Source organism: Perissodus microlepis, chromosome 3, assembly GCF_051167445.1.
Source record: "Perissodus microlepis isolate ML-2025 ecotype Zambia chromosome 3, ASM5116744v1, whole genome shotgun sequence".
Lineage (NCBI taxonomy): Eukaryota > Metazoa > Chordata > Actinopteri > Cichliformes > Cichlidae > Perissodus > Perissodus microlepis.
The window spans coordinates 39,259,179-39,403,357 of record NC_140463.1 but is presented as its reverse complement, the minus strand read 5'-3'; the positions used below and the strand labels follow the sequence as shown (position 1 = coordinate 39,403,357).

The window sequence follows — 144,179 nt, the reverse complement described above, 5'->3', positions numbered from 1 at the left end:
AGCGGTTTTGCCAGACCTTTGCAAAAATTTCTAAACACATATGAACCTTTCGAAGAGAAGTCTGAAAAGGACACATTTGCTACACACATTAAGTCTCGTTAATAGAGTACATTCATGAATTCTTGATAAATTGGGATCATATTTATATACAACACTGTGACATTTCATCTATCACCTGAGAAAGTTCTGGACCAAGATGCACAACAACATCAAACATCCAACTGCAAATCTATACATATGACACAGTGAAGAATCTAACTGGATACGGTGTTATGTAACGTGAAACAATATGGAGCGCAAATCAATAGCGAAATGCTTTTACGTTCCAGAAACTCCAACTGACTTCAGTGTTTTCTGTACTCATTCACAGCTTGCCTCAGAGATAATATGCCTCAACAGGCGTGATCGCACCTCCCAAGGAGGGCTTGTTGGCAGCCGCAATGTTGGCATTTCTAGAATGCAATTACTAGACACATACAGAGGGGTTGAGGCCAGTCTATATTTGCAACCACACTTGGTAAACGGAGCATACCAGACCTGAGGCTGACCCAAATAAAACAGAGCCTGAGCTGTAGATAATATTCCTCATCATTAATTAATCCCCACCCCCCCACTCTTCTCAGCTGGGGACGCTACCTGTTTGATTTAAAAATGAATACCGCACTGCCAACTATTACAATGATGTGTGGACTGGGGAAAACCCTCCCCGCCACACAAGAATAGCTACATCTCATATGTGAAAAGCATTCCTCCATGCCGTGTCAAAATAACTAGGATGGGTCAGAAATGGCAAACAAAATGATTCAACTTAAGTACTGAAAGTATTTATAGCAAAGAAATAATACTGAAAGTATAAAGAACTTATATTATAGCAAGGATTTTTGTGGGATCAAGCATTTGCATCCAAGAGGTCCATGGCAGAGTTTTTATTTCTGGCAAACTGACTGTGGTTTTTCAGGGGACAGGTGGTGAGGCAATGGGATGGCGCAGCCAGCCACCTCCTCCCACCTCTTGCCAAGTCAACAAGGCCCCTAAGAGTTCCCTTCCTTTGCCATTGCTTCCTTCTCCCCCTTACCCACGCCCACCTCTCAAGCCTATCGCTGTTTCTAGGCCAAAATTGTGTGGGTGTGGTGGGTTCTCCTGCCAGCAGGGGTACCTGACTGCCAAGAAAGAAAAGCAAAAGCAGCACGTGGCTGGACTTGGAGAGAGGATGGGCAACAAAGGAATTACATCTCTAAAGACCAAAGGAATTCTGAGTCAGCAAGAGCAATAACTCCACACTAACCACGCACACGCATCTTGTCTCGCCATTGTTAGCACCCCAGAGGAGCTCTATATATCAGGAGAATCTGTGACGAAGCTCCTGAAGTAGCTGCTGTTATGCAACTCTTCTGGGCTAAAAGTGACTGTAAAGTAAATCATCCTTCCCTGCTGCCAGCCTGACCCCCATATAGCAGAGGAAGCACTTTCAAAACTCACTAAAGGAGTATTATCCTGAAGCACCATCTGTGCAGGCTTTGCTAGCAGCCATGAGATTAAAGGCAGTTAAAGCATCGCATTGAAAAGACATCCGCCAGCCAGCATCCAATCAAAGATGAGAGCATAAGCAATGGACAGCGCCTTTATAAGACTCTGAGCACTGCTGGGTTGTGTGGATCAAACAGCAGTGTGCGGCCTGGGTCATGCCCCTGATCCCTCTGGGACAAACAGGGCTGCTCCAAGGTTCATGTGTTCTTGAGGATCAGGTCACAGAGTATGTTCAGCTCACTTGACAGCTTGAGTGCCTGAAGGGAGTCTTGACTTCCTTCTATTGCACTTACATTTTCAGATCAGACACAGGAGGGTGGAGGGTCAGTTTTCTCCCCTCTAATTATTAAAAACAGTTTCTGGGTTTCCCCAGAACGGATCACGCTGCACTGTAAATGCTGAATAATGTCCATGTCCATAAAGAAAGAGGAAAAGACACTGGAGTTAAATTTCAGGTAACCATTTCCTCCTCGAAAGACAAACAAGGACAAAACGCACTGTCACATACCCTGGGCAGGGTGTTTACGTTATCTGCTGCTCTAACACACTATATTTACTTTCATCAAAAGCAAACAGGCTTTATAGAGACATCCCATGCAGGGCTCCAGCCCAGTATTGTGGGACTGCATAAAACTGTACTGTGTTTGCACCATCTGTTGGGCTAAAATGAAGCCTCTGGCCCTCTTAACTGCTGGCTGCAAAACAGAAAGTACTCGACTTGTGTTTAATTCAGCTTAAAACTATTGTCTTACATCCCTGCTGTCATGGAGTGTTTGAAATAAAATAATAACCATGAATTATGAGCAGTGGAGGCTAAATGCTAAATTGAGTCCACACTTCTAATTACTGCTCAAGTGTCGCTTAAAATTACTTGGAGATACACAATCTGCTGGATGACCAGCTGATTTGTACCTCGATTTGGCCGTCCCCTAGGCTTACCACATTCCTCCCGAGGGATCGGATTACGTTCTATACAGGGAGACGGGCCTGGAGCATGGGTCTGCCACAGTTGAGCAGCAGCCTGAGCAAGCAAGTGCGCAAAAGGGAATGAAAGGAAATGCTGAATGAAATACAGACGGTGGCCTAGAAAAAAAACACTGCAGTCATGGCTGAAAGCAGGAATGGATGAAGTGCAGCTAAATAGAGGAAAAAGACAGTAATATAAAATATACTGCTGGAATACAAGACAGAGACAAAAATAAGTGAGCAGGTAAAACAAGAAAATAATCGGTCTTGTACAATATGTCTGACATTTCTACAAGAAACGGGGAAAAAAAGGCAAACTGTGAAACTGTCGAGCCTCGGCAGCAAAGCTGTCAAAGACATCGTACTCCTTAGTATTCTTGAGACTGTGTGACATGAATTTGGACATACCCAAACCTGCAGCGCAGCAGTAACTGTGCACCACTTAGCTGCTGTGTCACTCTGCAACCTTACCAGTTTATGTGGGGGCAGGCTAGTATGAAAGGCTTGCATGATATACAAAAGCAATAAATAGGCTGCCAAGAGCATGACAGCAAGGGAGCATATGTGTGTAGGACTGGGGTGCGACAACAGTATTAATTACCAACAAAAGATCACATCTTTGGCTCGGGAGTTCACATGGAGTGAAGATTAGCTGAAACAACACGTCTCCCACAGTTTCATGATTCAGTTTTCACTAAATTTAATACACACACACGCACATATGCAGGCACGAGACACACAAAAATGAGTGGAATGAGAGGTTCCTCCTCCATCCTCGCATCCGACGCTTTTCAGAGTCGTCACTACACGATCCTGAGAACACACAGGCACACGTATGAACACGAACAACGGTGACAGCTGACTAGTGCATCAGCAGCAGTTTGCTGAAAATCTCCCTGCATGCAAATCAATAAAGCAAAAATGGAACTGCTCCTGAGTGGCAAGCCCAAAAAAAAATATATATATTTATACCCTGAGTGCAACAGGGAATAGGATGCACAAATGATTGGTCACTGTAATGTATGGCACTCTGGTGGTGTTTGGACAGGCACATAATCAGTCGGAGCCATGGGACACACTAACCTCGCCGCAATCTGGCTAGTCGAGGCATATTGTGAGTTCAGACTAATGGGATATCAGTTTGCCCTATGATTGGACTCGATTTGACGTGGCAACAGCAGAGGCCAAATTCTGCCTTGAGTTACTGCCAAAGCTAAGGTCTATCATGGAACTTAGAACAAGATACTTGCAATTATGTGGAGAGTAATCCCAGAGGAAATTTACTGGAGCTTTTCGAATTGTTTCTGGGGCCTAATTCAAAAGACGAAACAGCAAAGGCAGGGGAACATTATGTGTGTATATATATGCCACCTCTAGAGCTGGCCTAACCCCAAGCCCCCCCACCCCCCGCCTTACCAACAGAGACACATCACAGTCACGACTCTGGCTTCGGTCAGCCTCTGCAATGTTTTGAGTGAGTGGGCCAGCCAGTGGTCCTCCTGCTCCACTCTCCACGTGGGAGGAAGTGACTGAGTGGCCTGAAATCATCAGCTCTTGGGCAAACTTAATGCCTCTTTGTCCTTTTTTGAGCACAAAAAACAGAGCTTGGCAGTAAAACTGGAAAAACAAACAAAAAATGTTTCACAGGTTTGAAACATTTGCAGGTGAAAACTTGAAGTAATATCCTGAAGGCTGTATTGATAAAGCATTTCAGCCAAAATCATCATATCCCATTAGACAAATGCCAGTCTCACCAGACAACTTCCTCTCAGGTCAACTATAGAACACGGCAACAAGCAACGACAGATTTTTTTTTTTTCCAGAGGTAATCCAAGATAAGCACACGCCAAATTCACCAGCACATGGAATAAGAGGGTTAATTTTCAGCCAGGTGGTCTATAATTAACGCGTGTGAATGAGGGTAAATAAACCTTGGGGCCTCGACTCACCTCCAGCTGTATTTGTATAGCTGGAGTTTCTCTCTCGTCCACAAGCTGGGTACTTTAACTAGTAAGCTGATAACACCTGGAAGAACAAGGGGGGGAAAAAGGTGCACCAGGATTGTAATCTAATGCACCAAGATCCACCATGAACCTACACAGTACAGCCACGTAGCATGCAATGTGCTTAAACACCCATCCATAATTACTGGTCTTCTCAATGAATATAATTTTTGCAAAGCAAAAATGTGCAGAAAACGTGCAGAACCCAGGAATAGCTTTGACTTTTCTCAGCAAAGAGTGAAAATGAATTGTTTTCTTTGTTTAAATTCCTTAAAACTAAATCGCATTATCCAACACTGAGGCAGAAACATAAATAAATATTTCAGTGTGTGTGTGTGTGTGTGTTCTTCTTACAGCCTTACTGAAGTATATACATAAAATCTGATGATGATTAATTAAAGACGGAGTTTCTCGTCGTGTAAAAGAAATCTCGAGCGCTTGCTGAAATAAAAGGATTAATAAGAAGGTGAGGGAGGATGGTGAGTCCACTTGGATTCTTTCATTAATTTAGCCAGACAACTGGAAGCTGCTACACACGGTATTTAATACGAGAGCCACAGATACTTTACTCTCCTGGTTCATAGCTATGGGTCCTGGCCTGGAAAATGTCAAAATGCATTTTTAAGGCCTGAAACTCATCACTGGCCACAAACCACCAGGGCAACATGTCTAAATTCTGATGCCATGTTGGCTGATACTGCTCCCGGTGCTTCAGTGACGTGCCAAACCAGACCGCTGCCAAAACAAACACTACAGTGGAATGCTACACCCAGAAGGCAACGAGGAATTCTGCGTAAAATCCTGCTCTGCTACGACAGCATGATCAAAACACAATGAGAAAACAGGGAAATTAACAGGAAGCAACGGTTCTTCTCAGTCTTCCTGTGAAATTTGTCCCTTTTCACGGTGTCGACCTGACAAAAAAAAGGCAAACTAAAGCCATCGTATCAGACTTCCTCATAGCTGAGGTTTACCTTTCCCTGATAAGTCATAATGATGGATAAAATATACGAGTTTTACATCTGCTGAGTTTATTGTATGCTCCCTGGTGCAAACTCCAATGTGCTGGAAATGAAAAGAAAACAGCATATCCATCTCTTCTTCAACAGGTCACATTTGCATCAGCCTCAGTATGTATACGTGTGTGGGTGTCAACCAGTGCAGATGCTACTATGATAACAGCGAGATGCAATTGCAAACAGGCATTAGCCATGACACACTGTGTACCCTTCCCGTGTCATTCCCCTCCTGTGCATGCGCTGAGCTGATGAGCGGGCATAAAAGTTACAACATCCCTTTCCCCTGTGGATGGCTTTCTCCGCTTACTAATCTACCATTTACAGGCGACCAGCAGATGGCTTTACTCATTCTGCTCGTATTTAAATACAAACAACTGCCTGGCCCAGCACAGGAGAATGTGCGACTGTGTTTGCATCTGTCACACAGCACCATGCAGGGGCTTGACCTAATCCAGGAAGTCGAGTCTCCCATTTAGCATGCAGGTATGTTTTCACCACAAGGAAACTCCTCTGCTAAATAGCATGGCATGAAAACTGAGGCCAAAATAGTGTGTGCGTCTACACACGGGATATTTGTCCTAGATAAACACATTACTGCAGAGAAATTGTATCTGGACTCACAAAATATTACTCAGGGTAGTGAAAACTGTCTCATGCACAGAGCAGTTAAAGGTGGCCATGTGTGCACGTACAAGCAGGTTTAAATATATTAAGAGACTGTGATTCTTTGTGCAGAGGATAAAGCTGGAGGTGTTAACATTTATCTGTAACTGATACATTCATTCACTTATGCAGATTCAATTGCATTCACGCTGCAAAAGAAAATAGACTGTTCTGACTTTAGCAAACTCACATATGAAATAGATCAAACTGTTAGCAATTCTCAAACTGCTTTTGTATTGTCCCATTCCTTAAATTAATAAAAATAATGAACTTGATCAGCTGCTTCTCCCATGAGTCTCTCAATACTGAACTCCAACCTACAACGTCCTGGCCTGCAGTCCTTGTTCTGCAGCCTCTGTGAGTTTGGCATGAAATGGCAGGTCAGGCATTTGTCATCATAAAACTGTGAAGAAATATATGGACGTAGCTACTGTGATGTCACCCACTGGTTTCTGAAGTCCCATTTTGAAGCTGTCACCACCTTGCTGTTTTGAAACAAGATGTGAGACGAGAGCGGGCGAACCTGATAGCAAAAATGCACTCTTGTGATGGACAATGCTCCTTTTTCAAACGTAGAATGACCAAAATTCACAAAATGAACTTTAGGTTTTATTCAGTTTGACCCGTAATGTGTGACTGAGCCCTTAAATTTATCAGGAAAGTGTCTACTGAGGTCAAGCACGAGGGCTGTTTTCCCATAAACCTCCACAGGACCTGAAGTTTTGCTGCAGCCGCAGCCATCGCCTCCTGCTGGTTATTAAAAAGAGACAGGTCGTCTTCACTTTTCACACCCACAACTTCAACCAGAATTTATATTATCTATCGTTTTCCTTTAGCAGGATCTGGTTTGAGTGGTCATCCGGTGGGCTGCAGCTTGTTTCCACAGCAGAACAAAAACTAACGTTGCCACGACGATTTGAATTATTATAGGATGTGACCACAAGATAAGCCTCTCACTGAAGAAGCAGCTGAATGATATCTAAGACCACCAAAAGAGTAAAGTGGCTGGTGAGGCAGGCTGCAGGAATAATACAAGGCAGCTGGTTAGCAGATTTTCAAAATAGAGAATGCGGCGACTATCCATAAAGTAATCCAAATTCATCGTTCTCACACACATCGTGCTCAAATAACTTGCTGAATACAGATGGGTGGCCATTAATTTATCTAAGAGGCACATCCAAGGTGAAGTTTATGAGTGGGAAACAGCTCAACATAGTTACATGGAATTAATTATACTTCAGTCTTTAGTGTTTCACAAACCCCCAAGCAATTACTTCATAGCCGAAATACAGACTCACTTATTTCCCCAGCATAAGTTTGTCAAATTGAGTCATAATTTTAACTTACCAAACTGTTACTGACAAAATGCAACAAAAAAAAAAAAGCACAAAATTACTCCAACTCAAGTCAAATAATGATTTAGCAGCTTGCTGATTGAACTGAGTGTTGTTCAGCCAATGACGCACGCTCCTTGACAAAACTTTTTCCCCAATTTTTGCTAAACATAAGCTACCAAACAACTGCACACAGATGTTTTTTTTAATGTAAATTCTACCAAAATCTGCTTTCTCAATCAACTTTATGTGTCCAGTGTTGCAGCTAACGTGCATGCCTGTATACACGAGTGTGCAGACGCGGATGCACAACTCCTATAAAAATTTAGTGTCTTCGTAGCCTGTCCATGCTCAGCCCTCCAAGTAGGAGTCAAAGTGAGAAAGCAGATTTACTGCTCTACTAGCCTCTAATATAACCAAGCCACCCCACTGCTCCCAGTTCACTGGGTTAGCTTCTCCTCCCCCACACTCATTGTACTGGGAGCGCAGCCTGTAGTTACATGTGTTGCAGACACTATATTGATTGATTTGTGACTGTTCTGCAACCAAGTCTAGAGAGGGATCCAATGACACATAACTCCTGCCTCTGCTGCAAATGGCTTTTGTTAGCCACTGTAGCTCACAGCAGCAGTAGCAGCAGCAACATGTGTCGGTGTGTACATGCTATGAAATGGGAAAAAACTGAGGATTTGTTTATGTAGAGGTTGATTTTTTTTAACCCCAAAAAACAATAAAACAGTGTTATAGTCACTGGCTCACAGATGCTACTCTGGGTACTTTACATTTTTTACATTTGGTGATTAAAAGGCACCTTATGAAGAAAGCAGCTACATTAAAAAGCCAAAGTAAAACAGCTTCCATCAACGTATAAGCTACAGAACTGCTGCTTATGAATGTGTACTGGTTAGACAAGTGTATCAACAGCACAAGTTCAAAGGATTGAAACTCCCCAAAATCTACTCACAGGCTTAGCAACAACCTGAAAATGCAAAGGTAGGTAAACACTTTTTCTCCCCTCGAAAACCAACATCCATTTGTTCACACGAATTAGCAAGAGCAGCAGCTAATGCATGGAGTCAGATTACAACCTCTGAGCAGAGCTGCCTTTATCCCCCTATATGGAGCTTAATCTGTCCAAATCCGCTGCTTTGCTGTGCCCCAAATCCACAACAGAGCCTAATTCCTCTTTAATCTAATGAGCAGTAAAGGTGCACTTACTCTGGTTTGGAATACCGCAGACCGTATATCTTACTGTTGTACCACAACAGAGATAGCTCAGGTCTTCCCTTTCAGGCCATGATGCAATGCATTGTTATCAGAACCATCAAATCTCAAAAAAAAAAAAAAAAAAAAAAAGGAAACCTCACAGGAGATCAGACAAGCACATACATGACAGGCACCAATAGCTAGTTCGGTTACCTTGCTGCAGCTATGGGAGACATTTCAGAGTTGAGCTGAGTGAGTGGACTGCTGTCAGAAGATTCAAAAGGTGGAGGAGGTGGCCCACCCTCCCTCAGGCTCCTAACCCCAGACTTCTTCGCATGCGAAGGAGATATGTCAAGGAATTGGAAAGTGGCGGCCCTGATGACTTATGAAACCTAGGAAAGTGACCTACTAACTTTTTTTCTCAAGAGTTTAAAAGCAGAAAGCAAAAACTAAATCTTGCAAACTCATTGCCTGGAATAACTCGGGAAAGCTGGCACTGAAACGCAATGCAAGACAGCAGCTGGAGCCTCACAAACTCCTTTTTGATCATGCACAGTTAATATATTTTTTATTTTTTTAGATCAAGATGATATTTCCTTCCCAAGATAATTAAACTAGACTTGGTATGAAATTGACAATTTGACATTTAAGTGCCTGCTCTGGAGCATCGGCTCAAGCAACCCACGGGTCAGCTGTCTGACCAATCGCAGCCTTAGATTAACTGCTGCTCTCACACACTCACACGCGCACACAGGAGCAGCTACAATCTGTTTGCTGTCTCATGAGATGAAGAAATACAGCCACTCACTACATCTCTCCTTAAAAAAATAACTTGATCACAGAAATGTTGATTAATTACTCACAAACCTACTAACCTAACATTATGTTTAAGCTCCCAGTGAATGTTTTTTGTATCCCACTACACTTAAGTGAAATAAAAATAATGGCCAAAAGTGCCTCTCTTCTTCTATTAACGTTTTCAAACGGGTTCTTTCTATTCATTAGTAGCAGCACAACTTAACAGAGTGTAATGTATTTGTCTCATCACAACACATCTCTGCAACTCCAATTTAATTAAGACAATTTGATGCCATCTTTATTGCTTTGTCTCCGTCTCACAAAGCAACAAATGTACATCCTTACTCCCTCTGAATAAAAGTGACTGCTCGCAAGATGAAGAAATTATGTGCCAAACCAAAGTACGAGTGGAAGGTAACACAAACGTCACCGAAATTTTTTTTTAAAAATCCCAGTTGAAATTTTAACATTACAAATTACAGACAGAGCAGACTGGCACAGGTTTAAAATTATAAACAACCTCGATGGTTATAAATCACCTGACTTTCTCACAGCAATCCTATTCCCATGCAAACAAACCTGATGACAAGGTTTATGAATTGTAATGAGGAAATATTACTCAGAATGACAACACCTCAAGGAAAATTACTCACGACTGGTAATTTTATAGCTCTGCAATACACAGCGCTTGTACTCAATTAGAAAGAAACACTGTGATGGCACACAGGTCGCTTTATGAGCACGATGCGGCGGGTCTGTGTGCAGGTGATCGCACGTAAGGCGAGGATCAAGTCTGTGGCATTACTTAATGTTCTGTTCTATAAATGACTCGGCTTTCCAGCTGGGATCAGTGGCTGGCATCGCGCCGCTGTCACCACCGCCGTCTCTCCAGCCCACGCATGTCTGAGCATGGGGGCCTCTTCTCAAAAGTCAAATGTCAGATGTTATCCATCCCCAACTCGCAGAGAAGCCCCCAGCGGTGCGCTGGGGGCTCGGAGGCCCAGTTTCTCGGTCGCTGATGGAAAAACACTATTAGTGCGCTTGCTTTACTTTGGCGTGCTGAGGTTGTCACGACTGCACCATGACAACCATGTTACCAACTTTTTATGTGACATTGCTACATCTTTGCTTTATACAGTGCTGGACAAAACTCAGCAATATCAGTATGTAAACAGGATTTTCAAAATAAAAGACTAAATGACTCATTAGTTGATAATGAAAAAGCTTTGCTGTTAATTGTAGCAAAATAAAACAAAAAAAATCATGACCACGAATTCTGACAAAATAATCAGGATTACCATAAGACCCAGGATAATCCTTATTTAAACTCCACTTAATTAACCGAGCATTAAAAAAATGGTCATCCAGTGATGATCCACCAAGCATTATATACAATATTAAAAAAACAGCTACAAACACAGTCAAGTCTGTTGAAATATATACTGGAAATTGCTCACGTGTTTATTCCTGCAAGTGATGAAAGCACAAGAAAAATTAAGCAACTTCTCTCGCCTTAGCTGATTAAACTCAATTACTATGCAGCGCTGGCTTTCAGGAGCATTATGATAATGCATTTTGAAAACAGGTGGATGCAAAGCACTTATGATAAGTTGGACTGACACCTTGTAGCACGGCAAACTAGGCAGCTGAAAACAAATTACTTCACACCTATAGCCTGCAGTTATTTTGGAGAGGTGCTTTGTACACAGCTAGCACCTGTGTTGTCATAATACTGATGCATTACCAAAACACTGAGTCCTCGAAACTTGATGAATGAAAAATGAGCAAAATTACTTTGTTGAGCTGAGTTTAAAAGTGAGCTGGCCTCCGAGATTAACTGACAGGGCCCTCTAACGTCTAATCAATACATTTCAACCCGATTAATATCCACAGAGCCGAGCATGAAGATCTGGCATTTCCTCTGCATAACAGAGGAAGATGTAGCTTCAGATCCATGCAACAAGACCGGTCACCCAGTGATATTGTTGTCTCTTTAAAACTTATGCTTGTCACATATATTTTTCATTAGCCTTCAAGTTGGTGGAGACTGTAGGGGTATGATCTCTTGAAATATTCATTACAAAAAGCACCCAAGACATGCAGTGACTCTTAACACTCAACCCCTTATTTTTTTTTTGGAGCAAAATGTAGCTGCAAAAAAATGGCTGCAGATATCTTTGTGAAACGTTTTCTTGTTTCAAGTGTCAAGTCCTAAGTCCGAGATAGCAACACGGGAGAGCTGTATTCCTTACTGAGTTGAGCAACCAGGTGCACAACCTCGTCTTTTAACACAGAGTCAACAATCCCAGACCGACTCATTCCAACTTTCTTGCATAAATCTTGACGTTTAATGCTCAGAGATGATCCAATCATTTCAATCGACTGAACTCAACCAGCTAAACTTGAATAAAAATCACTCAACAGTTCCCTTGTGTGTGTGTGTGTGTGTGCACACTGTGATCCCTGCACATCCCTGTTGGGCTGGAGCTGCAGAGGATTTTTGGGGGGTTGTAACTAGTGCCAGCAAGCAGGAGTAAACACATTCTGTCATCTCACTTGTGTGGAAAAGCTTTTGTCTTCCAACAAGAGAAAGGAGGAGGGGGGTATTTTTCACTTTGAAGTGCCCACATGCTAACACAGAAATAGGCTTGAATGCTGCAACTTAAGTGTGCTGCCTTTAAGTACACATGAGACGTCAAGTGACACGAAACTGGGCAGGCTGCATTGCTCCTATTTCGAGGGAAGGCTGCCTCGATTATGATCTTTATTGCATTCTTATGGTAGACTGCAAAGGTGGAATGTCAGACGTGTAAACACAGAGTGCAGGAAGAACCACCGTGTGTGACACGAACAAAGCACACGATGAACACCCCCAAATGTGAGATTACAAAATAGACGACATCAAGCAGTATTATGCAATGGAGAGAGGGGAGAGAGAGAGAAGAGGAGCCTTGGTATAACTGTTTGACGATGCATGCAAAATGAGGGAAAATCGCCCTTGGGGTTGAATGCAACGGTTGTGCAACATCTGCATGCATACTGTAAACCTGTGCACTATATATGAATCGAAACGCTCATGCATCTGTCACACCGCTGGTAGCATGCTATTCACTAATAATAGGGGGAAAAAAACAGCAAAAAAAAAAAAAAAACGAGTATTTACAGACGAGCGGCTGTACCACGTCTAACGCCTCGCGCACAGACAGTGACACATTTCATGCTAAATTCTTGCTCTGGTCTACAAACTGGAGTTACCCTCACTTCCTAGTTTACTGCTGCTGTCATAGCTCGGCTAACACCCTTCTTCCTCCCTTGCCAGCAAACAAATTTTTTTCGACTACATTTGCCGCCCGCTGTTGCTGCGACCGTGAATTCTTCAAGTCTGCTTGTGCTGGTCAGACCCAGAGCTGTGGTAGCGTCTCGTTTCAATATGACACGAAAAGCAACACTTACATTTCACCACCCTGTCCGTCGTAGATAACTTCGGTTCATCATTCGGCTTATTTTCGGACATTTCCAGTGTGATATAAAATTAAGATAGGGCAGAAATGAGACTTAAAACGGTCCCTGCGTTGCTCTTGCCGAACAACTCTTGAGTCTATCCGAGGAAAGAGACCGCAGTGATCTCACTCGGTCCTATCAGCGGCCAAAAATACTTGCAACAGGGTTACAATTTCACTGCTGGTGCTGTAGGAGCAGCTCTGTCTGATTTACTGTTACTCTGTATCAAGTTGTCTCAACGCAGTGTGCACTCAAACCTGCTGACTCGCAAGACCCGCCTCCTGGTGACAGCGGCTTCGCCCATTGGTCGAGAGTGACAGTTTGCCTATGCCCGTACATCCACTTTCATCAAAGGGCTGTTTCTGTGTCAGTCTGGTATTAATAACTGGTATGGATAAATATGAATGTATACACTGGTTAAAGTGCACAAATAAACAGTCCCTAACGATTTAAATTTAAGATAAAAACTGAAACATTCTGTCAACATATTGAAAAGATTGGTGAAACAGCTGGAAATTAGCTCTCAAAAGATTTACACCTGTTTAGCTAGCTTTAAAAATATATTAACAAGTCATTTACACACAAAACAAAACAAAGCAGCAAAATATTCTCACAGTAACTGAGAAGTAAAGGATTCCTTAATGCTTATATATAAGAGGTCCCCCTGACCTTTCTACATCAGATTCTCCATGTGCATCCTCTTGCAGCAACCCTGGGACAATAAATCAATATTTGCAAAGATAGCATGTGACAAAGTGAAGACAAAGAATTCACCTTTGACCCTTAAAGTGAAAGGTTCTCATGACTTTGTTATGCTCCAGGGTAATGTGGTTGCCAGGTTTGGGTATACATGTTCCCCAGAGGGAACGATCAAAGGAAATCAATATAAAACTGCTCCTATTGATCACTTTAATCATATGAAGAATCTGTTTTATTCTGATGTCAGTAACCCCTCATCTACAGATTATGAGGGGCAGTCTTCACAGCGACTGGATCTCAGGCCAGCTGAACACATACGGGAAAGACCTTTTTATACAGATTTTTCTTTATATTTTTCACCTGTCTGTACCTTGCCCTATCTAACAGACACATTTTCTGAAAATAAATTAATTAATTAATTAAAAGAAAATGATAGGAACATTCATTGTTCCATGAAGGTAAACCTTTTTTCTAATTTCAACTACTCTATGTCTTTCCCACTGGCACCACCCTCAGGACAGGATCTGCAGCTTCACGTGTTTGTACATAGTGAGTCATTGATCTGAGGTCAAGTTTAAGGCCATTTTTATTTGGCTACATGTTTTTAGGTACTTGTCGCTTCATTGTCTACTATGTTCAGCTGGGCTTCCTCCAAATGCAGAATAGTTCATACAGAATACAATAGTTTTCTGTTTTAGTGGTTTCATCAGCGTAGTTTGGCAACAAAAAAATAATGATAATAAAAACAAATTAATAAATCTGAGTGAACCAGTCTGGATCTGCGTGTACAGGAACAGGAAGATCTGTGGCCGGTGAGTCACCAGATAGACGGAGCCAGTGATTTGCATGAAGGAGACCTCAACTTTCACCTGCTCATTTTCTCGACTTGTACATTTCAGTCGCCCCTCTAACACTCAAAGGACATAAACGGCTGCAAACTGCTATTAATGAGACACCTGTGTGGTATGAGTCAGTTGTTTGGCAGGTGGAGGAAGTTAATGAAGCCCTAACTTTTACATTTCTCTCAATGAGAAGCTTTGCGCCTGGTAGGTCAGACAATCCTTTTCTTTTTTTTAACTTCTGGCTGTACGGGAGGCATTCACGTCAGATCATTAATTTTAACACGCCTCGGGTTCTAACACTTTGTTTTGTACCCAGGCTTAATTAAACTCCGGTCAAGTCTGTGACTCAAGCTCTGCTTGACGATGACCTTTTGTTGGTTTCTGTTTTCTTCTTTTGCTTACCTGAATGCCTACTTTGTCTTTATAAGGGATACCATAAAATCTGAGCATGGCTGTATGTAACTTTTTTCATTATTTTGGGGTATTTGGCATGTCTACGATATAACGTGATAAGGTGATACTCAAAAATGCTCCACACAAATTAGATTTTTCAGCATGAAAGATGTCATCAAACACTGACAACAATCTTTTTCATCTTAATGTGCCACCCTCTTTAGATAATGTTTACTCCATTACCTCAGCATCGTATTTTATTTATTATTTTATGACTATAAATTTATAACTCCCTTTTACGCACAACACGCCAGCTTTTATGGTGTCAGCATCACTTTAAGAGCAAAACTAAACCTCTGATGTCCTTATCTCTTATGGTCTGTTGGGAAATTTCAAATCACGTTAAAGGACAAAAAGTAAAAAGTTGTGTAACTTCTCAATTAGACTAACTTCATAGCGTATATCAAGCAACTATTTATGTATATTTTAAGCAAAACATCAAAGCCTAACTTTTTCCTGGTCATCATAGCTGAGTCTTTGTCTGCTTTGGCACGGAAACAGCCTCTTATCTGCACGCCTCCTGACAATAGCCATCCAGTTACTGTGAAGTCAGCCTTGCACACAAGCAGCACCACAGACATGAGCCACACAGGTAGGCTACTTTTTCATATTATTTATTATTACGTCTATTTTATCTTGGATAGTGAAAAATGATTGTGTAGTATGTGATTTTTGTAGTTAATGCTTTTTGATTGATTTTGTTGTCATCACCAGATCAATAATTTCTGTATTTCACTTGTTTTTATATATTTAAATAAACAGGGATTACTTTGGCAGTTTACCTCTATGTGGCTCAGCTCCAGAAAAGTCTACATAATGTTTCTATGTTGTTTCATAAAATACTGAAACCATAAAGTTTTTTCTTCATATAGCTGGGGATTTGCTGATCGTCTACGACACTGAGGCAAAACAATGGGCTACCTACCTACAGTCAGTTTTCACTGGTCCCATCTCAGAGGCTGGGATCTGCTGCTATGACATTGCTGCAGCGACCAGTCCGAAGGGTGATTTCCTGAGGCTCGTCCAGTATACCTGCAAGCTCCTAATCCTTTCCAAGGGCTTGCTGGAGGGTCTTTGCCCGACGAAACGCTTCTTCCTGGGACGCGTGTTGAGTCCTGCGGCTCATGTGGTGGTTCTGCTATGTGGGGTGGAGAGCCTGAACCCCCTGCTAGAGCTGGTGCCTCTGAATGGTGATGAGTGCACGCAGATCTCTAGTGAACAAGACGCCTCTGAGTACCTGTCCACTGTGATGGACACTGTGAGAAAAGGTATGGAATCTTTTTAAAATCACGGACCATATATTGTGTTAGTACCATTGTCTTTAGCCTGGTAGAAGATTATAGGACTTTAGGAATGCTAATATTGGCTAAAGTGCAAAAGAATGGGTGAAAGTAAATCAACCACCTCCTGCAGAGTGGATAATGAGTAAAACTGAACTATTGGTATCTTTTATCATTGCCCCCCCCACCCCATGAGGTCTCTGATCGTATTTCATGAACCAGTCAGGTGTGAAATACCCCGCAACTCTGTCACATCTCATATTTTGAGCTCAACATCATTCCAACTGTTATTCCAGTCCTAACGCTACCTAGTGTTTCTCTAAAAATTATGTTTGAAGTTTAAGGTTTGAATTTGAATTCAAATAGCATGCAAAATATCTCAATGCATGACGGTTAAAAACAGACAGTTAAAAACTGATCTCAGCCTTGAAAACCCGGAACAGCTTTTTCAACCTGCCCTTCCTTTAGGACAAATGTCCTTGCTGTTCCCTTGTAATAAATGCGAGGAGAGACGAGCGCTCGTCATTTGCTAGAATGCCTGAGCAGCAGCTTGGAAACCTGTTTACTCAGTTTTTTTCATGAGAATTGTGCATTTTGAAGATCCAATATTTGTTAGGAGCAGCTGCAGAGACATCTTTGGTGAAACTGCGTGTATCACTACCATGTCCTCATCTGCCCGCCAATTATCCTCTGCCTCCTTTCCAGTTTTTTTCCTAATTACACTATTTGTATAAAACCATAAAGTGGAGGAGTGGGCTTCTATTTAAACAGGTGTGGGAGCAGGAGGAACATTTGATGCAAATTCAGACACCACTGATTACTCATTGTGAGCCATGCAAATTCAATAGCACTTACAGCATTGCTTCATTGCAGCGGTACAGAGAAGTGGTTCAGAGCGGGAGTCTATAAACAGTTACACTTTAACCCAGAAGCACCTTCACTATTAATGCAGGATGAAGCTGTTTGTTTGTTGACACATGCAACAGACATGTGGGTGTTTGATAAGTGCGTACCCCACGTAAAGTAAGTGTACTTCTTTACTGGTTTCTGTACCTACATGCATCAGCGTCAGGCTGTTTCCAATAAAAAAGAAGAGTTTCGATTTTCTATTTCAAACACATGTGAAATCATCAAATTAAAAACTCTATTTACCACGTTAGGTTAGGTAAGTAAACGACAAGAGAACATCATGTAACCATGGCAGCAGGTCTATCAGTTTCTTCTCTGCACACCGATGTTTTGAGCAAAAGGCTAGCATTAGCATGCTAACATGCTCATACAGTATTTTTATCCCAGTATTATACCTGACAAAGTATACATGCAGCTGACCTGATAATTGAAGAACAGTCAACTTCTTTGTCATGAGAAAACCTTTGCAGTATGCTTTAGGTCATAAGCCATTCGGCTGAATCTGAGCAGAGAGCATAACCCTGTACACTTCACAAATCCTGCTACTTTTGTCAGCAGTCACATCATCAGTAAACATTATTGCCTTCATTCCCCTGGCAGCCATACAGCCAATGTACAGCCTCTGCCAGTTTTTCCAGGTTTTACATGTTAGGACATGACAGCAAATCAACATCAAGTTCTCACCAGGTCTTAAAATTACACCCCACGATTCAACAGCTTTTAGCACCACCTTTAGCAGCTATATTAACTGCTTGCTGTATGTATTTTTCAGTCTCTCACGTCATTATAGAGGAATTTTGCCGCCCTCTTCTTTATAACGTTGCTTCAATTCATTGTGGTTTGTGGGTATTTGTTATGCACAGCTCTCTTAAGGACGCAGCATTTCAATCAGGTTGAAGTCTGAAGTGTGACTTGGCCCAGCAGATAGATCCTTTTCTTTATCAACTATTCTACTGCTCTGCTGGGGATCATTATCCTGTTGTATAGCTCAGTTTCAGCCAGTTTAGCTGCATGACAGCCTCATATTTAAGTAATATTTTGGTATACAGAGGAGTTCATGGTCTGACTTCATGTTGCCCAGATCCCATGGCTACAAAATAAGCCCAAACCATTACCCCTCCACTACTGTGCTTGACAGTTAGCATGAGGTGTTGATACACTTGGTTTTCTCCAAACATGACGCATTATGCATGACGCATTACATGCACATTATGACCAAACACCTCCACGTCAGTCTCATCTGTTCAAAGGACCTTATTCAAGAAATATTTTGTTTTTTTCAGATGCAACTTTGTAAACCTAAGCGTTGCTGCCATGTTCCTTTAGAGACACGAGCCTTTCTCCTAACCACCCCACCAAACAAATCACACTTGTTCAGGTTTTTTTTATAATTGCACTGTCATGACCTTTAACATTTAGCATGCTAACTGAGGCACATAGAATCTGAAATATAGCTCTTGGGTTTATTTACAGTTTCTCTCAGCATTCTCAGCAATTTGCTGCGATGTCCACTTGTCTTCTAGGAAAACTAGAAACTGCCTAAGATGTTTACTGACAAGGAATGAATTGTGAAAAATTACTGGGTTGGACATGGGGAGGTTCTGCTGCACAGCAGTGTCACACATTGGGGGCTCTGCCAGAGAGGAGATTGTCAGAATGAAGTTACGAAGATGGTCTGTGGGAAGCTGGTGGCAAAGCCAATGTAAGCAAGAGCAATAGGCAGATTGTAGGTTGGCTGGTGAGCAGGTTAGTTAGTGGGTTAGTGAGAACCGATGAGTAGGCAAGCTTGGCAGGAGGTTTCTAAAGGCAGCAGATGAGTGTTTCCAAAGTGGCAAGGTTTTTAAGAGTCGGGAGCATAATGGTGACAATGTGAACTGCTGCAACCTTCTGCCTTGCTATCTCCAGCACCTGATTATCAAATGTGAAGCAGATGTAGGAACGATGGTTGAAGAAACAAAGAAACAAAGAAAAACAGTATGACCAGCAGACCTCATATTGAGAGTTCACATATTGAGAGATCCACTGTGGTGCTGTACAGAGTCAGTATAGGTACGTGCTTAGACATTTCCACAAAATCGACTGCAAGAAACTTATCCTGATGCTACAGGAACTCATTCTCTGCTGACCACCAGTGGCTCTATAACGCTGTCGACAACCTTGACAATGCCTTTGACTGTCGGCAAGATATTATAGCTTGGGCCAAAGTGGCAGAACAACCATCTGGGATCTTCCAGTAACTAAAACAGATGTTTCAGATAGCTACTGCTATTTGAAAAATGTGTTTTGTAGAAATTCTCAGTGCATAGTTCAGCATGTTATTGAGTGTCTATCTTTTTCAGCCTCAGCAGCAAATATGAACCCCATGACACACAAACCATCAGCATCAGAGCTGAAGGGGGTGCAGATGCAGTTGTCTGGAGCTGACAGCGCCAGATCCAGCATTATGGTGGTTCCTTCCAGAGTTCCCTGTGGGGTGAGAAACTCATCTAGTCATTAGTAAGTTTTTTCTCACAAAGCACATGTAACATGTGTACTGTCTGTTTGGTAGAGCTCTATGGAAGTGTTCATTCTCCTGAAAAATGAGGTGGCTGGCTCCGACACTGAAGTTGAGTTTACGGGTAAGAGTCGGACGCTAAGAGTGAAGCCTCTCTGCTGGAATGAACGGATCCTATGTGTCAGCGCCCCAGGTGAACAAAACAATAAAATACTGTGATGACTATATGATTAATGAAGCTTTATTCTGTCTTGTGTGAAGTCTCTAAAGTCCTACGAAGTGATGTTCTTTGAATGAGTCATTTATCTTTGTATACAAGGGACTAAACACTTGAACCAAGATAATAGGCTGTTTGCTAAAGTAACTTCTTGGCACGTGATAACAACTTGGTCACACACAAAAATCTCAGTATCTTCTCTGACCATGCCTGTGTGTTATCTGTGTGTTTTTACTGAAGATTTTCCAGCAGGAAATGTAGGAGTGACTGTCTACAGCGGTGGAGTGCCGCTGAATGATGCACAGCTGCAGTACTACAACAACATCGAGGAAATCGCCTGTCTGCTGTCGAGGGTAACAGACCCTGTAGATTTCATGTGTCAGGTAAAGCCATAAATGATATGTGGGTAAAGAATAAAGAATAAATGCCTCATCTGAGTTTTAAAATGGGAAATTCCACTACTTCCCCCAGAAAGGATCGGTGCTGAACTGGGAAATTTTCCTCATTATACATACATCAATGATCTCTGTTGTTTCTATTTCCGCATCCTTTCTTTAGAGTCTGTTTCCAACTATTTTTACAGAGGTGGACAATTAAATTGAGGAGCCATTATAACAAGAAAACATTTGGTTTTTGTACTAAATAATTGTACTAAAGACTGGCTCTTAGCTCACAGTATATGTGTGCACAGAAACAGCAGTGGGACTTCAAACATATAACACTTGCAAATATATTTAAATACCTGCAGTCAATCATTAACTTACTCATGTTTAGAGCACTTTTAACTGCTGTTCCAGACTCCCCCTTAACAATAGAAGTAACTCTTCTGAGGTACTGCGCAATGCTACTTAGTGACTCACGATTATGCAACTCACTCATCAAAATTAGTCAATCACTACCTCAGAACACAGCCTAAAAGCACAAAGATGTGGGAAAACATCCATTAGATTGAATCAGCATATTTCTTCTGGTGTTTTATGAACAACCATTCACCATCTCCTTTCTGAAATTAAAGGACAGCAGGTTTCAGCTGTCTTGGAGCCATGAACACTTGATTTGATTAGATCCCTTTTGCTGAAGAGGCACCCTCGAGGCATGCCAGCAGAAGAATTTGCCAAGACAATCTCAAACTAAAGGCCCGGACACGCCTCTGATGTGTGTGTGGTTAAAAATCAACCTGGCACTTTTATGGTCTCTCTACTGTAAATTCAGTATAACATCAACAACAGTTCCATTGTACTTTTTTTTTTAATCTATATGTTTAATTTGTTCATCAAATAAAAACAAAAAAAGGCCTCCAGCCTGGTCATTAAGAGAAAAGGCTGCAAGCTTTTCTTTACAGCCATTACTCACTAGACTGTGTTTGCATTTCAGGCTTTTCAGGTGTCCTCTGTGAACACGCTGGATCAGAAACTGGCCTCCATGCTGTTGGAGAACATGCCCACGGGAGGCTTTCAAGGACTGCAGTGTGAAAACGCACCTGAAAGAGGTACAGCTCTCCATGGTGGATTGCTTAGTCTGAACTTTACATTAAAAAGCATCTGCTGAGTAATCACAATGACAGAAAAACCCAACCTGGTATATAAAATATATAAAAACAAAACTCTTGTTTGATTATCAGAAGATCCACAGTCCAAACCACAGTAGTTACACGATCCCTAATTGTGTGGAAAACATTTTCCCTTCAGACAGAAGCTACAAATCAACACGTCTAACGTGTAACTGATACAAGCTGCGGCAGGTTATGACAACAGAAAGTGTCAGATCGGGCCATTTATATTAGGTGCCGCATTGCTGCACTATAATGCCTGCCTAATTCTCTCTTTCCTGACCATGTCTTGAAGCAATGACGTGAATTCAACATAATGCACACAGCTGAAATAGGTCCCACTTGCATCAAGCGCAGTATCCACTTTGAAAGGGAAAAAAAGCCTTCCATTATTACTTGGCTCATTATGTGGCAGATTGATGGCTTCATCAGCCACTGAGATTGATTCTTAACTGTGTTGAAAAGGGCACAGGGAAATGTTGCCATGACAAACAGGTCAATAAGTACCTCCAAGCTGTCTTTCTTTGACGCTCCTGGATGTGTTAGATTACCCACATTGCACTAGATCGCCGTCAAGTAATCACAAGGCAGAGGTATCTGCTGCTATTATGTGATACAGCAGCTCATTTTCAATTTCAGCCTTAATGTAATGGATGGAAATTCCTTTCCAAGACCTAAACTCTCAAACATCCCCCGCAGAGCTCCACCGTGCAGAGGTGCCCTCGCTCCTCCACTTTGCCGCTCGGTACGGCTTCAGAAATGTCTCCAGCCTCCTCCTGCAGTGTCCAGGTGCTGTAAGAACACTCCGCACGGCCAATCGTCACGGACAGACTCCCGTTCAGATTGCCAAGAGTCACGGCCACACAGAGGTTCACGTCATACTGAAAGAGATGCTGGTAACTACATCCTTATAAGACTTCTTTCACTCTCACTGTGTGTGTTTCATCTTCTGGGCTCATATTGACTCTTATTCCATGTGGAATTGATCCTTGCAACAAGTTAGATCATGTTTCTGGCTTATTAACCTTCCATAGATGCAAGACATTCATAAGACATTATTAGAAAAATCACAATATCTGATTGCAGCTTTCCGGCTCAGTGATTTCTAAGTTTAATAAAAAGCTGTGAATCCATTAATCATTGTTACAGAGCTGCTTGGATGTCATTTTAGGTAAGCTGAATTCCAGTTACTTGCTGACAGTTGAGGAAAATAGCAAGATAGACGTTTGTTCTTGAGATCTAAAAGCCGGGGTAAGCAGTGCAGCACTTAGGAATGCTCTTACTGAAATGAGTACGGCAGCAGGACAATAAGTGACTGGTCCCTTATCAATAATGAAAGGAATGGAGAGAATAGGAAGGATTGAAAGCGAGGAGGGGCGAACACACTCCCTCCTAACTTGCGTCTTTATATCCAGATCATGACTCAGTTAGCACATGGATGGTGGGCTCCCTCCTCCCATCTTCAATATATCTGGCCTGTGAGGTTTCTAATGGAACACCCCCACAGAGATTAGAAAGACGGTGTTTGTTCGTGCGTGCACAATGGCTCCCAGCACAGGTCGTCTGCATACATTCAGACAATTAATGCGACCGCTGATGTTAAAAATGTCCTTGCGTAACAGCTGCCATTTTGCCATGTTAATGCGGAGATCATCTTCCCGCTCAACCTTCCACTTCGCTGTGCAGACGCACTCGCGCCTGAGCCGCAGGTTAGCCTCTCACGCGCTAATTAGAGGTAATCCAGATTTAATAGATTCCTTGCGTGCACCTACCTCACTTTATTTGATAAACCTGTAGGATCGTAATTTTCTTTCCGATACTAATTTCATTAGGCCGTGAGGACATTATTTATATATATATTTAAAAACAAAACAAGACCAAAAAACAAAGCAAAAACACACATCACGCACCCAGTGTTACAGAAAGGTCAGCAGGTCCTTTTTTTCAGTGTGTAATGCAAATATTACAGAACATTGCACATCTGCTGTCAGTGAACCTCAAAAGCATTTCAGTGTATTCATTTTAGCCGGAGCGGTATATCTTTGGTACACTGTTGTGAGGTAGTCGAACATCAATTTTGAGCAAGGTTTAATTGCTCATGATACCCACAAGCTTCTTAAGTGAGGTTACCAAATCTTCCTACCTAAAGCTCTAAAGCTGAAAGATTAACATTTGGCTTTTTTCATCTTTTTTTCCCCCACAAAATATGAAATGAAAAACCCGCACATGTTCTAGCTAGCTGTTAACCTCACTGAAGAAAAGCAAATAATCACAACAAAAGGTTTTGCTACAATGCAAACAAAAGTTATTATACATAAAAGTGATATTTTGTATCAGTAAGGATAAGTATGTTCTCCACAAATGTCCACAGATGTACACTCATTCTTATGAAAACAAATAGTGTTTCAGAGAGAGACACCTCAAAACCTGAATAGAAACATCAACACTTATGGATATATATAGCGCCAAATCACTACAAGCCCTTTGTATAGTAAAGGTAAAGACCCCACAATAATACAGAGAAAATCCCAGCAATCAAAAAACAACAACCTTTGAGCAAGCACTTGGTAACAACGGAAAGGAAAAACTCAATTTTAACAGGAAGAAAAGTTGAACAGAACCAGGATTAGTTAAGGGCAGCACTGCGGGTGAGGGGAAGGAGACAGGACGTTCAACAGCATGTATTTTATCCTGTCTTCCTTCTCTCATCCCACGCGGTCACAGCAGATGGCCCCGCCCCTCCCTGAGCCTGGCTCTGCCGGAGGTTTCTTCCTGTTAAAAGGGAGTTTTTCCTTTCCGCTGTTGCCAAAGTGCTTGCTCATATGATTGTTGGGTTTTTCTCCACATGTATTATTATATATAGGTCTACCTTACAATATAAAGTGCCTTGAGGCAACTGTTGTTGTGACTTGGCGCTGTATAAATAAAATTGAATTGAAAAACACAAAAATCCCCACAAAAGGAATAAAAATAAAATCAGCTTAAGAGAAGATGATGAGCAGAGGTTTGGGCTTATTCAGGTAACTTCAGGGCTAACTGTGTGTTTTCATATTGTTAACCTCTTAAGAGATTGCAGACATCACCTGCTCCAGAACAGGTTATGTTCCAGAGATCCTTATCCGTTTGTGACTGGTCAGATGTCACCCCCCTTTTTATGTGAACACACTCATAGCTAGATCGATAAATTCTGGGTTAGCTTATCAAGCAGATAACCAGCTTCATGTGACAGCACAAACTAAATACACTCTGTGGGGAAGAGGAATGAAGCACAGATATACCAAACAAAAGAACAACAACATGGAAAATATACTTCAAAATAAAAGAGGAGGTAAGAGACACAGACAGGGAGGCACAGACGACAAAGAAAAAAAGAAACAGAGGAAAAAATAAAAGCTACGGCAGCCAATCAGACAAATTACAATCAGGTTGTTTCAGACATACTGCGACTTAATGCTCAGTCAGAAAATGTCAATTTCCCCTCATCTTTCCTTATGATGTCGAAAACATTTTTGCTTTATTAATGCCTCGGGCTAACCTATAGAAAGCCCTGGCACTCCAACAGCTGTTGCAAATGTATTTATCCCCCTGGCAACGCTGCTAATTGAGAGTGAGTGCAGAGTGAGCGAGGTTCGATCAGAGCGGTCTAGCGGGTGCTCGCTGTGAGCGTACAATAAGTCGTTGGAGCGGAACTGACAGAGGAGCGGTCGAGTCATACGGAGGTCAATCAAAAAGGAGTCTATAGCTACAACCTAACAGACATCAGATACAGCACACAGACGAAAGTGTTATTTCTTGGCAGTTTTTATTGGAGGGTATTCATCTCGACAGCTAAAAACAACACATACTGTTCTTGCATGTGGCCTGGAGGAGAAATTATGAGAGCCATGATTGTGTTGTGGGTTTTGTTCCTTTTTTTTGTCCTCGGTTCATTAAATCATCTGCAGCGTTTCCCCCCACCACCTCCAATTAATCAACCCATGATGCATCAGTGATTTGGGCGTCAGCGTAGCAGCACTCTGTCAATAAATCCTAGATGGATTGGCCCCCTGCTTCATAGACGGGCCGAATCACTCACAGGGCCTGCGTCAGATCCACTAGTCTGCCCCGGCACAACACTTCTTTGTTAATTAGCTGTGAACTGCTCCAGAGGGGAAAGCTGAATTATTCAGGGAGAGCATAACTAGAATACAAATATAGAAAATGCTCCGCTGGTATCAACAATGTTTATGTCCTCAGACTGCAATGTGCTCACTCAATTACTTACACAAGCCAGCATATTCCTTATTTAATATTTCAGAACTGGGTCACAAATCTGGCTGAGTGTCACTTGGCATTTCGATGGACTCTGTGCTCATGCTGCAAGATTTCACTGTGTGCGCTTTGAGTGCAGAGCACAACTCGATAAATACAAATCAGCTAGCAACTTCACCACCCGATGGCTACAAAGAACGTTTTATGTGTTGTTCGTGTATCCACCTATTCAAATTCACAAAATCCAAATTAGGTGACGTCCTAGACTCTGGTCGTGAGATTTGTTATATCAGCTGACCATATTTTGCATAAGGTGTTTGGTTTATTAGTAACTGCACAGTAATAGGCATCAGCTCCAGAGATTTGCTTAACATTTGTATATTCCTCAAGTAAAACGCTGTTTTAGCACTCATTACCAGACTATATGTTGCATATCCATTGCATTTCACCAAGCACTTAATCATCCAGACTAGTATAGCTGGTTTAGAAACACTTGAAATATATCAGCTACTGGATGGAGCTCCATCAAAAGCTTTTGCAGATATTAACAGGTTGAAGAAGCTGAAGCCTGAATTTAGAGATCCCCTGAATTTGTACATCGTTCAATCAGCTTGACAAAGTTTCTTGTGAAATAGATTAGGTTGTTGTTGTTTTATCTCACAGTCCTACATGATGAATCTCTCGACTTTGTTTCTAATTAGCAAATGTTGGCATGACGATGTTATTCAGCATAGTATGGTAAATATTAATAGAGACATATATGCGTAGATATGGCAGTGGCTATCCATTGAAGCACCTCTACACTCTAATTTCTAATGCACGTCTGTGGAAACACAGATCTCTACACAGTGAAATCACAACTAGATTCAAACTTACTCAAACTGTATTTATGATATGGGGTATATTTGGTTAAATTAATGTGGTTTGGTGGTTATCACTCTTGCCTCACAGCAAGAACGTCCTGAGTTTGAATCCACCATGTGGCCTAGGTCTTTCTGTGTGGAGTTTGCACGTTCTCCGTGGGTTCTCTCCGGGTACTTTGGCTTCCTCCCGCAGTCCAAAAACATGAAGTTAGTGGGGTTAGGTTAATTGGGCTTCCACCTGTTGGGCTGGTGATTCTAAATTGCCCATAGCTGTGAATGTGAGCGTGAATCGCCACAACCCTGAATTGGGTAAGTGGAAGAAAATAGATGAATGGATGGGTTGTTGTACAATAATGCTTATGTTACAGTCAACTTATGTTGATAGTAACATAAAAGTTCTAAAGTGTTAATGTTGTATAATGTTTTCAGTGAATATTACAACTCTAGTCAAGCTTTTATTTTGCATAGTCTCTTCTTCTCACGGCTCCTTAGTCCACATGTCTTCTAACTAACAGAAAACGAGTTCATCTGAACACCCACGTGCAGCTTTACACATTTTTTTAGCGGCGTTTCAGGTATACACTGAGATGCTAACTGTATGCTGTGCGAGTGCCATGGAAATGAATGAACAAATAATTAATAGTCTCATTTAGGACAAAGTAACACATACGATGAGCCATTAGAAAATGTCACTATCAGTATCTGTCTGATACACACTTTCGCTAACATAGGCTAGTGCTAGCTTAATTTAGTTTTGGGGCAGTCACTTAGCATCAAGTCACCTTTAAAGAAGGATAAATTATTGATATATCAAAGTAGGCATTTTCTTTACAGTAAAATGCTGGTTTAAAACATTATTCCCAGTTGTTTGTTATTTAATATAAGAATAGGTCAACTATGGTAAACATGTAACCGACATCTTAGCATTGCCACTGACAGCAGATTGATGTAAGCACAACTGATTTATGCTTGCTGTGTTAGCCTTCAATAATACATGGTTGGCTTTGTGTGAAAAGAAAAGTGCGAAGGTAACACATTCCTGAGCAAAATTAGCTTTACAGAAGTGTGAAGTATTTATTCGCCAGCTCAACTAGCTGTTCTATGCCAAGGCAAAAAACAACAAGTTGGACAGATTTTTAACTGCACAGCACTTGTGTGATGTTCAGTTTTACACTTTGCAATCTGCCACACATCAAACACTCCCATGCTGACACCAGTATGCAAAAAGATAGCGAGCACGCTAAAGCTGAGAGCCGAGCGAAGAGCAAGCTTGTGAATTGGCCATTTCAGCCGTTAAAGGCAGATTTACGGCCCTTATCCCATGTTAGATGTATACTGTCTGGACTGCGGCGGTTCATATTGAATTTGTCTGGAATGAGTGGGGCTTCTGCAGTTTCAAGCGTCTTTAAAATGATTTAGCATTTGTGGTTAGTAAACAAATACCCCTCCTCGGTCCAGAACTACCCCTGAAAATACCACACTGTGCTTCGGCACAGCATCTGACTATTAAAATTCAATGATCGAGTGGTGGTAATTAACCCGTCCCTTCCACCTGTTGGGCTTGTTATGAACCTCTACTGTTAAGTAATGCATTCATGGCAGCCGATGTGTAATTTGCAGTACTCGGAACAGTGCAATATTCTAATTGAGTCATGATTTGCTGTGTTGCTTGGGAACGGCACACGCAGCAGGGCGGGTTATATGGTGGATGTTTTGATCCAAATGAGCTGTATCTCATGCATTCTGCAGATTTACATTGCTGCATTCAAAATGTATCCTCGTAAAGCAGCAGCGGGGTCAGCTGTAATCAAAAGATATTCACTCTTTCGATGCAAAAGCTACAATACAGTAAAAAGCTTTTTTTATTTAAAAATGTAGTGGTACTGTCTGTTTTTTTCTGTTAGTCATATCAGAATGTGCATCTCTATCAGAAGTTGAAGTATGGCAGCAAATCATTATCTGTTTCTCATCCTAATTATAGATGCGGTCTGATATGGAGCAAAGGGGTCTTGAATTGCTCACTAAATGATATGTTTAGACTGAAAAGGGAAGATAGTCTGATTTCATAATTACCCTGATCATACCCCTGTCTGTCCCTCAGCGTGCTATTAGCGAAGAGGCCTAGTCTGCTGCAGCTTTTGTTGTCAGAGAGAAAACGGATTTCTGTTAGCCAGCAGGCGGGGTAACAAGCACACCTCTGTAATTCACATTATAGCCCCCTGAAATTGCTTTTCCACAAGTCCTAACGGATGCAGTGAGAAAGCTCGATTAATAATCTGGACATTTGTCACAGCTGACATGAAATGCTGAATATCAAATCAGTGCACGGAAGAAGATATCAGCCTGTGGTGGTGTGTGGAGAGTCATCTGTGCTCTGAGCTTTCAATTTCTAAGCCTAAGAGCGCAGGTGAGAAAAAGAGCCGGCGGGCAAAGTAGGGAGAGCGAGCTAAGGAGTAATCCACATTTTGCTGCACTGTATCACAATGCAAGACAAATATCCTTTAAAGTGGCCTCCTGGACGGGCGCAAGAAATGCATTTCGGTGTTCTGTTGTTGTTGCAGAATATGTCTGGCTCAGGCGGGGACAATGACGATACCAGCGTGTACGAAATGATGTGCAGTGCAGGTGAGTGAGCAACTGATGGGAAGTGGAGGGAGGGCAGAAGGAAAGCCAGTAATGGAATTGTTTTATGCTCCCCGGCATATGATTACGTTGTGTTTCCTTTCATTTCGTGTCCCCTCAATGATGGGGACATCGTGTAGCATTGCTTCTGATCAGCTGTGAAATGACAAGTGGCCAAAAACAAACAAACAAAACAAAAAACGGCATGTGCAGCATCCATTATGATTCTGAGGCTTTAGTGCAGTAAACACTCTGTGTGTCAGGGAATCTTTCCATCACAGACACACAGAAACCTCAACAGGTGGAGGAAAAAGAGGGGGAGGATGAAGATCTCTACGCACCGCTGGGGGTGAATGGTGAATATGACACCATCCTGAATTCAGCTAAAGCAAAAGCAGTGGTCATTGCCAACCGCCCACCAGCACCCACACCCCGGCCTGAAGGCACCCAGTTGATGGACAGCAAAACCCCTTACATCACTCAAGGTAACTTGAGACTCTTTTCTTGCATCACTCATTCAGACAGATACAATAGTGATGATTATGATTCTGAGTTATGCAGGATGGGGGGAGGAAGGGCCTGGAATGTGCATCGCCACCATCAGCAGAGCACTGCAGAGCGCTGAATAGAGAAAAGAGGGCTTGCTTTGTGATGCAGTTTGTTTTGATTTCAGAAACCACAAGAACATAGTCGCTCCCCGTCACAAAACAAACACGAGCGAGTCTGGAGAAAGACCCATTTGCCTGCGTTGAGAGCCCGCAGTCCCTAACTGTTCAATTACAGCTGTGTGAATATTTCATGAAGATGAAACATCCAAAAGTGACTGGTATTATCAAGGCTTATAAATCATTAAAACAGCTGTGGCTTCTCTTTTTTTCCGTCTCGCAAATGCAAAAATGAACACGCGGGGCCGCAATTAATTATTACCGCAGACAATATTACGCCCGCCTCTCACATTCACGTGCATTTAAATGGATGAAACTAATTAAAGCGGCTCAGTAAATAGCGCCCCTTTTTTTTCTTTAGTGAGCTTGCTTGTATCTACTGAGCCGACCCCGTTCCCGGTGGGATTTACGAAGCAAAACAAGGAATTGAGTGCACCACTGAGTTCGCTGCACCCCAACCATCCTCTCAGTAATAGAAAGGGAACTACCGGGCTGCCATCTGCAACCAATCTTGGCCAGATCAAGGCCAAGTCAGCCAGAATAAGTCATTACACATGTTTTCCATCGTCCTTGTCCCCAGAGCGCACAAGAGAAAGGAGAGGGATTTTGAGGTTTCCATCTATTGAGACAGAGGAGCTTCAAACCACACAAGGATCACATTTTGCCCCTAACTCCCACCACCGCAGTCAAAGATGTGAGGGCAGAGATGAGGCTCGGTGGAGGATTAGGCGACGAGCCAGTTATTGGAGAACACGGCACAAGTGGAAACACTGAGGAGTCTTCTTTTTGTTAGCAGCGACGTCTCGGGCTCAGTGAGACTGAAAACGTGAATGAAATTCAATCCCATGGGCAGGCAGTTCTGCACATGCAACATACATGGACACTCCGAGGCTGAATGAAGCCACAAAGCCGGGCTTGTATTAGCGAGGCAGGAAAGAGAGGTCGTGTTTGAGCGTGAAGTGGAAAAGAGGAGATGCTGTCACAGAGGAGTCAGAGGCTGGGATTATCTTCCAGGGTGTGGATGCTGAATTTGAAATCCAGCGTCAGTCACACGGCCGCAGCTCCCCCGCCTCTGACAGCTAAAACAGTGTAGTCTTTCATTCAGAGCGCTGACAGGAAACCAAAAGCATCATTCAGAGTGTCTAACTCAATTCAGAGCTCAACTGTGTCTCTTTGCAAAGAGCCAAGATCCTGCATTTTTTATTTTGAGATTTTTAAACATATATTCAGATGTCACTACGTTTGTCATTTCTGAAACAGTGCTGGGTGTGTTTTTTTAACTAAGCTACAAACAAGCCTCAAGCAGGGTGCTTTGAAATTTAGATCATGGCTCCATCGTGTGGCAGGACAGTTAAAATGCAGGCACAAATTAGAAAAAATTTAAGATTCAGATCTGGTTTTCATCATTCTAGTAGTATTATCTAATAAGATAATTAGTGGAAAATTACAGAGATATTTACCACATTATTAGCACAATGTTACATAAAACTGTTGTGCATCAACAGTGTTCCAGAGGAAGAAAACACCAGGCGATGGAGATCTGTACTCACTTCCCTCTAAACAAGGTAGGTGTTGAGTAATATATAGTAATAAGAGCAATAACTAACATGTGATCAATGTGTACAACAGTCATTTAGTACAATATTTAAGGTACGTGGACTTTACTTGAATATTTGTAACTTATGTAACATCATTAGGAAACCAATGCTAACCAGTCGTATGTGATCATTTACAAAAACCAGTGCTAATCCTGTTTCATCCTATACAATTTGCCCTTCAGTTGGTATCATTTAAATGCATACACACTTTATTAGGTATGCTCTGTCAGTACTGGGCTGGACTCTTAAATTGGTTGCTCTAATGAACAGTTGAACAAGCGGACCAACAAAGTGGCTTCTGGGATATGTGTGTATAAACTGGACCAGAGGTCGGCAACCTTCAACATCAAAAGAGCCACTTTAGCCGCTACACAGCCAGATGGATAACAGATGTAATCTTTTTTCCTATTGTTTCGTATAGTTTGCAATATTTTTTTGTTCAAAGCTCACATGAGCCAGGTTGCGGACCCCTGAACTAGAGCTAGAACTCCATGAACTACTGCTGCATGAAGACATTCTTCCGATAGCGTTCCCTTATTTCTGCCTGTGTGCTGCTTTAAATCCAAGCTATCCAAACATCTGCATCTTTCAAACTTCATGCCCTCAGTGATGCAGACTTTCTGTTAAAAATCTGCAGTCTCCAGACCCATGCTGAGATAATCCTGAAGATATATCAGGGTTTTATTCTCAGGCTTGACTAAGCAGTCGCCTGCATACTAATGCAAGTAGCTTTGATATGTTTTGCCGCTTTACTCTTTGCTTTGTTTGGGACAGACAGTCGCAGTTCATTAACTTTGAAACAAACAAGCCCTGCAGCTAGAATAAGCAGCTAATGCTTTTTTTCATGCTTGCGATGTCTTTAAACAGTTGCTTGTATTTCCCTCTTTGGCTACGACTGACATCGTCACTTTAGATTAGACTGTACCAATCATTTTTTTAATAAATACTTTCCTCTGATTTTTTGTTGTAATTTCTTGTCTATTAAAATTACCTGCTGGATGATATAAGTTAATGGAGACGCTATGAAATAATTTGTAGTGTTCTGTTAAACTGATTAATATTCCAGTAATCAGCATGGGGAAGGCAGTAATTAAAGCAGCAGTGTAATGGGTACACACGCAGTAAAAGAGGCAATAAAATGATTTAAGCAAAGCCACATGCCAAGAAGTTTAAAAAAAAAGGATGAACTGCAATAGTGAGCACCTACAGAGAGATGAAGCCATTTGTCTGCCTCGCTGTTCCATTAGTGACACTGAATGACACGTCCACAGATCATCACACTCGCCACGAAAATTACTTACAATCTCGGTGACTCACAGACATCACAGATGTGCTGAGCGAACTCACATTACCCGACTATGGATACCAGCTGCTTTGGTATTACACTCGGGCTTTTCTTCCTTCTATCTTCTCCCAACTAGAAATCAGCTATTGAATTTATGGATGGATATTTTAGGATTACATTATGATTATTTTATAATCTACAGGAGTAAACATGTTGAAACTTTCCTGCTTATTGTTTTTATGGGCTTGTCGTTTACAGCAGCACGCGGGCGAGAAGGCAGCGTCTCTACCACCTACGACACCTTTGTGCCAAACCAGATAGACGGGCTTCAGCAGCTCATTGAGTTCCAGCAGCAGGTGAAGGCAGGCTCACTTACTGTGGACGAAGCTCTCGAGCTCTTCAGCGACTGGCAGCACGTTCAGAAAGACTTGGATGCCAAGCAGCAGGTAGGATCGCTGCACGCTCTGACCGAACTCACATGAAGGGATCTGAAGGAAGCGAGCAGGTCCACACACGATACAATACAAATACTGAATAATCAGGCAAGTGTGGTATGCATCTGGGGAACCATGTGTCACAATAAAGAAAACAGTCCCTCGGGTTTTAAAGATCTCTGTAGGCCAGAAAAAAGAAAGAAGTGAAGAATTAAAATAGGGTTTCTGTTATGAATTGTACAGGAAGCCAGAGGGGCCAAAAATATGACAAACTCACATTTGAAGGGAAGGATTTATTTTCAGCAGCATGTAAATTTTGACATGGTACTGTTTTCTAGTATTGTTATGCACCACAAAGTAACAGAAATGATGTTTACAATATTTGGCTGTCGTTTTTTTCCAGAAGCTACTCTATTTCGTCAACACCTGCAACTCAAGGAGCCTCTACGCACACATTCTTCAAACACCAAACAGCACATATCACATGACCTGGGTGGTTTTAGCTGCTGTGCCTTAAAAAATAAGTCTGTCAAATCTGGAGCTTTCGGCAAGCTACCCTGCATCGGCGCCTTATGTTGTTAACCAAGAAGGCAATGATAGAGAGAGGGAGAGCAGTTTTTAATAGCTCCACAGTCCAGTTTTGAGGGGTATTTTTACCTAGTATTTTTTTGGCATTCTTTATAAATTCATAAATAATAATGTGAAACTTGTGCACTCAAAATACTGTAACGGCTGTAGTGAAGGATTTGAAGCACAACACAAGTTACTTGCTGCTAAGTTCCAGATAGGGGAATGATGGGAAGGTGTACCCATTCATTATCAGGTAACTGTGCAACACTAGGACACCAGGGTAGGAAAGGAATGTAGTTTTCCACCTACAAGGTGATTCCCAAAGAGGTTTTAGCCGTAAACTTGGCATGCCTTGGCTTGATGTGCCATCCGTCCATAAAAAACTTCAAAAAACTGGAGAAGTGGGGGGAAAAGAAGAAGTGACAGGCCTACAAAAAAAAAACTATCTACAGAAAGTCAAGTCCTTAAGAAATAGAAAAAAAATAATCCACCAAAGACCTAACACAGGACATGAGATGCATCTGGACCTTCCATCTAATGGTTTCAGTGGAAGGGTAGCTGTCAAAAAGTTTTATTTAAGGAAGGGAAACAGGAAGAGACGGTATGCCAATTTGGACTTAAAATCAGTGGCAAGACGTCTTATAGAGTAATGAATCCAAACTGTGAGAGTCTACAGCCATCTGTAAAACCGGGTGGAGGCTCTGTCATGGTTTTGGTCTGCATTTCAGCCAGTGGTGTTGTAGATCTTGTCAAAATTGGTGGAATTATGAACAAAGAAAAGTACCATCAGATTTCGATCCACCATACAATTCAACCTGAAAAGTGTCTGATTGAAAAGGGCTTAATTTTTTAGCATGAAAGTGATCCCAAACGCCCTGATAATAAAGTAAAAGCATAACTGGATAAAGGAAAACACAAATAATGGAACATAATCAGTCATGTATTGGCCTCCCCAGAATCCAGACCTCAACATTACTGAAGCAGTGTGGGATCATCTTTACAGAACAAAAGGCAGAAAACATCCAAAGAAGAGCTTTGAATGTCCTTCAAGAAGCCTGGAGAACTATTCCTGATGACTACTTAACCCTTATGCGTTCCTTAAAGAAATTACAAGTGTGTTTGTGTTTTGACTTTTTGCTGCCATGATGCCAGGTCTGTCTTGGAAATTAGATTTGAATCTCAATGAGATTTTTACCTGGATAAATAAAGGATTATTGTCAAGACAGCTTGCCTCAGAGAGTTGTGTGTGTGCAGGAAAATAAAGGTGGTCATGCCAAATACTGATATTCGAGCTCGTTAGAATTGCACAAACTCCTTATACACTTTCCAGTTATGTTTTCAGATTTTTGAATAAATTGCTGCAAAATATAAAGACATGAAGGATGGTTTGAGACTTTCGCACAGTACTGTAAATTTCATCAGGCTGCAGTTAATATAAATGTTAATTTACAATGAAGTGCTCGGGCTCCATCTGCCTTAACAAACCTTTTTCGCCTAATACTTTCTGGCACGTCAGAGTAGGAAATAATAAAACAGATGATGCGCTAATTCCATGTACCTGCTTTTATTTCAGGGTCCTGGTTTTGTTGGCTCACCATCTCATTTTTGAGACACATTTTTAATGTTATTAGTAACACCTGTGCTTTTCCTGTTGAGGCAAGTTATAAGGTCTGGTCTATGGTGCACTGCTGTGCTTTACACAGACAGGTTATGAGGTTGTAAAACAGCGGTAGACGCCTTTGTAGAAGCTAAAGGAATTTGTTTCCCGCCTAACACTGAAGTCAAGTCACAATACCTGCAAAATGTAAGACTCGAGGAGAAGAATCAGTACAGCGACAGAAATCACACTGTATCAAAGTCCGACTAAAGAGTCACCAGTTCTGCTACACAAATTTTCAATATTTGATATAAGGAGCTTTCACCTGGGCATTTCAGCGCTAACTCTTACTACTTTTCACATCTTATAACAGACTTAGTGATAAATGATCAAGGTAGCACCTTAACATCAACATCATCAACAGTTAAAAGTATATTGCTCTCTGAAATGCATCGCAGTACAAAGAGCAGATTTATTGGTCTGCGGACTAATATCGTCAGTAAAACTACCTCCACCCTTTTGTTCTGCTCTGTTGTTGCATACTTGGACTATATTTGCAGTATGTTTTCCACTGGACCTCCACGAAAGCACCGAAAGATTTATGATGAGTCTGCGAAACGCGCTCTTTTCTTTGTCTTAGCCAGTGTAAACATAACACGGATCCATCATGGAAATCTCAGAATGTATAAAGACCTGGATGCCTTCTGTACAGTCAGTCTAATACTGAAGCACTGATCTTTGTCTCTACAGCAGAAGCTGAGCCATCTGAGAACCACTATCATAAACAACAGAGAGGCAGACGACAGCGTCTATGGTAAATATTCTCCTATGTGGGCTAAACTGTGCTGTCATCGCAGAGACTTTTTGGTTTTCTTTAAAATATTAAGTTTATGGAATAAATAACCCCGGTACAAATGAGTGTATTAAACTGTATACTGTAAATGGCTTAAAAAGTCTTCTCTCCCTACAGATAAAATCAACATCGTTCATCACACGGCAAGTAAGTCTTTAAAAACTTATCTCAGCGCGCGCAGAGGAAATCTGTGTTTGCATGCCTTTGTAGTTTCTCGAGCTCCAGTCGCAGTGCTGGGAAATTAATCCTCCGGGAAGTGTTATTTAATCAAATCCCCAGTGCCTTGTGTTTTGATCTAGTGAGTTTCACCAGCGCTAAATGAGAGTCCTTTATTTTCTTTTACCGAATGATTCTCTGTTCAGCAGTGCATATTGGATAATTTCTCCCCCAGGTGTTGCGGTGAATGGAAGTCAAAGAGGAAACCAACCAGCAGAGTCTGATTTTTACAGCAAGCCGCTTAAAGCACAGCAGGTACGTTTACCTCACTTGCAGTAGGACAGTTTGGCTCAGCTGCATTAATATATCATTTAATCACATCTGTTGATTATTCTGCTTGAAACAAAAAAAATACTGTACACTGACGTACCAGTAAGCAAATATAATAATGCAGCAATTCACCTAATTCTTTTGCAGACGGCTTTTTTCCGAAAATCCGAAAAACGGTGAATGCAAGTCCTATATCGATTGTGAGTATGAAATCCACTTCTTTGATTATTTAAGCCAGACTCACATTTTCTGTTTGGCTCCAAAGACACTATTAATATTCTGTTCAATTATGACTTATAGCTGCTGTGATCTGTTGTAATACATAAACACCTTTGTTTCTTTGTTTTCTCTTTCAGAGAAATAAGTGAAAGGATGTTACACAGTCCACATCCAGCTTAACCCTCCTCTTATAGGATAACTTGTATCAGTGCATTAGTTTGAATAATTATATGTAATATACAATACAATGACAGTTTTTTAGCATCATATAGTTTTGCTTTGTGAAAACTTAGATGTTAGTATTCCTGTAATTTTGTAGATTAAACTGCTTCTAACAGTTTTTTGTTACTGAATTTGCAGCAATTCGCTCACAATTGTAAATGTTTAAACTCAACCACAATTTTAATAATTAGTGAGGAAATTGTGTGTTTCTCATTTTTATGAGCTTCTTCTCTAGAGAAAGGCAGCGCTCACGCCAGCAAGTCTCGGCCTGTAAAACCTCCAAATGTTTCCCTCTAGAGGGCGTCATATCTCTAGATATGGCCATCGCACCCACAGTCTGAAGACATCTGTAAGTACAGATGCACCTGTGACCTCCTATTGACTGGGTGGCAAGCTTTGGAAAAATGTATCCATACATGTTGATGTATGTAATCAGAAGATGAGCACATCAATTAATTACGTCTTGCTGTGGCTGCAAACACGAATCATGTGTTCGATCTTCGCGTCAGCCAAGAAATGTCAATATGAATCTGAAGGAAAGAAAATGAAAGCTGTAAGCCGGCTTACTGCGTAGAGCAGAAATATTAGGCATGTTAGGGTAAAAGAAGGCTTGATGTTGCCGGGAAAATCATTTTGTTTAGCTGCCACAATGCAACCATCTCTGTGTTTTACAAATTTAATAAATACCCTCTTAGAACGGCGCTTTTAAATCACGTCAATCACATTTGTGAACAGCAAATATTTACGGTATATACTTGTCAAAAATCTAAATTTGCTGTGATTTACACACCCATTCAGGAACTGGCACATATGAGCACACTCTTTCTCACACTCACAGACACCAGTTTGTTGGTATAGCCCTGCCTGTGCTTGAATGAATGAATAAGAGCTGCATGGGGAATTCAGTGAATGCATGGCTAAATCCAAGCTCAGTCTTGAAACCCAGGCAGAGGCTGAGCTGTGTGCCAACAAAGCAGCTGGGTACACGCCGGGCACATTTTTCTGTTCAATCATGCTCTTTGTGAATAATATGTATTAATGCCGTCTCTACTTAGACCTGCCAGTTAGCCTTTGGAGATGATCCGGCTTCGGGACCCCATGGCATTCGAGGCATATGTTTGCCTGTCACCTGCTGCGTTTATTTCAGTCCGTGCATCGGGCACGGCCACCGAGATAGGCCTCAAATCATTGTGTATGCAAATATCTGAGCGCCACCACATGGAATAATTCCCTAGTCAGAGAGACAAGGAGATAGGGAACTTCAGTGTCATGCGTTGCCCACACAAAGCATGCTTCTATATGTGGGCAGAAATACATCAAACACACGATCAAAGACTGACAAACCCTGTACTCTGCATCCACTTTGAAAAAAGAAATTCTTGTGATGTTTCTGAAACATAAATCTACACACACACTTCCTACATTGATTGTATATGTTATTTAACTGACCAGAATGACACTTTCTGTATTTCCCTATTCTGTAACTTTGTTTCTTTTTGGTCACAAAAAGTGGTCACACTTCATACAATTGTGAGTTGGAGTTTTTTTTTTTTTTTTTACCAAATGTGTATTTTACTATAAACATTTGAAATCTCTAAAACATTTAATTTCATAAATGTATATGTATGAACATGACTTCCAAAGAGCTATACTACTGTGCTGTGCAAATTTTAGTAAAAGTGTAGACATTTAAACAATAAATCCACAAAACATGTAAAACTGCCTCCAAATTTTTTGCTAGTACATTGTTAAAAAAATCCATAAATATACCATAAAAATCTAATTACATTTCAAATAGTACTAAATGGTAATGCACTTTATTTTGTTTTTTGTTTTTTTAGGATATATTTTCAACCACTCTATGTATAAATCACAGACTAGGCTAAATAAAAGATACTATAGCATCGCACATTGCTTTGTAAAGTCTGATTTAAAAACTCAAATTTAACATAATGGCAAACTTGCCAGAAGTGACCATGTTTAGAAAAGATGGTGTAAAGTTTTCCGCTAATGCTAGCAAGTTTGGCTAGCAAGGCTAAGTAGCTCAGTAAAATACTAGAGCTCCACTTACCAAAAATAGAGTATGGACTTTTGAATGGGCTGTGCCACATGGCAAACCACACTATTTGTTAGCTAACTCCATTAAAAATGGTCCAGAAGGCACCAGCACCACAAAAACTGTAAAGAGGTCCAGTTCAGTAACTAGCAGAGTAATTAGCAAACAGTTAGCAGCTTCCACTTGCTATATAATGCCTAACAGTAAGCCTAAATTTAATAATTAACTATAAAAAGAAATCACCTAGCTGTCATTAAGAGGAAAATTAAAAACAGAGATTAAAACTCTTTTTTTTCACCTGTGAATATCTTTACTGCCGTAAAGTCAGGAGGCTATGGGTGAGAGGAACATTTTGGCTCGTTCTAAGGAAAATATCCCGCTTTGTAGTTGTTCCATGCTCCATGACTGAGTTGCTAATTGTCTGCCTCCCAGTTGCTGCTGGGCCTTTTGCATATCTGAGCATTGTTTCAAAAGAGCTAAAACAGTAAACTGAGCACAACACCACAGAGTTTAGTGACATTCAAATGCCCCATGCAAATTGTCTGCTCAAATAGGTGGGCAGGAAGTTGTAGAACCTGGTTCTTCCGGACGTTTCTTCATGTTGAAAGGAAATTTTTCTTTCCCAATGTCACCACATGCCTGCTCAGAGGGGGTTGTCTGTGTTTTCTCTGTATTACCGTAGGATCTTTACCTTGCAATATAAAGTGTTTTGAGGTGACTGTTGTTGTGACTCAGTGCTAAGTCAAACTGAATTTAATTTAATATGAAACTTTGTAGACAGAATACAGTTTTATGGATTCACTATTATGCAACATGAACTTTAATTAGATTTCCTCTCTAGGACTAGACTTGGTTAGATAGTGGAGAGACAGGATTATACAGTCAATGCATCAATAATATTATTATGACATATCTTTTTACTGGCCTTTACCAACTGAAACATAAAAAGCCAAGCTGTCGCCACAGTCATCTACTGAATCCTGCATCCCTGTAGCACCACCGATTTTGGGACAACACTGGGATAACTTATCAGGGATAACTAGCCTTCTGAAGGATCATGCATAAACACAACCATTCAGAACCTTTCCAACATTGGCATGCACGCAACACTCTCTCTCTCACACACACACACACACATGCAGGGAGACAAAAACACACACAAACACCTCCCCTCCTTGCCCAGTCCCCTCTCCAGCCCCGAGATTAGGGCAGAGGATTGTGCACAGCTGCTCACCAACATCCCCGATAAAAATCAGGCAATTTCACAGTCAGTGGCATTCTTTCATCCCCTAATCCACAAACCGCATATAGTTATAGATGAACCTCACTGTGATGAGAACAAGCTGCTCAGAGCTGACCTCAATAGTAAATGTGGACAGCATTGATTATAAAGAAAAAGCTGAGCAGCTAGAGTGTATGGCACAGGAGCAAAAACAAAGCGTCCAGTCCAGGAGTTCATGCTGACTTTCTTTTTTTAGCTTCCAGTTAGATGAGTTTGTGTCGCGGACCAGCTGCCATCACTCTTGTGAGCACGTGTTACTGCTAATAAAGAAGAACATTAATAATAAAACAATGTTTTTAAAGCGTAACGGTTTCTGAGCTCCTTCTTCTTCATAGGTCGGATTGGTTGAACTTTGGATATTCATCACCATTAATTCTTTCAACTGAATTCCCATTAACGTTTATATAAACAGCCCACTTCCACTAATCGCATTAACAGAGGAAGCCATCACTTGCAGACCTTATTTAATCTTATTCATTGTCAATGCATGCCACCATTCCTCATATTTTTCCCTTTCCGCCGCTCCTTAAGTCATTCAGTTCGCCCATTTTGTCTGACCTCCAACCTCCACTTGCAGATGAATTCTTCACCCAAGTTCAAACAGGGGACAAAAAGGTACTTCACAGGGGGAAAGGAGGAGGAAAAAAGAAGTATGAATCAAAAGGCACGGAAATGGAATTCACTGTACAAACGTCGGGGGAATTTCAATGTCCGCCGAGGCACAGTAGAGCTCTGTTCAGTCCTTGCAGGCTGTGGGGGGAAAAGAGCAGCAGCCACAGCAGGGTACATCTATTCTGACAAGTCCTTACAAACACTGAAAAGCCTGAGCAAGGTCTATTTGTTTAAGAGGCATTAGGCCCAGCTGAAGGATAGTGAAGCATTAAGGCAATAACAGGATAATTTTAGGGTTTCGCTTTTCGTAGATTTACTTGACAGAAATCAAATTAAATGTTTCCTCTTTATTGTTTGTGCATTTAGAGCTCAGGAAACTTGATTACAGACTGTTTATTTAAGGAGAAATCATCATTTGGTTTCCACCTCAGCCCCTCCGCAAATATGCTGAATTCAAAACTACACCCCTAGGGATCAAACAGTCAAACAGACAGCAGGAAATAATCTGAATTTATTAGTTTTATCTTACTGATTATGAATCTCTGTGCTCTAAAATGTGATGAAAGTTAAATTTTTATCATTTAAATGTACCAGAATAAATCACTGGACTGTAATAAAATGATGATTTGGAGGTAGATTCTGCGTGAATTGTGTCCACGGTAGACAGATTTGCTGTGCAGAGAACTGGTGTTTTGTTTGCTTTTTTTTCCTCCATGATGCCATCTGTGCCAATTCCACATGTATAATTCTTTTAAAAGACTGCAGATGCTGGAAAAGTGAAGCCTAAAGAGGAGAGCCTTGAACCTGCATTCTTTCTGATTGCCAACCGGTGGCAAAAAGAAGTCGCTTTTGTCTAGGCCATAAAAAAACAGCCCCTGTTTCCCTTGATCTTTGACCTCAGTAGGTTCCTCATAAATTTATGCTGTAAAATATCAGTTCCAAGTCTCATTTAATCCAACTAGATGCTTATTTTGCAAATTACAGTCTTCAATAGCTCCTCGGTCAGACGTGCCTCTGGCTTGACGACGGCGATAGTGAAAACAGCTCGAGGCTTCACAACTGTAACCTTATTTAATGGCTTTGGATTTATTTTTGGTCTTATTCATTTATGTTGTATATTGAGATGAGCAATATTAATTTATGGTTTTGCATAATTGAGTTTATTGAGTAATGAATTCATTTTTAATTACAGCACTTTATATTTGTATGTTTCCCTTATAAAAGATTATTTCAGTGCCTAACTTTTAACGTTTGTGACAGACTGTTACACCCTCTGAGTAACACTGGGTTTGGTGCCCGCTGTTGACAATACACACACACTTAAATGCATGTATGTATATTTAAGACATGACAGTGAATGACTAGAAGCTCTACTTTTTTTAACACCGGGTGTGCCTGTAAAGGATTTACAGGAAGTAACTGAAGGTTGCTGGCACTGGGTTATTTAGGGCTTACCTTAAGTCAGGTTAGCTTAAGTAGATTTCTCAGCACCAGCAGCCGGCCTAAATAGTACTTAATACAGAGATTCTTGTTAAGATTTGCTGCTTGCAGCCAGTCCCAAAAAGGTAAACTAAGCTAAAGGCAGGTGTTGGCTCAGTTAAAGTAAAAAAAAAAAGGAAAAAGATCCCCTCCTTTCATGCCTTCTTGCACCTGGGCCTCTGATTTAATTTAAAAGCCCCACCCACTAGAAGCCAGCAACCTTTTACAACCTTTCCTCTTTCCTTTCACATCTTTCTGAAGGAATATATCATCCATTGCAACAGTATGTGTAATGTGTTTCAGCAGATGTTTGTAGAGAACTACTAAATACTTATATTTTTAAAGATTTAACGATCATTTCTTGCTATTTTTACATGCCGCGAAAGGCTCAAAATACAGAACGGGCCTATTTTGCTTCAATATTTACTCAGAGTGCAGGCAAATAATTACTCACACTCGCAATCTGCATGTTGTACTGTCAGCTGTTATCGCTTCATGTATCAGAAGATTAAACTCCTAATAAAATATTTCTCTCCGTAATGCAGTGGCGGCATCACAGGTGTCACTCGCTCTCTTCAGTCGCACTCCGGGCCCTTAAATATCAGACGGAGAAGGTGCAGCGCTTTCAGATGACCCTCTTTCTATCTCCTCTTTAATGATGGAGGAAGAACAGCTACATCCTGATTGATGTTTGTGAAGGCCAGCAGCACCAGGAATGATCCTTTCCCCTCTCCCCGGAGCCGGCCTCAGCCTGGCATCTGTTAAAGGGCACAGGTACACCATCCTGTGCCCTTGTCCCACCCCCACCTATTTGATCCAGGGCCAAGACTGACCCCACAGAGCCTGCCAAGGACCCCCGTTCTGCGGGCCCCGGGCACCAGACTTAGGGGCCCACACTGACTCTTTTGCTTTTTTGAGGCTTTGGGAAGATTAATAGGCCTCCTCCATAGAGCGCCTTTGTGAGGCAGCGCCCAGGCGTGTTCAAGCTGTTGGGTTTGCAGGAGACGAAAGGAGCAGCGGCTAATTCCTCTGCAGGTCAGTTTGTCTGTAGCTACTCTGCATTTTCAATGACTCGGAAAGGTCACTTCCGCGCCAGCTTAGCTGGTGCGGGAGTCTCATAAACAACACCAACTTGAGAAGTATAGAAAACGCTGCTGAGGATTTCTGTGCAGAGAAAACGGCAGAGATTTTTTTTTTGTTGATCTGTTTCTATCTGTGCTGTGATCTTGACCCAAAGCCCCATTTTGCATGTATCACTGGATGATCCTGGAGCCACAGCTGAACAACCAAACACCTCCCCCCGCAATGCTGTTTACCGCCAGTTTAGTTTGGATTATGGATTAATGGTGAAATGAATGACAACAAACATGCAAATGTACATATCATATTTGCACAGCCGTTTTCAGACGGGAGGTGCCAATCATAAACAAATACGTGGGTCACCGCTGAGTGTTGCGGGCAGCGCTGCAGCTTTGTCTTTTTAATACAAACTCGAAAGCAGACAGTTTTAGTCAGGAAGGTTTTTCTCCTCACGTATTCCCTCACACCTGCTGCAAATACCAAAACCTAAGCCAAGAATTTCCTTGAATGCACTTTGAACTTTGAATTTAAAACCAAGAGAAAATGTTTTTTTCTCCTCTCCCAAACTAAAAGTTTTCGGATTTTATGCAAAGGCTTTTGGCCTGAAACCATTTTAATGATTTTTCTTCTCACTCGGTTGCAGGTGACGGCCTTTGATTCTCGTCATGTCACGCCTCCAATAGTGCAGCCACCAATGACAGCCTCTTTCACCCTCTCCCTCTCCCACTCACACATACAGACACACACATACATATACTTCAGGCTTGCTCCAGGTGCCAGAGTGTGAAGGGATCAGCCAATCCCAGGACTCGTCTGAAGCTGGATGGTGGCCATCATGTTATTAAAAGCTACGGGTGAGCTTTGCTGCTCGGCTTTCCTCTGCACTCCAAACAAATTTATAAAAAAATGAAATAATTATTTTTTAAAAAAAAGCTAACTTATGAAACAAAACAGTGCTGGTAGTGGGTGAGCATTCCACAGGGGGAGGGAGAAGGTTTTCTATTTAATAAACCAAAGCACTGAATCACTCTTTCCATCCATTTACACGAGCTGATAAGGAATCAATTTATGGGTCATCATTGCATGATTGATGTCTCCATCTCGCTGCTCTTTGTGTCCAGTGATAACTTTCAGTCAAATTATTTCCATAAACATCATTATCACATAGAGCCGTACTATCTGCTCACTCAGGACTACTGGGAAAGCTGAAGTGCCTTTGATGAGATGAGATCACATTTTAGAGGGAGCTGTCTTCTCTTTGCCTGTAGCCAAAAGCAGCCTAATTGTGTTTTGTCCCATATGTGAATTATTATTAACGCCGATTCATTTACTACACTTCCTTTGCCAATTTCCTAAATTAAAAAAATACCATGTTGAGATTTACAGCACACCCCCCCTATTTTCAGCACCGGCTTCCAGCATCACCATGGCAACTTCCAATCAGCGAGGATGGTGGAGCCTGCCGGCCGTGTGTTTGGCGCGAGGCTCTGAGAGGCGCAGGTGGAGCACATATGGAACAATGGCCTAGCTAAAAAAAAAAGAAAGAAACACCCTGCCCGCCTGTATGTGCCAGCAGTGCCCATTTTAATCCCACCGTTACCTTCTAGTGCTCTCTGATGGAGACGTTCGGCTGCAATCACAGCCTCAGACTGCTGCTGGGCCCATGCCAGACTTCACTTGACAAAGCCAGACCTGGTGTGCTTTTGTAAAACAATGTCTCCAAAAGTCGTGAATTCAACATCTCTCCATCATTTCCTGTCCTCGCTGCTATTTACTGGAACATCAGTGACCTTGGCTGATCTTCAAGCCAAAATTTCCCATCCATTTGCTGCATTTTTATTAGCTTACCTCCACCTGAAAGCAGGTTTTACTGTATGTTGTATACATTGACGGCCATATTGAGCATTAATGACTTTTGTGCCTCATATGGCTTGTAATGCTATGGAAATCACTAGCATGTGCAGTAAATAAATCAATCATCCAAGGGGCCTTATCTATCATTGCACATTTAAGCAGTCAGCTCCTATGTAGGTTAATTAAAGCACAATGGCCGAGGAGAGGACCTGGCACCCGTCCTGCTTATGTTTAAGCCTTCTCTAGGCCCGCTGGGCTGGAGCTTTCTACAGCCAGATGAAATTTGCCCATTTTATCCTCCCCCATCCCCAGCTGAATACATAAATCATCTGTAAGGGCCTCGGCTTCGACCCTAAATTCCATGAACAATGGTGTTTGTCCACAAATACCACATATAATTGCTGGATACTCTTCAAAGCAGAAATCTTGTTTTTTTTGCACTTATCTGAGGGCATATAGTGCAGATTTTTGTGAGTCACTTCATCTGGTTTTGGAACAAATCAATTAAGATGTTGTGCTACATCCAGCAAGGATATTGGGTGAAGGGTTCTACTACTGATTCGCTTTTATGTTTGGTCTGAGCACTGAGATAAGAATGAATGGCATCTGTGATTAGAGCGAGGCTGGGTGAGTAAAAGATATGTCAAAGTTCAAACTAAGGTATATTTTAGATCAAAACGTCTTAATTCTAAATCAGACCTCTGTCAGCCGAATAGTATGCCAGTTTACAAAGTAATGCTTGAATACTTTCCATTATATTAATATGCACCGGCCTACTCAGTGGGAAGCATTAGTTTAGCCCAGGGCTCTAGTATTTATTGTGCCTATATAAAAATGTCCCTGTGAAATCATTTAGCAGACAGCTAGTAGCTAACACTGCATGTACCGAAAACCTACGTGCCAGCTGCCATGCTCCTAATATGCATAACTTAAAGTCTTAATTCAGTTTAAAGGAGTCTTTCAACATTTTTGTCCTTGCACCATGTAAAACAATCTGGCAATGCTTTCCCAGAGATGAGCAGTTTATTTAGAGTGTTCTTCATGATGTGCAAAAGTCAAACCAAAAACTCCCCAAATCTATGGTGGCCCTGAGGGGTCCAAAGCACCACTGCTTAAGGAAATACCCAAAAAAAGAAAAACACAAAACACAACAGAAGTTGAATAAAACACAACGGAGATAGAAAATAACAAAATGTCATAAAACACAAAAGTAGAAAAAGATGCAGGTAATATGTGATTTAATCTCATGAGTCATATGATTTTATATATACATGTTAGCCAGTAGCCGTTAGCTGTTAGCTTGTCACTGTTAGCTTGTCACTGTTAGCTTGTCACAGCTGTTTCATTGTGTTAATGTCTCCACAAAAATACTTCTGTGTAGGGTTTTTTTGTGTGTGTTTCTTCTGTTTCTTATGTGTTTTACTGAACTTCAATTGCAACTCAATAACTTGCTAATTTACACAGCTAAATAGCTCCCAATAAGACAAATACTCTTGACAAGTGATTCCGTGATCCAGACAAGAAAAAACTCCCACAAAAGAAAACATTTCTACTGAAAGAAAAACCCTCGTTTTGATGTAGCCCAGTCATATTGACCATGAAATCACCAGCACTATAAAAGTCAGGAGATGCGGAGGAGCCTCCTTCCCAAACACTTTACCTCCACTACGGCTCAGAACAAAGAAACAAAAATAAGTATGAACAAAGGAATAAATGACAGGAAACATCTACAACACAATAAAAGATAGACTGTATTTGCCTTCATCTGTGCAATTGCTTTGATGTTAACTGCAACATAATGCTAACACAAATAAACCCAGAATAGTAAGTGAAGCAGTGTTACCTTGGCAATGGCAAAACATAGCAAATAAGCACATGTAGAAACTAATATACTGTGGTGTATAAAATTCATATTTATGAGACAAGATGTGAGGATGAAAGTGTTCCACTGCTCATTCACTTTGTCACATACCACAATACCCCTTTTTACACCAGGCTTTCATACCATTTTTTCTTTTTCTGCTGCTAAGTTGGGAAATTTAACATGAGTCACTAAGATGAGAGGGATTTCAATGCAGACTTCCACAGAGGTTATATGTTGACCAACAGAACTACACCTCTAAGCAACTTTTTACTAGCCTTGTGTATCTTTAGCTAAATTTAGACTTAGCAAAAGTTATTCAAGAGTCTAACAATAGCTGTGGTCAATTAAAATGCAAATTATGCAACTTACTAATGAGCAAAATAGTGCAAAAATGACCATTTGGACCAGCTTATTAACTATATGCTAAATTTCATGTCACATCTCTCCAGTTAAAGATGTGCAGTTCCCACTAAGAAGTAATTAGAAAGGCTTTCAAGTGAACATTAGCATCATTCCAATCTTGCCTCCCACTCTGGGAGGATCAGAGTTGAGGCACCGGGCCGATACAACTCCTCGTGGCCCTCGGCTGTCACTGATAACAACTGTATCTCATTATCCTCCTTGCGGGGGCCATGGAGGTAGTGGCGACCATAAACACCATTCTCCTATCCACCCACAATAGACCGTTCACCGACAAAAGGCACTCTCGGAGCCTTGAACCCAAGCCAAAAGCTCTATTCATGTTGCCATGTACAGCAGATGTCTCGGTGAGCCTATGGAAGGTTACAGATCTGGTTCTCATGCAGACAACAGCAACACAACTTAGCGTCATAAAGAGAAAGTTTGCTAACCATTTGGGATTACCGGGATTTCCAAACTGGCTCTTTACAACCAAACTGAAGACAAACACAATCTGACTTGGGTATTAACACACGAACAGATATAGGGTCACTGTCTTGTTGCATCACCAACCCTCTCCATTTATATTCTCACCTAAAATTTCCCGAATATAATTTTGATTCCCTTAGCAGCAAAGCCTCCAGCCCCAGAAGCCATCCGCCAATCGCCACAGGTTTGATGATGTTGTGTAGTTTGTTTGTTTCTACATATAGTGTTCAGCATTTTGTCTCTCATTTGTTCCAGATGTGTTGTGGAAAATCTGTTTAGTCTTTAAAAACTTCAATTCTTTTATTTTGAAGTTGGTTTGGTGCTGCTTGGTGATCACGCCGAGAATCATGTCAAGAGTTCCCCTGCTTGTAAACAAAGTGTCCGAATGTGGATCGGTGAACACTCGCGTCCTCTTGAATTGTTTTCCAGCTTCCACTCTTGTGATCAGGACACAAACTGAATCACTTTTATGAAGTCCAGACTTTTGTGTCAGTAACAAGACTTTTAATGCATTTATTTATAGGAATAACACGAGAACAACCCCCACTTCTAGTCTCTTCTCTTTAATTGGACCACCTGACTCCCTGTATTTTTAGAGACGTCGTTAGCGCAGAGGTCGAGGTTCGGTTGAATTTTCCAGCCTGTACTGTGAAAGATTACCGACTGTGTTCAATAAAAGTGAGTCAGATTGTGTTAGTTGAATTGTACTTGTGAATTAGACCATACTTTAATCACTGCAACTTGAAGAGTATAATTTATTTGTTTTGCTTTTCAGTAAAAAAAAAAAAGTGCTGGATGTTTAACACATTATTAAATATACTATTGTTTAGCATCCCATTGATTTCTTTTGGTAAATCAAAGGCAAATAAATGTTGATGTTTGAGCTCAGCTTAAGACTCTCTTCAGCTTTTCTGTGTTTAATGCTGTTTTAAATTTAACCAAAGAAGTTATTCAGACAGACACCGCTTTGGGATCTGGGAAATTTCCATGTGTAGCTTTAGTTTGTTGTAGATGGTAAAACTGAAGTTAAGCAGTCTCCCAGGGGATTATGATAATGCAGTTCTGGTTTTCTGCGGTGTAATCTTACTGCAGTTTTTTTCCTCGCTGCTCTGCACATATGGCACCTATAGTATATGCAGCCTGTTCTTTTTTCCTCTACCTGTTTTGTTCCCTGTTCTCCTGTTGCAGTTGTTCTTTTTGTGAATTTCGGAAACAGATTGCAAAACAGATCAAATGCGACTTTGACCTCATACTTGCTTTGTTTCTTTATTATGTGACCGACTCATCTTAATTACTTACTAAAACCTAGTCGTTTTTATTCTGCACTTGTACGACCTGCAGAGAAATACTAGACAGACTCTCCAAATCTGTTTTAATATCGATCAAACACACAGTGTGTGTGAACTTTCGGTTCACTGAAAACCTTAAGCCTTTTGATGGCCCTCGGAAAATTGACATGTCACAAGCTGAACTACAAAAAAACACAAAACAGCACTTCATGCATGAGTGACAGCGTTTTCATTCCCCCTGCGACGTGCACAATGACGACTTCAGAAAAAACACAATAAGGAAATTCAGATTAAGAAGCAGCACTTTATGAAATTAAGAAAACAATGGCACCATAATCAGCACACAGTGAAACATCTTCTCCAACAACTCGAGCCATTATTAAAAAAGCGAAACAAATCAATCATTACCGAGTGCGGTACCCCTGCTTTCATTAGAAAATCATATAGATTAAATGTTAATCATAGCTAACTCTATACCAGTGGGCTTCTGCCAAGATGACAGATGGACCATTAATGAGAATAATGAGGGGATCTTAGTCTATACACAGATATGGAGATGCGACAACAAGCATAACACCACACTTGGCTTCCAAAAAACTGTTATTTCGACAGAAATAGAGGCAGATAATCAGTATGCACATACAGGGCTGCTTCTTTCCCAAAGTCAAAGAGTATGTGTCAAAAAATGTGAGATCACTGCAACGTGAATGCAGACATGTTTTAAGATGTTTGCGTAGTGGTGGCTGCCACGAGAGACTGAGGGAAATCGGTGGTAACACCTGTCACACACATTCAGCATCAGATATTAGCATCCGTCTCTTTTACTGGTCTGCGAACGATGAATAATTACTCGTTTAAAAATCTGCCTATTAGCGCTAACCAGGTTATATTGGACATCTGTCTCCGAAAGCTGACTGATATATAATTGGCCGCCATCATATTGTGCTTCAGTCTATGGCGAAGCACGCTGGCACGACAGGCACCGCGAAGCGCCGCCGCCCCTCGCTCCGGCCTTGTGACGTAGCTCCCACATGTCGGCTCCGCCAGCGAGTCGAGTGAAATTGTACGAGATGAAAGTTGCAGCTGAAACAGAACACATATGTCCATACGTGGCGCTCGGTGGCACATTATTGGCACGGTGTTTTCATCGGGTCTGATAACATATGTTTCGAACTCGGGAGGTTTTGGGCAGGAGGGAATAGCGCTGCGTTTGAAGTCAACTGCCGCATTAAGCAGAGAAGCGGCACAGTTGTGTGGAGATGCTCTCTTGTTCAAAGGGATGGAAGGAACCGCTCCGGGGAGCGTCCAACATCAAGAGCTGACCCCGGCACTGTTTCCCGCTACCTTCTGCCATGCATCCCGCCGCCGTATGCTGTGATTCCCAAAGACCGGCAGGCCTGTGCCATCTGGCCTCACTTCGGATTCCCTGGACACATATTGGGAATCCAAACTATGCCACCTCCCCGTCTCTCCCTTCCCTCTGCGCTCTTTCCCTCTGGGTTGCCTCTACGCCTCCACTTCATCCCTGCTTGAGTGTTGGCTCAAGTGGAAGGGGTCTGCTCTCCAAGTGATCCCAGTTGCCCTTTTCCTTTTTAATCCCCTTGTGATGGGATCCAGTAGGAGCCCTTTAAATTCAGAGGGAAACCGTCAATAGTTTTTAAGATGAAGCAAAATCCCCTGAGGGTTATCCACCTAGGTTACTCCGTCTCTGTTATAGGGGGTTTGTTTCATTACGTGACCTTCAGAGGACGTGCTGCTCTTCAAACTGAGTGACTTCCTCTCCACCTATGTGAAAAGTGAAGAGCCCTAGATCATACCTGACAATGAATTGCTGCTGCAAATCTTTACATTTTGGAGCAGTGGCTGTGGTGCAAATGTGTTTACAGACTAACACAAAGAGAGAAGAGGCTCCAGGAAGAGAGCAGTGGTGGGCTGTGCAGCATGTTCTGTAGCACTGCCACAGATTTCACACTCCTTTTGTGTGTCTCTTTCTCTTCCTCTCCTCTGGGCGTCGCCTCAGTGGGGAATTCAATTCCCTAATAACTGGGGAATCAAAGTTGGACAGCACCACTGCTGAGAATCATAAAGGAAGCAGTGGAGTGGCTGGCCATTCATTCATCCAGGCCCATTACATCGTATACCAGATGGACACTGCACGTCACCGGGTGACATCTCAAGACAGCCGCGGCCGCCTGCCTGCCCGGCATGGAAAAGATGAAAGTTACGAGGGAGACGGGAGGCAGGTTGTGTCAAACAGAGACAGATCTGATCAACAACTGCACAGAGATGAAATCAAAGTGGCTGAAGCATGTGGCGTGAGGCATCTGGTATTCTAGAAAACAGAAGCTAGCGTAGCTGCCAATGCTTTCAGGGGAGAGAAGCCTCCCCCCGCTCAGCGGCCTCAAGCCAGTGGAAGTGCTGCTGGCGAAGGCTGTGTTTTAAATCCACAAGAGGTGTGTTTGTTGGCCGCGTCGTCCAAAGGCTGCTTTGAGGGGAGTGGGCATGGTATTTTTTGCAGGTGGAACAGACACAACACAGACAAGTGACAAAGGTCCTGGCCTGGATTCAGACCAGGAAGTCATGTTTACAAGGCACACACTTTATACCGCAGAGCTGCCAGGACACCCCTGTGCAATGTTCTTAACACAACAAGTATAAACACTAGCTTATTTACTCCGAGTAAATCAATAGGTAAGGTGACGGCAGGAATTTGCATCTATTGGAAACGTGCCAGAATATTTTCTCAAACGTCTTATCTGCAGGACGAGCCAAGATCGGATAGCAGATTTCTGAAATGCTCATTTTCGGATTTACATCACCAGATAATAAATTTCTCTTTCCAAAAAGCAAATTACAGTGTACAGCAAACTAAAACATGCGGGTTCATGCGCTGTGTAACAACATTATGTATGGCGTATCTGTGTACATCTGCACGTCAAGTGTAAAGGACCTGTCAAGCCCTCCTGGCATTGATTTTTACATTTCATCCTACTTCCTGCATAGAGCGCTGTGAGCATCTGATCCCCTAATCTCAGAATGCCAGCTTTCACTCAATGTCATCTGCCAATGAGCTGCAACCAGGCGCCCATCCTGCCTCTGGCACCAGAACTGCACCCATCCAGCCTGTGTGCGTTAATACCCACCGTTGCTAGGCTACAACGAGAGGAATCAAATTTAGGTGGCTTCCACAGCTGCGTTGTACTGTTGTGCACCGAGGGATATACATGGCAGCGTTCCCAGTATGCACCTGGATGGAATGAAACAGGAAGAACTGGAGAAGTCTAATCTACTAGGCACAGTGGCTGTCTGCCCCGAGTTTGCCCCGAAACAAGAAGTATGTCCGGAAACAAGAAGAAATCACATTTCACATTATGGATTTTCAGCTTTCCTTTAAGGAGCCTCGCACTGTTGACGAGGTAAATGTGTATTCTTCTGACAGGAGGAAGGTCAGCAGGGGAACTGCAAGTGCTGAGAAAAGTGGAATCTTATCTGGAAACTGTTAGCTTCTGGCCTTTTTTTCCAAACCCCTTTTAAAATAGTTCCATGAGGCGTTTAACACTGGCATGTAATAAAAATATGTGTTTCGGCAAAACTTCTCAGAATAACACAAATCTAAAACACTCGGGGTTTCTCTATAAAGTCCTAATATTCCTATTTTCACTTCACAAATGCACATTCAAGTGCTGTGATGTCCTCTTTTAATCAGTTTGCTGTATCACTGCATGTTCTTTTGCTCAGATCTGTAAAACAACAGAGACTCGAACAATTGGCTGCAAATAGTGGCTCCAACATGCCAAAAACCATAGAGGGCTTCTCCACAGCTGGCGTCCTGCATCTTAGTTTCAATGTAATCAGTGAGCCGCGCTGCTCAGATATTGTTAATTTCGCAGCATTTGCACATCTGTAACAACATCTTAACAATCAGTTTCAAAAGAGCTGTGAACAAAAGGCTGAATTATTAGATCTTGGAAAACATGTTGGCAACATAACACTTGTCAGGCAGTCATTAAAAAGAGAGAAGTTTTAAATCTCTTTAGAGATGAGTTTTGGGGCTACATTACAGTGATGGCCATGTCGTGTACCATAAAACATTTCTACAGATTTTTGCATTTGGCAAAGGGTTTGGGTGGGTGGAGGGTGGGGGCTGTTGATGGATCACCAAGGGGGAAAAAAGTAGTTATTGAAGCTAAGTTAAATGAATATTATTGATTATATATAATGATGTTAATTTCAATTAAATTCCACCTTGATAGTTGAGAAAAGATTTGAGAACCAAAAACGTGAAATAAGTTTATTAGTTTATTAGTCTTAAGAAGCCAACTAAGCTAAGCCTGTCAGGATTTTAATGTTTAAGCTTTTTTAATGGACCCACGTGTAGGATGTGAAGGAAGGCTGGCGATCGGGAACTAAAATAAGTGTCTTTACATTATGAAGAAATAAGACAAAAGTTGCTGCAAGAGGAAAAGAAGCAGGTTAGGTGGGAGCTGCAATGATCCAACAAAAACTGAGAAAAGACTAAATTTGCAGCAGGGAGACGAGTAAAGAGGGATAGTTAAGGCCAAGTCTATAGTGACTTGGTGGATAAATAATCTACAGGCAGACCAATCCTGTGTGAGTTGATCAAGCCCATCCGAAGTTACTTCCTGTCATTGTCAAAATGGTGTCCAGCCAACCCGTTGCTGGTCTTCCTCTGCACCCTGTTGCTTCTGTTCTTCCAATCATGATGTCCCTTTGTAATTTTGTTTTTTAATGATGTGTCTAAAATTCAGCAGGTTGTAGTTACCTTATTTGTCCTTCCAGTGACATTATTGGCTTGATTTCTTCCACAGCTGAATGGCTGTCCCGCTGGTTGTCCACAGTACTAATAAAACCTGTCTCCAGCACTGCATTTCAAAAGCACTGACTTCTCATTGAGTCCTGGTTTCTTATTGTCCAACTGTCACAACTATGTATAACCATGAAAAAAATCTGACCGTGTGTAAGTCTTCTTTTAATCAACAGAGAAATGTCCTTGGATTTGAAGACCTTATGCAGTGATTTCCTCGTTGCTCCTTTTGATTTCCAACGTAGACGTGGCCTCATTATTAAAGTTCTTGAATATTTCTATTTTCTTGTTGTCTGTGTTGAAGGTGTAGTTTTTAGCTGCTAGGATTTGGGGGTTTAGACATATTGAGCAGCGGTCCCCAACCCCCGGGCCAGAGTCATTTGGTACCAGGCCCTGAGAGTTGAGAATCGGGTGTGAAATTTATGGTTTTCTGGGTTTTTATCATTAACTCGCTTTCCCTAGGTCTTTTTCTGTGTTGTAGTTGCATGTCTTATTTTGAAAGAAATATTTACACGTTACCATAGCGACGAGAGAGCATTTAGGGGCAGAGAGGAGGATGTTACTCTCAATGTTGTTGGCGCATTTCAGGAGGACGCTGCTAATAGAGTTACACAATTACACAATGAATTTGCGTTTATTACTATAGTTACAAAATACCACAGTTTTTGTCTTGGTCGTATCATTTTATTTTGTTGTATTTATCCGCGACACCTTAAAGGCCGGGCCGTGGGGGAAAAAGGTTGGAGACTACTGATATTGAGTAGTAGTGCCATGTTATAGCTTTCTCAGTAGGTTATTCATGCATTGGGTGTTGGTTGCTATTAAAAGGGTGTCATCTGCATATCTGAGGTTGTTCGTATTTTGGCCCCCAACAACACAAAATCCTTATTCACTATCAGCAAGCCCAGCATTCCAAAAGATCTCTTTGGCATATAGGTTGAACAGGAGCAGGGACAGGATGCTGGCTCCATACTCAGTCCCAGCTCCATTGTGTTCATTCAGAGGCACAGGCGACCTCAGTGGGACACTAATGAGGATGGAATGAGAACAAAGGCAAGATGGGAAAAATTCTTCAAAATTAAATTGGAAGCAAGAGAAAGTAACAGAAACAGACAAACACAAGGGTGAAGCCAGTATAACCTTTGACAACACAAGACAAATCCAAATAGCTGCTGAGTTTGTCTGAATTTAGCTCGATGTCCCAACTCTGTGTTTCAATCCTAAAGCTCATTTTCATCGACTGTGCTGTCAAAGCCAACATAACTCAAGTCACTCCTTTGACTCTGAGAAATAATTAAAAAGAATCCAGAGTATATTCCTTTTTTTAACCCCTGCCTTGGCATGTATAGATTGGTAATCCTTCCACATGTGACTTCAAAGCTGGACTTAACCAGTGGGTGGAGAGAAGTCTTTTAACACAGGATGTCAGCGCTGACTGATAAATGCACAAATACACTTTGATTTGAAAAAGAGCCAAGTTTCTGGACTTTGGGATCCACCCCCTCTTGGATAGATTTAAGCACCCTCAGCTTCATTCAGCACATCTGCACACTTCTCTTACTAAGCAACAAACCTCCACTGCAGCACCAAACAAAGGAACACTTTGCCGTCATCCCCGCGAGACATTAAGAGCCATTAGACACTTCATATTTGACCAGGATTTTTTAAGTCTTCTCCCAAAAGTAAAAAATAAATCCATTCCCTACTCCAGCTTCTCAATGCCACTGTGAGTCAGAAACAGATGCTGGTACCACTATGCTGCCAAGATGACAGGAGCTGCCAAATTCAGTCTCCTTCACCAGCGGAGGCTCAAGTGATGTTCAAGTGCGCACTCTAAAGGAAACTGTGTTTGTCTCATATGTTAAATGACTCCAGTATCAATGTGGACGTGATGCATATGAAATAATACTTAAACATTTTTTGAAGTCAAATGAAGTCCTTGATATGAAAAGAAAGCACAGATGCGATTCATTTCCTGCTCTGTGTTTCTTCCATCCTCGCCTCCCTCCTTTCCTTGCCGCTCCGTTTCAACTCACTTCCAGGTAGAAGATGAGTGCTGTGACCAAGAGGAAGAAAGTAGGAGATTATTTCAGACCTATGTGTGACCTTGCACTCATCAGTGGGAGTGGGTTCTCTTTTTTTTTTTGAGTGTTTTTGATATGATGGGTGAAAAGGGCAAAGAAGAAGGTGAAGAAGAGCTGGCAGATGGAAGCAGTGGGATGGTGTTTGTTGTAGTGAAATGTGGCAAAAATGGGATAGGTCTTAGGTACTGTAGGTATGTAATAGATAACAGATAGCATGGTTGAAATTACGCACATTATTTAAATACCAATAAGTATGGGAGAAAACAATCACGTGTACACTATATTTTATAAAAAATGAAAATATTCTATTATTTTTCCATCAGTTTTTGTTTTGTTTATGGTCATTTTCTTAAATGGTGAATCACAATATGCATTGAAAAACATCCATGGATAATTCATACGGAAAATTCCTTTCCTTTATGATTCCCCAATTGAAACAGCAATTGTATTGTATATTTACATAATATTTTTCAGTGACAATCAGACATAAAAAAGAGAATATTTAATGAAATTGTAGTTTTGTGTAACTTCATGAATACTACTTTACACTTTTATTTAACCACAAAAATAAAAAATTCCTACAAATACTCCACAGCAGCTTTCTCGGACATAAATTTTTATACACAAGACAGTAGATAAAAATATATAACATTTTGACTGTTTTAATGCAGCATTTCTGCATGTTTTTCTACACTTTATTAAAGTCTGACTTGTTCCAAATTCACGGGGATCACACACGGGACGAGGAGACTTAAAAGACATCAAGAAAACAGGTGATGTTCTTCAACCTACTTTAAAAATGTACAATTGGGGTTTTAAATGAAGTTAAAATAAGATTTGTACACGTGTCTTTTGTTTCTGAATGAAGATTGTCTGAACATCAAATTTAACTCCAGTGAGAACAGTTTGACATCAGAGCTTGTTCCCTGTTAGTCAATCAATATTCGCTCAAATGCTAGAAAGAATGAAAATACAACATGGCAACAATTCAGCTTCTATTCAAGCTTCTCTAAATTTAACATATAGTATAATAGTATCTGTTTTTTATAACTTTAAAAAGGCCCTCCTATTGGCATTTTATAAATGTGACAAATAGTTTCTAAAATATAGTATATTCTAGAAAAAAAACATTTAAAACTGATAAGTGCCAGATGGTGCTGGAGTACATACTTAAATATATATAATTATTATATATAATTATATGACAAAGAGAGACAGATTAATGTAGGCTCAATATGATTGTTATAGGCTGGAGGAGTCTTTAACACTAAAGACACTAATGGCCTATCAAAAGCCACATATTGCCTGTGGGAACTGGCATATCCTTGGACCTACAAGCGTCACTTTCTCCCTCAGTCACACATACCCGCTCTGTCTCACGCCCCGTGTGAACACTCATCTTTAACGAGGGGAGAGCTGAAACCGTGCGTGATTGTTTTAGAGAGGCTGCCCTAAAGGCACGATATCGCTCAGTGTGGGACTGCTTCTCCAGTCATACGTCCTCTCTTGTTGATTGTGCGCTGCAGATCAGCGGCAACAAAGGCGTCATTAGTGGGGCTTTAGTCTCCACCAGGCCCGGGCTAATTATGAATGGGGGGCCCGGTAATAATTCAAGGGCCCATCGGTGCAGCTTGAAACTGAAGAGAGAACTTCACAGATTCAGTGGTGGCGTGCTCGGCCCATCTGCCTCTGTTTCCCAGCCACCTGCCTGAAGATCTGACCCACGTCAGCCACAAGATTGGAGCACCGTTACACACAAGAGCGAGGCAGAGGAAACATATGGGATTTATACCTCGCTGTAATGAATGATTTGCAGTGGTCATTAAAAGCTTTGGACAGTTACCTGGTTGGAGCCCGATGGCCTGCCCTCCAAAGTCTTATGTGAATTGTAAAAACAATCTCTGTGTAATCAGATAAAACTATGGAGAAACAACACTAACAGTTACATTTCACTATCAGTCAGTACTACAAATGCTCAAATAAGTAGTTTAACATCCCCATTTGTGCGCTGCACTGATCATTGCTGTAATTATAAGATGCAACTTTAATGCCAGCTTACACTGATATTCAATAAAATTACTGTTCTCTCTAGAAGTGATCACTGCTGCTGCCAGAAGAGGGCAGTATCCATTTTCTTAATCACATCTCAAGTGATTTCCCCCTTGGCCAGTGCAAGCACAAACATTGCTCTAATTCCAAACCCACAAAAGAGGGAATTTAAAAGTAAACAAATGAGCCCGATGGGATGATCAGCATTCTCAGATTCGCAGCATAAACTCTTTTCCCATGGAGCTGGCTCATAATTTAAGCACAGGACTTGGATTCATCTCAGCTCTCGTCTCGTTTGGTGACGAAGCTCTGATTTATAACAGCTCTCAACTCTGACGTCTTTTTTTAGAGGTTTCAAAGAGGGGATGAGTTTAAAATGCAATTTATGGAGTGGCTGCAGGGCTCAAGTACCATTATCGAGTCCATACTGTTTTGTTTTGCTGTCAGGCGACTTAAAATACGGCCTTAAAGTTTTGATGAAAACGTCTCTAATGCCAGTCAAGGATGCCGATCTCCTTCACAGTGTCGAGCACGCTCATGTGAGAGAAGGTGAAAGTTAAAATATTAGCTCTAAGAACATCCTTGAGTCGATTCCCAGGATGTTTGGTGATTGTGAGTGTTATCTCTAATCTCCAAATGAAAAGTGAATATGTTAAGCATTACCAGTCTTTCCAGGTCAGTCATTAATATGTGAGTTCTAATTTGGGCCTCCACGTATAAGTCCTTTCTGAATGGAGGAGCTAATTTGAAAATAATCTAAAGTGGCACACAGCTTTTTGTCGGCAATGACATCATCCCGTTGATTATTCACGCCGCTTCTAAAGACGGTTTCCCAGTGATGGCTTTGCTACCAGTTATAAGTGCCGCCTCGGGGCAACAAGCTCTTTCTCTTTGGTTTTCTCTGTGTCCTTTCCCCGTCCAAAATACTTACATCGAACCGCAGGGTGCAGAATTCCCCCTCGCTTTCCCACCGCGTCTGAAATTTACTGCCAAAAACAACATATTTAGAAAAACTTTCACAATTATATGTTTTGCATGACAAGTCGACCCAAGAGGTGGTCATATTTGTGGCCTCGCAATACCGAGCCGGGGAAGAAGCAGCGAAGAAGTGATAGAAAAGAAAAGAGGAGCTGAAAACAGAGTCCCCACCCCCCAAAAAAAAGAAAAATTCAGGGCTGGTTTTGATCTGGATTCAATGGCCTGGAATAACTGGCCCCTGAAGAGCTCTTGTATCAAATGGTATCTGTGACAGGGAACAGGGAAGGGGGATAAACATGCTGCATTTAACATGTGGACATAACACCTCCCCCTAACACCATCTGGGAAGGAAAACAATCTCATCTGCAGCTACCAAAGAAAGATCCTGTTTTTGGTTGCATTTCATCAAACTCAATTTGCTTTTAATTCTGAAGCAACAACTCAACTGGTGCTCGAGTTGTGTCTGAATAAATCGATTTTGTGAAGGGGAAAAAAAAACAGCAACAGTGTGAGAGTCAAAATGTTTTATTTTAACAAAAGACGGGCTAGCGTGATAGCAGGGAAGGCGCATCGACAAGTTGGCTGACTCCCCTCTCCCTTTGAATCGTCCTCTGCTTTGTAATGTGAGGGTGTTTGGAGGCAGGTCAAAAGGCCCTTTCAACCCAAGGCCTCACCTACTTCCTAATGAATTCCCAGGGTCCATCAACCTGCAGGCGCTCCCATACAAGCTAACCAATGATTACACCTAGAGGGGGAGAGGGGGCGGGTGGAAGAAGAGTGGAGGCTGGTGAGATAGAGCATCCCCAGTATACACACACACACTCATACAAAACCTCACACTCAACCACCACCACTACCATCGCCCCCCAGATTGGAGGCAGGTGCAGCAGCAAATCAAGCCTCATTAGCTGCACCTTCTGCTAGCGTATACCGTGGACAGATGGAAGCTCGCCCTCACATGTTACCTCACATCAGATGGCAGTTGGAGGAGGGTGGCTAGGGGGTAACGGGGAGGAACACTCGCCCCCTTCTGCCGACACTACTCCTTCCGAGCTACAAGACGCCCCTAAGCGGAGATCTAGCACCAGAATGCTCCTTAACCTTAATCCTGCTGGCAACAGCTAGTTTCCAGAGAATATCTAACATCACATCAGCTGTAACTTTTTCTCTCCCCCCTCCCACCTCCTGTTAGGCCTGGTTAGAGAAGTACATTCCTGACCTAAGGAGGAGTCGAGGACCTGCAGAGGCCTCCCCCACCACCCACCGCCTCACCCGCCGTGGTCACATTTCTGCCGGATCCATGTAAAAAGAGATGAGAGCATGTATGTGTTAGCATGTTGCGGGCACACGATATGTTAAGGCACACTATGAAGCAACCAGGTAAGTGACAGAGCTTCAGCTGCAGGGTATCACATCACCGCTCTTGTCCTCATGGCTCTGACACAAGATCCTGAGCGGCTAATTGAGGCAGCAGCGCAATTCACTGGTGCTGGGCCCAGTGTCAACACCTTCAAGGTAACAGCAGATTTATGCCCATCCCTCTCAGGACGTAGGCAAAAAGGGTCAAGGCGGGGTGAGGGGGCATGTGCAAACCGACACCGTCTATGGGAGAAAAAAATCGTGCCTTTCTGCGCAGAAAATGCTGTCATAACTGAATGAGTTTAGGAAGCTGGAATTTCCTGTTGGGCCTCTGAAGCTGTCATAGGTCTACGTGAGTGAAACATCTGTGAATAAAGATACCCACATGATGACGGCAGCAAGCAACCCACCTAATTTCCTCAAATGTCAAGTGAGAGCTTCTGCTTTCCAACAAAAAGGGCCCAAAATAAAAAGTTTACAGCAACTTCAGCAACTGAAAGTCAAAATAGAAAAACTCAGAGGACAAAATGCAATAACAGCACAGGTAACTTTTAAGTGCTTTGTGCAGATAATAAGGTCAAACGCAATTTTACGACTTAGATAAGTGGTGTTTGGCAGGTAAAATAAATCCATAAATACGCTGATTTTCAGTTACGGCTGGATGTGACTAATTTAACGTTTAGGTTAGAAGGGGTTGGGATAGGAAAATCCTTATGAGGGTGTTGGTTTTGCAGGGAGAATGAGGGCATTGGTACAATGGGTACTTTGTTTCAGGCTAACAGAGGGAGGGGTCACTGCGGTGGGAATAGAGCTGTGGGATTAATGGATTGAACCTAAGTAGCTGAATCCTAAAGTTTTGGGGGCTTCTACCTTATAAACCACAGCAGGAAATGTATTCATCAAAATCTTCGGAAGAATTGTACTTTAAAAAGCTACAAGTATTAACATGTAATGTCTCTCAAAGCTGCTTAGTTTCATATTCTTAGGTAAACAATGGCTCAAATGACATTGAGCCATTGTGTAATGTGTAACGTAAAAACATCTAACGGGGGGTGAAGAAGAGAAGATCATCCCTAAGGTATACCTAGCATTTTTTTTTTAATTTTTCCCTCTTTCTGCTTATTGTTTTGGTTTTAAAAGATGCCGCCGCAGATGTCATCAATTAGCTTGGTAAAATAGAGCTCGACGGTGAAGTTTGGGTAGTAAAATTCCTCTCATAAAAAGTTGTAACCATCCAAAGCAGACTTACTTCGAGCTATAGCATTTTATTCATTTTATTTGCGGAGTTGTAGAAAAGAATGACTCTATCTTACTGTCCTGAGTTGAAACAGCGATGTCTCTGATTGGTGGAGGTCATAAATGTTTAAACTTGCAAATGTCAGGTTTGCTCAAAACTTCAGAAACCACCTAAGTGGCGATTTCAGTCAGCAACAAAACATCCAACCATATCAACAACTAGGCTGTAGTTTGCAATACACACACAGCACAAACTACAAAATATATTCATAAATATATATAAATATATATTTAAAAAATATATGTACACATTCTTTTCTCGTTTTCTTTTCTTCTTGGTATTTGACCGAAATGACCGAAAATGAGTGACTGAGCCCATAAGCTAGAAAACTGTTCACAGAGGTCAAGACAGAAAGCTGCATTTACACCAAACTTCAATAGGACCTGAAGTCTTTTTGTAACCCTTGCTATCACCATCCTATTTTAGCTAGGCATGACTATATGAAGAGGTAAGAGTTGCCTGGGGAACTGTCACCTAACACTAGCAATAGCTCAGTGTTGCCAACTCCTCAGTAAGGAAAATCGCTATTGGTTGTCCTAAAAGTCGCTAGAAGTCGCTAAATGACGTCATCGCCTAATTTGCATAATTGGTCATGCTAATCTAATTGTAACCTATGTTGTTGGAGAGAGAAATAACATCGTGGAAGTGACATAATGTCAGTAAAAAACGTCCTAAATGCATTTAGAGTTTATTTAGAACTACAAATTAAATTTCTTTTAGCAATTATTGTTTTTTTTAATGTCACAATTCCAACCCTGCTCCTTTACCTGGGCTTGGACTGGCAAAAGTGACCCGAAATAGGCACTCTGGTGGAGTTACTTTGTGTGTGTGTGTGTTTATAAGTAGTTTTAAACCTTGTGATCCACAAAACAGCATAAGAGTAAAAGAGTAAAAGAAGAACTGACTGCGTTACAGTACCCGCTGCTTGTTGAGAGTAAAAGCGATACGCGCTTTCACGTCTTTTTTTATGAAAACTCGCTAAATATAGCGACAAAGTCGCTAAGTTGGCAACACTGCAATAGCTAGCTAGTTAGCTGCTAATAAGCGGAATGCTAACTTTGGCTAACACGAAAGATGCTTGCTACAAAAACTGAACAGCAGACTCATTTAGAGTGTCTTTAAGTGCAGCTGAGTGATTAACATTACAAAATATTGTCTACCTGTCACTCAAAGCTCCCTCATCCTTAATAAAATATATCTTTGTAATACATATTAGAATATAAATGTAGAGTATAAAATTACCTCTCCTTACAGAGTGTAGGGGGGAATATTAGCATCCCCAGAAGCAGCTGCTTGGTTTAGACTTAGCATTTTCTTGCCATTATCGAGCTACAGCAGGAAGCTGTTTCCACTGAGATAAAACAACCATACACTGTACCTGCTTCAAATAAGAGATACTCAAATAATACAGTGAAGCCTGTAGTTGTCGAGGAGCGAGGAATGTCCCCCAGGTATCGATGTACCAGAAATTATTCTTACTGCTTTTACTGTGTGAAATTCACTTGAAGCAGGTTTAAGGTGGCATGCTTCATATAAATATGTAAATAAACATGGTTCAATTCATAGTACATTCTCAGAATTTAATATAGGGTGTAAAGAGCATCTTCACTTCTTAGTTTCATGTCAGGTTAGTTCGACATGGAGATTTCTTCCACCCCGTAGGGCTCGTTCTTAAGCGCAGAGGGGTGACAGGTCCTGCCTTCACTTTTACCAAAAGCACATATTCAAATCTGTTCGCAGCGCATGAATTGATGCGTCTGTTCACTCTTAGCCAAATAAATAGAAAACACGGAGAACGACAGATGGAAGGATAAGCCAAACCAGGTGTGTTTGAGTTTGACGGGAAGTGGAGTCATATTTCCCACGTTATGACGACGTTAGTGTTGTTTCCGTAGGTGCTGGAGATTCCGTGGTGTTCGTGGATCCTGCCTCTGTGGGGGCTGTGGCTTCGGTGGCTGGATTAATCATGTGTGCTGCTGTGACAGTAACTGAAGCTGGAGGGGCGGCAGTGGAAGTTGGCAACATGGGAGAGAATGCAGTGAGAGAATGGCAACTTAAACATGCCATTTATTCCACCTATTCAAATCTCTCTGTGATGTCAGGTCCTCGAGTGAATGAGCTGTGTCCGTATTGACATTTTTAACAACATTAATTTCAATCAAGCTGCTGAGGAAGTACTTCTGTTTCGCTGGGAGCTAATGAAGAGAAAAAGACACACATATGGGACTCTTTTTCTTTTTTGTGTGTGTGTCTCATCCTTCGATCTGCGCCCAGATCCATATGCCATATGGGAAAGCACGGATGACAAGATCCAAGAGTTCAATGCATTTCCAGTCTTTCTCCAAATGCAGCTGAAGAATCAAAAAAGGACTCCCTCTCTTGTCTCATATAGTCCCCTGGGCACATGAAAGTGAAGGTTGCTCTTGCAGCCCTTTTAATGACGGGCCTTTTTTTGAGAGAGAGAGAGGTTTTTGTTTCATTTAGAGCAAATCTTCATTGTTAATCCACTGGCTGTTGCCAGGTTTGGACGCGCGGCGCCATATGTTACACGCTGCCTCACTACCTTTCTTCTAAACCAAGGATTTCAAATTTGTCATTTTGCTATGTTTCATAACGAGACAGCACGTTTCACGTGGGCTGACGGTCCTTATTAATGTAAAGCTGCAAACAGCTTCAGAGCTAATACAATTTATGACAAGAATACACAGCTGAAGGCTGTCAGGGCCATTTTACACACGACACTCGGGGAAAGTTTTAAAGCCTTAAAAAGTTCAGCCCCGTTTTGTGGATCTACCTGACCCTGGTGGTGTTCAGATCGTATGAAAACCAAGAACATCTATATTCACTCTCGACTAAAGTATACAAACATTTCTAAGTCAGTCACAGTTTTGAGAGATCTGGCTGAGTCACAACAATGTGCTTCAGCCAAGACCAAGTCTGGAAACCATTAACATAGAATATAACCCGGCTTGAGCAGAAAGCACAGTAAATGTTAAGCAGGTGAGAGACTCTGAAGCTATAGTAACACAAAACTATTTTGTTACGCCTGAAACATTTTTACATTTGAATCCACAGATTTCGTGTTCATGAGGCAGAAGTTTGTGGACACCATTTTTAAGGTATTAGCAGTGTTTTTTTTTTTTTTTTAAAGTAGCCAGCCCACAACATAAACAGTTTTTCCAGCTCCCACGTTCACAGGTGGGAGTACAGTATTACCGTGCCACAGTCTATACATTGCACCATTCATCACATAATTAGATTTTCATGAAGTAGATTGCCTCCTTATTGGCTGTCACGTCGACTCTGTGCCATCAATGCGAGAAGCCCCTTCTGCAGTCTGCTCCATCAGGCCCGTTTTTGCTTTGCATACCTGCCAACAAAGCCATAAAGAAATTACCCTAATCATCGCGGTAATTAACATCAATAATTATTGACAGTGGCGCGGACGAGGAGGGATGGATGGACGAAACGGACGCTTCTCTTTCCTGAGCACTTTGAAGCCAGTTTCCTGGAAGAAGTTTAAAAAAAAAAAAGTCCAGTAAGCGTGCGATGTACACAAGGTATAGGAGCCAAGTTGACGTCATATATTTGCTAATGTTGTGTGCCAACCAACAACAGCAGGTGACCCAGCTTCCCCCCACCCCCTCCAGCACACACTCACACAAACACTCCAGCAGTGCCACCCACCCCCCTACCACCATCCACAACCCCATCATCTCCTCCCTGGTTGCCAGGAGTGCACCTGCAGCTTATTATCCAAGCCTTTAGGTTTATAATGTAGCGCAGGTGCCAAAGTGCCAAAGCACCATTGTAACACACACACACACAAGTCAACAAACTAACAGGCACAGAAATGGGCATACACGCTTACAGATGTGCGATGATTAATTAATACTATGGTAGGTAAATCCTTAACATTGTTCCCTGTGAGTGTTGGGTAACACATATGGGAAGAAGAAAATAATTTGCCTTGAGTTGTTCATTTGGTTTCTGCATAAATAGTTATTAGTGACTTTGTTCTCAGGAATGAAAACACCTGACAACATACGATGTTTCATTCCTCGGAAAAAGCATTGTGCTGTCATATTGGTGGGATATGACATAAGATAACAGTTGTTTAGAGTGCTTTGGTCTGATTGGCCTGGTTCCTGAGATATCTGTAGACATGTTTGACTTCTATTAAAGATAAAAATAAAAATAAATAGGCCTTACTCTAAAAGAATAATTCTGAAAAAACTCATCAGCAATGACTTTTTACAGAAATCAGTACCTCAAAAAAAAAATATTTTCCACCAAAATACACCCACCATAACTGTCTCACCAAAACAGACATAATATAAAAGGTGAAGCGATATCCAGATCCGAAAAGTATGGAAGCCCGTTTCTGCCACTATAAAAAAAAAAAAAAACCTCGAAATTTTGAGTTATCTTTCTCAAAATTATTATTATTTTTATTAAGTCATATTTTGACAAAAATAACTCAAAATTTTGAGAAAAGTAACTCGAAATTTCGAGTTAGCACTGCCAATAAGTAATCTACGTGAATGACGTCATTTCCTTGTTACCCGTAAGCTGAGGCTCCCCGCTACAAATTCTACAGCTAAGCTACCAGTATTACAGCCAGTCATGAATGTGTAAATTGCTGAGTGTTTTCAGCCTGGCTTCACAAATGATGAAATCGTTGTGTTATTAGCTGAATCACATGGCGTTACTATCAGTAAACGTACTTGCGAAAGAGCCAATTTGTTGCTATACACTGATAGCTCATGATCCGGTTTTGAGATCCATATCCTTCCGGGTAACAAGAAAACAACGTCATTCACGTAGTTTACTGACTAGCAATGGTAACTCAAAATTTTGAGTTAAGTTTGTCAAATTAATAAGTTAAAATTTTGAGAAAGATAACTCAAAATTTGAGGGATACTTCTTTTTTTTTTGGCAGAAACGGGCTTCCATATAAAGTGAAGCCTGTATAAAATGACTGCATTTTTTTTTGTCCAGCAGGAGGCCACTCCTCTGGTTGTATAAATCAATATTTCTCCTTTTGGAGCCACGGCACATATTTCACACGGCACACCACCAAACCAAAATGTCACAAAAAGCATGTTGATCATTTTTCCCAGCGCACCAGGCACAGGGAATTGGTTCGGTTTGTCCCCAGTATACTTTTGTTTTCTTTCTTCTGACCACTACTCATGCTAGGGCCTTCATCTGGGTCAAAACTGGCTACTTTTTTCTTTTCAAATATTTATGTATTGCTATTACGCGCTCTGTCGTCTGACAGCGTGACTATTATGTAATTTCTTCTTCATCTTCTTCTGTTCTACTGGCAGTTGGCAAACCATTTAATTAGAGCAGGTAGTTGTACGGCCGCCTCTAGTGGAAGAGAATTTAATTGTTCTGCCCGTTACTCACGCTGGTAGCTTAGAGTACTGTATCGGGTGGAACCAGATAATCCTCCACGGCACACTTGATCATTTCTCACGGCACACCTATGTGCTGCAACACAGTGGTTGGAAAACACTGGTATAGATGCTTACAGGGAACAGATTTGTCTCCTTTGACGCACGCCCTCAGTACACACGTTCATAAGGAGTTAATAGTGTCAGTCGCCAGTTTCAAATCATACCGAATACAGCATGATGCTGATTTTGCTCATTACGATTTCCATTAAAGTAAAAAAGAAGAAAAAAAGCACGGTATGCTCTGCCGTTTGATTAACAGCTCTGCTTGTTAGGTCCACTTTCAAAACATGGAGATGACATCGGAAGAAGAAAACAAAAAAGAAAAGAAAAAGGAACAATACTTTAATAACCATACAGCGGCTGCATCTATCTTTTATTTACAGTCTGTGTTGACAGGTTGTAAACACCAGCTGAGCTGTAATGTTAACTAGCTGCGCAACTCTTTTGGTTGACAGATGCAGACAGCAGAAAGATAATAGCTCCCACTTTAAATTCTCCACAGCACGGCTGCTGGACGTTTTTAAGTAACCTACTCGTGGTTTGTAGAAAGAGACTGCCGAGTTTTTCAAATGCATTTTTTTAGCACAAAGTAAGAGCCCTTCACTCCAAAACACTCCAAAACTGGACAACTCCCACAATCGAGACAATCGAGATGGATGACAACCTATGCGTTTTAAAACAACTACATCATTTTAGTGCGATCTGTCCCTTTGAAATGGCAAATTTAGGCCTATTGCTAGGCCTAACGTAGTAAAATGTACTGTAATATTATGCTTAATAGTGCAGTGTTAGAGAAAGACACTTAAGGAAAAAAGGAAAAAAACAATTCTGGGGGAGAAATATCAACATTTCTGCCAAAAGTCTTCTTGTAGCTGGAATAAATGGCTAGACATCATAGATAAAATCAATCAACTGATCAACTGAAGGGGGCAGGAAAAGTCAGACACTTCAACATTAGCAAGAAAAGAAACAGGAGGTACAGTGCTCAGCATAAATGAGTACACCCCACTACATTTGTCAAAAAACCTTTAGTCAACATTTTCTATGATCAAATCTTGTTTGCAACAAACAAGATTTGTGAATTTGCACACACAAAAAAGTGATTTCCCTAACAAATTCATTCAAGCACATTCAAGCCCATGTCGCAAAAACGAGTACACCCCAATTATAGTCTTAGGAGAAAAGCCACACTTAAGAGTACAAAATTCAAATTAACAGGCATTCAACCACAGGTGAGTCTAATGATTCATTTAAGAGGTGTCCAGCAGACAGGTGACTATAAAAGGGCATTACTTAACAAAGAAAAGCCCTTCCCATTTCATGCTGTCAGCAATGGATCCACATGGAAAAGAAATATGGGCAGAAATCTGTGCCATCAGAAACTGAATTTGAATAAGTTAAATTCGAATTTGAATTGCTCGGATTGAATCTGAATTGTAACTTGAATAAATGCTTTTAAAAACTGAATATGAATTATCCTAATTTGAAATTCAATTTATTGGTTTGAAAATGATCATCACTAAATTGAAATTGAATTTTATATTTTGAAAATGAATTAATTTGCTTTGAAACCGTATTTTATCCTTTAAAAGTTTAGCTCTCGAATAATTTCAGATTCACTTGTCACCATCCAGTTTCAGTTCTACAATTCAATTTCAGTTCCAAATTTCAGTTTTTTTGGGACTTACATCCGGTTCCGGTTCAAGAGTAATCGAGCGCAGATTAATAGAACTACGTTTTACTAGCGGACCGAAAGTGTAGCTAACTGCAGTGAAAGTTAGCTAAAGCAGTATAAAGCCAAACTGGGGTGGCCGTTTCCTGTGACACCATACGGCGCACACTGCAGAGGAATGACATGCATGGGTATTGTACACGAAGGAAGCCTCTCCTAAAGCCCATGCACAAAAAAGCATGCCTAGAATTTCCTAGGGCCCATGCTGAAAAAGATGAAGACTACTGGGACTCAAAAAAAAAGATCCACACATCTAAAGCTACTGTTGCATTTCTGAAGAAGAACAGGGTGATTGAATGGTTCATTTAAGTATGTTTCCTGATCTGAACCAAATCGAACACCTGTGGGGAATTCTGAAGCGATAAGTTGAGCATCACTCTCCATCCAGCATCCGGGCTCTAAAAGAGGTTATTCTTGAAGGATGGAAAAAGATAGATGTTGCAATATGTCGCCAACTTGTTCATTCCATGCCTAGAAGACTTGGTGCTGTCCTTGAAAATCACGGTGGTCATACAAAATACTAGATGTAGTAGTTTTTGTTGTGGGGTGTATTCATTTTTGCTTCAACCAATTTGAGTAAAACTGAAGATTTTGTGATCTAAGTTATATTATTAACCTTAATTTCATGTTATGGAGTTAAACAAGTGTTCAATAAAACTCAGCCTAGTGAAAATTTTGGAAATTGTTCTTTCGTTCATTGAGCTGCTGATTAAATTTGTACTTTTTAAAGGGGGTGTACTCATTTATGCTGAGCACTGTAAGTCACAGGACGAGACTTCTAGGCAAAGCAAAGCGAGCTAATCGAATTATCCGAGCTTTCATAAAGTCAGAAGAGGGCTATTGTTATTCTCTCTTGGTTTATTTATCTGTTTATTAACTGAGTGTGTGAAGCGATATGCTCTCCTTCAAAAAGAGGTCAAAGGTCAGCCCCGTGTACCGAATAGCAGCTTGTGGCAGAAGATGATATGGATGCAGCGTGCTGTTCAAGGACGCTTCAGCGAGCGTGAGCGTGCGTGACAATGCAAGGGCAACGTGGACGGTTACTGTACTCTCTCCCTGCCAACGGCAAACAGCAAAACTCGTGTTTTTCTTGCTGAACTGGGTCTGCAGCGGCACCGCCGGCACGTGCGCATCACGCTTCTAAAGCAACACGAATCGGTTCCTGGTTCAGCAGAAATTCGCTTAACTTGCAAGCTTTTCATAACAGGCCAGATTATTGTGCAGCGGGCGAACATCTGTCTTTCCCCTCATATCGTTTGTTTGAACAGTTGTTTAATTCCTAACATCCTCTATATTGATATTGTATTATGCTTGGAGAAATAGAAACATACAGTGAGGTTTTTTGTTGTTGTTTTTTTCTAAAAAGCCCTTTGTTGGTCTGTCTTTTTTCACCAACTTTGTTTGGCGATGATTTTGCGAGCTGAATTGATGGCAAACCACAGGGAGCTCCGGGCGGGCTGAGACACTGACCACAGGCACCCCGATCCAGACTCAGTGACAGAACTTGCGGTGACATCTGCTTTTACTCAGGGAGAGCACTTCAGCACTTAATAAAGCATGTAATCGCAGTGTTGTAACTTGGGAGCAGACGAAGCAAAGCAGGCGCGGCAGTGAACTCATCGTATACGGACTCGTCCCCGTTCACAAATGTCTGCTTTTGCTTATCTCGTTTGAGTTTATCGGCAATTTTGCATTAAGACCCAAATGAAGACAAAGTGCCCCATAAAGCCTTTTTGATTGATTACAGCTCTTTGCTGCGAAAGCAAAAAAAAAAGCCATTTAACAAAAAGAAGAAAAAGAATTCGACTTAAAAGGTGTTGCTCTCTGTTCTTATATACATCTGCATGCAATTTTCTGCATGTAAGTAGACAGGGGAAGGTTGTAGTTTTTAATGCCAGTGTAATTTGGGAGGCTGAAAGCTGCACGCTGCAACCAACAACAAAAGGGGGTTTTGTAAGCTTTATGACATCTGGGATACAGGTCACTTTTATTGTTTCCCAACGCAACATGCTGAAGAGGCAGACGGGCCACATTGCCGAAATTTTCAGAAAAGAACGGGGGGAAAAAATCCCTCAGGTTGCTAAAATGTGAAGGCTTGCAGCAGCGTTGCAGTATGCAGGCAGGCTGGAATGAAATTCACTTTGAGTGTGTTCTTTGCATCTCGTCTCATATTTCAGCTAAACTGCCTGCTCGCCAGGGCCAAGGAATGCATCAAGCGCCATAAATCAGGGGCTTGATAGGAACTTGGCGGCCAGACAGCGGTGCAGAGTGCTGTGTTATGTAGCTACAGTACAGTAAAGATGTTTTAAGGTGAACATTACCATCTTGGAGGAAGAGGGAAAAACGAGGGGGAGGATACTTTGATTCAGGGGGAATTTTGTCCAAATGACAGAGCAACGAAAGCTCTTCTCACCTCCTTGAGCCGCTCACATTCCTGCACTTGTGAATCACTATCATCACCCGGAAGAATACAGGCCTCAAACTGCAGTCTGGCGCTGCTTTTAATTTTATTTATGCAGCAGAGTTTGGACTCAGGAAACACATCTTTATCCCGAGGAGCGCGCATGCAGGTGGGCTCGCTCGAGCTATCTTGTGTGTTTTGTTCTTGTCAAGGCGAGAAAGAGGCAAAAGAGTTCACGTACGAGAGGCAGCCGGCACTGTGTGTGCCAGGTTTGTTTGTCACATCTCCGCCTGTCTGCGCCTTATGCAAATGGGCAGGGGGGCTGGGAGGGACGGCTCCATGGGAAACTGCTGGTGCTAATCCAGCATGTTGAACAGGGGAGGAGAGGAGTACTTTTCAATAAAGCACCCCCCACCCCTCTGTCAAGTCAAACACACACAAACACAAATGCACGCACACACGCACACATGAATGATGGGTTCTCATCCCATGTGCGTGCGCGCTTTCGAACAAACATCAGAAGGAAAACACAAAGACACACAGGCGCTCTCCCGCTTTCTCCCTCTCACACACACATAAACACTGAACACCTGTTTCTTTTCCGCGCATCCAAACAGACATGCTTTAATATGTGAACAAATCCCACGATCTTAAGAACCCACTCTCAATCCGCAGGGTGTAATACCGGGGTGCTTTCCGTGAGATAACAACAAGGCTCAGTGTGATCGGTCTGTACTACCACCTATAGATAGACTAATAACACGCTCCAGCCACAGTCCATGACTTAGACTATGAAATTTATGCAAATTTGTGTGGGAATACACAGAGCCGAGAGCACTATTTAGGACTAGTGCATTTTTAGACAGCCCTCTTTTATTCCCAGAGCTCTCTTCAACTACATTTTTGCAAACAAACGCGGGCTGTTGCCTGAGATCTTGAGGGTCCCTTCACGAAGGCTGAAGTTGTTCACTGAAAGGTTGTCTTTTGTGAAATTCCTAAAACGCTAGAAGTCTCTAATATTTTTAGCGAACCAAGTCCTGCTGTCGTTAATTAGTTAAAATAACTGTTTTGGGGGAAATATTTAAATAGATATTCACCCAGCTTTATAGAACAAATGCAGCTGTCTACAGCCTGGTGCAAAAAAAAAAGAATTGTTTATAGCGTATTTTCCCTTTTATAGCAGCTGCAAACTCAGTGGTCTTTGTATAACTTATAAATTTACACTATTTGTTTTTTAAGATAAAGCAAGTCATTTTTTTTAGCTTATTTAATAAAAAATGCATTGATTAGCATGTATAATTTACAAATTGATGCGTTATCAAAATTTTGTAATTAATCTATCAAAAATAGATAGGCATGGGCCCAATTATTGTTAGCAGATTAAAAATGCAACCCTCCCATCTCCAGAAAGCTGACAATGAGCTGACTAAGCATCAACTGATGGTTCTAAGCTAGCATTATGCTAGCTAATGTTAGGCTCGAGTGTCCTAAAAAATCCCACTTTCCCTCTGATTAGACAGTTTCATTACATTCTCACTTCATATGAGAGTTTATTTGTGTCTAAGTCTAACCATTTTAGATCCACTTAAAAGACAGTTTCAGTAACACCAACACATAGGCTAATACCGGCTAACAGCGGCAAAAACAGAAAAGTTCATTGGTCAGAAGTGACTCATTAGCTGATATCTAAGTCCTTCAACAAAGTTTTACAGCCTTCTCCAGAGTAAATAAACGTGGACACATATTGACTGCTGAGGTAAACAACACAGACGAACGGCGGCAAGACTTTTTTGTCCTACAGCGACCACCTGATGCGTTTGAATTAGGAGGGGCAAGAATGCAGGACTCAGTTGATGGCAGTTTGCAATCTACTGGTGAGATTTTACACACTGCAAGTTTAAGTTAGATGCCAATACATGCTAGGTGTCACCTCAGCTAATTTTAATCACAGAACTGGACCTCTCAACCATGCTTGTGGCATTGGTGCCTTTTCAAGCACTGTGTGATGAAATTCAAGTATAACTTTATCAGCGCTAATAGCAAATATGTGTATTTTTGTAACACGCTCATTCAGCGCTAATAGCAAATATGTGTATCTTTGTAACACGCTCATTCAGTCTGTGCCTGAGCCTTGCTAACGAAGCTAGGTAGCATTAACTGCTAACTTAGCACTGTTAAGATAAGATAAGATAAGATAAGATAAAACTTTATTAATCCCTCGGGTGGGTTCCTCTGGGAAATTCGGTTTCCAAAAGCACAGCACCGACAGAAGTTACAAGAGTTACAGAATATTATATATATATATACACACACACATATATAAATACAGAGACATATATAAATAAAATATACGAAGGGGATAAATAGAATAAATAGGAATAAAAATAAAAATACAAGTGAATTGCACATTTCAAGTATTGAGGTCTATTGCACCACTGACTATTAACAAAAGTATTGCACAAAAGGTATTGCACAGTGAAGTGAAGAGGCACTACAGCTTAGTTGTTCCCCCCTCCTTTGTCCTCCTGTTTCCCCTCCCTCTCCCCTCCAGAGAGGAGTTAAACAGTCTGATGGCGTGTGGGACAAAGGAGTTTTTAAGTCTGTTAGTTCTTGTCTTGGGGAGAAGCAACCTGTCACTGAACAGACTCTTCTGGTTGTTAATGGCCGTGTGCAGAGGATGCCCAGCATTGTTCATAATGTCCAGCAGTTTTTTTAGTGTCCTTTTCTCTGCCACTGTCACCAGAGTGTCCAGCTTCATGCCGACCACAGAGCCAGCCTTCCTGATCAGTTTCTCCAGCCTGGATGAGTCCTTCTTTGCTGTGCTGCTCCCCCAGCACACCACAGCATAGAAAAGTACTCCAGCAACCACCGACTGGTAAAACATCCTCAGGAGCTTCCTGCAGATGTTAAAAGACCTCAGCCTCCTGAGGAAGTACAGTTGGCTTTGGGCTTTTTTATACAGGTGCTCTGTGTTGCATGACCAGTCCAGTTTGTTGTCCACCCACAGCCCAAGGTACTTGTACTTGTTGACCACCTCCACCTCCTCCCCCTCTATCTGAACCGGCAGTGGACCTTCTCTGGACCTCCCGAAGTCCACAACCAGTTCCTTAGTCTTTGAGGTGTTGAGTTGCAGGTGGTTTGTGTGACTCCATGCGACAAAGTTCCTCACCAGACTTCTGTACTCCTCTTCCTGATCATCCCAGATACACCCCATGATGGCTGTGTCATCTGCAAACTTCTGAATGTGGCATAATTCAGAGTTGTAGCAGAAGTCAGAGGTGTACAGGGTGAAGAGAAGAGGGGACAGCACAGTTCCCTGTGGTGCTCCTGTGCTGCTGACCACAGTGTCAGACGTGATGTCCTTCAGCCTGACGTACTGTGGTCTGTCGGTGAGGTAGTCGGAGATCCAAGCCCCCAGGCAGGGGTCCACCTCCATCCTGTTCAGTTTTTCCTGAAGCATACAGGGCCGGATACAGGGATACATGTTACATGTAGTGAGCTACTCTGATAAGGCTTTGAGAACCCGTAGAGCTACAGCCGCCTCTTGAATCCCTTCAGCTGTAGTCCAGTGTTTATTCATGGTCTTCAGAGGTACAGCCAGAAGGTAATCTCTTCTGGCTGCAGCTTTGCAGCAGACAAATATGAAAGTGTATCAGTCCAATATTTCCACAAAACAATTCATTTAAGCAAAACATTGACTCCTGAAATCTCTCCCCTTGTGGGTTTTATTTGCAGAGAGAGCAGCGCTGACAGTTTGTAATCTATTTTATAGTTTCCTTTTTGTATTGAAATCATAAGCAGTGTCAACAGTGTCTGCGCCAAACTCTAGTAATATCAATCACTGCAAAGTTTGCCTTAATTACTTCCTGCTAGATAAAGTACATTACACTCGTACTTTGATGCCAAACGACGACAGGATCAGATTCATTCATTACCTGATTCCAACAGCACACAAGATTATATTCCTCCCATAAAACTTGGGGATGTGACAGAGTTCTTTGTGCCGGCCTTGGCTTGAATCCAGCGGTTCAGTCCAGCCCCTGCACTCACAGGTTTGTGTGAGAGTACTCTCTGTGCTTTCCCCCTCTCCATCCTCTTTTCGGTACACAGTCAGACACACGTTGGAGAGCCACAAGACGCCGTTACCTCTCCTGGATCTATATGGGAAGAAAGAGAAAAGGGGAGAAAAAAGGACAAACACAAAAGCAATCAACAAATCCCGTTTGCTTGAGTCCTGCGAAACATAATAGGGCCAAATCATCATCTATTTAGCTTCGTCAAATCACTGACAGCAGGCCTTGATAAAAGAGAGTGGAAAATATGTAGGGTACAAGACTGTGCCAAGACCCTCACCGACAAGAGCCCCCTATTGAAGCCAGATGTTGACTCAACTGGCCAATTTTGATAAATGGCATAATGATTACCATTATAGATCGGGTAATTTTATATCAGCGTGCCACATTGTTGGTCCTCTTTAATGACAGCCAAATGAACTCTAGTTTGTGCCTGAGGCCAGGTGGGCTTTTCTGCTGTTGGTATGCAACATGCAGCGCTTTAACCACCATTAGGAGGGCGCCTGTGCTGAAGTCAGGGCACCTGGTCTTGTGGGCACCAACTGACAGTTCCTGTTGTTGCCATCAAGTGTCCAGCTGAGCCCTGAGCACATCACACAGGTCCATAATGAGACTTAATTGGCGCTTTAGCCTGACTTTTGCCTCTTTCAATGTCCTCAATCCCATTAGAAAAGCTTATTCGATCAGAACTTCATGTGCTTGACACAGTGACCCAGATGGATCTTACCTTGTGTGACCCGTGAGGTCCCAGCAGACCAATTGTGCTCTGGTCCGAGCACTGAAGTCTGTCTCCCATCCCTTGGGGATTGGCGCATTACAGCAGATTAGCTGGAGTAATACCTTTATGGAGCATGGGTATGCGGGGTCATGGGATCTTTCCAGGACATGAAAACTAATGTTTGCTTTCGGAGCAAACTGTCACAGACACACTTCTAAGAATCAAGGAAATCCAATTAGTTTAATACTTAAAGTCAAATAGTCGTCTTTCCTCTGATCTGACACTGTCCTTATTCCACCCCTGCAACAGCTTCTATCCCTGTTTTCCTCTTCCAGTCTGAGTTCTCGTAGAAATGTTCCTGACGTAACCTGAACCTGAGCATTACATTTGTCTTGGATTGCAATACATCTTTGAGGATTTCTGGTCTCTGGGACTTGCTTTCAGGAATGTGATGCAATGAATTTTTATTGAATGTATACTGTGTTGTGTGGACCCTTCGACACATTCACATTACCTACGTGACGTTAAGGTCTATAAGATCCAAGTGACCCCCCCATCATACCTACTGATAGTGTATTGTCTTCTTTTATGGTAGTTGTAGATTAGATTAGACTGCCACTCTGGATTGTAGGAGAGAGAAGCTTTAGGTGATGATGTGTGTGTTTACCAAAGGTATATTTCTTTCTCAGTGAGTTCACTTTAAAGGAGCAATCATTTTTTTAAATGTCTGTTCCAGGTAAACACGATTCCTTCTACCCATATCTATATTATATTTGAATAGCAGTTTTATGGATGCTTGTGATCGAACACTAAATGACAAACATTATCCATAATGATATGGTCAGTGCCCTCACTGAGCTGATGTCATTTTGCAAATACTTCTATTGATGTATTGTTCCAAAAACACCTGCACATGTGTGTGGGTATTCTGAAATCTTTTTACACACTCACATTGTGTAGCGCTGTCTTAATTAGGTAAAGAACTCATAATGTTAATTGTCTTCTTTTTACCTTGCTTCACTCATACACTCACTTCATTAGGTGTGCCTACATGAAGTGTAGGTATACAGAATCCCACCGTTGCTGCAGATTGATTGGCTCGATATCCATGATGAGAATCTCCCATTTGACCACATCTTAAAGGTGCCTAACCTAATAGTTGCAACCTAAGTTGTAACAATCGACTTACTGCTGTCTTCCTATGAGCTTGCAGTAGTCTGACCAGTCTCCTCAAGCATCAATAAGGCATTTTTTTTACCCTACCACTGGGTATTTTCTGTTTTTGGACCATTATTTCCAAACCCTAGAGTGGGAAAAATGTGGGAAAATCCCAGCAGATCCTGAAATACTAAGAGCAGCTCATCTAAATGATCTTTTCTTCCCCATTCTGATGCTTGGTTTGACCTTCAGCAGCTCTTCTTGACCATGTTCTTAAATGCATTGAGTTGCTGCCATTTGATTGGCTGATGAGATATTTGTCTTAATGAGGAGTTGAACAGGTATTCCTAATAAAAAGGCCAGTGAGAGTAGATGCTCTTATTAAACATGGCCAAAGTTTCAGATAACAAGGTGAGCATATATATAAAGAATAGCTGTAAGGCAAAAACTCAGTTTCCTCTCGAGCACGCAGGTCTAAATGTGAATAAAGAAACCATTGGCTTGAACTGTGCGACATGCAAAGCCACCTTTAAATTTAAGGTGGCTTTGCGGCCAGCTGTCTTGAATACAGACATCAGCTGTGTCACTTTACTTGTTCATCAGTTAATGTCACCAGATATCAAACTGGGACTTTTATGTGCCAAATTGCAATCATTCACAATCAGCAAGGACCAAATGCAATAAATAAACACAAGAAAGAGCCACAGTAATGAAGTCATTTTTGTAGCATAGCTCATTTTATTGTTTAAACAGTTTTGCATAGGAAATATATCCACTTCCAGTAATTGACTGCAGTAAAAACAGCTGCTAGCAGTATAGGCTGGATATAACAGTAACAATCACAAAAAGTTGAGCCTTATTTACACTGATTTTAATCTTGTGGCAATTTTAGCCCCTGCACCAAATGTAACTAGCTTGAAGGCATCGCCTATTGGGTGGCGTTGATAAAAATCAATAAAAGAAGGGATATCAAGGCCTTTGCTATACAGTTCACAATGGACACCTGTGGCTCCTAAACTGTAAATGAAAAGATGAAAAAAAAAAAAAAAAAAAAAAAGGTTTTCCAAAAGTCCTCTAAAACGTACATTCAGATACATACATAGACCTTTGCACACACTTGCAGTGTAACTACGATCACTACTGGAGACTGTTTACATATTGTTTTGTTGGTGTTGTTGTTGTTGTTCCTTTTATATATTTATATATATATAGATTCCACCGTGATTCCTAAAATAGAAATGTGTGCGCAGAGGGAAGTAAAAGTGCCACAAGACCCAAAAAGAAATCAGCCCTGCAGAGAAAAATGGTGACTAAAGAAATTCCGTCATTGCGCTTAATGTAGCACTGACCCTCCCGCCCAACTCCCCCCTCCCTCCCTGAAAAAAAAAGAAAAAAGAAGAATTTCCTATTAATTTTTTAACAAATCCGACGTGGGCATCGTGTGCTGACGTAATTCGAAAATGAATAAATCACAAAAAAACACCAAAAGAAGTGATAAAGAGCATATTTTCAGATGCGTTTGCCACATTCTGCTCGGTGTGACGCCGTTTTCTTCTCGCCACGTAGGAAAGTTAAGTCTATCACATTCTACATATTGTATTCAACAGACACTTGGACAGCTTGAACAGGCACTGCATTGCTATCTTTTAGTCTCCTTTTGGTGAATGTTACATCCTGTAAAAATGCTGGTTTTTCATGTTTCATAACAACCTGATGCCAAGTGACTAGCAGCTAGCCAAAGTATGGAAGATGTATATTGCTCATGTAGGATGAAAATGAAGTTTTCTCTTAAGTCTGCATGTGTACAAGCCTCTCAGTCCCTACAGAATGTGTGACATTCAGTTAAAAAGGAACAATCTCACATATTGCATGAGTGCCACAGGTCCTCCTTGCATAAAGTCGTCCTGTTTCTCTGCGATCGCAGCGATCAGTGTAATAATACTTTCCAGTCTCAGTATTTGCTCTGAATGGGGGCTCTTGAAGCTGCTGATGGGTTGAACACTGATTTTTTTAACCCGAAAACACTAGCTCAGCTGGAAGGTACAGTACCCTAATCTGAAGCACCTGAAAAGCATGTAGTATTTGTTTGTAGTGTGAATGGAGGGTTTCCTATAGTACATCAGGATTTGACAACGTGTGAAATGACAAAAGTGCAAAATGAGTGGATGCTTTCTTTTAGGAAATTCTTAAAACAGCATCGCCTGTATGCGAACGATGCGCACGGCTCCAAACTTGCCAGATATACGGTGAGATGCAGCACCAATCACGTTGCGACAATTGTGAATTTTTTTTTAAGAACAAGAAGAAAAAGGAAAAAAAAAAACAATCCAACAGATTCATCAAGGACGTTTGTCACTGCAGATTTGACCCTGCTTCTCACTTAAGGTCAGATGCAAACTGGGGCCTTTGCCTTACAGGTTTACTTCCCAGCTGCTACAAGAAACACACTCACACCACAATCTTGTTGGACAAGAATTCACACCCATTTCCAAAGAAAAAAAACCAACCCCCGAGATAAATCACATCACACGCTCTATGGCCACACTACTGAAAGAACAACAATTCAAATATTCATGAAGTCTTTCCCAAGTGGAAATATCTAAGCACTAACCAAGTTCAGAAATAATATTAATAAGAATAAAAAAAAAGCCTTCAATGTTGTTGTTTCTTAATATTTATGGATCAGTACAGAATACACACTCCCTCCCCGACCCCCCCCTCTTTTATCTTTACATACAGGAACACCTGATGAAAACACTAATCAGAGAAACCTGGAGAGTTCTAACTCAAATCCAGTCTCTGAAACAAACAAATCCAAATTTAAAAAAACATTTTTTTGTTTGTTTTTTCTTTTTTTTTTTTTTCCTAAAATGGAATTGACTCATTTTCCCCAGAAATGAACATTTACAAATGTGGGCTTCAAAGAAGAACTCCCCCGAAAGTTTACAGTGTACAAACTCCTGTCCTACGGCAGGCTTTTTCTTTTCCTCGACAGAAAGACCCTCATCTTCTATCGCTGTGTAGTGTCGGAGGCACTCGATCATACATCCAGCTCGGAAATTTAACCGCGTACGCACTTGCACGCACTTGCATGCACGCTCAAGCTGCCAAAGCAGAGTTCAGCCTCGCAGACCGCAGCTATCGACGCATTCAGGATATTTACCATTATGTACAGTCTCCTCTTCAAACAGACACCAGCACAACAGCACAGTGACCCTGACACACTTTTAAGTTGCGCACACAAACACACACACACACACACACACACACACACACACACTTGGGGACAATGCACTTCAGTGGGGTCTCCAATGGCCAAAGGCTGCAAAGCACTTATAGTTTTTTTCCTTTTTAAAGAAAAAAAAGCAACCAAGAAAAAGAAAAAAAAAGAGCAGTGCACTTACAACGGGGTGACTTTTTTCGTTTTGTTTTTTTCAAACATTTTCTTTCTGCGTGAGAAATCTGGGTGAAGACTGAGAGATTGAGCTTGACTTGAGGATTACTTTTTAACAACAATTTCTGCTCCTTAGCCCTCTGCTGGCGCTGGAGAGCTCTCGGGGGAACTCTCCGAAGGAAAACGTTTCTTTCACGATTGCAGGGAAAGAGTGCAAAAGGTGTCATAGCAGCACTGGCTGCGCTGCAGCTTTCTGCGAGAAATTTTTTTTTACAATAAAAATGGCAAGGTATCGATTGATATAAATAATGCCCTGTAATACGCCTGAGAGGTTTAGTTTGACTTCTGAACACTGTAGGACGAGGATGGGGGTGGGGGAGATGATTGCCTATGTGCTATTTAAGTGCTAGATTTTGTTCTCCTAGTGGATTCTATTTAAGCTTCTACTGGGGGCATTTGGACAGGAAGTTAGAAGACACCACACTCCTGCAGTCCAATATTTCCTTTAACATACTCTACGGGGCTTCTGCTAGGGAAGCGTCTCAGGAATTGACATATGTGCATATCGTATATACATTTATACAAATCTACTACTTATAAAATACTTTCTAAAGGCTTGCTTGAGCCTGTCTGGAACTGATTTCAACAGGTCTCACTAGCATTAGTCGGTGTGTGATTGTTGCGCAGTCACAGGCCACTTCACTGATGTGTTTAAGGCATCTACTTGGGAATTGCATTCGGCGACATCTAGAATAGCACGGCGTAAAGATTCGGAAAAACGCGCGCGACGCCATCGGCTGCGGCTCTCGGGGAGCCGAGACAGAACGGGATTCTACGCAAAAATGATTTCTTCAAATGATTGTCGCGCTCAAGTCAAGCTGTCTCTCCAGTGGAAGAAGAAGAAGAAAAAAAGAGCTCCTTCAAGGTCACACGCTAGCACCCCAGGTGGAAAGTTGAAAGTAAGAGTCACAGTAGACCAATCAGTGACTTTGCAGCCGCAGCAAGCCCAAGGGTGCATCATTTTAAGATAAGTACTTCTAGAAAAATACCACCCCTCCTCCCAAATCTCCCAAATTCATAATACACGGGAACATGTCTCACCGTCATTCGGTAGGCCTATAAGCTAAAGAAAGAAAAAAAGGAGAAAAAAAAGACCTTGTCTCACACTGCATAGAAAGCAGTCCCCACTTTGGTCGATAAAAAAGGAAAAGAAAAAAACACCCACAACAACAACAACAACAACATCATCAACAACAACAACGACAAACAACGATATCAACAAAATAAATGCATTACAATATTATCTATCTCCAAACTAGCCTCTAATAATTGACGCATCTATAAGCACTACCTACATAGGCAAAACTTGGTATTGCATAATTTTCATAATTCTGAATTCCACCCTCCGCAATAGTAACTGGAAGATGAACGAAATGAGCATTGGAGAAAAAAAAAAAAAAAAAGGAAAACAAAAGATGACAGGTTATTAGAAAAACCACCAAAATACTGAAAACAAACAAACAAATGCTGGTTGATTACAAACTTTAAAACGGCAACTATACACAGCCTTGATATGCAATGTAACTGTGACATAGAGTAGTACATGAAGTTAAAAATCAACAATTTCATTCAGAGTACAAAACAATTCTTATCATAAAAATGTTAATTTTTTTTCTATAATGATAAATGCAGCAAAAAACAAGTGTAGTGATGTCTCTATATTCAAAGGCAAGGCACGTAATGTGGACTATATGTCATCGTGCAAATTAAGAGTACTGGAGAGATTTTTTTTTTTCCTCGTATATAAATATGTCTGGACTGGAGAGGCAATGGCCGTGAACACGCCACGCGCAATTCTTGATTTCGGGGATTTGCCACCACCTGGATTCGGAATTTCAGCTTTCAACCTCTTCCACTTTAGAGTTAACCTTGCACAAACTGTAGCTTTACCCATAAGCCCACGCTACATTTGCATGAATAATACAAATTTTCCCATGAATTAACACTTCTTATTTTCTTTTTTTCGTAAACATAAGCTTTAGAAGCTGTTGGCCAAATGCGTATGCTCTTGATCTCATCGTGAACATTTATGCGCACTATGTGCATCTCGTTTTCTTTACTTACGATTTTTCTTTTTTTCTGAAATAAATTAAAAAAAAAATCTCCCCATAATGATGGGAAGGGCTCAAAATAAGTGCTGGTTTTGCTCAGCGCTGCACAGGTAGCTTTAATGCTCGCCTTCAACTGCCTTTCCTACTTAATGTTTTTACTTTTTTTTATTTTTTTTACTTTTTTCCACGCGAGGAGACGGATATCGTGACTGAAATCAAATTCAGATGTTTTCTCAAACATTTTACCCATAAAACATTTCATATTTATCCCCCTTCCTTTAGAGTCTTAGGGCTGACAGACTGATAGCTTCCCTTCAAAAATTCAATTGCACTTGCCTCTGTCGCATTTTTTTTTTATTTTATATTCCTTTTTTTAAAGGAGATGCTAATTCTTTCGTGAGGGGTCCAATCTCAAGCCTAGCATTTAGTGTTGTTTTGAAAACTGCATTTAGAGTTCTCAACCTTTACCCATAAAGCCCCTTTCAGACATGCACTCCTCTCCATTAATCTGACAGCATCTTAACATTTACGGGCAGCTTTCGACACGGCGCAGGTCTCAGTCGTACTGATGGACAGGCACGCACAAGTTTACCGAAGTTTACAGAAGAGGGCGTTTTCACTGTTTTCACAGCAGATATTTTAACATATCAAAGCAGGAAAGGGTGCAACATGCAGATGTTCTGTGAGGACCCACTGGTGTCTTAACCATCACTTTTCAATTGGAAAGCTGTGAACTGGTGCGGTTTTTAGCCAAAACATATCCCACAGGACAGGAACTGCTATCTGTCTGGATGCTGGATGACGCTCCAGATGATGGCAGTTTACCCCACCAACACCCATCCTAACTTGTGCAGACTTTGTTGCCCTTTCAGCCAGGAGGGTTTGCTTTTGGCGTCCAGCGTTGCCACTGAAGAACATCCTGTGCCCATCTCAGAGATGCTGCTGGCTCAGACCACTTAAAAAAAAAAAAAAAAGAAGTAAAAAGGTCGGGGAAGTCCTGCTGTTGCGTTTGCTTGCTCACTGCCCAGCTTGCCATGACTTACTGGGACACTTAATGAAAACTGAGCCATCATCCTGTCATGTGGAAATGTCTCCTGTGAACAGGGTCTGTGGCGGCGAAGAGAATTAAATATCGCCGGGCACATCTTGCGGCCACAAATGCAGCAAGCCTTTTGCACATACCGAGGCTGTCTGCGGCGCTGCTGTGAGAAGCGTTCACGTAAGAGTTACCGGTGTCTTAATCGCTTTGACAAACCCGTGAAGCCATGTCTGAAAGGGGCCTAAGTGTTTACATTAATTCATGAAGTAAGTAGCAGTAAAGAATAAACAAAGTCAACACATTTTTCTGAACAAAGAGTCGTATCACAGTAAACTGAAATCAAATGGAAGAAGAAACACTCTGAATTCACAAGTTTTTGTTCCTATGGTGCACACAGTGAATCGTTTGATGCGGGAAAGCCTCTTCTCAAGAGGTCTCAGTTGGAGAGCTTAGAGTCTCTGAGCCATCCACCAGGCAGAGGTTGTCAAATATGCAGACCCCCTCACTTATGCGTGTGTGTGTGGGTGTGTTTGTAAATCTAGATTTTACATCTTCCTCCAACATGGAAAAATAATAGGAATCGCCGCTAAGAGACTAGAGTGTCATGCAATAAAACATTAAGGCATCTATACATCACAGTATCTGAATGGATTGCAAAGTTCTGCAACACACAACAACTGACTGGTGGGTGGTAGGTGTGTGTGTGTGTGTGTGTGTGTGTGTGGGCCGGGGTGAAGAGACAGCAGACCTGAAGCTTCTTGGTTTTTTTTTTTCTTCTTTCCTCTGAACGAACCCTCATCTTCACTTCAGGGCCAGTGTCCATCATCGGGAGGGACGGGAGTGGGGAGGGAACAAGGAGGGGCTGGGATGAGGGTTGGGGGGGGATAGTAGAGAGGGTTATGCAGCGCTTGCTGCTTTGCTGGTTTCATCCATGGCTGTGGACACCTGTAGTGCTAGCTCCGCACTACCAACGCCCCCACCCATCTATCCACCCTGGGGGTCATCCGGCCTCTGTGTGATCAGTTCCCTGTCTCGGCGGGGACCAGGGGCTCACCAATGATGTTTATGCTGTAGTTCTGGTGGACATTTGTTGGCAGAATCGGAGTCCCGTTCGACACTTGGAATGGAACTAAGCTCGCCCAGGTACCAGGACTGTGGAGACAGAGAGACACAGAGAGAGACAAAGAGATTACTCCTGTGCCGTTTTCAGTCAAAATCAGATTCTTTCACCCAGTTATCCTGAACGCTGTTTCGCTAATGACCAGCTCTGCTGTCATTGAGGTTCGTGGTCTCGCTGTTGGTTTGTTCAAACGCAGATAAACAAAAAAAAAAAGCTCGTTAAACTAAGCTGAGGGGATCCCACTTGATTCCCAGTGAAGGACATCATGTGAGAGGGCCGTGACGCAGCCGCTCTTCTGTGCATTAACGACGGTGGAGAAAAGCGCGATGGGGGGGGAGGAGGAACGCGATTGGTAGCGGCGGCGGCGGTGAAGGAGGAGTGGTTGTGGGTAAAAAGTGTGGGGGTCCCTACACAAAGCTGTTCCATCCCTATTCATCTCACGCTAATGGCAAAACAACACAGTGATTGTTCCTGGGAAGCAACGGTGCTAACTGAAAACGCGAGCGGGAACAAACAGCATGTTGTTCCCGAGGGGTGCTGCGCAACGTAGATGTCAGATAATTAGCCCCCCCTTCCTCTTTTCTTCCCCGCAGGGCCCCAGTGTGCACTCATCTAACCCCCTCCCACCTCTCGTATCACTCCCGCTAAGTATGAAAATACCTGTGTTACACTTTTCACCAATAACCGATGCACGCATACGAAGCATCAGCACGCTGTTGCAGCAGCTGAAACGTGATGGATGGAAAAAAGAGCAGGAAACAGATAAAAGTGAGGAACGCAGGAGTGAAGGGAAAATGCAGAAAAAAGGAAAGAAAAGGAAAGCAGGCTTAGATGGAAAAAGGGGACAAGGAGGTTTTGTTTTTTGGGGGTTTTCTTCACATGAAACAAAACACAAGACAAGCCTCGAGTCTGATGATGCTCCTGTGTAGAGACTCGACTCTTTGTGAAACTTCAGTATTAGAACAACACTGTCTGGGCTCATAAAAGCAACTCATCAACCAGTCTGCATTTTTTACAAATCACTAGTCACCGCTCTTTTACTTAAAACAATGGAAGTGCAAATTCAATTCACCTCACGGCCTGAGAGGCCCGACTCGCTAATAAAGAGTGAAAGACAGAAAACACAAGAGCCGAGGAGACGCATTCAAAACAAAAGCAAACATCACTCAAGTTTTAGGTTGCGTTTCAGTGCGCAAAGTGTTAAAAAAAGACTTCAAGGCTAATCCTCTCTAGCAGTTTTTTTTACCGTCCAGCCCGTCCTCGTTCTATCCTCTTCCCTCCCTCCTTCTCTCTTTCACTCTGCCAAAAATCATCGGACAGGAAACGGGGGATTAAGTTTTTCCTACCTTTCTGAACAAAGAGCGCACAGAGCGGCCAAGGACTGCAGCGCTCTCCTTTTCTTTCTTCCTTCCTTCCCTTCTTTTATCTCGCAATGTTTCGCTTTTCTTATGAAACGCCTCTCAGGTAATGGCTTACATTGTTTAGGAGGTGTGTGTGTGGGGGTCAAACAGCTACAAAAATGCACTTTTTTTTTGCACAAATCAGTTTTAAACTGGCTGCCTGTCCGCACCTGCATCCTATAAGCAGGTTTTTTGTTTTACAGTACAGAATAACTCTCTGCATCAGTGTCTGTGCATGCATTAGGGTGTGTGTGTGTGTGTGGGGGGGGGGGGGATCAGTTGCCTCATTAGTATGACTGAACTTGCAATTCAAACTGTGCAGGAACTAAGGGCCCCATTCACAGGAAGTTAGATGTTCACAAGTCAGGTATTTTGTCCCCTGTAGCTTTTAAATAATTAAAAAGACATAACATAAAGACAAACATTTTATTTGAAGCTATTTGTTGTTGTTGCAATCTTAACCTGCATCAGTGCAGCTCCTCTAGATTTTGTCTCCACACGAGCAGCTCTGAGCACGGCTAAAAGACCTGACCTCCATCGCCGCGTTTCCTTAGGTAACCTTCAAGATGGCCTCCCCCTGCCGTGTCCGGCTCCCAAACCTCACTAATTCTACTCCCCGCGAGCACAGCCTGGCCATACAGCGTGCTTCGTTTAAGGATTAGCTCCCTAAATTAGATTATCTAATGGCATCTTAATGGATTGCTGACCCATTTCCTGCACAATAGCAACATGCGAGTCTGGCAGCTTTTTAATTTGAGGGCTAGTACTGAAGAGGCCTAGCGAAGCGCCCCATTTAAAGGGGCGAGCAAGATAAAGGAGAAATCAAACTGATCTCATCTGTATGTTGAACGATTGGGCGTAAATAATCCATCAAAGAGGGGAAAAAAAGTGTAATAGAATTACCGTCCCCATCCTCGCAATAACTAAACTGAATCCAGTCGGGATCTATTCTATCTTTTCTTATTACTGTACGAGTCACATGGCGAAAGGAGGAGGAGTGAGCTGGAGTGCGAGTGGAAAAAGAGACCTCAGGCTTGCAGCGGGGGACATTTTTCTCTGCTATCTCTGCTGGCCCATTAGGAGGCCTTTCGAAGGGGGTTCTGCTGTGTGCGTTTGTGTTTGTAAAAACATTTGTAACTTCAGCGAGCGCAAAATGACCTGTACACCCACACTCACACTCACACACACACCCACACACACTGTACATATCCAGGGAAAAGGGGAAAGGGGAGACGTAACAGGAAAAGGCTTAGCTCAGCTTGCTCGCTCTAGCATGGTGAAATGGTTCAGGTTTTCCCCCAGAGAGGGAGAGATACAGTATGGAAGCGAGGGAGGAGGGGTGTGTGTGTGTGTGTGTGTGTGGAAGGTGGGGGGTCTGTAACTTTAAGTTACAGAGAGTAAAGCATTACTTGAGCACAACATTAAACAAAGGTAAGCTTGTTTAAATACAGCGAGCAACTTAACCGCACATGGCTAACAATCTGACCTGAAATGACTTCCTTTTTTAAATTTTCCACATGCTTTGTCAAATTAGTTACATCAAAGCATTATTTTGTTGTTTTTATTAAGAATGAATCCAAGAGGAAGAAAGGCTTTATTTCAAAAGCTGAATCACACTGCAAGAGTTGTCGTTATGCAGCGAAATATAATATTGGTATTTATATTTATCGCTTTCCAACAGATATGAAAAGAAAATATGACCTTCTCCTCTCGTGGTTTGTGTTCGTGTGCATTTACAAAAGTCGGTTCTGGGGAAAACAGAATGAAGGGACTCCGCTGCTAATCGAATTCTCAAGTGCAAAACAAGAAGAAGTTACTGGGAAATGTATAAAACTATTAAGGCATGGAAAAGGAGATGAAGCAACAGAAAGGGGGCGGGGGAAAGAAAACATGAGGGAGACACAAGGAAACGTGTGTTTTATCAAAGGCATGACCTCATCTCGAAAAAGGTTAACATCTGCAGCAATAACAGCCACGGCTACTGGCCCCGTAATTGCGTTTATATGTGAACGTGAAGAGGAGACAATCAAGGAAATCATACATTATACTGAGTTACTCATTTCAATGCTTATATGTTGTGTGTTTGTGCATGTGCTGAAAGAGAGACAGAGAGAGACGGCATGAAAGAATGAAAAGGTTACCTTTGCCAAGTAATCCCCAAAGTGTCGTCAGTGGCACTGGGGCCATAATGCCTGCCGTTTTGAGTCACGCTCCAGTCACACTTCCTCAGCTGTCAATTGAAACCTAGCAGTCAGATCACTGGGCCAAGACAACTTCCACTTCAGATTACACTACAACTCAACACTGTATACACACATGCATGCAAAAGAGCCTAGGACAGGAGCAGGGGAAATAAAATTAGATTTTTTTTTTTTTTTTTAAAAAAGGCTCCAAAATGAATCCTAAGAATGAAAACTGAGTCAGTGTTTTTAATACTTATTGAGATAAAATAACAACTACAGGTGAAACAGACAGAAAATAAAAAGCATGCATTACAGTTAGTGGAAACAGCTAACCTGGAAGCAAAACAAAAAACAAAACGAAGTTAGTTAGTTAGAAAATGTGAGTGGCATCATACAGGAAGTTCATCTGTGAGCAGTCTCTACTGTTTTTGCTTGTTTATTTATTTATTTCATTTTACCTGGTAAACCAATGAAGCCATGCAATCCACTGGATGCATGCACCCTGTCCATAATGATTGCTTCACTCTAAGTGCACTTTCAGATTCAGGACGCATGCCCTCAAGCATGCAGACTTTTTTCATTAGCTAACTGTTTTTATTGATTAAGGGTCGCAATTACAATGAAGTTACAGCACTCGCCCACACACACACACACACACACACACACAAATACACGCACGCGTCAACGCGCACACTAACCCCTTCTCCCCTGTTTTAAGACATGCCAACCTGACATACAGATTACAAATTACTGCAACAAAAAAAGCCACGCACAAACTGTGTCTCCTTTGCATGCATTATGCGAGCGCACGTGTCGGCAATCCAGCTGAGAGCTATCTCTGCCAATACCAACCTAACCTTGCCCTGTGGTCAACACATTCATTTAGTAATGCATCGGGATAAAACTGCACTGTTAGCACTCCTCGTGCAGTGGCAGACGTTTTGCAGAGGCTCTTAAGAGGGATTTAATCAGATATACGCATACGCTGAATATTCAGAGCCATTTGCAACGGTCAAGAAATGTGTTCTTTTTCCTCCGAGCACCTGGATGAACACATCAGGAGGGAGGGGTGGGGGGGCTGATGGTTTCCTACTTAAGCCATACTTAAATTGAGGGATGTTTGCGTTGTGTTCCTTCATCTTTCCTGGAACAAATGTGAAGTAATGGCAAGAAACAACCAGCAAAGGGAATTCATTTTAAGCAACGGTGACGCAATAACAGTCATTTGGTTTCAATTTAATGTATCGGTTTCACTTGATGAATTGCTTTGAGCGGCTGATTAATAAAACTGAATAGGAAACAACGCAAACTTGTTTCATTCAGTGTGTTTTCTCAGTATTTATCAAATGCTGGGAGACCAAACCCCCACGCTGTTCCCGCACTCTCCAGCCTGACAAAAGCTTGGAGAGAATGCGCGGGTTGGGCCAGACGCTCGGTGCCACCGCTCCTCGAGGGGCTCGCCATCTGTCCGCTGGCACCGACACATCAGAGTCGCACGGGCAGCGAGGAAAAAAGGGGAAGGAGCCGGGGAACGTTAGCAAACAGATGCGGGCAGATTGTGGATTAGAATCCTTCCTTAGATAATACCAAATGACATCTGATCACGGATCTTTCCCTGCGGAATGCTAGATGGTGGCATTCCCTCGAGGGGTTAACCAAGGCGAGAGATGAATGGAGGGTTTTCACACATTCATTGCCTGGGAATCGTAGAGCAGGTGTGAGAGCGTGTGGTGGTGGTGGTTTGTTTTGTGTTTTCATTTTGAAGCCTAGTATTAGTGTGTCTGTGTCCGAGGATCTCTATTTTGGTGGTGCGACATTTTAAAATAGGCATGAGGTGAAAAGTAGATTTTTTTTAAAAAAAAATTTATTAGCAAGTTATCACAGGAGACATGCTTTTTTATAGCAATGAGATATAAATTTAACAATAATTCGTAATTCGATGATGATCAGGAAACTCATGCGTGTGCTACGGGGCTAAAATAATGACTTGGGTATTCCAAAAACTGTCGTTCCATCAGAGCCCTCTGCTTTTGGTTTATTTTATTTAATATCTCTGGCAGCGGCAAGGAAATGCGAAACAGATTCAATGGAAGTCACGGCCTCTATCAATCACACATACAGACAGAGACTGAACCTCCACGGTCCAGACACAAGGCTGACCGCATTTAAAAACCTTGACTGTCTCTTTCCCGTTCCTTCTCGTCCTCGTTCCTACCGAGCCTAGCCAGAAACGGCTTCAACCAAACAACTGACATCGTCAGTAAAGTCTTCTGGACCCCCCACACAATACGCATCATTGCCAGATGAGGACAATGACTGAGCATTCGGTGAAAGTGTTTAGTCCTGAGGGACTTGGCTCGGTGTCTCTCTCCGCTCCACGGGGCCAGATCCTAGGCCGCTAAATCATACCACAGAAAACAAAAACAACTGCGACAAGCAGAAGCATGATGAATCAATGCGAGGACTGTTTAGACTTCCTTAAGCCGACACAAACATTTATTCTTGGGGATATAGCATGTAACCTTTCAGAAAGGTATCATTGTTACGCTTACAAGGCTCTCGTTCTTCTACATTTCTAAGCTACTGTCTTTTTGATAAAATGCTTCCCAAACCAAATCTAAGGGAATATGTAAGGCCCAAAATAATTCATCTTTTGACTTGTCAGTGCAATAAAATCACAGAATTATGCCAACAAAACATAACTGTCATTAACTAATAAAACTAGTAATGAAATCTTTGACTATATTTCTTTATTTTAAGAGCCAACAATCCTTACTGAGGGGATCTTTATATATCTGGCTGATTTCAAAATCTGAAACAGAAAGGCTTTGTAGCCTCGGGGAGCCACGGTTTGGACAAAATTCAGCAGTTCATGCAGCTACTCTCAGACTGCCGCTGTCTTGTGTAGTCACTTTGTGCCCCACTGAAAGAAGTAGCAGGGCTACTAGAAATGTGGAAGACAAACTGTGCGACATCAGCCAAGTGAATCCTCCCTCTCCTCCTCCCTCTCCTCCCGAGTGGGATAAAAGCATCCCACGACTGCTGACAAATATTCCCCCCTGTGTTTTTTTTTTTGCCCTGATTTTAGGAAATTCAAGTGAAAAAGGCAGAGAAAAGGAAAGACAGAAAGAGAAGTGAGGAAACAGAGGCTAGCTTTGTCTTTTTTTTTTTCAAACTAAACATAAAAAAAGTGAGCTGAGGAGAAACCCAGCGATCATTATGTAGCTGTGTGCAGATGCATTCAATTAGTTGTGGTTGGAAAAGCCTTGGCTCAGAACAGCGCTTTCAATAAGACTGGGTAGGGGAGAGCACTCTCCCTCTCTCGTCCGACAACACCGCAACAGTTCTAACCTCGCAGATACGCACACCCCCACACACAGAGAGACACACACATCTATCCCAGGACATCCTGTAGCCAGTCCTGAGGCAACCACCCGACGCCAACGCTACATATTTAGCACGTGTACGGTAAATGAGGTAAATGAGTGTGCTGACTACGTGTGGTATGCGTGTGAGAGCTTCTAAAGTACGTGTAGAGGAAACAAAAATGAACACATTTCACTCTCAAAAGCATCCATGTGTACCATCCAGCTTCTAATGGCAATGACCCTTCACCTTTCTTAAGGTCTCTTTTTCCTCAAGTGTGGAATTTAAATTCAAGCACACTCACTCAAAATGATAGTTTAAAATGGGCATAATTTAAGCTGTTAATTTAAGCTTCTCAATTCCAAAGTGAAAATATTATGCTTGCATATCAAAGGTTCAATTGTGGTTTGAACAAACAAACAAATAAATAAATAAAAGAAAGCATTGCTAATTTTTTATGCCAGCATCCACGGCTACGGTTGACCTCAACTTATCTGTCGTTTAATCTGAACTTCTGAAGTGCTCTAATCTAAAGGGATCATTTACTGTTCCCTAGAAGTCAGTAGCAGTGTGTTTCTGGATTTTGTAGAGAGCAGGGATTTGATAAAATGGGTGGAGACGTGGGAAGGGGTGAAAGGATAAGATGAACAGGTGAGCTGAGTGCTGAAGGGGGTGAAACCTCACCTGTTGCTGGTGCAGGAAGGTGGGATCTCTAGGGTTTAGGCTCACAAAACGATTAGCTGTTGGCGTGCCAGGCGATGAGTAGCCTGGGTAGCATAGCATCACAAAAAAACAAAACAAAAACAGGAATAAGTGTCTGGATTCAAATTTGGATGTCGGGAATTTACATGGAATTGACTGCTGTAACCATAGTAACATTGTTAAATTCCACTGATACTCTAAACTATAAACATATAGTGAAAACTGCCTGCAGGGGTTCCGCAAGATTCAATGCTGGGACCACTCTGATTCTTTTCATCGTTTGCTTCTAATGTCAGACAAAGCCTAAAATCTTTTTGTCCCCCACTAGTGGTTTATGGTCTCACCTGGCTGCACTGACAAGCATACTCCCGGGCAAATCCATCCAGTTGGCATGGTTACCAGAATACTGATACTGAGTGATTGAAACAGACAAACTACTAACTAGCTTTGTGTCACTCTCATGTTCACTTACTCTTCAAGGGTTATTTTTTTCTAATAGAAATAATTAGATCAGTGCTGCCCTTAGCAATGACTTTCCACCTTAAGTGCGATGCAAATTGAAAAGATGCAAATTTAGAGCACAGACTATACACTACATTAAAAAACACAATCCAGTGTTTTTCTAGCGTGAGCTACTACACGGTGAAGAAGTGCTGTATTTGCTGTACTGTAGGTACTGTGTGTCAGTAGTGGGCAGCAGGTACTGGAGCTCACCTTCTGTTGATGTGGTGATGGGCTTGGTGTCTGGCATGGAAAGCGAGACAGGTCGCACAGCGCCGTGGTGTGGGGAGGGAGCCAAAACTGGGGTGAAGTGGCCTGGGACCTTTCCAACAACCTGACCACTGCTGTTAGGCTGCAGGTGGGGTACAGATGATAAAAAAAAAAACACAACAACAACACAATTATGCACTTTATTTTTTTAAAGACCTGAAATAAGTGTCACAGCAAACACGAGCTGCATGTTCTTGTAAAAACACCACCTAAAATCTTTCACTTCTCTTTTATTTCAAACATAATGCGGTAGGAGTAATAGAAACCAGGATCATACTGAAATAATGCATCTGAATTAACACAAAAAGCAAAGAAAATCTGTTTTTCCCCCCTAAACATCCACATGTAAGAACCGCATTTGCTTTGCCCGCCACCAAAAACGTGTCACCTTATAAAACGACAGACTGTGTCCAGTGACTTGAGTTTACAAGCGCTTGCTCCCTTGTTAATGTGCAGAGGGGTAGATCTCAATAAACCAAGACAAGCATGCAACAAACTGAACACTAAAGAGGCTGAACATCCTATCACGGCATCATTTCCCTCCTTTTCGGGGGGGGGGGGGGGGACGTAACCGCCTCTGTTTGCCCTGAGAAACTTACACTTAACAACAAAAGATTGCTGGACCACTGACTCTCACACTTAATGCTCCGCCTGAAGAAAGGATTTTAGTACTTTCAGCCGCTGTCCTGTCACAGTTATTACCAAAACTCTGGGGGGCATGAGCAACAATAGATCTTCAGTGAATGACAATGTAATTCCTACATGATTCTAAACAATGATTTTAATGGCGCTCATAAATGGAATTTAGGGGGACCCGGGCATGAAAAGACGGAGAGAGAGCTGTGGAGTGACCTGTTACAATGGCGTGAATGTGCCAGTATAGAAAGAAAAGCAGTGGGACTATATATATGGAGAAGGAAATAAAGGAAGCTAGTGGGAGCTACTCTTTCAGACGGCTGGAGACTGTCTGGGGCGTTCATTTCGGGGCCGCCCCAAGTTCAAAACTCAAACAGGCCTTTTTGGAAAAGAATTGTGTCCGCAGGGTTCCCTTCCATGTGAATAGAATGTTTAATTAGAGTGTAATATAATCTGCGTTAAAGCAAGCATAAAAACATTCTGGCACTCGTCCATGGGATTATAAGCGCTGTGTTATTTGCTGTGCCCCCCCAACCTTCGCTACCCCCCTCACCTCAGTCTTCTTGCGCTCTCTCTTCCCTACCGGAGCCCACCTCGCTAGCCAAGTCACCCCCCCCCCAACTTTCCAGCACCCCAGCAGAGGGCCAGTTAATTCTGCACAAGAGCCGGGCCCCAGCAACGGCAAATATTTACAACCTTTATCATTCCCCGCGGTTTTTCTCTGGAGTAACCCTCTCTCCTCCCCACCTCCCCACACTTCCAGCCCGCTCCCTGCTCTGGAGATGGAGCCGTCTACGAGGCCTTTGTTTACAGTTAGAACAGCGGGGATATAAAACTCACATAAATATCACACGGCTCTCTCATCTATAGAGACGCCTGCTAGCTCTCTCCAACACACTGGCCGCAGTGTGTACCCTGAATGTAGAAAAGCCCAGAGCTATTTGATTTACTGCCACGTCTCCGTGCAGTATTGTTTGTCATGTGTGACTGCAATTGCAATAGTTTGTCCAGTATTTTTTATTTTTTTAATAGAGTCACGCGGTTGATTTAAAAACAAAAAACAAAAAACAAATATAAGGCTGGGAATGTGCTATATAACCTTTGGCGTGAGCTCTATATCAAGCAGAATATATATATATGCTTTTTCTGACACATGAAGTGGCAACAAAAAAAATCAGTACTTTCTCCACTGATATCATGTGATTTACACTAAATTCATTAATTTTAAGTGTAGTTTTGTCTTTTTTCCAATATTCTCCTCAAAACGTGGGAGGGAGGCAGGAGTCCATCAAATTTAGTCATCCTAAGTGTATAAAAAGTGCAGTTTGAGGTTTGTAATATAAAGATATTTAGAGCAGGAAAAAATAATCTTCCCTGATGCAAAAAGCACTAATGAGGCAGTAATGCTGAAATACAGACCAACAAATGCTGTAATTCATACATTCGTTCTCATCTTTAATCTGTCGGATGGAAACGGAGCCCAATAATATAACAAAGAACGACTAGAGGCCGTGAAAGTTGTGCCAAACAACCCTACGACTTCTGGCTGAAGATCTGGCTTACAGCCTTTTGAAAACACGGGGGAAAAACGAAAAGACAAAAAAAGTCTGACCTGGCTGCTCTGCGGGCTGGACGGGTCATATGACGGCACGTAGCTCTTGAGGGAATCAGCAGGGTTGAGATGAGGCGGGTAGCGGATGGTGGGGTGTGAGAAGTAGGACGACGCCGTCGGGGGCAAGATAGCCGAGGCCGAGAACTGCAGCGGCGAGTGTGGAGGGGGGCTCCTCGCCGATATAACTACAAGACACGCAGACAAAGGAGCGGAGAGAGTATGAGCCTTTGACTGTGTTTAGGCAGGAAATGAAGTCAAACGTTAAAGAAGAGAGTCAGCATTTGGAACTCACCACTGTGTCCTACACTTGTTAGGCCTGGGTGATGAGGCTGAGGGAAAGTGCTGAGTCGTGGTGAGGAGTCCTGCGGAGAGGTCGGGCTGAACAGCGGCTTCTCTGGCTTCTTCATCGTAGGAGAGGACATGTCTGCTGGTAGGGAAGGGCACACGAACACGTGAATGAATCTGCACTCAGAAAACGTTAGCGAGCCTTTTTGATTATTGCTCAAAAGTTCAAAAGTTGAGGTTCTTTCAGGTTACAGTCATGGGACTCAAGTAAAAAAAGTTTCTCCCAACTTCCCTGACATGAAATGACTTCCCCAATGGAAAAAAATGAACTTTTAAATATTTTCTTTTGCAGATTTTTTAATTTTTTTTGTTGAAAATTAATCAAAGATTTCCCCGTAGCTTGTACTAATTCTTCCATTTCTCATGAATGAAAGGAGCTGAATGCCAAAAATGAATTACAGTTGAAATTAAGCACAATTTGATCTGCTTGGGATTAGTGCGATCAGGGGACCGTTTCTTTTTCCCCCCCTCCCTTTCGCCAGCAAATGTAACTCGCAGATGAAAAATGGACTCTGCAAATTGCAGACATCCCCAAGGGTCAAAATCACATATAATCTCTGGAATCATTATAAACCACTGGACATCCGCTAGAAATAAAAAATGTGTCTTCTGTCATGTCTGAGAAGACAATTAAATCCAGTGAAGTGACACGCAGTCGGAAAGCAGCTGGTCGCTCAAATAGGATTTAAGGAATCTCAAGACCCTCACGTAATCTTAAATAGAATATTACAGTGTTACATCTGCTTTGTTTGGCCTCACACACTGTTTGACAAGCCACCGTAATTCCCCATGAATAATCCTGGAGGCTCAGCACAAGACACGGAATTTGTTTAGGCAATTCGTGTAGTTCTATGAAGTCAAAGTAGGCGCACAAACTCAACTTACGAGTCGCTCATTATTGCTGCTCTACACCTTCGTGAGCAATGTTCTGCTGTCACGGCTGCGCAGTTTTCAATTTTCCATGGTAAGACGCAGTGTCTGAAGGGAACGTGATAACAAATAGATCCGAAAGGCAGTGGCTTATGTCTGCTTGTGCTTCTTCTATGAACATTCATCAAGTGCTTTTCTGGTCTGTCACAGATTCTTGCGGTGTATAACTTTCACATCATTCATCTCTTTCCCCCCCATCCTCCAAAAAAAAAAAAAAAAGAAGCTGTGTAAACCCCATTTGTTCAGACGTTTCTGTAGCGTTAACCGTCCTTCCCTCCCTTTTCCTAACAACAGGGAAGGATCCACCCAAGTGACGGGAAAAATCGCTCATCACCAGAGGAGAGAGCGACAAAGGTGGCTGGAATTCAGGGGGATTTCCCAGTCTGAGGTTGCAAGAGGATACAGGCTTAAGTGCTTTCATTTTGTGTCAGAGGAAGAAATACCTTGGAGAAGATTTATATCGCTGCCTAATGTTTCCAGGAAAAAAAAGGGGAAAAAAAGGGAAATATTTTCTCCAGAAGAAGTATTCAGCTTCTCGTCTCTTCTGCTAATTAACTGCTTCAGAGACTGTCCCAAGAAATTAAACTGGACAATTAATTAACAGACGTTAAACACTTTAAATAGTTTAAATAAAAAGGTCCAAAGTGTCCTTGCAGTTAGAGCGGATTGGCCGTCCTTTGGAAACAATATATTTTGTATTACAGGGGGTAAATATGACACCGTAATGCAAAAAAAGGAGACAAATGTGAAAATGTACAGTACTTTAACCAGAGCACAACAAGAAAGAAACTATTTCTTCCACTACATGGTGAGGTTTTGTCAAACGGCAACCATGTGGACAAAATAATTGCTTGGCACTTGGTATGACTCATATGGGTTTAATATCACCCCACTTCTCATTTATTCTCTCTTGACAGAGTAATGGCTGTCTTTGGAGAGTTTCCTACCCACTGCTTTCCCTTTCTCCTCACCCCAAGTGTCTAAGTTTACACAGAGCCATACTCTCAGGCCTTGTGCACAGGGACACGCTGAAATTTCATGCAGCCACATTGGGCTGTGGCTGAATCCCACCAGTGCTGCGCCTCCTGTGTATCATGTGGTGTTTTTCCCCACTCAGCCTTCCTACTTATTATATTAAAATAGTTGAGCAAACCAAAAGATAAGTGTTCAAAGTTCAGACCGAAGCTAGAAACCGCAACAGGCCTTGGCGTGGGGGGAAGAGATGTGCTTTACTTTCAATGATACTGTTCATCACGTTCAAACAAAATGTTTACTACTGCCTCACTTGGTTAAATCCAGATGAAGTGTGGGCATCGGAGTGTTGAAGGAAGTCAGCAGAGAGTGAGAATGATCTGGAAACGTGGGAAAGCGAGGCCTTAATTAAAAGGGCGATGGGCTCTGCTCTGCACCGGGAGACGGCGAAATAAGACATGCAAGCGGCCCTGTGAAGATCTCACTCTTTCTCAGACGGAAACACACATCTTTATCTACTTCCTTATAATGTGAGCCCCATGCATTCGCTTATTACGAGTTCTTTCCCTTCTGTGCATTAAACTCGATCATCAAAAGTCCACTGATTGGCTTTTTGTTCATAACTCACTGCAGATCTAAACCGGATGAGGTTTATGAAAAAGAAAGTGCAAGGAAATTCCAGGGAGCTGTTACATACAGATAATAATTCACTTCAAAGCTGTTGAGCCAACACTCTACGCTACTTCCTTTATACAAGCGACAGGTGCGAGAGAACAAAGATTTGTATTCAACCAGCAACTCCAAACAAATGTACGTATTTACAATGACTGTTGATGCCCAAGGCTATATCTGCCATGGTATGTATTTTCAGAGCGGTGAGCAGCATTGATCTACAGTAAGTTATGACAAGGCTGAGAGTTTAAGAGAGTTCAGCTGCTGTTGCAAAACAATGCTAGGTGTTCACTTTGATCAGATCTATTTGCATGCAAGGACACAAGATCTTCTCATCCCTCTGCAAATTATCTCCACATGCTCTTGTGCAACCGTGAGCCGAGCACTCTGTACGTTTGTGCAACCATGTAAATTAGAAGGAGAACGATACTGGGAAAGACTCACCTCCGTCTCTGTCGCGCCAGTTTGCCTGACTGTTTGGCGGGCTGGGTGACGAGTAGAAGTCGGGTCCCGTCGGGCTGGTGTCCATGTTCTCCTCCATGTTGACGGTTTTGGGCCTTTTGCTGCACACATGGAGAAGTTTACGGTTTGATGCAGACAGTAGTTTGGGGGACCGCAACTTTCGAGAACGCAAGATGGTGTCAATACTGATTTAGGGGCAGTTGGAGAAGATGTTTGACAAAGATTAACTGGCATTATGTACAAGCTTAGTTAAAAGGGAGAGTCCAATATTTTGGGAAACACCCTTGTTTGCTCTGTTGCCAATAGTTAGATGGGAAGACTGATGTCACTCTCCTGTTAGTGTGCTAACTCTAAAGCTAAGGGCTGGAGATGTTTAGCTTAGCTTAGCATAAAGATGGAAAGCAGAGGGATGCAGCTTTATACTGACTAAACAAATGTAGTATAATGCGGTAGGCACATTTGTCACCATCTTTGTTTCATTTGTGGTTCATTTTGGCAAAAATATATACAAAACAGTATCTCGGAAGAAGTCAGTGCACTTCCCTTAAATTTAATAAGATATTTTTGTGTTTAAAATGATCAGATAAGAAAGCAAAGTCACTCTGACGCTGCAGCAGAACTGCAGCAGCACTTTTATCTCCAAATAGCTCTTATCCTGAAACTCTATCTGTTGCCGTAACTTCCACTGACCTGCCAGGAGGGGAGGACAGGGGGCGATGCAGCCCCACGCTGGAGTTCAGGTCATGATAGTAGGGTTGGCTGGGCATGTCCGCCATGGAGAAGTTTACCGTTGCACCGTGGGTAATGGGCACTGCAAAGGACACAGAGAAAAGGAAATCAATGTCAGTACCGTCAGACTGAGCACCATCTTTCGCACAATTAGATGCACAATGGCTTCATCGGCTTGTGTGTTTAGAACAGGCGAGTTATTTTTATTTGGCTAGATTTCTTTTTGACTTTACAACAAATTAAAGAGTGAAATGTTTTTCTTTTTGCATTAAATGCCTCTTGTGAAAGTTAAAACGATGCCTTCGGATTGCTTCTAAAGAAACTCGTGGCAAACGTTCACAATCGCCAGCATTTCCTTCACTTCTTTATCATCGGGCGCAAAACTTGGCAGTTTCCTCACATAATGATTTACAGTGGAAAAGGTGTTGTTTTTCTCACTGCGGTCAAGGTGAGGGATATTGTTTCAGCGGGGGCCAGGCCTGTGTTTACAGAACAAAAGAGGTTCACCACCCAGCTTCTCTCTCTCTCCCGCTCTCTTTTTCCTCTGCCTCTCACTTTATCTCTCTTCAGTGTGTGGCCCGCAAGGCAGCCTGCAGCTCGAGCGGTTGGTTGGTTTGGAGTGGATGAGAGGATGGAGTGTGTGGCGCCGTCTGTTGTGGTCTGAGGTTCACCACTGGCCTATCCCTCCGCCAGCCTCCACCCTGGCAGCCCGCTGTAGCCCTGGCAAAGGCCCCTACCCGCTGCTACCCATACCGAGCTGTCTGTGGAGGAATGCACCGGCCCGCGGACGCTTAAGATGAGACCATTGTTTTTATTTTGTCTGTTTTTTTTAATTTTCTCATTCATAGCTTTGAACATTCCCGGCGATTTCTCTGTGTGCTGGTTTCTCTTTATGGCTCTCTCCTCTTGGCTCAGCACAATATTTGTTGACGATGCCACTTGGCCACCCTGCCAGTCATCTCATTTGATAATCTGGGCTTTGGACATTTAGGCGAAAAAAAAAACACCCCAAAACAAAAACATTAAATAGACAATGATTCTGAATCAGCTGCAGGAGAGGATTTACTTTGAGTAAATTCGCTCAACAGTTGCCCGTGCATGCCCACATTTTCTGTTGACAAAATATTGTTACACTTGCAGTCGAGGCTCCTGTTGCAAATAATGAGCGTCCTCGGCGAAATGCAGGACTGCAAATCAGCCTTGAACTCCGCAGCCCCCCTTTCATGGACTTCAAAGAATGTCTCAACGGCCTGGAGAGTTGGGAGAGAAGCGCGATGACGGACGAGCGGCTGCTTAGATATCTTCCCAGGGAGCGACTGGCTGAGTGAGTGACAATTCCTGTGCGTCCGTCGACCTTTTTAAAATTCCAGCGCGACTTCAGTCGGCTTTAGTGAAACCAGGCTCGGTCACATGAGAGCAAACATGGCAGCTCAGAGGCCATCTGGTCAGGGGGCACATTAAACACTAAACAAAAACACAGAGTCGTTCAAAAGGATATTCAGTGTGCGAGCATGGAAACAAGTAGGTCCTGTCTTTCACAGCACAATGAACGAGACAGCTGAGACAAAGTGGCTCACGCTTCCATCAGAGACGTGCTATGCACTACATAAACTACAAAAAAATTCAGATTTAATCAGCATTTGTTGTTAGCATTGCAGTGAGATTTCTTCAAAATATAAAGACATACTTAAACTATATACAATTATTTTCTCCTACTCTCCTCCTAAGTCCATGCTGACATATTAAAATTGTTTGTTTTGTCTACTCCAAAAACCCAAATAATTTCATTGAGAAGCTGGAAGTGACATATTTAATTCACAAGTGATCTCCATGAGTCAACAATAAATATTTCCTAATTTATGTAAGTATCCCTGCTTATTCCACACCACACTAACCATCGGATTAAAACTAGCTGGAAGACGGCGCAAGATACAGACAACACATGGAGGTATGTTTCTTTAAAACGCTCATTGTCGAGGGTGACTGGGGTCTTTGTGCACCGCAGGCGCATTCGCTACAGTTACAGCTCAGAGGCAACACAGGTAAAAGGTGCCTTGACGTGCCCTCAGTTATCATTGGAGTCCTGGAGGGACGACGGTTAACGGCTCTGCGCGGGGCGGACATGTCTATACAGATGAGTGCAGGCTCATACAGACAGCTGTGCACTCAAGTGCTCTTTTTCTTGCTAAAGCAGACCAGCCAAACTGGATTATCCACACTACAGCTGTGTGGTGGGTTTCAGTAAATACAGAGATTATGAGGAAAACAGAATTTTAAGTGGCTGTTGAGGGTTAAGGCACTTTTATTTGTTTTGTCTTTCTTAAATCTGTTTTTTCTCTTCATATGAAAACACATTAACACACAGAGCCCGCGCACACCCACACGAGTGTTTTCAATCGTCGTACCTTCAGTTCTATTCGCTAATTAGACCCCAGTTGCCTGTGAATAGACCGACAGAGTGTCAGCTTTTTGACCTTGATATTAACTTTGTTAAACCTGTTACACTGTCAACATATCTCTAAAGCTCCAGCTTGGCTCCACCCGTGTTTAACATAACCACACGTCTGATCAGTGATAAGAGAAAGACACACACATTAAAAGCAATATAAGAGCTCTATACTCACTTCTGGACACTCGCACTAGTTCTGCAACACTGAAGACTCCTGATTTGATGAAACTGTCTTCCAAATACACTGAAACATAATAAGCAATGATTAATGAAGCTGTGACTTTCTCATGTAATTATTTCCTTGTAAAATGAACAATAACACGAGATTTATTACGGCTATTAAATTATTTCATTAGACATGGATGGAGCTAAAGAACCTATTTTATTTCTTCTTTTTTATTATGATTTTTTTCCCCCTTTCAAGTTGTGTTTGCATGCAAATTGATTAGTATCTTCTTTCAGTCAGGAAACTGTTCAAACAAAACAAACTGTCATTTAAAAATATTTTAAATTTGGAAGATATCATAAGATTATAAAGAGTGTATTATAGATTAAATTATGGATATAATTTATGGATTATGGATTTAGGAACGGGCAGTTTTTAAAAAATCGAAAAATGGAAAAGGAAAGTGCATTGGTCACTGTCTATTTCCTGAAAGCGCCAATTATTATTATTAGTATTATTGTTGTTATTTTTTCCATCTAGTATTTTAAGCACAAGTGCTGAGTGACTCGCTTTGTTTCTGGCCTGACATGTTTAAACAAATGCCGAGGACAAAACCATTCCTGTGCAGTGCAGCAAAGAGTGACAGGACAGGTGTGTGTGTGTGTGTGTGTGTGTGTGTGTGTGTGTGTGTGTGTGTGTGTGTGTGTGTGTGTGTGTGAGAGGCGGAGGACACGCAGGCTGCCGCTGCTGTGAGAACTAAAGATGAGTCCGTGCTGAACAGCAGGTCCTGCCCGTTTGATCAATACAACGGTAGAACTTCACCACTGTAATTATTGACACTGTTACGATATAACAGCATGAAATAGCTGCAGAAAAGCATAATCATAAAAACGATCATTTGCAGAACCTTAGACTGCTTGAGTTTTCTTTTTTAAACGAAGCTGCTCTGAATAAGGTAGAACACGGTTATTTAAGCACAGCCAGATTTTTTTCTTCTTCTGTTTTTTAGAAAACCATTTTCAGACTAAATAAAGTACCCCTAATGTGTGTGTGTGTGTTTTTTCTTCCCCGGTTTACACTATAGTGTGTATGCCCTGCCCAGAACTCATCAGCGCTAATCAGATGCTGTCAGTCATATAAAATACTCAGACAAGTTACTGACACCCAAATGAAGCTGGCTCTGCTTTGATTTAAAGCCAAAGGCACTCGGGCTGTGCCAGAAAGATAGATGGGCATCTCGATTGGCACCTACTAAGCTTAATGCCTCAAGTGAGCCAATGGCTTTTGCGAGGAACTGTGCCACTGCCGAAGGCCTCCCAGGCCTGAGTCATTGGCTCGCTAGCATGTTTTTCTTGGCACCGGTATCAGCAGAACCTGCTCTTGAGGTAGAAAACTAATTATACTTCTCAAACTATTTTCATTCCAGCACTGTGACGACACAGTGCAGGTCAGTCCAGGGGAACAACGGCACTGTCAAAGAATATTCTCTACAGCTCAGCTCTGCTGGCTCACCTTGACGCACTCAACTACCAGCCAAAGGCGCAATATGCTGTAACATTTTCACTCCAGATCTTTTTGGATTTTTTTGAAAACACAGAAGCTCCGACTGGGGTGATGAACTCAAATGTTGTTCTTTCCTTAGCCTACATAAAGTTTACAACTTAGGCTTTAGCCAGGGAATTTTCGAAAGTGATACTGACTTGAATATTACTTTTTTTTAAACATTTACCAACTGTCTGTTTAGCTAAATCTGGTTTGTGCTGACGATTTCTTTGGAGTATTCACACAGAGGACCATCTGGTATATACCTTGGGTCTGCTTAAACATAGCTTGTATACTTGGGTATTTTCCCTTCCAGTCATAGAGGTTAGCACACTGTTTAAACTCAGTAGGTTACAGTGTAGATAAACTGCTGTACAGTTGGAAAGCTGCACAGAAAACAATGGACTGATGACAGGAGGGAGGATGACTGGCACTGTACATACCTGGAAGAGGGTTCTTGCCTGGCTCATTGTTACTTGGACTTCCTGACTGCTGAGAGTCTGCAAACACACAGAAAGAAGGGCCGGGGATTAGCTCAAAAAGAAGGCAGCAACGTCTCGCTGAAAGTGAAATATTTTCTTGTCAGCGCTGATTATTTCCAGCAAAGAGGTCAAATCGTGCAACTTGAAAAATTACGTAACTATGCAAACCGACTTTATTTTTGTTTTTTCTTATTGTAACATGTAACACCTTTGTGGGAGCAAGAAGTCATTTGCTGTGCGAGCGCGTGAAGGTTTCTTTTTTCTCTTTTTTCCTTATCTGTTTCTCCAGGAAAGTGCACCCACTGCACAATGAACAAGTCATTTTTGTTTGAACATGATTATCATTAATGGGAGAGTAAACTGAAGCAAAAGCTCTGCGTCTGACACGGACTAACCTATAAACCTAAATGTTTTTACCCGCAGACCTCTGGGTAATTTTTCAAAGAGGCTGGGGGTGTGTTGGGAGGAAGGGGTGAGGGGCATACAAAATGTGTTTGGTCCTGCTGCGCAAGGTACAAGCACACAACAAAAAACGTAGAGAGAGGACAGGAGGGGTGGGGAAACACAAGGAAACATGAGTGGAATTCTTTCCACCGGTTATGGTGCGCAGGGCTGTGGTATGAGGCCACGCGGACTGATGTGTTTTACCTGCCAGCCTAACTGGGAGGGTAACATATCATTCCTCATGAGTTCGTCATCGCCCAGTGATTGATCAAAGGCACCTTTTTTTGTTTCCTTATAAGTCGTGCAGCATAACAGTCAACATCGGTATAAACAGGATATTATAACCTTATTATAACCGCACGCTAAAGTATATTAAGACCGAGCCATGCCTGGCAGGGGGCTCCTAATGGGACCCCAATAATAGTTCAAACCAGTCCAAGCCCATACATGCCCCGGGACAGACGGGGTGCACTAAGAAGCAGCAGAGAGATTACCATCTACACATTTAACATGAGACCCGAGAAGCCAGAGACGGTGAACTCAGATACCCTCGCCTTGGAACAACACCCCTTTTCCTGCCGCAGCTCTCATGAGCTGCGTTACAGAGGCAACGGAGAGAAGGAAAAGAGAGGCTGGTGGAAGAGAAGGGGAAAAAAATACGTTGAAAGATTTATTCTTTTCTTGTTCTCTGCCTATGTGGTTCTCCCGCTCTCTCTCTTTCTCTCTCTCTCGTTCCCCCACTCCTAAATTTGACTATTAAACAGGACTGCAAAAACAGAATGTTCTTGGCCGAAGCTCAACAATGACAAAGCAGGGAGGGAACAGGACCATACATTAAGCAAAGGGGGGAAAAAAAAATCCCCTTTTATCAGAATGTTTAACTTTTAAAAAATGTATGCGTAACATACAAGTTAAAGGCCAACGGTACAGATCTGCTACACTTCCAAAACATGTGAAAACTTGAGCGCGACTTGTGCTTTCATCATTGAACTGTTCAGCTGTTTGAGCTTTCTCCTAAAAAGCTACTTTCGGTTGCTCCCTTATTCACAAAGGGTCGCCACAGTGGGCAGCTCCACATTATTTTATTTTTTCTTTCTTCTATGGATCTTTTTGTTTGTTGGGCTGATCAGCAGTAAAAAAAGACTTCATTTAAAGTCGAAATAAAACAGAAAAAAAACTAAACTTGACAAGCTGGGAAGCCAGAAAACAAATGATACCGCTCCTTACTAAATTATTTAAATGAGTAGTCAGCTATTTAAATTACTAGAGAATCTGCATGACATCGCAACTTGCACATTGAACGTGTTCAAATGAATTTCAGACATCAGCCAAATAGCTTTCTTTGCCTTCCACCAACACACAGAGAGTTCCTCCTACAAACACACACTCGCACAAACTTTTACATGAAGTTAGCACATGTCCATAAAGTTATCGCACGACACTCAGTGGCCTTGTCTCCCCGACCCAACCACCACCACCACCCCCCCACTCCATCCCAATTGCCACTTTCCGAGTCATCCATCAGTCTAGTTACGACTGCCAACTCTACGCTGGCTCCCCGAGAACTGCTGAGAGGGAGAGAAACAGGCAGGGGGCGAGAAAAGAGCACAAGAGAGTAGGGAGGAGGTAAATGCTGAAAAGGCAGCGCGGGGAGGGGAAAAGGGAGCGGGGAGGTGGGAGAGCTGCTACAGTTCGGTTAGATCGGATCAGAGTTGTGCGGTTTTTTGTTTGTTTTCCTTTTTCCTTTATTTTTTTTCTACTTCTTCGAGGGCTGAACAGGCAACCATGACAAAAAGAGCAGATGGTCGTGGCAATTAGAGATCCCAGGCAGCATCTTCCAGCATGAGGCCCCACTGTAGCACCAGGAGAGACCACCTGGATGACTCAAGGTGGGATACAAGCATATGGCACATCTGCCAGGTCTGCACCAGAGCTGGAAACACCTCCCCTATTGCATTACATTTTATCTTTGACCCAAGAAGGGCAGCTTCACGCTCCCCCTATTTTTTCAGTTTGATTAAAATATTTAATAAGAGCTTGCACATTTGGGAGTCTGCGGATGTGCTCGTTTTATCTCTCGTTCTCGTTCTGGGCTTTTGATGCCCCGTGGTGTTTTCTGCATGCATTTTTTATTTGTTTAGTGCGACCTCACTAAATCAACTTTCTATCAAATCTATTTAGATGACTAAATAGGTAGGATTGAACAGTCTTAGCTTGTGATTCAACAGGCTTTTGAACAAAGCGCTCGTTTGAAATTATGCAAACAAGATAACCGTGCTGAACTCCAAAATATCAAATGAAATTTCATATAAAAGAGCGTTCTTTTTAAGGCTATTCTGAAAAAAGGAAAAAAAAGATTGCACAAAGTAAACATGTGGTGAAGCACGAGCCTGAGGCCTGGTATCTGTATCTACAAGGTGTCTTTTGCAGAAGCCCAGCCAATCCGATAGTCTTCAAATAAACAGTAGTGTAACCTGTAAATAAACAGTTGTGGTCGAGGAGGCTCGGCTTTGCCCTGGGAGTTTGGCAGGGCTCGATCGCGAGGCCAGACACCGCACACACGCGGCCTCTCTCTCGCACACATAAACACACACACACGCGCGCGCACATATACACACGCGGCCCTTTTCCAAAAACAACATTTCTTGGCACCCTCCGTCCCTGCCACTTGTTTAAATAAACAAACCGGTTCATGAAGGAAGCGAAAAAAAAACACAGTACCACGTATGAATCAGATTATCTGTTGTTACTCAGCAAAAAAGAAAAGAAAGAGGGGGAAGAAAAAAGCAGAAGAAAAGGCTTGTGGGTATTTTGGATGTGTCCACGGGTTCTTACACCTTCTCGTCCGGTGGGATACTTATCATACCACTGTAACGATTAGGGCAATTAGGGGTAATGGCAACAGAAATCTGGCTCGGCAAGAAAGTTTCGCAGTGCTTGTGAGGTTTCTCCACGCCCAAGTGTGTTGCTCGCCTGGATTTCAGAATCACTAAAACACACACATACACTCTCCCTAACCCACCCTCTTCATTTTTGGCATGATACCCATTCTGTTCCCACTAAATTGCAGAACACACATGCACATACGCACACAGTGTGGGTTAAATTAGCCACATAGTTTGGGAAAGTTGCTTTTTTCCCCCCTTTTCTTTCTTTCTTTCTCTCTTTCTTTCTTTTTTTTGGATTACTGCGGTGCACGTTTCTAGTCCGCAAACACTTGCAGACGCGTACAGATATCCTCCACAAAAAAACAGTGCGCACGCGCAACACGCACGCCCTGCAGATGCATACCGCTGTCGACATTTCAGGAGGAGAAGCCTGTCTGGCAGCCATTTTATGCCGAGCGGGGTTCTGTGCACATGTATAGCACTCTGGCTGCCAGAGGCATGGGTCCCGAGCCAAGACGCATTTCAGCAGCCTGGGGAGGCGAGGGGAGGGGAGTGTGCGGAGGAGAGGTGCAGAGGGGTGGACTCCCAGAGAAGTAGGGAAACAGAAAGAGGGAGAGGGGCAGAAAATATCGACCTAATTACGGAGCGGCTCCGATGCGTAATGTTTCGACAATACAGCTGCTCCTGAGTAAATATTTGATGTGGCCGAGCAGACTTTCTGCTCAGTGTCCTCCCGCTTTTCTTTCCTCTTCCGGTGCGGGAGCCTCCACTTTGTCCTTCCTTGGAAATGCACAGTCCAAATATGTATCAAGTGCTTGTGTGTCTGTGTATGTGCAGCACAGGGGTCACACAAGTAGTGACGGCGTGCATAAATGACTGTACATGTGCTGGTATGTAATATGTGTGTGTGTGTACTTTGTCCCGTGTCCTCCTCTGCTCCTGGTTTCTATCATTCACAGCTTTTGTCGATGACCTCACACTACTCGGGCTGGCTTCCAGAAGAACCTGCTCCCTTCTCCAAATCTTTTTCTTCTCCTCGCTATCTGTCTATCGCTGTCCCTGTGCCTGCAACAGTATCCCTCCTCTATTGTATCTTTTCATACCCGCCTCTGTGTGCATATCTACTGTTCAGCGTGTATCTGCAACGATAATGTCTTATCCAGTACGAGGTGCGCGCTCTCTTTTTTTTTTTCCTTCTCGCGTCGCCACTTTTCTCTCTTTTTCTTTTAATGTTTCCATCTGTGCCGGTGCCCCCCCACACTCCCGTTGCCGCCTTTTCTAATGCTCCCCATCACCCCCCACTCCAACCCACCCAACCCTTCTCTCTCATTCTCTCTCTTTGTCTCTCTATCTTTCCCTTCTCTCCCTCCCTCACGCTTTGTTGTCTAAACAAAGTGGCCTTTATCAGGATGAGCCGCAACCCAAACAAGCCAAACAAAAGATATGGGCGAGAAAATCTGCCCGCAGAAGAGGGAGGATCTTATCGTGCCAGCCTTTGTGTGCCAGCCTGCCAACTGGCGATGCCTCCCACCGACGACCCCTCCCTTTACACACACACACACACCAAATTCTGGCATCTCACCCCCCCCCCCTTCCTCATTAGGACTCACGCATGGCATTCTGCATAGGGCTGGCACCTGACCTGGCCGAAAGGAGAGTGATATTGATGCCGAGGGTGAAGGGAAGACAAACGCTGTGCCAAATGGAACGCCATCTTGGGGCGGCGTTGTCTCCTAAGGAGGGTGAGCTTTGACGAGGAGGGGGGAAAGCTTCCTTTACATATATTTGGTAGGACTGAACTTCAACACTTTGCACGTAGCAGGATGTGGTAAAGTCTAAAGAAAATGGCTCTACGGCCTCTTCTATACCACATGGTTGGTTTTATTATCAGTGATACCTCTGCACAGACTGATATAGATACCATTGTATTCCTCTGACTGACTGTGTTGCAGCAGTGGCGGCTATACACTGTGTGACACTGTAATGATTATCTCATAATTGGAACAAGCCAAGTATTTCTTATTGGCTTAAAGGAGCACCTGGTAATCCGGATAGCTACCCTATCAAATGACTGCCACTGACAGGGAATGCAGGTAGTGTAGGATGAGTTACACACAGACACGCACACACACAGACACGCACACACACAGACACGCACACACACAGACACACACACACAGATATACTCAGTCAAATGAGTGAAAAAAAAGCTCAGAGAAAGTGAGAGGGGCAAAGTTGAAACGTCTGTGAGAACAATGACATGTTGCCTTCTTTTCTCTAAGACAGACACCCCAGACTTGTTCAATAGACCAGGAGACACACACACACACACACACACACACACACACACACACACACACACACACGCACACAGTAGGTCTGTCAGGGTTTTGAGACTTATGGAATCAAGTGGGATCCCAGCCCAGACAAGAACAATGAGAAGCCATACAGTGTGTGTGTGCGCACGGCTGATTTTGTGTGTGACCCAGCTCATTTGTATCTCTCTGTGCCCGTCTCTCAATGGAGTGCACGCTCACGGCCGCTGCCGCCTCAGTGTGTATGCCCATGCGTGCGCGGATCATCAGTTTGTGTGTTTGTTTCTAATCGTTGCATACTAATGCCGGTGAAGAGCAGGCCCTCTTTCTCTTGGCCGAGTCTCTGTGCCTTCTCCTCGGTAAACTCTCACGGCAGTGAAAAGAGGAGAGCATTTTAACTGAGCCGGGAGGACAACAGGCTCCTCATTGAGGTCACCAAACAGTGTGGACGGGGAGGGAGTGTATTCAGTGGCGAGTGGGCCTTGAACAAGGGACTGAATGGCCTGACGGATCATTAGCCACACCGGCCCAGGAGAGGAGAAGGAAGAACCTGGCAAGCTCAAACGGATACACAGCTATACAACTAAGGATGCAGATGAGGGTTAATCCATCTAAAATTCAACTTCCCCACCTTTTGAGCTGCGAAATAAAGTTTACCCACCTCTGTGCGGACGCACAAATCGCATGCATTTACAGTCATCCACACGCTATGACATACACGTGTGTACAAATAGGGGCACGCATGCCACATCCTGCGGGAAGCCGATGTGTGCTGTGCGAACGATGCAATCGGCAAACCGGGCTGCAGACGAACTACGCTACACAGCGACGCGGCACAGTGGCTCATCTGTCCAATGAAAAATGAGCAGGCTGGTCTCCAGTCAGCACACTGTGCCCCACTTAATGTTTCCAGCTCCTTTCGCTCTCTTCCAGTTCACCCTTTCCTCACAAATCGGACTTTCCTTTCACTTTTTACACGACATTCCTTTTTCTTTTCACGAAAATCTGCTTTTTCTCTGTTCCTGACGCTTTAAAAAAGATCGTTTGCAGCCAAAACTTTTCAACTCCTCCGACAACCCTGACGCTGTCTTAGAAGTATGCGCAAATGTATTTATGAAAGCCGTTTGTGCTGAAACCACTTAAATCAATCAACCTTTTTTTTTTTTTAAATCATTTCTCAAGCAACATTTTTTTCTTTTTTTTTGGTATCAGCTTCTAAAATGTGAAGATATGCAACTTTTCTCGCCCCTCAAATCTTTGTAAATTGAACATTTTGAAAGGGTGACTGTTGATAAGTCAAAACACACAATGTGAAGGCTTAAGTTTGAGCTCCCGCAGATTCTAATCAGTGTTTCGGACTAATATCTGATTATGTAAACTAAATAATCTGCTAGTCGGAAAATAATTAACAGATTCACTGATAATGAAAGCAATCATCAGATCTTGGACCAAAAATTGTTTAAACGTGGATTAACTGATTTTCCAAAAGTGTGGTCTCGTCATCATCCACAACTTAAACGACCATCAGGTCCAGACTGTGAGAAAAAGAGAGCGCTGCATCTGTGTGTGAGACAAAGGGCCAATCAATGGCCAACGCTGCATCTTTTTTGCTATGCACCAAACAAACAATTAGCTTTGTTGCGGTGTAATTGACTGGCAGGACCGGGTGGCATTTACATTCGCCCGCTGTTGCCACCCTGCCATTCGGCGAGCCGGGGGTAAAAAAAAAGAAAGAAGAAGAATGGGCCCATACAAGGGTGCAAGGTTGGCCACATCTCTCTGGTTCGAAGACACTGCTATTTTTCCACGGTGGCAAACTTCCAAGCAGGAGCTTTTTTTTTTTCCCTTAAATGCACGTCTGTGGAGGACGGAGGGGTGGGAGGGTGGAGTGAGGACGAGACTATAGATTTAATTATGCATGCGTGTTTTCTCATTCATTGTAGTGGTGGGAAGGGGAGAGGAAGAGGGTAAGAGGGGTGTGTGATGGGACGTTTGGGGGGGGGCCAGACCAATGACATTCCGTCGTTGTAGTCCTCCTCCTACACACATACACACACAAGGAGCAGTCTGGGAGCGAGCCGCTATAGGCTAATGAGGTGACACTCACCGTCTGGAGACTAGCCAAAACAGTCCATTAACTCCTAGCCAGTAGTTAAGAGGAGAAGAAGGAGAAAGTGGTTGCAGGGAGGGTGCAGAGGAGAAAAAGGGGAGGCGGATGAGGGAGAGGAGGAGGAGTAAGGGGGGGCAAATGGGTGAGGTAGGCGGCTAGCTGATGGTTGGTGGGTGGAGCTTGTGAGGGGGTGAGGAAAAAAAAAGAGGAGAAAGTCTGAAGTCTTTCAGGATGTGAGGGTGGGGGGTATTTCTGCAGTTTTGTAGTTGTGAATGAATCAGCGGGGTGGCTAGTAGAAGGGGGGGCTGTGCACGAGCGTTCACTGTTGGTGAATATGCTCTGTGGAGGCAGCTCTTGAGGAAAAGTAAGACTGTGTGTGTGTGTGTGTGATGGAGTAGAGGTGGCGGTGGGGCGGGCGTTGGATGCCACGAAAGAGAGAGAGGACAAGGGAGATAGATCCAAAACCCCCCAGCCAGGCAGACAGACCTTTGACAGAGGAGCTCTGTGATTCGTCTCTTTCATCTTTAGAACCCCCCTATCCAGTCGGATAATTATGAGACAAATGCACCGGACCCCTGCTGCTTGAGTGGCAATGGGCATTGGAGGCCAGAAACACATAGAGGGTTCAAACCTGCACGTCTCGACTGGTCCGGAGGGAGGAGGGACAGAGGGAATGAGAGATGGCGGGGGTGTTTAGGGGTCTGGGAATTTCCCCACTCTCCCAAGAGAGACAAGTTGGCCAACAGATCATAGTTCAGGGACAGCTTGGTTGTGCTACTAACGAGGTTTAACTCCGTTTTACTTCCTTTCAACTTCGACACACACACACACACACACACACACACACACACACACACACACACACACAGAGTTAAGAAGTATCACACTTTTACGGTTTATTTTCAAAAACGTATAAAGGAAAACTTTGGGAAAACGCTGCCAGATTTCTAACTTGTAGCTGGCTCAGTTAGACTGATCCATGCACAACATGTTGTTTTATTAATGTAATTGATGTTGCTCTGGTCTGCACTGATAAGGCAGTACAGTTAGGAAAAGCAATGCTACCTACATCTTTATCTTGCACCAACCACCAAACCCTGAAGGCCTTATCCCTGAAGCAAACACACATGCAAAATACTGCTTTATTTGACTGGTAATTCAAATGAAAATCAATGTGCCAATCTGTACGAGCACTTTGAATTCAAAAGTGATTCATGTGAAAGAATTTTTCCTTTGGGTTACAAATTATCACTCAGGCCTGGGCAACTCTCTGTGCCCGTTTCTGCCTCTGCCAGTGACGTGTCGGTGATTGTCAGCGCTTACGACGACATCAGGCCTCAGCCAAGAGGACTTCCCACTGGCGAGGGCCGCGTCAGGGTGACTGGGTGCTCCCTAACAGGGCAAAATGGCTCTCCTCCAGTTGGCCACCCATTGCCACTGTTTGCACTCCCTGAGGTCTGCCAAGCAAGCGGCAGTAAAACACACACAAACACACATGCCCACACACACCTTAAAGTGGGGACGTGGAAGGAATTATCCGATCATAGAATGCCACCACATCTAAGACCAGATCTTGGCCCAAAACAGACAAGGAAAACAAAGCGTGCACTCATTCAGACGATTTTGCTGGCACTGCTCCCTTGGAACGGGACACAGGGTGGAGAAGGAGGTGGGGTGGGGGGGGGGACGACAACCACAGAGTTTAATGTGTCATTACAAGCATAAAAACAGACTACTGACATTGCCAACAGATGTCGAGCCAGTTTATTTTTGCCATTACAACTCCAGTAGGGAATGAAGCGGCAGGTGCAAATGGGGCTTTCTTCTTTACAATCCCAGCTACTGTGCTGCTGCATCATCATGTCTCCTGATCTATTACTCAGACATGGATCATGGGTAGAGGGCTCGGTGCCTTTGGCACCAATCAAACTCTGAATCATGGTTTACATTTGTCCTCTTCATCCAACTTTTAGATACTTAGATTTCACTGAAACACCACATGGGCTAAGTTCTCTATGAGAACCCGAGGCTTAATAATGCTTACACCTTTCTTGAATGTCTCACTCTAAATAGTGCAATAATGACAGAAAGATGTTTTAACTCTCAACACTCCAAAGAGTGCTCAGTTGCAGCAGGGGAACTGAGGAGTTTGTTGGTGGTTTAAAAACCGGCTGCATGCTGCATGGCCAGTAAAACCCCTCCTTTCCTTTTAATGAGGCTGGAGGACGGTGCTTTCAGAGCCCCCACCCCTCAGCCCCATCAGAGCTGGTCCGAATCAAAGCAGCCGTGGGGATCAAGGCTCGGGGGCAAGAGGGTGAGTTGGGGGAATGGGGTTTCGGTGTCTCCACTGGCACAAGACCATTGAATGAAGCTATTAGGGGGAGTTAGGGAAATTATAGGAGTGATTTCACAAAACCACTACTCTTGCAAAGAAAAGCGATTCTTGTGGAAACGCTGCACCGCTTAAATTCTTACTCGGTGAGCCACGGTCAGATGCAGAGCAGTGGTTTAAATTAAACAGCGTCATAAAACAGATTCTCACGTAACTCAAAAGGGAGTGACAGCTCCTTGCCCACCACAAGGTCAACGCTTTGGCAGTGATCCAGAGTTAGTGGAGCTCCTCACCTCCTTGTGGACCCTCCGACTGTCTGGAGATATCCGGCTAACAGCAGTCAAGGTGCAAAACATCTTTTGTGGTTGCAGGTCCCCGATGCAGGGTTTAAACACAAACATTCAGAGGCTCGGTGCTTTCAACAGCCCATCCGCTACCACAACAAAGCGCCACATAATCGTGATTAAACATCTTGGTCTTACAGGAGATCAAAATGCAAATCTGATCTTTCGGGTTTAACCGATTACTCCCTTTGCTGCACCACAAGTGCGCGATTTATAAATCGCTCTTAAGTGCACGCTAAGCAAGATATTCACAGCCAGACAGACTCAAATGAGTAAGCAAGATAGAACTCTCTTACACATTTAGTCGAGTAAAGAAGAAAAAAAAAAAAAAACAGCAAATCTGCTCTCTGTGACTGAGGCCTGCTGAGGCAGCCCCCTCTGCCACTGCAGCAATAACAACATGTGGTTTGGCTGTGCAGCGCCAGCTTACAGTGGGAAGAGGAGAGGCGCTAAATTAATTTCAGATTCTGTTTTTGAAAGTCATAAACAATGTTACAGCGAGGCATGACATCCACAGAGGTGGCCACAGTGTTTGGTCACATGATTAGAGAATGTTACATCAGCAGCGTTGTAGGGTTTCGGGAATAGATTATCATCACAGTGAGCACTCAAACATTACAAATCATATTTACATAGTAAACTGTGGTTATGCTGAGCGTACTGTCTGAAACAATTGTGTGTAGCTGGCACGCAAGCCTGCCGTGTCCCCAGGCATTGTGAGGCTTCTCCCAGTCTTGCTATGTAGAAGAGAAATGTAAAGGGCCTTTGTTTTAAAATGGGCTGCTGCCAAATTGTTAGGATCATACACAGAACAATGTCATCGGGCCTCACCTGGCAGGTTTGTTTGCAGGTATCATATACATTGTGGTTTTGTGATTATATTCTTGCTGTGATAGAGTTAAGAAGGAAAGGCTTTCAGTTAAGTCTGGCCTTCCTCTTTGCTTCAGCCTTTCCCACGAGGCTCCCGAACCATAATCTCTTGAAATATTTGCACAGATGACGGCAGCACTCGGCTGTTTTGACATGGAGCGGCATGAGCAAGATCTAGCAGTCACATTTTCCATCACTTTTCAGTTCAGGAACAGGAATTCCCCTTTTGCCGCTTTTCTTTGTAACCCACCCGCCTCCCACCACCCTGTACAATCCTCCCAGCACTCCTTCCTCCACTTCCTCAGCCTGCTAGCATTTGTCCCCTCAGGGCCACTCCACAGGGGCCTTTACACTCGCCTTGCAGCCAGCTCCTGCAACCCTTGCTTTCCACTCGTGCAAGCATGTTTTTTTCCCCACTTTATCTGAGATGCCAAAAGTTCACTAACTGAGATCAGGGGTGGGTGAGAGGGTAATCAGGGTTGGGGTAAATTCTGCAAGCTTGTGCGGAGAAGAGGTATCGTCTTTAGTGCCCTATAGCTTAGCTTAGGAAGGCAAGCGTGGCTGTTTTCTTTATGTTTTATGTTTCTGGGAGAGTCATTTTTTAAGAGCAACAAGTTTTGGAAACGTGATCGTGTTTGCATTTGACTTAACTCTATCATTCATCACAACTGCACTCACACACACAAAACAGGCTAAAGTGTGCACACACTCACAAGCATTTCCCATTTTACCTCATAATTGCTGATGAGGTGGTTTTTATATTCACAGAAAGTTTTCCTCAAGATGTTTTCACTATCTGGGGTCCTACAAACTCCTCAGTGTCCTCATTTTGCCTTTCATCCGTCCTTTTTTTTAACAATTAGTCAGACCGAATGCATATGGTGAATCATCAACTTGCAAATTCATCATTTTATTCTAATTAAAAAGGTAAAAATTACAAACAGAAACTAATGCCATATTATGCCTACAGTTATTTAAGAATTTTAGTTATTCCAAACTGTAATTGCACCTAATTTGCTGTGGAATCTCTTTAAAGGTCATAAAAAAATTATCTCCTGACACTAGCCACAGTTGCATCATGGGAACTGGAAGGAATATCAAAGGGCCACCATTGGAGCAGACTCTGTAATCCTCCTCCTGGCAAGCATCTACATATATACACTCGACCTTGCCAAAGTTTTTTTTTCCTCCTGAGGGCCTGCTTGAATGTGCATGTGCATGTAGAAAACACTATCTCTTTGCTGACACTGACGGCACAACAGACTTGTTGCAGTCGCAGCTCGAGCAAGGTTGGCAGCCCTGCAGAAACACTTCCCATTTGTGGTGTGGGGCTTGGTCCAAGCCACTTGAACTTGGCAAGGCTTACCTGGAACAGCCTACCCGTAGGACTGCCACAGACTCTCCCCCTTCAGCCAACACAGCCAGCCTCACTGTAAACTATAACAGCTGATTTCAGCCACACCTCCAGAAAACTGGCTGCAGCTGATTTGCAGGTGTTTATCAAGGAAGAAGGAAGCATAGCTTTTTTTTTTCTGTTTTGCTTTTGTTATCAAATCAAACTGAGCAGGTCCCAAGTAACTCCCTGCTGAGCAGGTTAAGCTGCTGCTTTCCAGCAGGTACTTTGTTATTGAATAATACATCACTGTTAGCAGTTCCTCTTGTTTGTCACCATTAATTGTTGTATAATATATATTAATTGTTAAAAAACTTGTTTTGACTGGTTGAGAAAAGTTGACTGAATGTTTCAGGGCAGCATAGAAGCTACAGAACTTTTCACAAGGGACACCATTGTGAGTGCAAGGTGACTTTTTTTTATCATTTCAGGGAGAATTACACAGATCATATGACACCATATGGAATTCTTTTTACACATAATGTATTTCCTTTGCAGCCGCCGTGAAAGGCAAGGCCTACAGGGAGTCCTCTTTAGGAGGAGGAGAGGAGAAAAAAAAGCTGTATGTATGGTGAGGAGGGAGGGGTGGGTGGGGGTGGGGGCGGTCGAGGGGTTTAGTGGGGCGGTCCAAGTACGCTCAGCGAAAATATGCCTCATGCACTCGTTGAACTTGGGGCCTGCGCAGGCTTCTCTCAAGGTTACAGGAGAGGCCTGTACGGAGCGGAGCAGGAGAAAGAAATCATGCAGTAGCAGTCCACATGCAACAAGCTTTTCACTGGACTCTGCTCTCTTGTTGCTATTGCTGCTTTCATTTTGGAGAAATGCCGTATTTTAAGTTTCCAATTAACGCAAAAAACTTGTTATATCTAAAAACGCATTGCCAAACGTATCATACATCCATTTAACAGTATCTCAGCCGGGCATTCAATCTGCGGCAGAGTCAAACCGCTAATGTCTGTTGCTCGGATAACAGAAGCGGCATGCGATCGCCTTTGACACCAGGTTTCCTTCCCTCCTCGGAGCCTGCCGGGATTCGGGCCATGTATCCGCTGCCGCACCCCTGAGCCCTCGACCACACAAAGGTAGGAAGCGGCCGTTGGAGCGGGGCGCATTGTGACGAGGTCACTAAATCACCGCTCGTTTTATCCACCGCTATTTACGAACATTTCACCAGAGGAAATCATAAAGACAACAAGCCTGAGTAAATACATCTGAGGATGATTGCTGGAAAGAAGGGAGACTACAAAAGCTGCCTTACATGGACAGTTCGGCCACGAAACATTTTCAAGGAATACATTCACAAGGCTTGCACACTTTAATCCAAGTCTGATAGAAGTGGAACAAATACAACTTTCTTGGTAAATATTAACTTTTACTGTGTGAAAGGCACTGACTCATTAACACTCATCCTCAACTAAGGTTATAGTCTGACGTGATATCACATAAAAATGTTACATAATATATTGGAAGACAAAAAGATCACAAAGGTCCTACAAGTCAAACATTAATATAGATGTAACAACTCTTTCCTTTGCAGAGATTTAGAGGAGTAATGGCATGCTTAGGAGAGAATGTAGTCACTTTCTTTGTGTTGTCATCTGAGCCTCTCCATTCAGTGTTTTGGTAGCAGGTTTGGCCACGCACTCATGTCAGTGCCTCATTTTTTTTTCTTTTTTAAAGTTGCCAATCCCAATGTTTATAAAAAGACAAGAGTGAAAGTGAAAGAAAAATGACCCAAAAAACTGATCCCTCAGAAAGCAAAAGAAAAACAAACATATTACGTTATATTTATCAAACAATTCATTTATTAGCATTTAATATTTCATTTACCTAGCCTATGTCTCTGCTGTTCTCCTCTGCTCTCTGCTGTTCTGCTCGGCTCCAAAACAAACACAGTGCAACAGAGAGCACAGGAGACCAGCAGACTGTTTTGATTCTGAGATCAGCATTAGTTAGCTTATGTAGCATATCGTTGCCATTGCTTGCGTATTTTACAGCCTTATTCTGGGCTTATGATTTAGCTTTTTGGATCTTGTGCCCCACAACCTTTCCGGTTATAAAGGGAGGAGATCTGTTTATTTTCTTTAAGAAGCTGGTGATGTCACTCAAAATCCAATCTTTTATCTGCATGGCATGGCTCCAATTTAACATGCTTGTCCAGCCTAAAAAAAGAAACTTTTCTGACACTTTCACAGAAAAGTTTAAGGTCAGTCATTCAGATTATTTGAGATGTTCTAATAACGTGCCAGTTTTCCTTTTGATACAGATATGTGATGACAAACATTTGGAGATTTGACTCAACATGTCAATAAAGACAAACATGGTGCTTAAGCTGGAACAACAACAACTTGTATTTGAGTTCACCATGACTGACAGAGGTCAAAGGGCAACAGGTAGTAAACACTGGTATTAATGAATCGGTCACTTTGCCTTTCCTCAAGAATCAGCAGTCCATTAGCACCTTGTAAAAGGGCCACTTCTATGCTTTACAACAGCTTAGGCCTGCTTTCACACAAATAGCGAAGCAAAAATATTCAATGCAGTGACAGAGTTAGAGAAACAGGGTTCCTGGTATATAACGGCAGAAAGACACAGAGGAATTAAGTCTACATAGCCCGCTTCAATGCACATTTATTACTTTGATATAAGCTTATTAAACTGACCAAAAACATTTCTTCAGAGTCAATCTGAGCTAATTTTCCCCACAAAAAACAAAAAAAACCCAAATTAGCATAAGATGAAGTGGGTCATTCTAATGTCTTGATTAAAGTAGGCCTCAGCTTTGCCCAAGTGGCCAAGCAGCAGACTGCAAGTTCAGCTTTGTGCACTGAAGGCCTTATCAGGGCCTCTTTCGTAAACAAGAGGAGGAGGGGAAAAAATAGCCCCATCCAACATAATAAAAGGGAGCATCAAAGCAGCTATAGAAGAGAATCAGTCAGAGTATTAGACGCCACTAGGGGTTGTCAACGTGATGGCTTAGATGTCACTGGAGAACATCTCCATGGATGTAAAGCGGGCAAACAAATTAAGAGGGATGAGCTCGCACTTGGTGGATTAGTATTAGATTTATGAGGACAACTTAGAGTCAGTGCAAAGCAAAGAGTACACAAGTCTGTCAAAGCTGTGAAGAGAAAATTCACCTTTACACATTTAAGTTCAAGCGACGACCATTTAAGACTCACTGTAGAGTTATTTGACTATGGAGGTGTTCACGTAAAGAAGATCTGACAGAGCACTATCATTAAAGAAGACTGCAACATCATTTCTCTTAGTTAGCACAGGCAACTGTGGCATAGCATCTTCTCTAAAGTCTACCCTTAGTGTCTGACTGTGAGAGGGTGGTGAGGCGAGCCCTACACGCAGGAGTCCAACTGTAAAGGATATGAGGCACGTTTATGTCAACTATGAATGAATGTTTAAATGGAATCTTTGAATGCAAAGCTTCTTGAACTCAAGAAGATGGAAAGATCCTTTAATGAGCTGATGATTCCAGCAGCGGTTTCATCGCTGACTATACGGACTAATACGGCGCCGGGTCCTGAGAGCCCCGAGCCCGAGACTCTCAGAATTCCATATGCGAGACGATGCGAGGGTATTTTTAGGCCAGCACAATTTCCCTGTGACACATTTACTGCGAAGGACCTCAAGAGTGATAACGTGTACAAACTGCAGTCTGCTGAGGAGAGCGACAGCAATACTTGGAGCCACAGGAGAGACAGGCCAATTAATGGCAAGACATCCTCTGAGTGCAGCCCTCTGTATAATCCCACAACCTACTTTATAGTGAACACTCCCCTCTTGCGCTGATGTGTGCATCATTAATCACATTTCATATCAAATGCATATCCCTAGCCACAAATATTCACTCCCAAATCTCTAAACGATGCATGTCAAACACCGTTCTTTACCAGAACGAGCGGCTCAAACTTTCCACATCTGATTATAAAGCAAAAGGAGCTGGCTAAACGTTTAAAATGTTTAATGCAATACCTTCTAAGTTGAAACACCTCCATACTTGTATTTCTGAGCGATACCACGTGAAAAGACTGAAAATGCACTTATGAAAGCAGCTTTCCAGGGAGAAGAAGAAAAAGAAGGAGAAAAAAAAAGTACGATGGTTTTAACTTCAATTTAACCAATGCCACTTAAAGCCAAGCTCTCAAAAGTCTAGCTCAGCACGCAGAACTGGCACTTGAGACATGAAAGGGCAGCTGCGACTTTTGGTTTACATTATATCTTAGTGGTTTCCACATTGTGGCCAGGGGATAAGCATCAGGAGAGGTTTATCTCTGTCACAGTGCTCTATGGAATATGTAAACACTACGTGTAATCAGTGCTGCAGTGAAATGGAGTGCAGGGGCTGTGTGGGAAAGTGAAGCACTTTAGGAATAAGTCGACGTCTTTACTCGCTGAGCTCAAGCAAAGATAAGGCGCTGGAAGCAAAGCTGCAGAACCTCTAATGCTACTGTTGCAAAACACTCATTGCTGAAAACTGCTGCAAATGCTGAACACGTGCATTTTTCGATGAACAAAATCAGCAAGCCTTATGCAAGTAGCACTGTTAACTTAGTGTTAACTTTCACTTTGCTTAAGACCTTCGCTCTCATCTATCTTCATCTCATCCATCTCTTGGCTTTACTCTGTCAGCGTGTCTTTGTCCTCGTCATCCACCCAGCGAGGCGGCGGCGCTCCTCCTTTTTTTTTTTTTTTTTTCCTTGTGGAGCACGGGTACTTGTCCTAGACGAAGAGTCTCTCTCCCTTCTAGAGCCCAAGTTTTAATATGGTGTCCAATCAAAAGTGATTAAGCATCGCAGAGCACAAACAATGCTGGCCCTTAAATCTCTGTGAACCCTCATTCACTCGAGCGAATGAAAGAACACTCTGTCTGCGGCGGCAGATGACAGACGCGCGCTTGAAGATAAGTCTTCTGCGTGAGCCCTTATCCTGCGAACACCCGCCGTTTGAGCAAATAAAGAAATAAATAAATGCATTACAAAACGCCACACACAACAGAACTGGGTGCCACCTCTAAAAAGGCATCAGTGGGGGAGGAGAAGGCTGTTATTTTGTCCGTCAGTGTTGCGTCCCCAACATGGTGCCTCGAGATGATACCTAAAACCAAGTGGCACCGGACGAGGCCCAGTTGAGTAAGTGAACCAAAACTCAGCTGATGGGAATTAAGTCAAGAATGGAGGACAAACATGCATGCAGATGCAAAGACAGCGCAGTGAATAAAAAGCCTGTTAATGTTCAAGCACAAACCCAACTGCGAGCAATAAATCACTAATAAAATCAACCAGCTGCCTCAAGCGCAGCGTCTTTCACATGAGAAATTTCAAAAAAGCAAATTTCCCACAAATCATCCTGTCTTGTACATAAATTACCAACAATTACAATGCATAATGTATGCGGTAGTAAAACAATACCCTGAACTAATGCATTAGATACGTGCGGTACACAGCAGCATGAACATTTAAGAAAAAGGGGGGACCGCTAACTAATGCTGAAAAGATATTGTTCTTTCTTCTTTTTTTTAAATGCCAAGCGCAAGAGCAGAATTACTTGGCAGCTGTTGTGCGATTTTTCATCATTAATATAAGAGCTGCTTGCAGAGTTGCTTAAATACTCTTTTTCAGCGCGTGTAATGCAATCTTGTACTCGGTAAGCTTCCATTTCTAGCTGGAATGACTGTGGGAAAATACTGGAACCAGTCCTGCTAAACATGGCAACCCCACTTGCGCGTATATTCTGTTATATTTATTTTTTTCCCTATAAAAGTCTGCTATTGAACTGTTACAGCATCCAAAAGGCACTGTTAGCAGATCTCTATTAGCCCATTTCAGGGATTCAATAACCATACACACATGTAGACGCATTAGCAAATTTGAAACAGAGAGAAGCAGACAAGCGTCATCACTGAGAAGTCATGAGAGGGAGGAGCTGGCACTATGACAACAAGACATTAGCCGTCTGCAGCCTGCTGCCGTCAACAAGTCAGCATGAGCACTACCATCTGACTGGGCTTTCCCAACACTGCCCCCATACACTCAGCCAAAACTAGCTCTTGCTGCTGCTGTTGCTGCTGCTGTTACTGGCTCCTGCTTTCAATTTCAAGAGTGGGCCAAGTAATGGCTTCAGCGTTTTGTGGTCTGCCGACACATATGGTCCGTGTAGCAGAACCAGTTCTGCCCCCCCACCTCCTCCCCTGTAGATCGTTTTGGGACGCGCACGGAGATGTGGGCAGAAGGAGACTGACACAGCCCCAGGGGCTGGCCGCAGTTATGGGGGGAGACGTGTATGGGTCTTGTTATGACTGCCAAGAGAATTGGTCTCAGCGGGGCCACCGCTGCAATCAGTCCATTGCCACAACGTGCAGAACTAACCAAACAGTACTTGTTTAAGGTTTGGCCCTTTCTGAAAATAATGTGTAGGAGGTTCTTAAAAATGCCACCAGCTGCATCGTTCCCAAAGACACTTTATGCATGACCATATGAGGAATCGACCCCAACTTTGACCAAATGGAGAACTCATTAATAATTAGGTCAGCTTCCCATTTAGCCTAATGGCGCACGAGAAATTGTATTTACATTAAAAACAAAACTTTTATGAGCCATCATAGGAAGGGCCACATTAACCTTTTCTTTATTGCTCCCATCAGCACTAACATCACCGCTGGCAGTTAGGCTATCGCTGCCATGGACGCTATCTGGCTGCATGACCTAGATTAAAGGTTATTTGCCCAAGTCACAGAGGCTGCTCCTTTGGCTCGCCCTTGTTGGGTTTCCTTATCGGAGTTTGTCTGGACAAATCTTGGACACAAAGCACCCATTTTGTGCTCCTCTCTGGAGATCCTGTTACAGCGTTCCAGACACGACGCGGTCCGCCACCAGTGCCTCTGGGAGCACGGCGTTTGGTTGGGGTGGTGCGATTAGCTGCTTCCTCAACTTCAAGCATATGAGACATGTGAACTCCTCTTACGTCCCTGAGCATGCTTTTGTGCTGTGACAGGGTAAAATGATCGGGGGGTCAGATGATGTCATGCTGTGAGAATTCGGATAAAGTGACCCTCCCATCCTCATTACAAGGCGATCCAAGGGTCCTCCAAGTAAATTCTGCCTTTAGCTACTTAAATACTTTTCTTTTGTAACTACTAAAATTCACATTTGTTGCACAATAACGCCCTTTTAGATATTAAGTAAAAAAAAAGTGTCCTGTCATTAGATGTACTATGGAAATAATTGAGCATCTCCACCCAGCAGTATGCATTTACAGTCTGTGTGTGGATAGAGCTGCCTTGAGGATGATCCAGTGGCCTTATTCCTCCTGTGCTCTACAAGGACAAAGAACAACTAAGAGAGCAGGGTCGAGCGAGGCAGGGAGAACGAGGAAAACGAGAGAGAAAAAGAGTAGTGTTCGCTGACCTCATTCTGACAAGCCCGGGAAGAGTCTTTCCTTGGAACCGTTTCGCAATAGCACTGTTGTTTATACAGGTGGTGGGTGAGTCGAGCGAGATATGCAGAGAGCATGCATTTTGCAACACCTCATTATGAATACTAAACACAAGCAGCATGTCAAATCACACAGCGCACACACAAACAAGCACTTCACCCACACTCCAAAGAGTGGTTCAAGTTTCATTTAAGTTGTGACATTTGCAGGGAATGCATCATTTTGTGGGCAGTGGCCAAATCATCCCTCTCTGTTTAAATTTCAAAGTCAAGTTCCTTCACACAACCCAAGAGCTGTCAAATGCTACTGTCCCCTCGTATTGGCCGCCGACTGCAAGCCTCTTGGAACGGATGCCTCCGGTTGCCTTGTGTGTTTGGCTTTTGGGCCGTCTTCGGCAACAACATCCACTTGGCCAGAGTTCAGCCCTGTGGAAGGCTACAACAGCCCAAAGGTGGCTGCCGGGACCATTGTTTATGCAACAGTATACTACTGCTAGGTTAAAGGGAAAAAGAGCAAAACAGTGGAGGGAAATGAAGGGCTCCTACCTGCAGAAATAAGCTTCTGTCTTTGTACACATGGTGAGACATTTTAAGAATATTATTACAACTCTTTCTTTTCTTTTCTGGAGCCAATATCTTAAGCAAGTTAATTCACAAATTGAACATATGTGAGAATAACCCTGTAAATTTATAAATACTATGCTTTAGATAACCTACTGTCTTTTCTAAAAGAGGAACACTCTCGAAATGACACAAAATGGAAAACCAGGACCTTAACTAAAAGCCATTTAAATTTAATGAAATCTTACCCAAACTAAATAGATTTTTGTGCTTTTATTTCTGTAACAGTTGAAGCCTGAAAACAAACCCATGCGTAAGTTAATGTAGCGCCTATCTTATTTTCCCCACTAATCAATGAGGTGAACCAAATCCATTATATCTTAGAAAGATGTGGAAAAAAAGGAGAAAGGATCCACACAACAGCTGTTTGGTAAACATACCAAAGTAATTGTTCCAAATGCCTTATTTTAACACAGATTAAATACAATTAGAGGCTGTTTATCTAATCACAACAAGTCACTCTGCCAAAAGAAAAACCGCTGTCATTGTTCCTAGCAGTTCTGCTCCGAGGAATTAAGCTGGAAATAGGATAACTTTTTTTTTTCTTTTTTTCTTTTTTTTTTTAAACATAGCTTCTCTATGTACAGGAAGGAACGTTTACACACTTGCTGCGGGGAAAGAATATGGCTGGATCGTTGGCTGGCTAAGGCATGGGTCTTCTGAGGTGAATACGAGGAATTCAGGTCAGTGCAGCCGAGACGTTTAACCAGATCAAGCCGCTGCAGCCTGGGTGGAAATAGCACGGGAGGCCACGGAGGGGGAAACCAGTGCGTCACAGCTCCCGGCCTGAATCCAGGCTCACCCCCCACCCCACCTCCCCAATGCAAACAAGAGCCATAACTTCCCTAATGATCTGAGATCATGTACGCCTCACACACACTTCGCCAATAGGAAGCGCTTCCTCTCCACCTTTGACCTCAGAGTGGGTGTGTCTACCTTCGACTTGACATGTGGATCAGGAATGGTGCTAGAGTGATTTGATGAATAGTTAGTGGCAAGTTCATCTATGAGGTTTGAAAAAGGAAAAGCTTTAATCCGAGAAAATCTTTCTGCAACACCAGGAAAATCTTGAAAAATCGGATTTTAAGCCCTAACAAATCTCTTAATATCTTAAATGTTTGCCACATTTTGATAATCTGACACTAACTTGTTTTCATTTACAGTCTCTCCTCACCCCACCACCCGTCACACACAATTGCTCTGTGATTCAGAAGTCCAACACTGCACTCACTCACACACACACACATTGTAAACAGTCTTTATTGAGACGTGAGTGCTTGTATAAACATAGACAAGCTCTATTGAGGGTCCGGGGCTGGGTTGAACAATAAGAGGGGGAAAGTTGCTGGACGTTCCTCACAGACGGTGTGTACAAAATCCAATTATCAGAGCCGTGGCATTAACATTCCAGCAGTCTGGCAGGTGACGGCTCCGTCTTTTCAGCTCCCCCCACCACCATCACACACACACACACACACACACACCGCCAGCATGGGATAGTCTCCCTAGGCAGCACCTCGACAATACACTTACACACATGCAGCCTTCTTCAGCTCCCCCTTTCTAAGAACCCCCAAGTATTGAGACATATATAGCAGGAAGAAGGCAAAGAGAGGGGAGGCAGTTGGGAGGAGTGTGGGGTCCACCAGCGACACTGATCTTTTCTTCAGGAGATCAGCGCAACCAGCCTAGCAGGCAGTATCAGTCAATGGGGCATTCTTCTCCTCTCTGTGTTTGGGTGAGAATATGTTGATCGTCGATAACGGCGCTTTGATTGCCATAATGGGGAAACCGCGTTTTGTTTTGAGCATTTGCCTAAAAACAGTGCATGCTTTGTCAGCCTTCGGGCGATGTTTGCGGCATACAAGACGCCGAACTCGACAAGGGTTGAAGGTAAAACAAAACTATTGCTGTTCTTGGCTACAGGGCGGCGTCTGAAGGATTAAAATAAAAGCCGGCACTTTAGGGCTTCTCAGCGAGGGAAGCAAAACACACACAAAAAATACAACTAAACAACTAAAACTGAGACTTTAAAGTGCTTCTTCTTTGATTACACACACTAACTCCTGTAATTAGCCTCTGCACCTTCTTCCAGCATTAATCCGTCCGGTCTGACAAAGCTCTATCCACCGTGCATCGTTACCAGGTTTTCTTTTTTTTTGCTAAACATACTGTACATACAGACCTTATCACTATAGGATATGGTGTACGTGATAGTGTGCATGTGATATGTAAAGCCTCTGCCTGGTGTCATGCTCTGTATCCTTGTCAGGTCCTATATATAAACATACATCTGGCCCCCATTCTGCTCTTTCCATCATGTCATCCTGCCTACATGGGAGCAGGCTGTGGGAGATACATACAGTTCAGTACAGGACAGTAGGGCTGGAAGAAATTATTGTTTTCATTTGTTTTGACTGATTCTTTTTTATTAAATGTCAAAACGCCTGGTCTTAGGCTTCTCAGAGCCAAAAGGAAATCTTTCTTTTATGGTTTTTGCCTGACTAGTAGGTTAAGATTCAAGAAAATTCAACTTAAAGATGCATATACTAAGAAAAAAATACTCAGGCTGAAAGCTGGGAATAAGAAACGTTTGACATTTTTCGCTTCGTAAATGATGATTAATGAATCTAAATTAAGCTGAACTAACTTTTTCTTGATCAACTGATACAGTACATGTACTGAAGCCAAACACACAACTGCTAAAAAGTTAAAAGTCTGTTCACTGAAATCATTTTATGCATTTATTCCGCATCAATAGCTAACTAGGATTTTATGGGCATTTTGACTTGATGTTGTATTCCTTCCTCTAAAACAGTTACCGTTTTTAAAAAAAAAAAAAAAAAACGCCACCTTTAGCTTCTCTTTTCACAGCTTAAAGTAACTGAGAAGTCTACTTTGTCCCCCTATAAACCTCCTTTTGTTGCTCCTATTCTCCCCCCCTCTTTGTGCGTCGCTGTCCTCCTTTGCGGTGAGATGTTAGTCAAGTGTCTTGTGGCTTTCTCCACCCTCACCAGAAGGCCTGCCCGCGGTTAATTATTCTTGGATGGCGGATGAAAAAAAAAGTGAGTTCTCTCTTTTTTTTTTTGTTCTTTTTTTCATTAGCTCAGCAGCAGTTTCCCATTCATAATAGTTGGCACTGGTTTCGCTCTGCCTGCCAGAGATCACACCCCAACCATTTTCATTTTCCTTCATCCATTTGTTTCATTCATGTCATAGATTTGGCAGGGGCCTGCATCGTTTTCCTGATGGCCGCCGACCCTTCAACACCCTCCTTTTGAGTCTCAAACTCCCGTTTGTGGCTTTGTTTTGGATAAGAGCGGAGAAAATGTGGAAAAAAAATTTCATGCTGGTTCGTATCCAAGGGTTGTTGTCTTACTGTATTTCAGGACTGGAATTATTAATTGTAATGTAAAACTGAAAAAGGGATACTTTAGCAAAGCCATATGAAGCTTTGCTGACATGCCCTTGGATGAAAAGAAAGTCATAATAAAACTTTTCCTGGGAAACTGAATGAATATGGTTTATGTATGTGATTGTTGGTATAATTCCAAAGTTAAAAAGAACCATTAAGGACTGTGGGCTACCATTCCCTTGCCTTCACACAGTTTATCCCATAAATTTGCACAAGCAGTGAGCACACCGAGTAATACGCTCTCCACCAGAACTTTAAGTCTATTACACAGTGCGTTCAACAATCTGAGGCCCGGAGAAACAGCATTTCATCATGCAACTACTGGAAATATGCCCACTGACAGGGAATCTGGATTGCACATACACACACATATTTAAAAAAACAACAACAAAAAAACTCTTCCCACCCACCTGTTCTTGAGACATTTTGCTAAATCTATCAACTTCATCTGCTTGCATGTATTTTATTCCATACCACACAGGCCCACAAGCAGAAAGCACACGCGTTTGCATGTGCATGAGTCCAAACATTCAAATGTAACGTACACGTCTTCTCTCTGGGGCTGCAACCCGATCCCAAAGCACTCCAATGTGACATTAAAAACCCAGACTCTTTACCGTTAGGAACCTGGATTCCCAACATGGAAACAAACAAGATGGCTGCCGTGTCTCCAACTGAAGGCGTTGTTCCTCACCTCCCATCTGAATGGAGTTAAGAGGCTGGCTAGCAGGAGCAGAGAGGAGAAGAGTCTCCTGGGGCAGTTGGCTCAGCAAGCGGGACCAGAGGATGGCTGCACCGTGGATTAGGGCCCCACAGTGGTCCATTGTTAATTGGGCGCCATGTGTGAAAGCTACAGAGAGATTAGTTTGTACAGCTGCTGCCATTTGTCATAACTGCCCTTAACAAGACACACATGGCAACGCAAGTTACAGCCAGAAGTTTTGCAGAAAAAAAAGGGAGTAAAAAATGTCAGGCGAGCGTCTAACAGTTTGCAGAACAGGGCCCGCATAAGCAGATGAAGATGTTCCTGGGAAACACCGAGCAGACTCGGCGGGGATCCCATAAGAGATGATGAGCTTGAGCATTACTCATTTAGCCATCTGTAGGTCAACTAGAGTCATTATCATAACTGCTCAAAAGGACTATGCTAAACCAGCACAGATCCCAGACCACAGGTTGCAAACAATTCGGTGAAAATTATGAGGGAAGATCTGCGATTACATCACGGCCCTGTTGGGCAGAGCTCAAATTAGTCAGCGTCTGGGTTTTGTTCAACGAGCAAGAGTGGGATACAACACAGATAACAAGAGCCTGATGACCTCCTGTTAGCCAAATTTCCCTACTAATGTAGAATACAGCATTAGGTTTAGGAGACGGATGGTGGAGGAGAGGCTTTTTTTTTTTTAGGGGGCGAGCAGGAATGTGCAGTGTAATTGTGGGTTGTAGGTATGTGCACATGTTGGAGGCCTAATTACAATCTTGACTTGGTAAATCTGGAACAAGCTTTTAAAAAGGAATCCCACTTTCAGCTTTTTCTTTTTTATGCCTGACAGCTGCCGGAGTGGCGAGGAGTTGCTGCTCACCAAAACGAAACGCAGTCTTTTGAGGAGAAGTGCAGGTGAGTAACCACAAGTCGGATTTGTTGCAGTTTCGACGTGCATATGGGCGTAAAAGTGAGAACGCAGGTCTCCATGTGTACATTTTTGGATTTGCATGTCAAATTTAGGGACGCTTCTCTGAAAGTCCCTGTGAGCTAAACAACCAGCTGGAGCTTTGTGCCAGCATAGAGAGTGGGACAATTCGAGAAGAACTCAAGCTGTTGGGATCCGGATCGTCACACAGACTTTTAGTGGACACCATGGTAACGAAGCCTCTTCTTCTTCAAGAAAAATAATGGACTTCATTAACTATCCTGTTAGTGCTCCTGCTGGCTTTAATCACGGGAGCACACACGGCACTGGACCAGCCCACTCCTAACACAAGTATTAGCACTTTGGGCTAACAATTTCATCACTACTACAACATCAAAATTCCCCTCATTTCATTTTGAAAAAGTTATAATTAATAGCTACATTTTGTGATTACAATTTGTAATATGGTTTAAAATAGGAAGAGCTTATTTTCATTTCTGATTTAAGTTGCTGGGTTGTTGTGAATGCTGCATTTATGGCGGTGCAATTCTCCCATATTTATGCACATACATCTACAGAAAATATGAAGGAAATGTGCACTTTTCTGTTCTCCTTTTTAATCACTGAGTTTTTTTACTAATGCCTTGATGTAAAGAGAGAAGCAGAACTGCCTGTGACAGAGGAGAAAGTACCTCTGTGGAAAATGTGTAACATCTGCAGTTTGGTGATCCTGAGATATGGGATTTTCATGTCGTTACAAACAACGAGACGTCCACATTTCCTCTCCTCCTGTCTACCCCGTGTATGGCTCACTTTAATCAAACACAGCCCAGTTGCTGTACATGCTAAAAATGTAAATGAATTCTTTTTCCCCTCTTTTGCTATATAACCTTTCTTACTGTAAGAGCCAGTAAAAATAATATATATGCACTCAGTGTTTATTGTTTATTGCTCTGCTGCTTAACAGTTGGTTTCTAAATTTGGGAGGGTTTTTTTTTTTTGGGAAAAGTCAACCCAACATATGTGAGGGAGGAGTGCAGCTCCTTTTGCTTGCTTTGACAACTCAATGGGGTGCTGATGAATCCGTCCCAAGCAGGCCATTCCCAAGCCCCAGACACCATATCCCCTCTCTGACCCACTGCACTGACTTTAGAAAGAAATTCTCTGGGGATTCGCCCCCCACCCCAAACAACAACATGCCCACCCAAAAGTACATTTCGCACGGCGCTGTGATGGCGGGCCTCTCTTTTTCTGTTCCACTCAGGTCTTGTCGAGCCGTCACAGTGATGGGCCGTACTGTAACGCCAGACAAAGGAAGAGACAACCATCACTCTAGGCCACTGATCGGCCTTGTCTGGCCTGAAAAGACTTTGATGGGGCAAAGCAGAGTGGGGGGTGCTGCTCAGAGAAGTCAGTGTCTCCTGGGCAACCACTCCGATTGTCTGTCCCTGCCCAAAGTTCCCAATAACACCCCACCTACTACCCCTTCCTTTTTTTTTTCTTCCCTTCATTGGTTGTTCACAAGCCTCCATCCTGGGTGAAGGGGACTGGCTTTTGCATAAAAGTCTCATTCTGATACTCGAGGGTGCTTTTCTCCTGACTGACTGGAAAAAATGCAAGGTCAAAGAACATCTTCACACAAATTCTCTAACTAAGACTTTTTGTCTTCCCTCTAAACCTTCTTATCCTTCTTTTCACTCCAGACTCTGCTGTCTTACATGACCAGTCTAGCAGGCAGATGGGACAACAGTAGGTTTTTCTAGCAGTTACGCTAGTACAACGGCGAAGAAGAGGGCGCAGCCACTGGATGGAGAAGCTCAGGCAGCAGGGAGGGCCCGCTTTGTAAGGCAGGACAGTGATAAGGTCTGGGATAAGGGTGAATGTACCCATTTGTCTTCATTTGGTAGGACTGGCAGACAGGATGGGGGGTGGGGAATCTATCCGGGTGAAGTGGGAGGTGCCGGTCCTCCAGTCAAGTGGCCTCGGGGGGATTTGAAATGCATTTGGGGTCCTCCCCAAAAAAGCCTGGGAAAGTGTGGGGAAGCTGAGATCTTAACCATAGACTAATGACACAAACTGCAGACCTTAACCAAGTGTAGCCACGAACGCAAAACTGAGTCTCCTGCTGAAATACACAAGAAAAGCCTTTTCAACACAATGCCTGAGCCTCACAATGCAGAAGAAAGGCCTCGTCCCGTTTTTTTTGACAGATGCAACAGCGCAAACTGTGACACAAGCAAATTAAACACACTGTAGCGGAGCACAGGAGGGAGTTGTAAATTTTGTTGAGAAAGAAAGCATCCACATTTCTCTGTGGCCTCTGCTCCGAGTTGCCTTGTTTCCATGGCGATTTATGTACACATGGCACACAAAAGAGGGCTAAGGAGGTAACACGGCCTGTTTAAGCCTTGAGGTATTTGCTCGAGCAAAGCCCCGCTGCTAATAACACAAGCTTCATACTGTGCCAGGCAACCTGGCTGCAATGCACCCAGGTTACTGTTTGAGAAAGAGCAGGAGAGGAAAGAAGGCAGAAGGAAGTCAGATGGAGATCACAAAATAACCAAAGATCCTGGAAAGGGGGTGAAGACATTAATACAGAAAGAAAATAAGCAAGAGAGCAAGAAAGCAAGTGAAAAAAAAGAAAAGGAAAGAAAGAAAGGCTGCACTGCAAAACATAAATAGCTGCCGGGTTAAGAGAAAAAGGATCGGGAAGACATTTAGTGGGAAGCGGAAATCAATAAGGCAAGCGGTGAAGCTGGGAGGGAGTTCTAAGTGGATTAGATTGAGAGAATGTGTTCGATAGGTTATGGCTCTGAGAGAGAGGTAGCCAGACACCGCAGGCTCTATTGCATACTAATAAGGAAGCCAGCATGGAAGCTAAGCACAGGGTTGTGCAGTTCACTGTGAAGATTTTTTTCTATATATCTCTGGCATCAGTGGTTACGGTTTTTCCCAGGGTTTGGGGTTTAGCTTGTTCCTTAAAATTCATGTTCAAGATAAAACTCCATCTCGACTGCAATGAGAGCCATTCTCCAGACTTGTTCTAACGTTATGGCACAAAATTTACAAGGAGTTGAGTAACTGTAGTTAAACTTGACAGCGGTGTCTTTAATGCGCTCCTCCTTACAACAAGTTTTGTTTCACGTTTCTGGCATAAACCCAGCCGCCATTTCTCTGGCCAAGCGCCTGGGCCTGGGACAGCTGTCATGGTCGGAGTCTCAGGCTTGAGGGAAAGCCAGGGACTGAAAAAAAGAAAAGAGAACGGGAGAGAAAAGGAGTGAGAGTCACTTGGCCGGGCAGTGTGCCGCAGGGGTGATTCCTGATGGCAGAGGAGGATAAGGGGATACGAGGGGGGAGAGAGGCAGGGAGGGTTAGATGTTTTGCTTAGTCACAGACCTCCACTGTGACCCAGAAGGTCAGACCTCCGCACTGGCCGCCTGACCAAAGCCTCTGAGGCAGCCAGGCGGAAAACAAGATGCAAACAGCGATCCCGAGCAGTGTGGCGAGCAGGCAGTGGAGAGTCTTGAAGATACCGACCAGCCAGACTACCCAGCTTGAGGGATTGGTTCATTGGGTGGAGGGGTGTGTGCGGGAGACAATCACAAGGGCTTACTCCCCCTCACTTAGGCCAGTGAACCAAGGGACCACCGGCTATACCACAAGAAGTGGCAGAAGAGCGGAGACAAACAGTTGCCAAGAGACCACCGGTGATCCCATGACTGCTGTGGTTTGACCCCGATTGAAGAGTTCAACGACAGGAGCTTAAGAGAATCCGCCCTTCCCCAACAGCTCTGCTGACCACCACCACCCCCACCACCACAGCAAAAAGTCTTCCTCCTCCACGTGCCCCGGGCCGGCACAGGCATGTTTTCACTGATCTGTTTTGCTCAATTAAACTTCAGAGGACACCCTGTCACATCTCTTTGTAAAGGTCGTGACCTTAGGGGCAGAGGTTAAGCCTGGCAATTGTAAAACAAGGTTTTGATTAACATGGCGGCTTGTATCCGGAGGTAATCCATCCATTTCTACAAACTATCGTGGAAAAAAAAACATCACAGGGGGTGTGGGGGTGGGAGTAAAGGTAATGATGTTTTATGGCCACGTTAACTTTCAGCACACGACTAATGGGAAGGCTGCTTGACCTTGACTTCTTTCATCCCGATTTGGACTACCTCAGCAATCCTCGACTCTCACGGTTTCTAAGGAAATCCACTGCCAACTTTCTAAATGCTCGGAAATCTTTTTAGGAATTAGTCACTGTAAGAAAAAAAGAAATGACGCATGCATCTTAATAAAAAAAGCCTTTTTACAATGTTATTCTCTAATTTCTCCTTTTTTCCATACATGGCCAGAAAGAACAAGTGAACACAATAAATATATCTCTGCAGTTGCGTGAACAAACAGGGATGAGCAGCCTAACAAAAACCACATACAAACGAGGCCTAGAGACTCCCAGCATGTCCCGACACGATGATTATCTACATGCCCCGTTGCAACTATTCCATCACGCTGTCAAACTGGATATGCAAAATATGAATCTAGGAAGTGAGAGTTGATGATTTAAAAAAAACAAAAACAAATAAGAATTTCCCTTCTTGTTTTATTGGAAAATGATAAAATGGTGCAGTGGATTACCACGGCAGTATGTGTGTGTGAGTGTGAGAAGCCCGGGCCCTGCATTGAACGCGGCCTGCCAGTTGGCACAATGGATGCCACAACCCCCACTCCCAGCCCCCAGCCTACTTCCCAGCGGGCATTCATCTGGGCATGCACATGGGTGCTACAGCTCTGCCTGGCTAAACGCGTCTGTGCCCCAGAACAAGGGAGCTGAGTGCCCTCTCAAAATTCACCCGGTACACTCGCTGCCAACCCGCCGACCTTTCTCAGGCAGCAGCCCACCAGAATCAAAAACAAACACTCTATGAACCCCATTTTTTTTCCTCACAAAAAGTAACAACAAAAAAAAAAAACGATTTTCCAGAATAAATAACAGCAGTGAAATAACGGATTAGAAAACACGGCAGAAGCAGAACTACATAAAAATCACAGTCCGAACTCGCTCTTCCCCCCCCCACAAAGTTCGCACAATAACCAGATTCTGTTGCAGCCCGAGCCGTTTGCTACTTTCTTTGTGTTTGATTGTATGTTTGTTTGTTTCGTGCAGTTGCAGCAGAACAAAGGCAGCGGCTTCCATTCTGCCACTGTCAAAAAACTTTCCCAACGTGCCCACTGCATTGCGGATGCCAACCAACGAATCAAAGGCACGCTGCAAGCAGACAAAGAGAGTTTGATGCCAACCTCCAAACCTCTAACAACCATTACTGGTGATTTTGCCTGCCTCCCTGGCACCGTGTAAAACAAAATGGCGCTGTGCCGCACGCTACCACAACATGGCTGCATTGTCTGGGTTTGTGGACCGCTCGGTAACTTAAAGAAAAGAAGGCGACGCTTTAGTTTGCAAAAACTGGAGAAGGAAAAGAAAAAGATGGCCATCTGAGTGATCGCCGCTATTCGGTGTTTGCCAAGCATTTCACTCAATGGGAATTTTGAGGATGGCGGCAAATGATCGTTCCCATATAGAAAAACATGACATTATTTTAACCTTTTTATTATAAACACTGAAACGAATCTTCAATATGATCTTCCTCCCTACTCAGATACAGTTTACTAAAACAGCGGCTGTTTTATAAAGTCAGTTTTGTGAAAAAAACAGCACTAAATGCCGTTTCTCGAGTTGGTACTGAGCAGTTCAAAATGCAGCAGATGTAAACCAGGGAAGCGGTGGCATCCTACAAAAGACACAAAAGAGGGTCTGATGCCAACCCCGGTGCCAATGGCAACCATTATTGTCTCTGTGCTGTGCCTTCTGCTTTCCCTGGCACTTATCAAACACAAAATGGCGCTCGGGGTTTGATGATAATGAGCTAGCTATACCACTACCCTTCAATGGGAGCACAGTGTAGTGGCGGCTATTCGGTGTGGTTGCAGTAGATTTAAGGGCAGCACATGGGAGGTTTAAAAGTGTGGGATGTATATGACTGAAATGTGTTTACTCGCAGTCAGAGGAGACCTGAATTTCATTTTCAAAGGCTTTTTAAAGGTGTTATCTGATTTAAGATCCGAGTAAGAAAAAAAACAACATCATTCACAGTATCCTGTGAAAAGTGTTTTCTGTAGAACTCATTGAACCTGGAAGATATCACATCTGAATGCGGCGTTGCTCTGATCATGCGCTGAGTAAAAAATCTCCCAGTTTACAGTCTGCATGACTGACTATGTAAACCAGTTTCTGGTGATGTACACTAGAAACACCGTTTCTATTCTGGACTTTCGTCAATGCCTTTATTTTATTTTTGCGGCCATGTTTACTATTTTTTATTAAAGAAAAAAAAGAAAGAAATCCTAGCAAATTAATTCTGGAAAGAAAAAGAAATAAATGAAAACATCAATTTAAAATATATGCATGACAAAAACTATTCTAACTAATTTAACTAACTATTACCCTCTTATAAAGTACACTTCCTAAACTGTGCAAAATGTGTCCTCTAAATCTTTCATGTAAAAGAATCCAGTTTTTTTAGGGATTGGGAAAATAACATGCAATAACATGACACACAAGGAAGAAAACAGAAAAAACAGAAACTTTAAATTTTATAACAACTGAAAGTGTTTTTATGTCTGTAATGTGACTTACTATTAGAAATCTCTTCATTGATCACACGTATTACCATTTTAATTGGTGGAAAATCAACAGTGTTTGCAGACAAAGCAGTTTGAAATTTTTATAGTGGAATGAAAACTAAAAAGGGACAAATGCCATGATTATTTTTAAAATACTGAGATTAAAAAGTGAAAGATTTTTTTTTAAATCTTAGGTTACATTAAATGTTATTTATTTATTTATAAATGAATTAATAAAATATAACACTGCTCCATATAGTCAGCATTTGGACATTTAAGACTGAAACTTTCCACAAATGCCACCACTTGATTTCCAAAAAAATGGAACAGTTATGCAGTGTGTGTGCAGTTGTGCAATCCTGTGTGTGTGTGTGTGTGTGTGTGTGTGTGTGTGTGTGTGTGTGTGTGTACAAGGTAACTGAATAATTACAGGAGAATTACAGGGATATAAGCTGCTGCTGGATTTCAGCAAAGCAAACACAGTTAACACATGGTCTTATCTAATTTTGATGACATTGTTTTTGTAATGAGGCTTGCTTAGAAAAATAAAAATGTTTGTGGTATAAATGTATGCACGGTACTGACCGTCACAGTCGTACATTTGCTCCTCTGGCAGATTTAGAATTGCCAGAAAATAACTCATGCGACTCTTGACCTTGCTAAATCATCACTCACTCTCTCTCACACACACACGCACAACATTAACTGTCTCTCTCTCACACACACAGAGAATCAGTATGAACTTGAAACCTACCTTGGTCCTGGACATAGTATGCTAGAAACAAGTCCAGCTCCTTGACTGATACTGTTATGTGGTGTGGCTGGACACAAAGTGCTGGGTTGGTGCAATGTGGAGACTTGACGAGGCGCTCGCCATCTGTACTTTCCAGAGGGATGCCTTTGAAGAGGATGACCATCACCAGGTCCAGACGCCATACTTTGTCGGCCTGCCGCAAACAGTCGATTCGTCGTATCTTGCCCTTTTGGTCCGGGTTGGATAGCACGCAGCAAGGGGGCTTCTTGCCCGTCACGCTGAGGACAAAGTCCTCCCGGTACTCCTGCCGAATGTCCTTACGCAGCTTGGCTAGCAGCCTGGATGCCCATTTCTGCTTAACCTCGGGCTTCTCGCTCAGAAGCTCATCCTTCACCGCGCGCTCCTCGTCCTTGGACATCCGCTTCTCGTGCTTCTTGAAGTACTTGCGTTTTCTGGCCTGGAGGTTGAACCACGTGTAGGCGATGGCGCGGACGTGAGGAAGAAGTGCCTCGATGAAGGGATGAAACTCATCCTGGAGCATCCGAGGGGCACAGTGTGGAGAAAGAGACAGAGAGAGAAGGAGAGAAACGTAATCAGAAACTCATGTCATCAAACATGAAGAAATATGTGTTTACCCAGCTACTAATTTAAAGCAGAAGGGAAGTCAGACCACAATTTTAAAATCCCTCATAATCAGTCACATAATGTCACTGGCAGTTTCTTCAAGCTAAGAATGATCTCTTTATATTAGGAACACTAGCTTTACCATCCTAGATATGCTGCAGGTGTGACAAGTAAATTCCACCGTTTATATCAACTCGAAGCCCGGTGACTGAATGCACTTGCAGCTCTGCTCGCATTTCACAAGCATGCTCTGAGTGGGACTCCTGTAACACTGCTGCTGCTGGTGCTGCAGGGAGCATGCGCCCCACACAGTTGCATTTCTCTTATCAAACTATCCACATACCATAATCTGGAAGTGGGATGCAACCATTAAAAAAATAAAAAATAAAAAAAGGAAGTCAGAGAGATACTCATTCTTCAGACACGATGCACACGGCCTCATGTATACATGCCAGCTTAATGTACAAAATGGAATAAAACACAGGCAGGCGAGAGAGGCGGCACATCAAATGAAGCAATAGTGTGAAAGGTATTTGCAAAGGTTGATCGAGTACTCAAAGGATTTCATGCCAAATCGTTTCAAGCATTGAGGTTAACACATGGAATGGCACCTGCCCAGCTTCATTCCTAAAAGTTAAGGTTAGGCAGCCCGGCCTACTTTTAAAATGTTTCATCTCATTTTTATTTAGCTATTCATTTTTGTTTAACTCATTTCGTATTACAGTCATATTACACTACTTTGTGTTGCATTACAAAATCGTTACCTTTGAATAAAACACGTCATTATGGATTTTTTGCCACTCAATTTTTCCCCCCTTCAAAAATACAAAAAAAAAAAAAAAAAAAGACACTAAATGCAGTTATTCCTACAACAACTCAGCAACTAAATGGCTAATATTAATACTGCTTCACTGATTCAACAATAAATTATATTTGTTTTATTTCTTAATTCTTGTTCTCTGGGAATCTCTAGGAATTCTAGGAATCAGCAGAAATGACTGCAGCTGAGGGGTGGAAACATTAAATTATCTTTGTTTGAGGTCATTAAAATGCCAGTTTTAATAACTATACACAGGCGTTTTTAGGGTGGAAAGACTTTTGAAGAGTTATTGTTCTTTTTGTAGGCAGTCAGGCAACAAGCCGGCTATAGCAAACCACAGAAATCCCCTCTCTATCTGTGGCTGCTGCTGGTGCTCCTCTAAAAAGCCACATTTCTGGTCTCAGGCTCCATCGGCCGATAAAACTCTGCTCCAGTACACTAATGTCAAATTATGATCATTTATTACACTGAAAGAGGTAACTCTGTGTATGTTGCAGATTCCATTAACAGCTTGTAAATGTATTATATTCACTGTGAATAGTATAGCTCCTCATTGTCTTTCAGAGAGGTTAAAAATCCATTCAAAACTTCTTTTAATGTCATCTCCTCACTATAAAGCTGCCAATTAAAATGACAAAAGCAAGTGTAAATGCTAGTAAATGTGTTCGCTCGCAACTGTTTCTCAAATCCTTTTTTCACTCCTGCTCAAAATCACTTTAAATATTCTGTTAATTTTTTTTTTCTAGCCAGGTTAAAGCCAAATGCTGTAAAGATAAATGACTTGGCCAGGGCCTATGCAGTGCACTTCAGCTGGGGCCATAAAAGCACAATCCTCTTAAGTACAAGCTAAACCACATCTCAGTCAATCACTTACTTATGCCAAGTAAAATATAAACAGTAAAACTGAGTCAGCCAAAACAGTCAGCTACTCTGTCCAACCGCTGAATCAACCTTATCACGCGTTTGATCTTTCTACAGTGCAAGTGGCTTTATCTTCTTCCAACTTCACTTCCCTAAAGTATGGGGGCTTTATTCTAAATAAAAATATACGCCTGGAAAATATATATACATAAATATATAAATATATATGTATAGCCACAGCTCAAGCAGGGCCGGGAGGTGCGCGCCTGTGTGTGTGAGAGAGAGACAGAGAGAGAGACAGAGAGAGGTTATTGGAGGACGCAAATAAGCTAATTAAACCAGAGAAAAATACCTGCACCACTTACACAGGATTAGCAAGAATAGAGTATTTTGGTTCTATCTTAAAACTCATCTTTACGCAAAAGTTTGTAAAGAGCGAAGAACGTGTGAAGATTTGCACTTCAAGCGCCAACAGGACACAGCCGATCTTTCGTTAGGACTTTCGTAGAAAATAAATTTTAAAATATATATATATATGTCACGACTTTATCACAAAAACATATACTCTCAGTCGACAAGTTTTTGCCTCGCTTTAATGCCATATCTTTTATTTATTTATTTTTACTTACAAGGGAAAGTCTGTATTATTTATAAGAATTATGAAAGTAATTCACAGCGCAGACACTCAACTTTCTGTTCCCGGGCTAAAAAAAAAAAAACAAAAACAAAAAAACAAAAAAAAACAAACCGTGTGACAATTTTTATACAAATTAAAAATCACAGCGATAAGATGCATAACTTAAAAAAAAAAAAAAAAAGACACAATTACCTGAGTTAGACAAATCGGGGAATACATGACGAGACGGCTACACAGAAAGTGACTGTACTTGGAGCGATTCCTCAGATCACTTTATCGCGCCATTCCTGGATCCGCTGTGCGCTATGCGAGACTCTGTGGATCCGCGTAAAAACCAAAAGTAATTATCCAATAACATCCATGAATTTCTGCAAATCCAGAGATTGTCTTCACCGCAGAGAAAGACAGATTTTCTGCAGGCGATTTTTTATTCTCTGTTTTTAAGTTGACATGCACGGACTGTACTCGTAGAGCCGGTGTGCGAAACGAGGCTGCCGCTGCTGTACTCCTGAACTGCACGGGGCTCTGCGCGCGTCTCTGTGCGGCGTTATCTCATGAAAGCATTACGGGGAGCTTCAGAGGGCGCCGAGTGTGGGATGTTCACCCCTGCTTTAACCAAACTTGATATGAAATCGACCGGTGCGCCCTCGGTCCTGCGCGATTCCAGCAAATCAGACCCAACTTTTTTCACCCACGTAATTGCACAGTCACACTCCTCCCCCTCCTCCCCCTTCCAAACACACACCATATCCAACCCCTCCAAGCACCTTCTTCTCCTTCTCGGCTTTATATGAACACACCGCATAAAATTCATTAACCCCCCCCCCCCACACACACACACACACACATATACACACATAAACGCACACCTCCCTCCTTCCTTCCTTCTGCAGAATTATTTTATGACCTTCTGGGACTTTGGACCGCAGCCTCGGTCACATACACGAACGTAAACAAACGGGGGGAAAAACGTCCCGCTGCCACCCTTTTTTAACCACCGAGCTCCGTGTCAACAAGACACACGCACTCTACGTTTCCAGTTCAGATAATTCAACGCAGTGTTGGTGGCTCACAGTGATAACAAACCTTTTAGCTTGTCAGTTACACACCAAGCAGCAGTACTTTATTAGCCTGTTAACGTCTGCTGGAGAACTTCTTAAAATAGGATTTCTTTAGGGGGGACAGAAATAAAGGGAGGTACATTTTATTAAACTTTTTTTTTAAACCTATTTCCAACACAATTAGCCTGCATTGTTCTAGAAACAATAGGTAAAAGGAACACCTAGCTTAAACTTTAGCACCCGTTAAAATGAGTTTATAGGTATTAAACGTTTTAATTTATTAAATTATCTTGTGCTCTCAGAAACCCCTCCTCAAAATAAAACTCCCTGACTTAAAAGCGTTGATAACTCCGTTAGGAAGTGCTCATTTAGGGCGAAGCTTGGTGGGTAGGTGTACAGTAACATTATAGTAGTAGAGCTAAAAGGAGTCAAAGTTAAACATTGTTACGGTGCCGCTACAGTGCGCGCGCACGTGTGTGCCCTACAGAGCTGTTAACAGTCTACACGGAGCTCATTTGCCAGATTAAGGGGGACTGGGATGTTAACATAGGCTGCGGGACAGTCTGTGCCAAGTTTACAACAATTTTGGCCCGACCGTGCCTGTGTTGTGGTCCCTGCAAAGTCAACCCACCTCTCCACATTTCTCCTCTCCCCCCCCACCAGCCGCGAGGACGGGACAGTATATTTTTTTTAAAAAAAAGGTACACAAGGATTGCTACACAACATTTGAAAGTAGTAATGATCCACGTTCACGTACCATTGCACTGTACTGCATGGATTAATGGGGAATCCTGGAGCCTGGTTGAAACACACAAGCCGGTAGCTTCACATTTCTCACGCTCAACTTTGTGCTTTGCAGGGTTTTCTCTCTTGTAGTGCTCGCAAGAAAAAAGTCAACACCGGAAGACAATTCTTGGCAGATGGCGGTGAGAAGAAGTTAGGAGCACCTCGCGTTTTTTTCTCTTTTTTTTCTTGTCTTCCTTCCTCTCAAAGTCTTACTTTTTTGGATCGTTTTTTAGGGTTGTCCAGTGAACTTGAACGTGATCCAGAAGAGGCTGAGTTTTCGGCACTGGGTTGGTCTCCGCCTTCACTTTCACTGCCTGGCTGGCTGCCGCCCCTCCGGCTCTCAGCACTAACCGTCAAACCGCACGTAGGCTAAACAGCGCAATTTCCGATACGACTTTTCAAAATAAAAAATTTACGCTTAAAACTATTAATTGAACAAAAATTGACATAAAATATTTGCCCAAAGTAGCATTGTAATAATATATAAAATACCTTGAGACCTATTCTTAATTGCTTCTATGTTTGCGCATTTTAGGGGGCCGCTATTGCTCTTCACGAAATCAAGAATTTATCAAAAATATAAGGTCTTCCTGAAAAAAAAGTACTTCAAATAGGTGGCAGCATATTTTTTAAAGCATTGTCCTACTGTGAATTATATCACATATTTTCTTAATATTTTTGTATGAAATATCATATTCAGATCAACTCCGGCTCATATGCTGGCGTGATACATCTTATTTTGAAATTGAAACATTACAATTTCCGGTACGAGCAACCCGTTTATCTGCAGCTTGTCAGAGCGCAGTTTTGTAATAGCCTTTACATTCTTGCCTCTCATTGGCCAGCAGCCGTGGCCCCGGGACTCTGTACCCTGGGCCCCTCACTTCCGCTCCTCTGACGTGCATGTTTGGGGTTGACAGAGCGGCTGCTGCTGGACGGCAGGGCTGAATAGCGATAGTGAGTGATGATGAAAGCACTGCATCGCAGCAGTTATTGCCCTAAATGCAGTCTCCTGTGGTAATGAAAATTAGATTCATATTTTCAGTATTTGCAGTTAGAGGAGGTGGCAGTAGTGCTATTATCAGTGTAAAATGACAGTAAACTATAGTTGGAAAACGTTTTCACATATTAAGATGTGCCCACGAGGGCTGGCCGAATAGTGGAGGAAGCACACATGGAGGACGCAATAGTCATTACAAGGTGTGTGGGTTATTAGTGCTCATCGGACAAAGGGAGACAGATCAGGCTTGTTTCGAGTGACCTTGAAAAACGAACAACCTCTAGAAAATAAAGCTCTTCCTACATGATCAATTCATGAGACATGTAGTTAATATTCATTAAGAAAATATATGAACACATTTTAATTATTAATATTATCCAATTGTTCCCACAG

General features: G+C 42.6%; 3 protein-coding genes across 12 annotated transcripts in view; 1 reads left to right on the top strand and 2 right to left on the bottom strand.

Moving 5' to 3' along the window:
• The window catches only part of LOC146391436 (protein phosphatase 3 catalytic subunit alpha), a 66,197-nt gene extending 52,938 nt beyond the window's left edge, over nucleotides 1-13,259 (bottom strand). For both annotated transcript variants that reach the window (XM_084924398.1, XM_084924399.1), the window contains exon 1: nucleotides 12,970-13,259. In XM_084924398.1, coding sequence (XP_084780524.1) covers nucleotides 12,970-13,030 — 61 coding nt within the window. In that variant the 5' untranslated portion in view covers nucleotides 13,031-13,259. The remainder of the gene's footprint in view (nucleotides 1-12,969) is intronic.
• A 2,267-nt stretch (nucleotides 13,260-15,526) lies between these two features.
• Nucleotides 15,527-44,482, top strand: LOC146391435 (B-cell scaffold protein with ankyrin repeats-like). Of its 4 annotated transcripts, XR_014799930.1 has the most exons (18): nucleotides 15,527-15,603; nucleotides 15,884-16,279; nucleotides 19,540-19,673; nucleotides 19,749-19,887; nucleotides 20,152-20,294; nucleotides 21,286-21,400; nucleotides 22,160-22,356; nucleotides 29,136-29,199; nucleotides 29,460-29,681; nucleotides 31,367-31,426; nucleotides 33,003-33,190; nucleotides 36,096-36,159; nucleotides 36,316-36,345; nucleotides 36,590-36,669; nucleotides 36,832-36,884; nucleotides 37,041-37,474; nucleotides 43,100-43,589; nucleotides 44,278-44,482. XR_014799930.1 is itself a non-coding variant. In XM_084924397.1 (16 exons), the coding sequence occupies exons 1-15, from the start codon at nucleotides 15,591-15,593 to the stop codon at nucleotides 36,862-36,864; spliced, it is 1,875 nt and encodes a 624-aa protein (XP_084780523.1). In that variant the 5' UTR covers nucleotides 15,527-15,590; the 3' UTR covers nucleotides 36,865-36,884; nucleotides 37,041-38,866. The 4 variants fall into 4 exon arrangements, 2 of the variants coding, with proteins under 2 accessions (XP_084780523.1, XP_084780522.1); XR_014799931.1 differs by lacking the exons at nucleotides 43,100-43,589; nucleotides 44,278-44,482 and adding an exon at nucleotides 38,181-38,867; XM_084924397.1 differs by lacking the exons at nucleotides 43,100-43,589; nucleotides 44,278-44,482 and having other exon boundaries at nucleotides 36,099-36,159; nucleotides 37,041-38,866.
• Nucleotides 44,483-78,383: 33,901 nt separating this feature from the next.
• LOC146391434 (nuclear factor 1 B-type-like) lies at nucleotides 78,384-143,107 on the bottom strand. 6 transcript variants are annotated; one of them, XM_084924392.1, is made up of 12 exons: nucleotides 142,758-143,107; nucleotides 137,998-138,529; nucleotides 104,713-104,769; nucleotides 102,737-102,805; nucleotides 100,074-100,194; nucleotides 99,366-99,484; nucleotides 96,295-96,429; nucleotides 96,003-96,187; nucleotides 93,698-93,836; nucleotides 92,966-93,048; nucleotides 88,874-88,962; nucleotides 78,384-85,364 (listed from the first exon to the last, which is right to left on the bottom strand). In XM_084924392.1, exons 1-12 carry the CDS (start codon nucleotides 142,773-142,775, stop codon nucleotides 85,232-85,234), a joined length of 1,680 nt encoding a protein of 559 aa, XP_084780518.1. In that variant the 5' UTR covers nucleotides 142,776-143,107; the 3' UTR covers nucleotides 78,384-85,231. The 6 variants fall into 6 exon arrangements, with proteins under 6 accessions (XP_084780518.1, XP_084780516.1, XP_084780517.1 ...); XM_084924390.1 differs by lacking the exon at nucleotides 142,758-143,107 and adding an exon at nucleotides 141,132-141,685; XM_084924391.1 differs by lacking the exon at nucleotides 142,758-143,107 and adding an exon at nucleotides 141,132-141,684 and having other exon boundaries at nucleotides 96,295-96,426.
• Nucleotides 143,108-144,179: the final 1,072 nt, after the last annotated feature.

What these genes read in the sequence shown, in the direction of transcription:
- LOC146391434 (XM_084924390.1), bottom strand. Translation starts at nt 141,158, where the DNA reads ATGTATTCCCCGATTTGTCTAACTCAG. An exon ending in CCAGCCCGCAGAGCAGCCAG is followed by an intron (nt 93,837 to 96,002) that starts GTCAGACTTTTT and finishes CCCCACCTGCAG; the next exon opens with CCTAACAGCAGTGGTCAGGT. An exon ending in CCTTCCTGCACCAGCAACAG is followed by an intron (nt 88,963 to 92,965) that starts GTGAGGTTTCAC and finishes TTCAATTGACAG; the next exon opens with CTGAGGAAGTGTGACTGGAG.
- LOC146391435 (XM_084924396.1), top strand. An exon ending in TGAAAACGCACCTGAAAGAG is followed by an intron (nt 21,401 to 22,159) that starts GTACAGCTCTCC and finishes CATCCCCCGCAG; the next exon opens with AGCTCCACCGTGCAGAGGTG. An exon ending in TCATACTGAAAGAGATGCTG is followed by an intron (nt 22,357 to 29,135) that starts GTAACTACATCC and finishes TTGTTGTTGCAG; the next exon opens with AATATGTCTGGCTCAGGCGG.